The sequence below is a fragment of the Sciurus vulgaris genome, assembly GCF_902686455.1.
Source record: "Sciurus vulgaris genome assembly, chromosome: 1".
Taxonomy (NCBI): domain Eukaryota; kingdom Metazoa; phylum Chordata; class Mammalia; order Rodentia; family Sciuridae; genus Sciurus; species Sciurus vulgaris.
Window position 1 is genome coordinate 81908413 of NC_136461.1, and position 144179 is coordinate 82052591.

The 144179-nt window shown below is 37.0% G+C and overlaps 1 protein-coding gene across 4 annotated transcripts; it reads right to left on the minus strand.

Annotated features, from left to right (window-relative positions):
* Positions 1 to 2445: 2445 nt before the first annotated feature.
* ARHGAP29 (Rho GTPase activating protein 29) lies at positions 2446 to 72507 on the minus strand. Of its 4 annotated transcripts, none has more exons than XM_079146000.1 (23): positions 72353 to 72507; positions 54800 to 55036; positions 41252 to 41386; positions 36072 to 36168; positions 35650 to 35722; positions 32711 to 32759; positions 32177 to 32314; positions 30962 to 31026; positions 30431 to 30541; positions 30230 to 30310; positions 29855 to 30043; positions 28975 to 29112; positions 20758 to 20915; positions 20090 to 20229; positions 19716 to 19820; positions 17488 to 17586; positions 14340 to 14479; positions 13585 to 13773; positions 13173 to 13310; positions 8950 to 9182; positions 7217 to 7544; positions 6978 to 7086; positions 2446 to 4801 (listed from the first exon to the last, which is right to left on the minus strand). In XM_079146000.1, the coding sequence occupies exons 2-23, from the start codon at positions 55002 to 55004 to the stop codon at positions 3939 to 3941; spliced, it is 3783 nt and encodes a 1260-aa protein (XP_079002126.1). In that variant the 5' UTR covers positions 55005 to 55036; positions 72353 to 72507; the 3' UTR covers positions 2446 to 3938. The 4 variants fall into 4 exon arrangements, with proteins under 4 accessions (XP_079002126.1, XP_079002127.1, XP_079002128.1 ...); XM_079146001.1 differs by lacking the exon at positions 72353 to 72507 and adding an exon at positions 60864 to 61001; XM_079146002.1 differs by lacking the exon at positions 54800 to 55036 and having other exon boundaries at positions 72353 to 72494.
* Positions 72508 to 144179: the final 71672 nt, after the last annotated feature.

Genomic DNA, 144179 nt, shown 5'->3' on the forward strand with positions numbered 1-144179 from the left:
CATGAACTTCCCTGGGGCTAAGCGTTCAGTTGGTGTGGTCTGGGCTGGTGTGGTAGAGATCAGGGTTTCGAGTGGCATGCCAAGGATCACTGTGGTCAGGACCAGTGCAGTGATGCCTGAGGATGTGGTTTGGCATACTTGGGGCCAGGTAGAATGAAGCAACAGCTAACACTGTCAAGAGGTCATAAATATAAACTGATATACATGAATAAACACATGGAAAAGGGAAGGTTCTTCCTTACAGTGCGATATCGAAGCAGAAGCTACGGACTTACCCTGGCTCAAAATAGTAACAGATTCAGGCAAGAATTGTCAATAGACTCAAATTAGCTGTAGGGTGAATTCAGTGAAAAGTAGAGAACATTTACACAGTCTCCAAGAATCTCCTCGATTATTAACTTTGCAATGGAAAAACTTCCTAGATATTACCCTAACCTAGTGGCCAAAGACCACATTACTAGAAATGAGACAAATGGGCATTATGTATCTCTTAGTATGACACACAGAAAAAAATAAAGCATCATTACTGATACTGATGACAAAAATGTATATCCTGACTCTAATCATGAGGAAATATCACAGAACCAAACTGAGCAATATTATACAAACTGGCCTACATTCCTCAAGTGTCAAGGTCATGAATGAAAAGACCAAAAAACTGTTCCAGATTGAAGGACACCACAGAGACAGACAACTAAATGCACCATGTGATCTTGGATTGGGATACTTGAAGACAGTAGCATTTTTGGGGCAATTAGCAAAATGTGAGTTCGATCTGTGAATTAGATGTCATTATCATGTCAATCTCCAGAGTTCGATGGGTATACTATGGTTATGAAGGAGTGTTACTGTCTAAGTACACACTCAAGTGGTTAGAGGTAGTGGGGCATTATGTCTTTAATTCTCAAATGGTCCAAAAATATTTTGGTTGGGATTATATTGAATCCATAAATGTAAATTACCATCTTTATAATATTGAGGCTTCTAATTCTTGATGTGGTCTAAAAGGTCATGAAGATCTTTTATATCTTTTTATTCTTAAGTACTTCAATTTATCATTTTATTATTAAAGAGTTATTTCTATAGACCTTATTTTCTGTTGATTGCCCATATCCAGTAATACAACAGAACAGACTTCTGCGTACTGAATGTGAAGGTAACATTGCTTAAGTACAGATGTTAACTGAATTGTCTACATATAACTGTATCAACACAGTACATTACAATACTCATACTCTAAATTCTCAGTACGTAAAACATGCCCATGTAGGGAAAGTATAATCAACCCTCCACAAACACTTCTCATAAACTTGAACAATGTACTTTGAACAAAGCTTTCTGGTGGCCTGGCAGTTCTAAAAGGAATCACCACAATGCCCTTTCCCCCTTTGCTCACATCTGTTTCCAAGTGTCATAAAACAAGTTTCCAATGAACAATTTCTACCATATTATTGGGTAGCAGGGCACTATGCATAATCTGGGTACTCTAGAAAAGTAATTCCTTCTCAGGAGACACTTGCTTCAATGCCTCCAGGAAGCTGGAACGTACAGGCTTATGGCTCCAAGCTGAACATCATTCCAAGGAAGACAGAAAGGACATGAAAGTGCAGCTCTCATTTGTGAGGTTTATATTCTTTCACTGGGTTGTATTCACATATTAAAACTGAAGGAGTTTAAAAGTATGTAAGTTTTATTGCAGGATGATGAAAAAGTTCTGGAAATAAACACTTAAATGTAGTTGCAGAAAAATGTGAATGTACTTAGTGCCACTGAACTGTACACTTAATGGTTCAAATGGCAAACTGTATGTGTATTTCACAATCAAAATACCTAAAGGTGCATTTTCTATTGTTAGGTGTTTTCTGCTGTTATTTAGTAATCACAGTCATTATGAGCACTAACCACCAAAATTTGACAGCCCTATGTTTGCTTGCTGCATCTGTGGAACCTAAAAGCATGCCATTTAATTTAGCCTCAGTTTCCTCATATGTAACACAGGAATAAGAAAACTACTTACCCATTATATGTAGCTGTGAAATTTCAACTTGGTAAAGTTTTTGTACACAGAGGGATTCTTTTTAGATTTTCATACCAATATGATCTTGTATTTTGTATAAGGAAGACTAAAAATAGCAGGCTTCAGCATAAACAAACTGGTTATTCATTTCTCTTTAGTCCTTAATGTTACAGAGAACTATAAGACAATGTGCCATAAAATGCATTTCATATTATAGTCAAGTGCTATATGAGCCCAAGTGTTGACCACTGAGTCAATGTTAATAATCTTAAAAATATCATACTCTTAAGAGGTAACAATTTCAGAGAAGCCACAATAACTTGAAATACTTGAAATAATTTAAGCATATATGTGTATGTATAAATATATACATATAATTTTTTATCAAGTGTAACACGATCATACAAAAACATTGACTAGAAATACAGTTCACACGTATAAAAAGAGGCTATTTTATTTTTGTCCCTTTTATGTCCCTTTTATATATGATAAAACCCAGAAAGTAACAGGAATGCACTAGTTATAAAAACTTTGATATTTTATAAATGAAACAGATTCAATCATCTATTCCTTCTCTCAAATTCCAAACAATGAGGCTTACTGAACTCCACTCTTGGAATGAACTTAAATAAATTTTTGCTTAATTCTAATGAAATATACATTTTCAATGGTTGATAGTCCAGGTAGAAAAAGTACATAAAATGATTTATAAGTCAAAATATTTCACATAAAAAGAATGGTTTTAACAAAACCCACAAATATCAAGAGAAAATGCATTGAATTTAAAAACTTCTGAAGCAGGCACTTCTTAAGACCATTAGAGAAAATAACAAAAGGTTTGGAACTGTCGTAAAGTAAAAATTTATACAGATGAAGCTAAGGGGTAAAAAAACTATCAAATGCATTAAAACCATCTAGAGCCAAATAAGATATAACTAAACTACATAATTTAAAAATAGGTTTAAGTGCATTTTCTTTGTACAATTTAATTGACTACCACATGTAAAAAGTGACAATTAGAATGCAATTAAATACAGATTTGCAAGCTTTTTGGGCCATCGTGTAAATATTAAAAAGTTAAGTGAATTGCCAATTGAAAAATAAAAGCTTACATACAAACTATAAACACACAAATGTTCAAAGATGCACTATAAAACTGTATGGGAAAAGACATATTCATATCCCATAAAGATTGTTCAGGCACTTGCATTCAGAAACATTTTATAAATAAGCACTTCGTTTTGCAGTTGGGGAAAATCAACTTTATTTTTTGGAGCGAAACTAAGTGCTTATTTATAAAATGTTTCTGAATGCAAGTGCCTGAAAAATCTTTATTGGGTATGAATATGTTTTTTCCATATAATTTTGACCATTATAGAATTGCATTAGAAGTTTGTCATGTTTATGTTAATGTTAACAGTCTTTGAACTGTTTGAGTTGTGTTTTGCTTTTTTAGTTTAAAAATTCTCTTGCATCAATAGGACATCCACACAGCAGATTTGTTGAGAACTATCTCATATGTTAGGGATGCATTTAAATGGACCATTTTATGGGAAAAATCATTTGAAATTTTAAAATTATGATACTTATTTTATGCACAACTTCAAAAACACAGAATTTAAAGATCATTCCAGTGAGGCACAAATGTGGCCCTATCAAAACACTACCATGCAATATGACTGGAAAATATGATACAAGGACAAACAGCAAAATACACACTTTGGCAATCCTATACAGAAGGGGTCCTGTCAAAGCATTATTTCATAAAATAAACACTACCTATCAAAACAATAAGGACAAACAGCAAAAAACACACTTTGGCAATCCTATACAAAAGGGGTCCTGTCAAAACATTCTTTCATAAAATAAACACAATACCACAAAACAGAACAACAAAAAGAAAAACTGAATTTTGACAACCCTACACAAATTGTGGAATTTCATCTTCAAGGTCTTCAAACTGTTGCATTCGTTTTAGCCTGGGTCTCTGGTAGGTTGGATTCACATCAGGCAGGCCATGCTCCTCAGAGTTCTCTTCAGGCTTACCATCTGGCCGCAAAGGACAAGCTGATGTGCTGTCCAAGTCTGGAACTGACTTTTCCACCTGACTCAGGGGAGTATGAGCTGTGCCAGGAGGCACTGCTGCTGAAGGTGAAGCTGGTCTCTCCTCAGTCCCCCTGACATTGCTGGTGGGGGTACGTGGTTTATAAAATGTTGTCCAGTGCTGGGGCTGCAGTGTTCTGGGTGCTCTGGCAGGAGTGAGAGGGTAGGAATCAGAAGACCGTCTCTCTGATGCCTCTCTTGTTGATCTGGCTGGTTCTGTGTATGGCTTACTGGGTTGTGTGGCACTGATGGAATGGTCACCACTGACGCTGATGCTCACTGTCACTTTTTCCTGGAGTGCACTAGGCACAGTCACTGTAGTCTTGGCAGTTAGGTTGTTTTGTTCACATTGTTTTCCCCAAGTTTTTGGTAGAATCTGCTGATCAAAGCCATTGAATTTGGAACAAACAGTAGTAGGAGTATCTTTTCTACTAAGTCCTTCAAAGGTAGGATTCTTGCAAAACTTGTCTGCATTTATATTTCCCACATTTCTACTGTTTTTCTCACTAGGAGGGCTTGCAAGAAGTAACCTATCTACAGGCAAACTTACAGGTCTAATCTTGGTCCTTGGTGTATGCCTGTGCATATTGTTTGTTACTCTATCAGGTTTCAAAATAAGTGGCTTATTGGTTTTACAAATATTGTCCATCTTTTGGGATGATGATTCAGGTTCTTTGTTTTCTGAAAAAGAAAGATTTCTTTTTTAACTTCATGAAGCTTAGTTAATAAGGTAGTTAGTTATAAATAGGCACTCTCTCAAAACAATAGTCTTTCATATTTTTCCAACTTGATATTCTCAGTCATCTATGCAGAGGAATTAAAAATTCATACAGCATTAAAGACACATTTTGAATTAAAGCATTACTTTTAAAAATTTATCCAATGCAATATGATAAATAGCCAAAAAAGTACATCATAGGTTGATTAAATAAAACAAAACAATAAAAAAAACTTCCTGAAGTAACTAACTTGCTTTAATATACTACTCATGAATCATTATCTCTGGGTTAAGACTGTTGTGATTTCAACAGACAGACACTGGTAACCTCAGAAAAATAACACTAGTTTATACACCAACCAAAGACATGTCCTGAATCCCAAGGACTTTGCCTCCTCACTTAATCTGCTTTCCAGCTACATTCCATCCACACTGAGGGCACACAGTGGAGAAGCCTTGGATGCTCTCCCAGTGATCAACTAAGACATGGCAACACCACTGGTCAAATTAAGGGTGAAGAGTTGTCAAAATCACCATTCTGCTATGGTACTGGTGACTCCAGATTTACTTCCTTCTCTTTCTCCTCTAGTCTAGTCCCAGGTCCATGTTTTCTCACCTAGAACTCAGCTCCTCACACTCTGTCTTTGCTGCATCTACCCCAGAAGCTCCCATTGCTGGAGAGCTGCAGCCTTCTGGCCATGATCCTCCTCTCCCTGCTGAGAAACATTAGACAACTGTGGGCCTTGACACTGGTCCGATGGCTTTGCTGCTGGTCCTGCTCATAGCCCACAGTCCTCTTCCCTGTCACCTGGTCCTTCTCCCACATCCTTGGGCAGTGGTTTGCACACAGGTGCACAACCAGCATCACTTGCAGGTCATCATGTCACCTGACCTCCTTCTTCACCTGAGGCTGCTGACCTTTCTATCCTGGTCCCCATGCAGTGCACCTGTGATTTTCTGTCCTGGGCCCTTGTCCACATTTACAGAACACCCTAAGGGAGCAGAGCCATTGTGGTTGGATGGTAAACTCCAGAGCGTTCTTAGTTTTGCAGAACTTCTAGCATGATGGAGGAGAGTACAGACTCTGCAGCCAGCTGCCTGGATGCTGGCTCAGTTCCTGCTCCACTTCTGCCCTGGGCAAGTCCACTGCACCATCCCTGCCTGCCTTCCTCTGTCAAGAAAGACTCCTATATGGAGCTGCGTATCACATGGTCTTAATGATCTAAGCAAGAACAGGCTTAGAACTACCTGGTATGTAATAAAAACTTGAAAATATTTAAAAATTATTTATTGTTATTACTATACCTAACTAGGAAACGAATTTCATGGGACAGTGAAACAAGGTTAGATTTAGGAATGAGATAGGACTAATTTAGGTACATGACCCTTGGCACTATTGACCTTCTCAGACTGTTAGCTATGGCTTAAATGAGGCTAATGTTATTTACTTCATAGCACAGAGCTGCTAATAAGATCAAATCAGATAAATGGAAACAAACAGTTGAGTCCTGGGTTTTTGTTTTATTTCTTAAGCAGGTAGGTAATTGACTTCCTTTGTTTTCAGACTTTCTCAGGCTATGATCATTGATATTTAATTTTATACATCAAATTTAACATACATGGCTATGTTTTGAAAAATTGGAATTTAGCTCTACTTAAAGCAGTAACAAATGGAAGCTTTTCAACCATCTTAACAGACCATTCAGAGAAATAAAATTATCAGAGAAAAATAATGAATAAAAGGACTCCAGTCAAGGAAATGGAAGACGTGTGCTTAATGTGTTAAAGGCAGGCCACAGGTAAAAGTACATAAAAAAAACCTTTCAGAGTCTATTTTTTTGAGTTTCAGGAGTCCAGTTTATTTCTGTCTTGACTTTAATTAAAGATAAGATGTAAAAATGAAAAGAAATTTCATAAGGAGAACAAAAACATGAATTCCAAGATATCTCTTTACAAGAAAGAAGCAAAGAATGATATTCATTTAAATGATTTTCATTAAACTTTCTCAATGGCTAGCAAAGTTAATTAATAAAACTTTGAAGTTTGAACTTCCCTCAACTCCATTCACCTTGGTTTTTAATCATGGGTTGTTTGCAAAGTTTGAAAATATGCAAACATATATTTTACATGACCACTCACCAATGAGACATGCATCACATTTTTCCAATATATTTTGCTTGCGTTCTGATTCCTCAAATGATGCAGTTGTTTCAAAATTTTTGCTTTCACTGTCTGCAGTGTAGATATCCTATTGATGCAAGAGAATTTTTAAACTAAAAAAGCAAAATGCAACTCAAAATAAACAGTTCAAATACTGTTAACTTATTAGCAAAAACATCACAAAGTTCTAATGCAATTCTATAATGGTCAAAACTCACTTCCTTTGAAGTAAAATATAGTGACTTCATGGAATGTTCTGAGTCTCTTTCTTCTGATGATAACAGAAGTTTCGAAGGACAGCTTTGATCAACCTGAGGTGTAAGAACACCTGCACTACACGTAACATCTTGAGGCTGTAGGGACCCATCGAAGATCTTCTGTGAGTAAGTAATGAGGAACTCTACCAACCGTGCCTGATTTGAATATTCAGCAAGGGAGGAGATGGTGACAGGAGCAGTTGTGGGCCTTGGCCTAATCAGACTGGGTCCAAATATCACTCCCAAGTTTTTGGAGTTCATCTTATTTTCTTCTGCATGATCTACTACCCTGAAAAGACAACACACAAAGCTATGAAATTTGCCTATTAGAGCTCCTTGATGGTAATTTACTATGAATTGAGAAGGGTAGCCGGAACATGGGCTACAGAAGTATACAAAAAGTATGTCAAGGGTCACGTTTGGTTGGTCTAGGAAAATAATACATTTGTTTGATTATAACCCAAAATGAGTTTCAGAGCACTATATTAGGATGAAATTAACATAAGTAGAAGGAACGACTGAAGTTTTACAGGCAGAAGGAAAAAAATACCCCTAAAAATTGCTCTTTGTATATGGTATATACTCCCAGTTCCTTATACTGGAACTTGAAACATCACTCACTGTCAATCCTCTCTGACTGCCCACATTTTTTTTTTTTTTTTTTTTTTTTGCAGTGCTGGGAATTGAACCCAGGGTCTTGTGCTTGCAAGGCAAACACTCTACCCACTGAGCTATCTCCCTAACCCCCATAGTTAGTGTTTTGAGTTGTAGATGGACACGTTTATTTTATTTATTTATTTTTATGCAATGCTGAGTATCAAACCCAGTGTTCACACGTGCTAGGCAAATATTCTACCACTAAGCCATGCTCCCAGTCCCCGACAGCTAGTATTCTAGAGTAGATGATTCTCTCTCCTAAGCCTCTCTCTGTTCTATTGCCATTCTCAATGTTCTGGCTTTATTTCAAATGTTCACTGCTTTTTACTTCAATGACTATTCAAGGAACCTCCAACCCATTTTTCATATTGCTGTCAGAAAGCTCTAAAAGGCAAATCTGAGCATGTGAAATTCCTGACTCCAAATTCTTTAGTGGGTACAGAAACAATATGGTCAACTCATCTGCCAGGTATGTAAGATTTTCTGATCAGGCCTCCAGGCAGCTCAGTTCCTGCTACTGATTGCTATATTGTAGTCTAATGAAATTATATTTTCCAAATGCAAAATCTCTTGTGTCTCCTTGTCTGTTACTCTCTGCTTAGAATGCTCTCCTGCACATTCTCTACCGAATCACCACTCCGTTCTTAAAATCTGACTCAAGGGCTTGCCTCCTTTGCTTTTACCCCTATCCCCCAAACTTCCTCTGCATGCTTGCATGCTATGCACAGGTATTATAAAAAGGATGATGCTGTACTGTGGTCATATACAGGTCTATCCCCCAAGATGATGAACCCATAAATAGCAGAAACCCTGTGTTTCCATCCTGGTTTCCCCAGCAAGAGCCTGGCATGTAGAAGACACCTGAGGGAACAATGTTGGCTGCATGAACATATATTCAATGTCTCCCTTTCCCAACACATAATAAAATCATAAAAATCAAATAATCATTTAAAAACTAATACCACAACAAAATAAATGTACTCAATACTAATGCACTATATAATTAAAAATGGTGAGGATGGTATTAAAATTCTTACCGCTTAAGATGTACAATGAGGTAATGAAGACTGTTAAAATTTGATGTTGGCAATTGTCTTAGAAGGTCCTTGCTTTTTAGAAGAATTCGGTTTATTTCTATACACATATTTGGAAATTTTTTGTCCTCAGGGTTATCCTTTTTGGTTTCTTGTTCTTCATTAACATGTTGGATCTCTTTTGCAAGGTCTATAAATTCCTTGTATAATCGGAATAAAATAAATGGTTCTGGGAGCTAAAGAAGGAAAATTACATTAAAAATATCTTCTACTTTTTTCTGTTTAAGTCAACTATTAGAGAGAGTTACTCAAATGATTTAGCATGTTCTTTTAGAGTAACAGAATTTAAAGTCAATCTTTATTTTTGCAGTACTAGGGATTGAATCTAGGACCTCAAGCATGCTAGGCAAGCACTCTACTAATGAGCTTTATCCCCAATCCATAAAACATTATGTTTTCTAGAGCTATGTCTTATAAATAAAAATCTGCACCATAAATTATATTTATGTTAAAAACAAGTTAACATAATCAATTAAACTCTAAACTTTTGGGTTTAAACTTTAAGCTTCATGATGGGATTTTAAAAATTTTTGTCTATATCCCATATACATTATATTCATGTCTGTCCCCCAAATAGCATGATCTTCAGCTGTTTTATTGAAACAAACCTAGGATAATGTGCAAAATAAATAAAATGAATTAGAAAAGGTGAATAACATAGATTTTATTGCTAAGGGGTAAAAATTACTAAAGTGCTAAAGGGACCATGCTTTAATTGGATCAGAATGCAGATTAGCACCAGCTAATATAACCTACAAAAACGTAATGTTAACATCTTATTCATCAAATTTTTAAACAGCCTGATTTGCCATGAGTAGGTAAAAAAAAAAAAAGTTTCTGTAACAAATGTCCATTGCCATAATGAATTTCAATGTTTCTACTGATCTGCAATAGAAAATTCAGTGTACCTTTGGCTACCTGATCCTATATCATCTGTGGAAAGACAGGGTATCACCCTGTGATCAGTTTCTTTCTTCACTACTCTGGGATCTGAATCAAGTCACTTAACCTCTTGGAGCTTTAGGCAAATGAGTAAAATGAAGGCTCTTCTCTAACACTGTTTTAAGAATTAAGCACAGTTTCCCACATGAAAGGCTTGAACATATAAACTTCCTGAAACAGAATGCAAGTTTATAGTACTGGACCCCATTCACCTCCTCTCCTTGACTGGCTAAAAGAGATAAAGGATGACACATTATGAGACTTATAGTCATTCAAAGGTAACAACCTCCAATTCTCAGTTGAGGGGTCTGTACAATATGATTAGAGTTATCAATATTTTCCTGGGCTAACATCGTAGATCCAGCAATTTATACTTAATTTCTTTCCCTTCTGCAACCCCACCAAAATACAATAGACCCATAAGGACTAGGAAAATAGAGAAAACAAAAAGCAACAATTCACAAGTAGAAGAGCAGATGAAGAAGCCCTGATTCAGCAGTTCAAAAAAAGTTGACCCCTTGTTACTCAACATGATTTTCAGAATCCTAAAGAGACTGGGACAATCAGTACCAGGTCCTCTGATCTTGGGGTAGTGTGTGGTGGGCCATCTGAGAAAGGTTAGCTCTCTATAGAATCCTATCTCCACTCCATGTTCTTGAGTAACTTTTCCCTAAAAATCTGAAAAATTTTTCTCTGGGCAATGTAATACAGAGGCTCTCTGAATGGGGGCAATGCTAAACATAAGGAACAGAGAAGTAACTATCTGAAAATGGGGATTTGTTGGCGGCAAGCACACTGACTGCACAGATCCTGCAGTCGTCTTAACCACCTTGGTTCCCATAGTACTGGCAACCATATCTCTAGGCAAGGAAAAAGCCAGTCCAAGAGCAGGGACCTAGAGTCATGTAATCAGGCCTATCCCAAACAGCCCACTTAGTTCGCTTTACAGTAAAGTTCAGTTTTTTAAAAACATTCATGTGTTCAAGAGCTTCCAAAGAGATTTCAATTTCTAACATAACTAGAGACCAAGAAAGACAAAAATCAAAATGGGTAGAAAAATAACAAATTGAAGGTCTAAAACTATGTTGTATATATGCTGGCCACAAATCATATATGGTGACAGATTATTGGAAATGCAGCTTATCTAAATTAAGATGTGCTCTAAATGAAAAATAGATACCAGATTTCCAAGATTAAGAGCTCAAATAGCTCATAATTTAAAAATACTAATTAGATATTCAAAATGTTAAATAAAATATTAAAATTAACCAGCTTCAAAAAAAGTTATGTGTCTGTAGAAAATTTAATGCTATATATCAGGATCATATTATATTTCTATAGGAGGTTAGAGGCTAAGTAGAGAAAAGAACCCTTACAAAGAAAATCTACAAATATCCATAGGAAAATAGCATGATATCATCATTGAAAAAAATGTTATCAAAGGAATAGAAAATCAGAATTCTTAAAAATTAAAACGTGATCTCAGGAATGAAGTAATTTACAATAGTCAAGAAGATAAAACTGAGGAAATGTCTTAGAAAGTATTGAAGGAAAAAAGAAGAAGAATAGAGGAAAGGTAAGGCAAGTAGAGAACTAATGTGGGTTATTAAGTATCCAAACAAGAGCTCTAACTAGAAAGGACAGAGAAGATAGGGAGAAAATGGGCAATAAAAATCAAGAAAAATTCCAAAAACTAAAGCCAATAATTGACAGATCTCATGGAGTGCCCAGAATAGTGGATGGAAATATATCCACATCATTATACATCATTGTAAAATCTTAGGATAATGGGGGAAAAAAAGATTCCATTAGCTTTTAGAGAGACAAAATAGGCACATAACAGAGTTAGGAATTAAATAAGAAGGATTTGCATTTTGAAGAGAACAAAAAAAAAATATGCTTTCAAAATTCAGAGGAAAAGGAATTTCTAGTCTACAATACTAAAACTTTCATACTATCTCCACTACTCCATTTCCATTAAGACAGTAGAATAGACATTTATGGATGAATATGGTTTCAAATATTTAATTCTACTTCACCATGCTTAAGGTCAGACATAACCAAAACAGAATATAACCCCAAAACAAGGAAAACTGGAGAGGTGTTCCATCACAAATGAGGTGAGGAGAGTGATCTCAGGATAATAGCTAATGACCAGATTAAAAAGGATCGGCAAGGGAGAACAGAACTCCAGAGAATGACAGATCAGCACTAGTCTCTCAGTTATTATCTCTTCGTTTTAACCCAAGGATGGGATGCCAGCTGGGTCTGACCCAAATCTTTTTGCACTTGGCTCATGACAATGTAGGGATTAAGTTCCTGTAACCCCTCTGTAAGCTGTTGCCTAAAGCCACCACGGCCCCTTACTCCACCCCAGCAGATATGTTTCTGTTTTTGTTTTGACGTACTCCTGCAAACTGTAGGTATAAGAGTGAGCACAGAAAAAGACATTATAGGACAGCTCATCCCCTGACCATATTCCTGCTGGACTTCTTGTACCCATCTTACAGAAAGAGTTATGCCTATGCCCCAAATATGATGAACTTCATGGCCTTGCCTACTGACCTCCCAAAATAGGTATTTTAGAACACCACTGAAGGCAAAGCTAGACTATAATCTAGACACTGTTCTACCTACTGAATACTCCTAACAGTATGAACACTGGCCTTTATTTATACAGTTACATTTATACTTTTAAGTCAGTATTCTAAAACTTTAAACAAAAACTTAAGTGTTATTTATTCCTTTAAATTTAGGAAAATGTTTATCTCTTTAAAATGGTTAGGAGAGACTTCCAAGGTGCAGTTGGAAGGCTGCAACATGGAAGAGGTACATGGAAATCTTGTACAAGGGATAGTAATATTCTATTTTCTTAAGCAGGGTAATGAGAAATGAATTTGGTTTTATTATTACTGTTCTTTAAACTGTATGTATATTTTATATATATTTTATGATCTGTATATTAATAATTAGAAAAACATCAACACGGGGAGGGGAATCAGTGGAATGGAGTGAGGAGAAGAAGTGAGGAAGAAAGGGGACTGAATGGAGAGTCAGATTCCATGCATGTATGAAATTGTCAGGACGAACCCAATTACTATGTATAAATATAATGCTCTTATAAAAAAAGACATCAATATAGTCTATGCTGATGAAAATATATGATATATAAAACATAATTTTACTCTTTTTATTTGATGGTAGGTTTAAAATAAAAACTTTACCTGTCGAAGGTATAATTTTAAGACCTCACAGATGTCATGTGAATTAAATTCTGAAATGTCTACCAAGTGCATTCCATTCTCCAAAGCTTGACACAGTTTTTCAGTTTTTGTTTTGTTTCCACTAACACGATAAATTCCCTTGAATAGAAAAGAAAAAAGATGTGCAAAATTCTGCTTTAGTTCGAAGGGTTAAATGCAGACATCTAAACATATTTGATGTATCCACATCAATTTTTATTAGTATTTTAGGGAAAAAAAAGTTAAAGTCACATAAATTAACATTTTCCAAATAAATGTGAATAAATTCAGCTATTACAAACTGAGAGTACTGATTTTCTTGAAGTCTCCTTTTCATTAAAACAAATCACACAGGCATTTCACCTTTTTAGAATTTTAAGAGTTAACGACATACCTGTAAACACAAGGCTCTATTTTCAATCTCTGAGGCACATATTTTGAGTATAAAAGGAATGCCATCTGGCTCCTTTTTTGCAACTTGTGTGAATTCTGCTCCAAATAAGTGTATTTTTCCCAGAAGTTTCTGATGACCACAGATAATGACTAAGTTTTCCAAACATTTTCGATGACAAACAAGGAGACACTACAAGAAAATGATAGTTTAAAACTAATTAACTCGCCTTAAAACTACACGCAGCTAAGCAAACTAATAACAAAAAATGAGTTAAAAAGTATTATGTGTGGTGTATGAAATACATTTAACAGCAAATCAAAGTATAAAACTATTGACCATAAACTGTGGGACTTTATTAAAAATATATTTGCAGAGCCAGGTGGATGGCATATGCCTTTATTCAAGCTACATGAGAAGTTGAAGCAGGAAGATCACAAGTTAGAAGCCAGCCCAACTTAGCAAGACCCCCATTTCAAAATACAATTTAAAAAGGAATGGGGTATCACTCAGGGGTAGAGTGATTGCCTGGCAATGCATAAGACTCTAAATTCAATTCCCAGTACTACAAACAACAGATTTACGTACATTTATACATGTGTATATTTATGTATATTTACGCACACATACACCACACACACACTCACACACACACACACACACACACACACACACACACACACACCTTCTAATAAGTAAAATCGTAACAAAAAAAGCATAAAAATAAGGGGGCCAATGTGATTCCAAAAAGATCTTACCTCTTCACATTCAACACCTTGGAATACTACAATGCCTTCGCAATCTCTGCATTTTGTGGGGGATCTCAATTTTCGGAACTTGTGAGTGACAGCTGCTTTTGACATCAATGTTTTCTTAAATGCTCCAAGGGAATTGGGTCCTTACAACAGAAATGTTAGTATAGAAGAAAGGTAAAATGACAAAAAACAAAAACAACAAACAAAAAACAAACAAAAACCACCCGATATTGAATTTGGAATAATCTTTTTTTTTAATGTATACATTTTTTAGTTGTTGATGGACCTTTATTTTATTTATTTATGTGTGGTGCTGAGAATGGAACCCAGTGCCTCACACATGCTAGGCAAACCCTCTACCTCTGAGCCACAACCCCAATCCCTGGAATAATCTTTTGACTTTGAGATTATTCATATATTACAAAAAGCTATTATTTTGAGTTTCTAACATGAAAAAGAGCACCCAATTTATAGATATCTTATAAAACACACACTTTCATTAAACATTTTATCCATGAGTAAAAATCATCACCAAACCAATAAAATCATTCTAAGATACCATGGCATAATGTTTTCAGAATCAACAAATTTAAGCTGGCACAATTGTGTACGCCTGTGATCCTAGCAACTCAGGAGACTGAGGAAAATCGCAAGTTTGAGGCCCACCTCAGCAACTTAGTGAGACATTGTCTTGAAATAAAAAATGAAAAAGGCTGAGGATGGCAGCTTAGTGAAAAAGTGCCCTGGGTTCAATCCCCAGTACCGGGGGGGGGGGGGAATCAGCATATTTATACTTTTATAATATGCCCTTCATAGAGCTGGGAAGTATGTTCATAGGTGGCATATAAATGCTATAAATGCTTCAAAGAGAAAAAGCTACACAAGGCTAGTATATTAGAGTTATTTAAATAAATAGAAAGGATAAAGCTTTTCTTAATTCATTATAAAATTACAGGTAGTCCTAGCTAGTTATAGTTTAATATTATACTGATATTATATTAATATGGGAAATTATGCCAAGACAGGTATCTGCAGGTACCCAATGTACAAAATTAATTTATTTGAGTCTAATTTGAGTCATTAAGGTAACTGACTTTACTTTTCTGTCCTTCCATACCTACAACATTCCCTGTTCTCAAGAAGTACACTTAACCTGCTCTTCCTACTTCATTTCTTATACTTTTTTTTTTATTGTAAACAAATGAGGTACAACTTGTTTCTCTGTACATGAAGTACAGGCATACCATTTGTGTAATCATACATTACATAGGGTAATGGTATTTGATTCATTCTGTTATTTTTCCTTCCCCCCCACCCCTCTTTTCCCTCAATAAAGTCCCTCTTTCCTCCATTCTCACCTCCCTCTCACCCCCCCATTATATATCATCATCCACTTATCAGTGAGATCATTCATCCTTTGGTTTTCTGAGATTGGCTTATCTCACTTAGCATGATATTCTCCAATTTCAACCAAATGCCATAATTTTACTATTCTTTATGGCTGAGTAATATTCCATTGTGTGTGTGTGTATATATATATATATATATATATATATATATATATATATATATATATATACACACCACATCTAGGTTGGTTCCACAATTTGGTTATTGTGAACTGAGCAGCTATGAACATTGATGTGGCTGCATCACTATAGTATGCATTTTAAGTCCTTTGGGCATAGGCCAAGGAGTGGGATAGCTGGGTCAAATGGTGGTTCCATTCCAAGTTTTGTAAGGAATCTCCATACTGCTTTCCAGAGTGGCTGAAATAATTTGCAACCCCACCAGCAATGTATGAGTGTACCTTTTTCCCCATCCTCGCTAACACCTATTGTTGCTTGTATTCTTGATAATCGCCATTCTAATTGGGGTGAGATGGAATCTTAGGGTAGTTTTGATTTGCATTTCTCTTATTACTAGAGATGTTGAACATTTTTTCATATGTTTGTTGATTGCTTGTAGATCTTCTGTGAAATGTCTATCATTTCCTTAGCCCATGTGTTGATTGGGTTATTTGTATTCTTCATGTAGAGTTTTTTGAGTTCTTTATATATTCTGGAAATCAGTGCTCTATCTGAAGTATGAGTGGCAAAGATTTTCTCCCACTCTGTAGGCTCTCTCTTCACAATGCTAATAGTTTCCTTTGCTGAGAGAAAGCTTTTTAGTTTGAATCTAACCCAGTTGTTGATTCTTGCTTTTATTTCCTGTGCTATGGGAGCCCTGTTAAGGAAGTCTGATCCTAAGCTGACATGTTGAAGATTTGGCTACTTTTTCTTCTATAAGATGAAGGGTCTCTGGTCTGATTCCAAGGTCCTTGATCCATTTTGAGTTGAGTTTTATGCAGGGTGAGAGATAGGGGTTTAATTTCATTCTGCTGCATATGGATTTCCAGTTTTCCCAGCACCATTTGTTGAAGAGGCTATCTTTTCTCCATTGCATATTTCTGGCACCTATGTCTAATACGAGAAAACTGTATGCATTTGGGTCTGTGTCTGTGTTCTCTATTCTGTACCATTGATCTACCTGTCTATTTTGGTGCCAACACCACGCTGTTTTTGTTACTATTTCTTTGTAGTACAGTTGAAGTTCTGGTATTGCGATACCCCTTGCTTCACTCTTCCTGCTAAGGATTGCTTTAGCTATTCTGGGTTTCTTATTCTTCCAGATGAATTTTTATACTTTTTCTTTAGAAGAAGATTTCTCACACTTTCTCATGCATGCTCCCTTTTAAGTAAGTCACTGTATTGGGTTTATGAAAGGAGACCATACCTAGTCTGCTATTTTAATATCATGCCAATACATTTTAGATCTACTAATTTTATTGCTTATTCTTTTTTTTGGGGGGAGGGTGCTGGGAATTGAACCTATGACCTTGTGCATGCTAAGCAAGTACTCTACCACTAAGCTCTTATCCGTAACCCTGCTGCTTATTCTTCCATTTGTATTTTAAACAATTGATTAGTACATTATCAACTAATACTTGAACATAATTACTGGGCTATATTTAAGATCTTGTGTGATGCTTTTGTTTAATACACAGCAAAGTAATGACTCTTTAAAATTATAGTATTTTTCTAATATCATGAGGTGCTATTACTTCAACTGGTTTAATGCATTTTTCATTTAGGCAAATACAATACAATACCTGCTTCTGAAGGGGAAGGTGGCTCTCTTTCATCTAAATCATCTGCTGAAGACATGGTTCCACTGGATGGAGTTCGTGGAAGTTTTCTATGAAAGTCTCCTAAAAGAAAATTATTGACACCATTATCTGACTATTCATTATAGAATACTAGAAATGGGAAATGACAATATTTTTGGAATTATATAAGTCATACTATTTTATTAGCTTCGATGCAAAAATTTGCTTCCATTCTTATACTCTACGTAATAGGGAATTCTGATGTTCATTCATGGAAACAAAAGGCATTTAACTAAATTTATCTGACTTTTCCAAATAAATTTAAAGTTTAGAATCATATATTCCTTTAAGAACTTACTGCTAACTTCTGATAGAAAGTATCTGAGGTTGTAAGCTTCACAAAAATAGGTAGTATCTTATATTCATTTTCTATATCTAATATCTGACAGAGTGTCTAGCAAAATAGTAAAAGTTGTCATTAAATGTTTGTTAAGTTGTAAAAAAAGACATACAACACAATCTAAGGCCTTCTAAGATACATAAATATAATTTAAACCCAATAATCCAATAATAAAATTAAATTATGTTATTAGTAAGGAGATAGAAGCCAGGAACAACCACCCAGGGATATCTAGCCAGGAGCTGAAACCACAAATTCAAACTATGTCAAAGGACTGCTGTATATATCAGAGCATGTTTGGAAGCAGACTGACTAGCAGAGATTTGCTCTGTTGAAATTATAAATAGGTCTACCACCGAGTAAAGAATTTACTTTAACTCAAGTCTTAATAGTCTTAACTTTCGTTAGTAACACTTTTCATAAATGATTTTAAGTAATACCTTCTTCTCATAAGGGTTTTTCTTCTCAATATGCTTACAGATGGGTGTCTAGTTTTTGCTTTGAATGTGTTCCCAATGACTGAAAAATCACAAGTTTACCTGGTTCCATTTTAGAACTATTCTAATTATAAAACAGTTCCCTTATATTATTGAACAGAAGTTTGTCTGTGTATGAATTCTAGTCTTTGGTCATATTTTTTTCTCACAGTAGCAAACAAAAACTCTATCTCAAATCCCCTTTCATTTCATTCCATGTCATATCCTTAAGTGTCCTCTTTCTTAGGTGAGGCATTCCTCAATCTCACTCATTTATCAGGTTGAAAGAAATTCCAAAATTTTGCCTTCATCACACGACATCTACAAGATCCCAAATGGGTTAGGGCTTGCTCTGGATTGGGTCTTAATTTCTGAATTACAAATATTCAGTTAAATATTTAGGCTCCAGTGTGTCCCTTGAATAGAGCTAATGGGAAGTAGGAAAGTGATCTACAAACCCTACTGCTTCATGGCAAAAATTCTAACTTTAAATACAAGACATTTATCTGAATGTATAAAACTGTGCAATATGTGAAATACTTTAAAAAATGGCCTTGGAATTTGATGAGGTCAAACTCCATAACACCCCCCCAAGAGTCTAGGAGGAAGGCACATAGCCAGAAAGGACCATAGCGGTCTTTGGTGGAAGAATGTGGAAGCAGAAGTCTCCTGGGTTTAAATGCTACCTTCTCCTGCTAGCTATAAAACCTATGGCAAATTATCCTCTGTAATATTACTAAGGGGGAGTTGAAAATATGTCCTCTCTGAGGATTTTGAGACAATTTATATCATAAAATCTTAAAGCACACTTGTAAAAAATTAACAATAATCAATCATAGGCACAAGGGTTGGCATAATGGAATTGTTTATTATAGAAATTACTGCAAAACAATTCAAAAGATAATGATATTCAAGTTCAGAGAATAGAATACAATAGGAAAAATTAAGGCAACTACTCACATTAACATAACATGCACACATGCATGAATTAAGTCACAAAAGAATAGTATGAATATATTTGAATAACAACCAGGAAAGGGCAAAACTCCACTACACATAGGTACTAAAAACATTTAAAATATCTACAGCATGATTTTAAAAATGTTCAGAATAATGGTTTATTCTGGTGGAAGATAAGGCAGTGTTCAAGAAGGAGTACCCAGGGGTGTCTAATATATTAATATTGTTAGTGAGGTCTGCTTCATTCTTTTTCTTTAAACTGTACATATACATGTACACTCTCATCTCTATATCTAAGACAGTTCATTATAAAAGTATGGTAGTTATAAATACTCCCCAAATGACTATTTTAATATTTTCATTGATTTCCCTGCTAGACTTAAATATTTATGTACCTGGACTTATAGATTCTGAATCCAAAGATCTAGATTCACTGCTCCCTCCAGTACTCTCAGAGTCACTAACCATCCCAAATGTCCATGATCTTATGAAAGAAGAACCTTTAAGAAAAGAATGTTTAAAGTCAACACTTAGCTAACAGGTGGATTTCATAAGGTAAAATACTGACATTACATAAAAGGAGACAATTCAAATTTCTTTAACAATGAGCAATTATGGACTTTAAGGCAGGCATTATAATTGTGACTTGATCTCACAGAGTTACAGTATGAAGTCCAATTTTCTAATTCCAGAGCTCCAGTTCATTTAATAAATCAAATGAGCAATCTGCTCCTTCATAAACCTGTATTCTCTTCAGCATGAAAAGTACCTGTTAGGTCTGCACTGTTAGAGCATCTGTCCTCTTCAATTTTATTACAACTGTCAGGAAGGCGCACAACATCCTCTAAAGAGTCAGCAGGGCCATATCTAGGTGTCTGGGCACTACTCGTTAATGGTTTATTTACATTCCTAAGAAAAAGCAAATAAAGCTCAGCACTAACAATAAATCTACTTTATACCATGTTCAGAAAAATGTGTTAATTTAATAAATGTGGAGTAATTAACTAAATATCATGAATAAACTAACATGGTTCAGCTTCTTGAAGGAGATATGGATAAAACTTACATTTGCACAGCTGAAACACGGATAGGAATAGCAACAGTATAGTCAATAATTCGTGTCATGGTTATGACTTTACTAGTATCACCTCAATGGAAAATGTAGGTTAAATTTTATGGACATTCAAAATGTGTATGACTATCATTTGTCATTAAGTCTCACAGTACTGAGTTCTGTGTCAAAATGGAAAGTTTTACTCTCAAGTGAGTTACATCTATTCACTGCATGGACTACTAAGAAACCACAAAATAATACAAAAAAATTTCAGAAAATTTTAAAGTTAATTATATCAATGTTAGAATAGATACCTCTTTATACCAGACACAAACTTAGTAAATGTTTTATTTCTAGAAATTCATCTATATATTAATTCTTACCCATCAACTTTTTCTTCTTCAGTTGAATTTGTAGCCTTCACAAATTCACTGTACTCTTGGCCTGGATCATAAAGTTTGGCATTATCAGAGAGAGACTGTAAACTGTTTGCAAAGGAGGCAGCCTGCAGGTGCTGCATCTGAAAGAGGTTAACTGTTACCTGTAGTCAGAGACAAAAGGCAGAAACAACTCATTATGTACAGAATGCTTTATAAATAAGTGTACACTGATGTCAATGAATGCACCAATAAAAGGACACACAAGTGAAATACCACTGCATGCATGCTATATTGGCCAATATTATGAAAGATAAAGATTGTTAATAAAAAGGCAGTTTTAATCTAATATCTAGGAGTGATCATTTCCTATAAAACTGTTTTTAAAGTATAAAGTTAAAAAAATACAACCCATGTCCCTGACAGTTCATGATTTGAGGATCCATAGCTCTGTACCCTGATGGTCTGACCACACTCCCTAAACTTACTTGCACAATCATGAAGAATTTATTTATAACCAGTGATTTGAAAAATATTAACATTCCAATGAATCACCTGGGAGACCTTGTTCAAGTCCAAAATCTAGATTTAAAATCCAAGATTCTTATTTTTAGAGGAAAAGACCTTATTTTTAGAGGAAAGGCTTTCTAGAATTTTGTTTCTGCATCAGTTAAAAAGGAGATAAAAACAATTATATTTTATCCCATATGATTATGTGCAAATTAAATAATGTAGACAAACAGCTTAATACATTAGCATGTAAAGACTAAATCTTAAATATTATTAATTATAGTTTAAGGGGAAGGGGATTTGTCAAAGGTAAATGGTTAGCCTAAATGACTTAGAAGATAATTTCAAATCTTGGGATTTTATAATTCTATTCAATTATTTTATAATCCTGTAAGCTATAATTAATCAAAATCTGTTAAATGAATAAAACATAGAATGTAGCAAATAAACTACAATTTGAGGTACATTTTCCTTGCCCCCAATCACATTTTCCAGTTATGCTTGGCCCCTACTCAAAAACATCTTGAGTCCCAGAAGTATAAACAGGGTGTGCACAGAAAGAACTCCAAGAGAGGTCTGCTCTGGACCAAGGCACAAAAAAGGATGTGGGGTAGGAGATGTGACTAAAAGAGTAGGTGATAATCCTGGTTTCTTTGGTGTGTTTGTTTCTTCTCCTGTCCCAGTGCCCAAACAAGCACAAATCCATAAGATGCAATCCTGTGGCAGCAGGCAATGGCGGTAGAACAGTTATCTAAACTTTGAAGGAAATCCTTTATGACCACATGAATTGTGCTCTCGTGAATGAGTGGATTTGAAATTCTTCTTGTTTTTCTTTATTTTCCCCTTACTTAATGACCGAGAATTGATGCCCCTGGCTCCCTGGAGGGCAGCAGAGTAGGCACCAATAAGTTTTAGTTTCCCAGTCAGAAGACTAGGAAGGGAGGCACACAGGAGCTGGAGAATGAATTGAATTCTGTTAAACTTAAAAAAAAAAAAAAAATCAATATTCAATGCAGGTTATAAACAAGACTAAAAGTCACAGAAAGTAATATTGTAAACAAGTCAGATATCATCTAATGCTACTTGTCACACGAAGAATGAGGACAATCTCAACAACTCACAAGAGAAAACGACAGTGAACAGACATGAATGCTGAGATAACTCAGTTGGTAGAATTATCCGATGAAGACTCTAAAGCAGTTATTATAACTTGTTCAAGAAGGACAATTAACCTTGAAATATGAACACACAGAAGTCTTAGCAGAGAAATAGAAGACCTAAAACAAAAGGTAATTTTCCTACTAAAAATAAAATTTCCAAAACAAAAAATTTACTAAAGGATTGTATAGAAAATTGAAGTCAGTGAACCTGAAGACAGATCACAGGACAATAAAGATGCCCCTCAACTTATGATAAAGTCACATCCTGATAAATTCACACTAAACTGAAAATGTATTTAACACCCACTGTAAAGTTGAAAAATCTTAGGCAGATCCATAAGAAGTTGGGGACTGTTTGTAAAAACAATTAAGGGAAAAAAATAGGATCATCCAGACCTGTGAGAGCATTTGAGTTACCTGAGTCTTAAGAGTAGAGAAAGAAAGTGCTACAAACAAAAATATTTGAAAAAAATAATAGCTAAAATCTTGTCAAAATTTGCAAAGATCAAACATAGATTCAAAATATTCAGTGAATCCTAAAAAGGAAGAACTCAGCAAAATTCACGTAGAGATGTATCTCAGCCAAACTACTGAAAATCAAACACACAAAAAAAATCAAACCTTGGAAGCAACCAAAGAACAAAAAGCAGAAATCAGTAAAAGTGGAAAAAGAAAAATCAATGCAAATAAAGATTGTTTTTAAAACAATTTTTTTTGAAAATATAAATAAAATTTATAAACTAGGAGCCAGATTGATCAGAGAGAAAAACTGCCAGTGCAAGGGAGGGGAGATGAAGAAGAGTGGATACAAATGATCTACATCAGAAACAAAAGCGGAAAAAATCACTACAACCTACAGAGACATTAAGAAGATAAGGGAATACTACAGACAACCCTATGAACGTAAATTCAGCAATTTAAGATGATAAGGCCCTACTTCACCTAAGTCACAAACTACCAATATTTACCTAAGAAAAATAATTAACTTGAATAGGACTTTATCAAAAGAAGTTGAATATGTAGTAAAAAATCTGCTAAAAAAGAAAATCTCAAGCCCAGATACTTTCACCAGGGAATGCTACCAAACATTTAAAGAATAATACAAATTTAATACAAACTCTTCTAGAAAACAGAATAGGAAGGAATACTTCCCAAACCATTTTATGAAACAGGAATTACCCTAAAACCAAAACCAACACAAAAGGAAAACAATGCACCTCAGATAGAGCATTAATCTCCAGGATATATATATAAAGAACTCAAAAAACTTAACACCCAAACAACAAATAACCCAGTCAATAAATGGGCTAAGGAACTGAACAGATACTTCACAGAAGGAATACAATCGACTGACAAATATATGAAAAAATGTTCAACATCTCCAGCAAATTAGAGAAATGCAAATTAAAACTAAGATTTCATCTTACTTGTCAGAATGGCAAGTACCAAGAATACAAGCAACAATAAATTGGTGAGGATGTGGGGGAAAAGGTACACTCATACACTGTAGGTGGGATTGCAAACTGCCGCAACCATTATAGAAATCAGGTGGAGATTCCTCAGAAAACTTGGAATGGAACCACCATTTGACTCAGCTATCCCACTCCTCAGTTTATGCCTGCCACAGTGAGGCAGCCATATCAATGTTTACAGCAGCTCAACTCATAACAGCTAAACTATGGAAATCTAGATGCTCTTCAACAGATGACTGGGTAAAGAACATATGAGATACACACACACACACACACACACACACACACACACACACACACAATGGAATATTATTCAGCCTGGTAGAAGAATGAAATTATGGCATTTTGCAGGTAAATGATTGATGGAGCTGGAAAATATGTTAAGTGAAATAAGCAATTCCAAAAAACCAATAGCCGAATATTTTCTCTAACATGCAGATGCTAATTCACAATAAGGGGAGGGGCTAGGGAAGAACAGTTACTTTGGATTAGGCAGAGGGGAGTGAAGGGAGGGGAGGGGTAAGGAGGTAGGAAGAATAGTAGAATGAATTGGACATTACTACCCTATGTGCACACGACTACACGACCAATGTGACTCTACATCATGCACAACCAGAAGAATGAGAAGTTATACTGCATTTATATATGATGTGTCAAAGTGCATTCTACTGTCATGTATAACTAATCAGAACAAATTAAAAAAAGAAAAAGAAAAAAAGATATGCCAATTCTTTTAATAAGAATATCTTTTCATATAATAAGATATTAGCAAACTTAATCCAGCTATATAAGAGACACAATATATCATAAACAAGAGGGGCGGGCTTATCCCAAGAATGCAAGGTCAGTTCACCATTCAAATATCAATTTAATTCACATTAATAGGCTAAAGAAGATAGATCACATGGTTACATCAAATGATATAGAAAAACATTTTATAAATTCCAATATTTATTCATGGTAAAACTCAGCAAACTGGCAAAAAGAGAAATTCCTTAATCAGATTGAAGGGTATCTTCAAATATCTTACAGGTATCATTGTATCAATGGTGACAGACTTAATGTTTTCCCCTAAAGGAGAATAAGACAAGGATGTCATCTCTTACCCCTCTTATTCAACAGGGAGCACCATCTAGTGCATCTAGTGCAGTAAGAAAAACAAAAAAACAAAAAACTGGAAAGGAAGATATAAAACTGTTCTTTGAAGATTACATGATTTTCTATGTAGAAAGCCCCAAGAATCTAAACAAGCTCCTAAAACAAGTGAGTTTATCAAGGTTGTAAGAAATAAGATTAATATAAAGAAATTAACAATTTCCAAATATAGTTATAAGTTAAACAACTGGAATTTGCAAGTATATGTATACACAAATCATTCACAAATAAGGTTTAAATTTAACAAAATCGTAAAAGATTTATATGTTGAAAACTACAAAATGCCGATTTTATATCAATAATCTAAATAAATGGAAAAATATACAGCATTCACGGATTAAAAAAACTTAAAGAAGATGCTACATATACAATCAAATCTCCATAATATCATCTAAGAATTAACAGAACTTCAATAAAAATGTTAGCAAGATTTTTTTGTAGATAAATACAAGTTGATTCTAACATTTTAATGGAAAGTTAAAGGATTTTAAACACATAAACAATCCTGAAAAAGAAGAAAGTCATAAGACTCAAATTACCAGGTTTTAAGATTTGGTATAAAGCAACTGAGTCAAGATATTGGGGTTTTGGCAAAAGGATAAACAAATACATTAATGGATTAAGGTGGAGAATCTAGAAACAGACACAAATATAGTTAACTGATTTTTTTTTTTAAAAGATGCAAAGGCAATTTAAAGAAAATGGTACAGTGTTTTCAACTAATGGTATCAGAACAAGTGGACATCTATATTAACCATGTTTTTTTATTTTCTGTATTATATGCTATCTTGATGTTTTTAAAAAAAGAATGCTGTCATGTACAACCAGAGAAATGAAAAGCTGAGCTCCATTTGTGTACTACGATTCGAAATGCATTCTGCTGTCATGTATAACTAATTAAAACAAATAATTAAAAAAAAAAAAAAGAAAAAAAAAAAGAATGCTGGCCAGGAAGAGACTGCCCCTTCTTGGGTTACACAACTCTTTAAAAAGCCAAGGGTTCCGCTGGGATCACATACTTCATATGCAAACCAACAAGTCCCAAGTCTGTAGCCCCAATCGATTCCCAATCTAACTCTTTTATCAAGTCAACTATTTCCTCCAACCCAGTATCATCCCAAAGCCAGGTACCAAGCAACTAGAGACCATCCCTGTGTCCCAAAGCCAAATTATTCAAACTAGACAATTCTAAACTGTTACTTTTCCCACTTTGCCTTTCCTGAGGAAACCCCAATACTCAACTCAGCTTTCCTTTCACTCCCAATCTGTCTGCCAAACCTGCCAATTCCCCTTCTCTCAAGAAATGTAAGTAATAAATTCTTCTATCAATTGCAATGACCTCTCTGTTTGTACTTAGTCATTTCCATAAATTGAAATTCCACAGGTATAATTTTTTAAAAAAATATCTAACATTCATTTATTTATTTATTTATTTATTTATTTATTTATTTATTTATTTATTTATTTATTTATTTATATGTGGTGCTGAGAATGGAACCCAGTGCCTCACACATGCCAGGCAAGTGCCCTACTGCTGAGTCACAACCCCAACCCACTGGTATAATTTTAATATAACATTTATATGCTAAAAACCAAACTTCCAATCTATAACTCTTATGAAAATCAAAAGGAGATCAGTAGAGTAGAGAAAAGGGACAAGAGGAAGAGAGGGAGAAGAGAAGGGAAGCAGTAATTACTGGGGAATGATACTGCCAAATTATTTTGTTACATTGTATGCATGTATGAATATGCAATCACAAATCCCACCATATGTACAATTATAATGCTCCAAAAAAATGGAAAAGAGTAGCTCAAAATGGATCATATATCTAAATGTAAAATTACACAATTTTGTCAGGCACTATGTTGCATGCCTGTAATCCCAGCAACTAAGGAGGCTCAAGACAGGAAGAGCCTTGCAAGTTTGAGGCTAGCTTTGGTAACTTAGTGAGATGCTGTTTCAAAAGAAAAGGACTGGGGATGTATGTAGCTCAGTGGTAAAGAGCCCCTGGGTTCAATCCCAAGTTAAAAGAAAAAAAAAAAAAAAACTACAGAACTTTTAGGAGAAAACTTTGTGACGTTGGGTTAGATGAAGTATCCTTATCCTTAGATATAACACCAAAAACATGACCCATAAAAGAAGAAACTAATAAGCTAGACTCCATCAAAATCAAAAACTTTTGCTCTCTAAAAGACATTGCTAAAAGTATAAAAAGAAAAGCTGTGAATGGGAGAAACTACATGCAAGCTCAACAATAAGAAAACAAACAACTCAATAAAAAAATTAAAGATGGGCAAAATACAGATTACAATAAGTCCTTTAAAATTTTTCAATATCACTAGTCATTCTGGAAACACAAATTGACGCCACAATTAGATAACACTACCCATCTATTAGAACAGCTAAAATTTAAAAACAAGAAGTGACAAATGTCAAGGACAGAATAACTGGAATTCTCATGCACCACTGATTATACCACTCTGGAAAACATTTTGGCAGTTTCTTATTAAGTTAAACATGCATTTAGTATACCAACCGGTAAATGCACTCCTAGGTTATTTAAAATTATGAAAACATATTCAACAAAAGCCTGTAAACAAATATTCCTGTAGCTCTATTCATAATTACCCCAAACTATAAGCAACACAGATGCCCAACTGGTAAATAGATAAACACTCTGATATAGTCATATAATGGGCTACTATTCAACAATACAAAGAAATGAACTATTGATACATGCATAACGTTGATGAATTTCAAAGGCATTAGGCTGTGTAAAAGAAGCTTGTCTCAAAAGGTTACCTACCATATAATTATATTTATATGATTTTCTGGAAAAGATCTAAGTAATGGGATGGAGAACCCAACAGTACTTGCCAGGGGAGGGGGAAGATGGTGAGTTTGACTACAAAGGTATAGCATTTAAGAACTTTTTTGTGTGTGGCACTGGGGATTGAATCCACCAGAGTCTTGCACATGCTAGGCAGATATTCTACCACTAAGCTACATACTTTCTGAGCCCACTTATTTTGAGATAGGTTCTCATTAAGTTGCCCAGGCTGGCCTTGAGCTTAGAGATCCTCCTGCCTCAGTCTTACAAGTAAGTTGAGATGGCAAGTGTGTGTCACTACACCTGCAGAAACAGATGTGTGTGTGTGTGTGTGTGTGTGTGTTTTAAATGGGGATTGAATCCAGAAGTGCTTTACCACTGAGCTACATCACCCCGCTGTTTTATTTTGACACAGGGTCTCACTAAGTTTGTTAGGGCCTCACTAAGTTGCCCAGGCTGGCCTTGAACTTGCTAGCCTTCTGCCTCAGCCTCTTGAGTCACTGGGAGTATAGGCATGCACTACTGTGCCCAGCAAAAGAACACCTTTGAAGTGATGAAATTGTTCCAAATCTTGACTGAGGTGAGGGTTACATAAATTTATATGTGTTAAACCTTATAAACTATACACCAAGAAGGTTGTAGATATATAAATATTTTACAAAAAAACATGTTAAAGAGGTAATGAAAACACATGCAAGATGAATGCTTTGTCTTCAAATACATCACTGGGTTCATTTTAATATTTAGTTTATTCAAATTCTGAAGACTAGATCTCTCTTTTGTCAAAGAACTGACAGAAGTTGTAGGATCAAATCAAATTTACCAACCAAGGCAAAAAGACAGTGGCTAGAGGCAATTTCCAACTTTCACAGTTTGGTTTTAACTAAGCAAATCATGAATCTAGGGGACATAGAGGAGAGACAGATCAAAAATAAACTATGTCACTACTGAAAACTGAGTCAATTTTCAAACATGTTCTATTGCTCTCAGAAGTTATATCTCATAAGAATCAACTTATCAAGCATCCCTCTCTCTTCTGCAGATAAGATTTTATTTTCCCCTCTTGCCTTCAAATATACTGAAGAAATCACTTACAGCTTTAAGGGTAAGATCACACTGGAAAACAAGTGTCCTCAGTTGTGTTAAAATTTCTTTTTTGGTATTTTCTAGATCATTTCGTCTTTCTTCAACATTAGTTACACAAACTTTGTAGAGTTCATTTGCTTCTTCTACCTTTAGGAATATCACAGAAAATAAAATACTGATCACTAGAATTTATATTTTAAAATAAATACTTATTGTAGAAAAGCTGAATGATAATAACTGAAAAGTCTTTTATTCATGAAAATTTTGATATAGTCTACTTATATTTCAAATAGAATTCTTCTAAATATAATACAGAAATTCTGGTCAGTGATTCAAATGTACTTGGCTTTAATGAATAGTCAAGAACAATTTACAATTAGTATATTGTCTGTCTATAAAGTGTTCACTTCTATTTAAAGTAGCCTTTTCTATTTATATTTACTATTTATTTCACAGAATTTATCAACTATATTTCATAAATAATACAAAATTTTAGTCTATCCTTGCTAGCAGGTGCTGTAACTAGCACACATACAAAATACATGTTTGCCTAAAAGGTGAACTTTCTGAAAAATCAAGTAAAAAATATTACTACTAAGCTTTAAGAGACTTCTTTCACAAACAAAACCCAATCCTTAAGTCTTTTAGCATAGTCATTCTCAAAGTGTGGCTCTCTACACCAACAGTAGCAGCATCACCGAGGAACTTGTTATTTAGAAATACGCTGTTTGGGTCTCACCCTTGACCTACTCAATCCTCAGCTCTGAGGTGGGCCCAGCAGGCTGCTTGAATAAGCCTCCTACATGTTCCTGACACATATTACAAGTTTAAGAAACAAACCCTTTACAGATTATTGCTAACTCAACTTTCAAATAACAAAAAAAATTACTTTTTGAAGAGCTTCCTCTTCCAACCTTCGCTTTTTTTCTAGTTGTTTGTTGAGATTTTTTGCTAATCCACCACTTGAGTACTGATGCTCCTCCTCTGCACGAAACATGGAAGATTTTGCTTTTTCATATTCATCTTGACGTTGCATGCATAACAATTTTGCCTTTTTGAGAGCAGTTTCTGTTTCAAGCTATTCAGAAAAGGGTATATTAAACATAGAATTTTAAAGAAACCTTACTATACAAGTTTCTTTAGCATATTTAGCAGATAGTTAAGTAGCATTTTAGAAAAACTAGAGTAAGGTAGATGGTTATACAATACAGATGATTTTTAGGTGTTCACAAACAGGTACATGAAACTCTAATATAATACTAACCATTTTATTTTGTTCCTGTTTCCAAAGTTCTTTTATTTCTTTCCTTTGTTTTTCCATTTCATTTTTCCTCCCCAGTAGAGGCTATCAAAGATATTTCAAAAAAAAAAAAAAAAAAAAAAAAAAAAGAAAAAAGTTGTTTTCTAAAGGTATATTGCTGTTTAAAAAAAAAAATTGTGCATAATATAAATAAATAAATTTTACCTGTACAAATTTGTTGGCTTGGAGAGCTGCAATTGTTTGTTGTAAAAGGTGACTATTTTTTATGTCATTGAGGAGAGCACTGGTAAATAGAGACTGTAGTGGCATAAATTCCTACAATTAAAAATTAAGAAGTAAATTTTACAATAGAAATGGCACTAGAATACCAGATGCACATACTATTTTTTCAAAAAAAGAAACTTTAAGTTTAGATTTTTTTCTAATCTAAAATAATAATAATTAGAAAAATGACTGTGAACATGACAGAAAAAAACTGTTAATTATATTTATAAATTAGAAAATTAGCAGCTATCATAATAATTAATATTTTTATAATATTGTGAATTTCCTAGTTTTTTTCTCCATAATGAACAGTCATATAAATTTAACAGGATTTTATTTTATCAATAAAAAGATTGGCAATTAAGTTCGTTCCTCAAGTAACTGAAATTTTCTGATTTTACAAGGCACTATTTGGGAGCCCATTTGACTAGTTTCTTGTAATAGAACCCTAGAAATTCACAGAACACTTACCTGTAGTCCAATGTTAGCTCTAGTTGCCTCTGCCAACTTTACAATATTTCTTGTGGACTCCAATTCTGAAAAGATTAAAGACAGTATCAGAAGGCAAAATTAACTTATTTCTCCCCTCCATACTCTTATTCATAATTCTCCAACTGAAAAGTGATTACAAGCTGGGAATGGTGGTGTGTGCCTGTAATCCCAGCAGCTCCGGAGGCTGAGGTGGGAGGCTGAGGCAGGAGGACTGCCAAATTCAAAGCCAGCCTCAGTAATTTAGCAAGGTCCTAAGCAACTTAGCAAAATCCTATCTTAAAAAATAAAAAGGGGCTGGGAATGTGGCTCAGTGGTTGAGTACCTCTGGGTTCAATCCCTGGTGCCAAAAAAAGAAAAGATAGGAAAAAAGTGATTTATACATATTAGTGTGCATCTTGATAAAATGTAGTAATTCTTAATTTTCAGTGTTCATCAGAATTAGCTGGGAAAATTTTTCAAAACACACTTGACTTCACCTCTCTGAGAAATAGAGAGGTCTTTGTATTGCCCCTTTCTAAGGCTATTCAAGTGATTTTAATTAGCATTCCCTATTAAAAACAAATAATACAGTAGAAAGCACAGGCTTTGCTAGAGTCTATTTTCTTCCAGTTATGCTATATGACCTTAAGCAAATCTGCTACATGACCCTAGAAAAATCATTTGTTCATCTTAGCTGTAAATGGGGTAAAGAATTCTTATCTTACTTCCCAAGGTTTTGTAGGAATAAATGAGATAATGTATACAAAAATATTTTTTCAACTGTAAAACTCTAGGCTAATATTTCTTCAAGCTGGCAACGTAGCTCAATTGTGGTAGAGTATAGTGTGCTTGCTTGCCTAGCCCACATGATGTGCTGGGCTCAATCCCCAGCATGGGTGGGCAGGGGTGTTTCTTCTAACCTTTCACTGCCTTCTGCTTAAACATCTATTGTTGCTTTTATCTCCTTTTACCATATTATCTGATTTTCTTTCTTTTCCCCCATTAGAATATGACTTCAAGATCTAGTGGCTGACTCACAGTAAATGTTCAATAGATATATCTAGTATAAGAAAAATGTTTCAATAAGAGAAAATGAAAAATTACTTTATGTACTACAATGAAACAACTAATTTAGAATCATAATACTTTTAAGTCTACAGAAAATGAATCATGAACAATTTAGTTCTTAATCAGATGCTCCAAAGGACAACTCACCCAGGTTAAGCTTTTTTTCAACCCATGACACTATGTTCTTTGTATATTTTGACCACGTTTTAGCATATGACAAGGCCAATTCGATAGAGTCAGTGTTTCTTAACAGCACACTGTCTAATTCTATAGGAGAAAAATTTCCTGAAAATAAAAATATCAGAGTAAGTATTTGTTAAATATAGTCTATAATAATTTTAAGCAAACCAGCATTGAGACAAATTTATAATAAAAGGGTACAATTTAAACATAAAATGGCTTCAAATTATAATATATTTTTATCTTAATATGTATTTCTATTATTCAAGTTACAAGCCTTATATTCTTGATTGGTCTACATCATCAAATTATTTATCTACTCAACTGGGTTTTTTCTTTTAAGTTTTAGACATAACTAACACTTTATATGTCATTTTGCCATAAGAATGAGTACACTATGCACACCAGGTTACTAAGAAAGAAGAGATTAAGTAATCCAAAACACTAACTGAAAGAAACTACAAAATATTTGACAAAAGTTGTAAGTACACTGAGTATTACCTTTTTCATTGGATGACTCCACTGAGTCCACAGAAATGTTTTCAAAAGACTTTACAACATGGAAGAAAACAAACTTAGTATTATTGCAAAAGACAACAAATCTCTGCTTCAGAAATTTTTCATCCCAATTTGTTATTTTGACATAATTCCTGCTAAAGAATTTCAAGTATTTAAAACTTAAAGGACCTGAGAAGTCTGTTTAAATACCTGAACACTTTCTAAGAATTATATGTTTTTTTACCAAAGCAGTTCTCAAGATTCAAGAATGAACAATCTCACTGTTTACTAACAGCATTAGTTAACATGAATGAACCTATGCAAAATTTTAAATTCTGCATATCCCCAAAATATTAGGAAGTTAAAGAAGTGATCTAAATAGATTGCTATCTAAATAGAAGATAAAGATCTGTCTTGTCCAGCCATCTTTTACCATTTTATCATATGATAAGTCATGTCCTTGAAAGTTTATTGGACAGCTTAGCACAGAACTTTCTGTAAAAACACAAATGTTTTATATATGTAATATCCTACATGATAGCTATTAGCTACATTGTAGTTACCTACTTGAACATTTTAAAAGTATCTAATATGACTAAAAAGCAAATTTTTACTTTTATCAACTATTAGTTAAATTTAAAGAAGTAGATGTGAGTAGTGGCTACCATATTAGTCCAGGGCTAGAAAAAACTCTTTCACTGTTAAATCCTAAACAAATTTGATGTACTTGGTTGGGCAATATAAGATATGTAGGGATTCAATGCAAAAGGGATCAAAAAGACCTGGGTCTCAAGTCCAGCTCTATTATTCACTGTATGACATGGGGTTATACATTTAAACTCACCTAATTTTAGTTTGCCCTTCTGTAAAAAGGGGATAAGAACACTATATCCATAGGCTGTTTTAAGAATTAAGATGATATAATGTTTTTAGCACAGTAGAGGGTACATAGTAAGCACTATTAAAATGAACTGCAGCATTATTTTTAAAGTGTATTTTTCAAAAACCTCCAAAGTAATTTTATTATTAGAATTATATCATGAGCTTTTAAATCTTAATCTTTAGGGAAAATTAAAACTTCAAAAAAAGGAAAAACAAGGTGTAAAATTTTTAAAAAGGGGAAAAGTATTTTCCTATTAAAAGTCAGGGTAGTATGTATCCACAATAGAGACCCAGGAATAGGAAATATGATTCATACCTAGAATTTAAATTGTTCAGAGTCCTGCTAAACACATAAAATGTCTTATCTTCTGAAGAATCAGTAACAATTTTAAAAGGTAAAATTGAGGAAGAAACATGAATAGCAGTAAAATATTTGACAATTTTAAGACTCTTCCTTATTCTCCTTCATCAAGAGAAGTTTAGAAACAGTCCTAATCATTTTTGCAATGTTATAATACATATACCAAAAGCCTTAAGCATTCATGTTCATATTTTGTATCATTTTAAGAAAGATCTTAAAGTTTCTTTTGTGTGTGGATTGGAGGTACCAGGAATTGTATCTTGGGTACTTAACCATTGAGATATGTCACCAGCCCTTTTTATTTTTTTATTTTATTTTATTTTTGGTACTAAGGATTGAACTCAGGGGCACTTAACCACTGAGTCACATCCCTAGCACTTTTTTGTATTCTATATAGAGACAGGGTCTCACTGAGTTTCTTAGGGTCTTGATAAGTTGTTGAGGCTGGTTTTGAACTCTCAAGCCACTGGGATTCCAGGCGTGCACCACTGCATCCAGCAGCCCTTTTTATTTTTTTATTTTATTTTGAGACAGGGTCTTGCTAAATTGCTGAGGCTGGCTTTGAACTTAGGCTCCTCCTGCCTCAGGCTCCTGAATTGCTGGAATTACAGGCATGCACTACAGCACCAGCTTAAGTGTTTATATTATTTTGATATAATACAAGTACCTGGCACATTTGTTGAAATCCTTTTTGTATCTGATCTTTGTGTGTGTGTGTGTGTGTGTGTGTGTGTGTGTGTGTTTTAGTACCAGGGATTAAACCCAGGGGCACTTAACCACTGAGCCACATCTCCAGTCTGCCTTTTTTTCATTTTGAGACAGGGTTCACTAAGTTGCTTAGGGCCTTGCTAATGGATCTGGTCATTTTTTAAAAAAATTTTTTCAATTAAAAAAAAAATTCTTTTTTTTAGTTGTTGATGGACCTTTATTTATTTTTATGTGGTGCTGAGGATTGAACCTAGTGCTTCACACATAATAGGCAAGTGCTCTACCACTGAGCCACAACCCCAGCCCCTGGATCTGATCATTCTTAAAAGGAATTATCAACCTATGTCCCTGAGGCAATATGTTTAAATATCTTGCACTAAGTGAAAAAATTCAGTCAACTGAAAATATTCCTACTGTTATAAATCTTCAAGGCAATATTCTCCATACATTCCTCAAGTTTTATTATTTCAAAGGAATTTTTCTTCCAATTAGAAATCATAACCCTAATCCTATGACAAAAGTATAGTGATACTGGTAGGGAGAATTAAGACCTACAGGGTTTTTAACAAGTGTCTTGGCCAAAAAAAAGAAAAGAAAAAAGTATGATATGTGAGAAGATTAACACTCTCCTTACTTTTTCCTTTTTTTTTTTTTTTTCCAAGTTTCACCATTCTCAAGATCTGTGGCAAAGTCAGTAGGGAAAAAGGGTCAAAAACCCCTTCTAAAATTTTAGACCTTACACCAGATGGATTCATTATATATTATAAATTATCATCATACTCTTTTAACAGTTCAATCCACTTACCAAATTACTGCTCCAGAAACTGATCATATTATCATATTTTAAATGAATTGGTTTGATTTTCTTGCCATTATATGGTAATTTATAAATTTAAGTATGAAGGAGTAATTCTGAGATTAAGATTAGGAAATAAATGAAACACTCAGTTAAAAATATTAAAGGCTTCACTTTCACACAAACTTAGCTTACCTTATTTTCCCGAGAAACAGGCAGTCGTAACAATGAGTCACTGCCTACATCTCCCATAAGGAAGTTTGTAAGGCTATCCAGGGATGTTTAAAAAAAGAAAAAAAATTTTAAAAATACATATCATTACACTTTGTCACAGGCTTTACAATCATGTCATCTAGGACAATCTTTTTTAAGTAAGAATCTGAGAAAAAAACTCCTAAAAGTCTATTCTCATAAGTAAGTGACTTGTAAATGAATATTGCTTCTAAATAGCTATAAAGACAACTCCAAATACATTAATACAGCAACACAGAATGTGGTTTTTTTCAAAGCTGTGATAATATGTTATAATAGTTAATACTTCATTTTCTATGGATCCTACATGCAATATACTCAAACGCACTAGGCCCAGTACCTTTAAATGATAGTCCTCTACTTACATATTCCCAAAGGTAAATGCCAAAGTTTCAATGGAAGAAAACACTTCTCGGAATAGATCATTTTTGTTTTCTTCATTAACTTCTGTAAAATTCACAGCTATAGGGAAAGGTTGGTTACAATAAATGAGGGAGAAAATATTTGAAACTAGATTCATACAAAATCATTTAATCCTTTAAAAATTTATCATTACTTCATCAAAAGATTCAGAAACTCAAAGGGCTAATAAAATACAAAACCGACAGGATGTTCAAGTTCTTCATTAAGGAAATAATAAAAAATTAGTTTGCATAAAAGTAGCTGGCATTCCAAACTCTCTACCCCATGCTTTACATAATTAGACATATATAAAAAGTGACCTAACGTGAAATCAATCTGTCTTGGAGTCAAGAGTCTGTTATACCAGACCTCTTCATGAAGAGTGTTCTTTACTATTTTCTCTTACTGCTTTCTGGTGTTTTTAAAAACAGTTAAAGACACTGTGGTTCACTAAAATCAATAGAAAGCACATATTTACTATGAACCACCAATAACTGAAATTTTATATGTTTATATATAAAACCTATAACACAACATATCAAATTTTTTAAAAATCCAGTGCTTTAGAGAATTTAAATGTCTATTTATTCATAGTTTTATTGCTCGTAATAGCTCTTGGGCTCTAAGATCTATGTTAATTGACAAATGGCTGTCTTGTCTCACAGAGACATTTTGCATTATGTTAATGCAAATTATGAAACAACTGAAAAATGTTTCTTTTAACTTCTGTATGCACTCTTGATAAAAGCCCAAACACAATTTACTAAGACAAAATCTGAAGGTGGAATTGGCTTTTTCCCTTTAAGTAAATAAGCCATGCTAGTCAGCCTGGTGAAAAGGAGCAAATGGTTCTCTGTAAACTGTGGTCTCTAGTATCCTTGCCAATAAGGTGCAGGTAGAGAAACCATGTGGAGAAGAAGTTACCCTCTGCTTTACAAATTGTTTTTAATCTTGGATGAGAAGTTTTAAAAACAAAGTCAGCCCCATGACCAAAGATGCAAATTTGAAAAGTCTTTAGTAGCTGGGTGCAGTGGCACATGCCTGTAATCCCAGTGGCTCAAGAGTCTGAGGCAGTAGGAAAAAGCCAGACTCAGAAACTGAGTGAGGTCCTAAGCAACATAGTGAGATACTGCCTCTAAATAAAGTATAAAAAAGGGCTGGGGATCTGGCTCAGTGGGTAAGCACCTCTGGGTTCAATCCCTGGTACCAAAAAAAAAAAAAAAAAAAAAGGTCTGGAATAAAGAACAGATATTTTCTCAAAAGCTCTCCCAGGTGATTCTAATATGCAAATAGAGTTGCAAAGCAAGAACTCCTAAATTGTGATGAATTAAACCTCAAGCCTATAAACTCCATGAAATTATAATCAGATTTTACATGTATAAGCTTTTGCAGGTTTGCTGGGGGGTGGGTGAAGGGGATCCACACATTTCATCATTCTCCTAAAGATCCCTAATATAAACAAAAAGAAAAACTTAGGAATCATTGCAAATAATTTTTAAAATATTCTTAAGACTTCTGTTCTGGCCAAGATGAAGAAAAAGGTTATAATTATGCCTGAAACAACTGAAAGAAAAACAAACTTGTATAAAATTTAAGAAACAACATTTTTCAAGACACTGGATTATCACGCAATACAGGACCGTAATCAATGACAGACAAGAAACACCATGATGCTGGGGGCAGTGGCCCACGCCTGTGATCCAGCTATTTGGGAAGCTGAGGCAGAAGGATCAAGAGTTCAAAGACAGCCTCAGCAAAAGTGAGAACCTGTCTCTAAATAAAATACAAAATTGGGCTGGGGATGTGGCTCAGTGCCCCTGAGTTCAATGGAAGGAAGGAAGGAAGGAAGGAAGGAAGGGAGGGAGGGAGGGAGGGAAAAGAAAGACAAGAAAGACCATGTTCCACTTTACTGCCTAATATTATGCAATGCAGATTCACAAGCGAAGGAAATTACCAGGTGGGGGGGGGGGGGCACCACATTGTTTTATAACTATGAAGGAGTCAATTCATCAAGAGGACCTAACAATTCTGTACATTTATGCATCCAATAAAGAGAGCTTCAAAATGCATAAAGCAAAAACTGATAAGAGTTGCAACAGAAATAGACAAATTCACAGTAATAGCCAATGATTTCAATAACCCTCCCAGTAACTGACAGAACACATAGATGTAAAAAGAGTAAAGGTAAGGAGATCTGAACAATACTATCAACCAGTTTGATAAGACAGACATTTATTTATAGAACACTCCACTTAGAAACAGCAAACACATGTTCTTTTCAAATGAATATTTACCAACAAGCCATGTTATGGGTCATAAAACATGTATCACACTGAGTTTGAAAGTATTCATATCAGGCAAAACACATTCTGTGACTACCTGGAATTAAATCGGGAATAAATAATAAAAGATCTCTGTAAAATTCCCAAATACCTGAAAAATCAAATCTCAAACTTCCAAATGACCCATGTGCCAAAGGAGAAGAGAAATTAGAAAGTATTTTGAACCAAAGAAAATGAAAACAAAACATCAAAATCTGTGAAAGAGAAGGTGGAGAATTATAAGGGGAGTAAGCATTATCATGACTATGATGATGTTTGCACAGGAATGTGCATTTGTCAGAAGTTACCAATACATACATGTATTTGCTTATATATGTGTAATATATCTCTGCAAAGATGCACAAGAAAGCAGTGACATTTATTACTTATCTAGGGAAAGATATGGATAAGCAAAGAGGCTGAGGTAAAAAAATTTCATTGTTAATACCCTTTCACACAATTTGCATTTAATTGTGGGAATGGCTGCATATCGAAAGAATCAAGTTTGAAGAACAGAGAGAAAACATGAAGCTCCTATAATCTTGGGGGTATAATTCAGGTTTATTTTTCTACTTCCCCATTTATAAATATAGAGCAAAATACAGAACATGAAAAATCTAAATAAAACATTCTTTTCATTTATCCTACATAATAAAATCAACCTAAATAAATGAAAATACAACTACTAAATACAGCATAAATTACTGAGTTCTGAAAATGTCTTTATCTGTTTCAAAAATAGGCTGTATCTCTCTTAGCACATTGCAAATATTTTGTCAGACTGAACTTCCTGCTTGGAAACAGGAGGAGACATAGGAAATACAAATCACTACTATAATGAATGGAGAAAAATTAAGAATTTTTCCTTTAAAGTTTTGACAAGGTAAATTTCATATTTACAATAAAAAGTAGGGGGAATTAAAGATTTCAATTTCTCATTTCTTATGTATAAGAAGTGGATACACTTCATGCATTCAAATCTGGGGAATACAAACATCATTATATATATACCTGACTTTAAAGTTATTCTGTAATCGGAGGAGGATGTTTGTTTTTGTTTGAGTAGTCTGGCAAACTTGAAAAATGCATTCGATGGGTAAGGACTCCAAAACAAGTCAACTGCTTAGGTCACTGTTGTTTTTAAAAATGTAATCAGGGGTGTTAAGACTAAATGATATCCATATTCCTACAGTTTTTTATCCTACCATACAAGAGTTTTTCTTAACATTACTCTCTAAAATAAGCATAATAAAGATGTATATTTACAGATTTTTTGCAAAGATTGAAGTATTACGCAAAGCACTTAGATTGCTTGGCACAGAATAGACATTAAACAGTGTTTTCCACCTATATCTTGCCTTTCCAGGTTTTGAAAACTAAACTGTCATTAAATGAAAGAAATAAGTTCTGATGTCCATTTTGCAGATCACTGAATATGTTTCATTTATAATATCAACATATTTTTAGGGGGGGGCTCAACATTAGTAGTAGGGACAGGGAGGAAGGTTTTATTTAAAAACATGTAAGACACTCCAAAGAAAATAGTTTTTAAAGTTTTCTAGTCTCACAAATCCTTGCTGAAACAGTGTATTTCACAAATAATATTCCCCCTTTAAGTTTCATCCAACTAAAAGTAAAACAGTAACAATCCCAAGTATAAAGACAGTCATCATGGGAAATAACATTCAAAGGATTACTTTGCCTCAAAGATAAAAAGATCTCCAAGGCAATTGAGAGACCACTCTTTTCGTCTGTTTCTGGAATGTGGACACCAACCACAGACCCGCTCCTTCCCCAGGACATCCTGACTGCACACAATAGCCACTGACAACAATTGAACTAGGTCGCTATTTCCAAGCATGGAAATTTTACTATCTATAGACACAAATTTCCCTAAGTAGAGTTAAATGGCACTTGTAAACAGTCTATTTAAAAACAAATTTGGTTACTAAGCACATTTTTAAAGGCTATGAAGAAGCTACCCACTTTTCCCACTTAAATTATCTACCACCTATACATCAAATCCCATGTCCACATCTTCAAATCCAAACTTCTCCATAACCCCTAATATGTTCAACATGTCTTGTTTTTCAATTGACATCCATCCCCTCTAGATGACAGTAAACAACTTACCACTACCACATCCCAGTGTCTGCCTTAGATCAGAACTTTTATCCTTATTTTGCCCATTACTTCTAACAATCTCCTCATTTACCTAAATTCTCCCTTCACTTTCAATTCTTATATGCTGCAGCCCAGAATAATTTTAACAATTTTGAGTGGCAAGTCACTTTAGTGGAAAGTCCCAATTCTTGGCTGTTTTAGCACACATAGGCTATGTAAGTGTTCACACACACACACATACATATATAAGACAAACTTATTTAACAATTTTAATTTCATTTTCAAATCTTAATTTTCAAATCTTAAGCCTTTTGGTTCCTTTTACAAACTGGAATCGCTACAATTGAACATTTTCTAACACCACTTGTCCTCACATAACAAAGACATTTGTACACTAATAAACTACCTCAAAATACCATGGATTCATTCATAAAGCTCAAATTTTAAACATCAGTTGTTTGGTTTAAGTTAGTAATTTTACAGTGCTCATTGACAAGTAAAGTTTTCAGTTTTAGGAGGAAGAAAACTGTAGGCATGATTTAGTGGAAGTATTTAAATATCCAAGTATACATAACTCTTTACTGATACACCTCATACAAATGTCATCAGAGGAGATGATTATACAGACATTATGAACCAAAATGTATCACTGGATACTTTCTGCCCACAGCAACCCTCTTTAAATATATCATCCTTACCTTTCACTTTTGCAGTAAGCATTTCTGCAGCATTTTGAAGATCAACAGAATTGAGGTTCTGATGCTTATTCATTATAGACTTTAAAACACAGAGAAGCTCATCCAGACGTATATGAATGACTTCTTTAAAACAGTCTTAAAAAAGGAAAAAAAAATTATTTCCAAAGAGTTCTGTAAATCTAAGCTACAAACGATCACATGAACACGTTTCAAGTGGAAAGCATTGAAAGTATTCCATAATTTTTGACTACTACCCATTCACTTCTATTTCTACTGCTGCAATTATGTTACATTCAGAAAATTCTTGGTCATTTTAATTCATTAAGGATTTCAGAGACTCTCACAATTATGGTCAATTTAGCACTAGCTTTTTCATTTTCCTCAATCTACATATGCTCTCTAGATTTTCCCTGAAACAACCATATAAGGTATTTCCTGTCTTACAGTTTTTATTATCATACATTTAATATATGTGGTAACAACATTAAAAGGCATGGAAATTTTGATATGTTTACATAACTAGTATGTTTAAAAATAATGTTCAATTTCCACATTAGAATTCAATCTTTCCATTGAGCAATTATCAGTTAACTGGAAATAGTTAACTTTCAGGCTGTATATAAGGATCATCATTTGACCTGCACATTAAAAAACTGCAATATAAATTACAAGTGATAAAATGTATAGATCTTTTAATGAATTTTTGTGCTTTTTTAGAAAAATTTAACTAGTTGATAGTGATGAAAAATTGGGTGAACCATTTTAAAATTTCCAGATTTCTGCCTACTCCTAAAAAAAGCAAGAAAGGATTATACCAAGCTTACTATTTTGCTCAGTCACTGCAGTGAAGCAGTGCTGATGTGCACCTTTCCCTGGACCCACTAGTCTAATCCTAGCCTTCTGTGCTCATTTATATCACCCCTGCCAGAGGGATGCAGATACGAGTTTTATAACCTCCCAAAATTAAGTGAGCACATAAGTTATCATCCAAACCAAAATACTTTAATGAGTAAAAAGGAGGATGCTCTTTATAATCATGTCAGCATAATAGGCATATTCTGGTTTATCACCCTAGGCAAACCAGTATGTATTATCAACCACCTTTAAGACTCTGAAGCAATCTTACATATGAATAAAAATAAAGGCCTATCAACATCTAAAAAAAGTTTTAAAAAAAGATATATTGTCCCATTTAATGTTCATGATCTTATTAGCTATAAAACCCTAAGTTCTCTTCTGTACAGATGAGAGAACTGAGGCTAACCTGAGTTTACTGAGTTATTAAACTATGGAGCAAGAATTTAAAGCCAGCACATATAATTCCAGAATCCATGCTCTTAATGTTATACTGCCTCCCTATGAAATCGTTCAGCCTAAAAACCAAAAGTATTTTTTGAAATTTGGAGTTAGAATTAAACCTATTACTCATGTTTTTAAAAATGCTGAAAGATAATTAAACAAATTAATCATTTTTTCAGAAATGTTGAAAGACACCAAAATGAAAAGCTTCTACAGCATAAAAAATAAAAATATTCCAACATAATCCATAAAATAGTCCATTTATTAACAGCACTATCAAGAGTGAAATAAATGTGTAGGACAAGAGGCGCAAGGGGCAGGGGTGGTGGGCAGACAAGATAAAGAGCTGGGATATCAGGGCAGAGTATTCAGAGAGAAGCAACAAAGAGTAGTTCAGGTAGTGCTAGAAGCAAGAGAGAAAATAGTGCTTTCCAGGAAAAAAATCTGATTCATTCATCTATCAAATTTTATTGGTGGGGGGGAGAGAAATAAACCAGGAGATTAGTGCTAGTCTAAGTAACTCTGGAAATAAGGAGACTAAATGAGTAAGACTAAAGGCAAAGGAAATACTCTTGAGTACCGCACTCCAATTGAAAACAGTTTTTTCAATGGGAATTTGGGTTTACAACTGACACCATTATACATGTACACTGTAAATGAACAACTGAATAAATAGATAATATGGTGGGACACAGACATCTCAGTGTTAAGAGTGGAATTTAGAAATAAACGGGGAAGAGACTATAATAATGCAAGTAGTGATGGATTAAAGTTGGAAACTTCAAACTGATGTTCAACTTGATATAAATGGTTACATATAGAAACACTTATGGATATGTGGGTATGGATACATGGATGAGCATAGACATATGTATTTCCTTGCTGTCAGTTAAGAGGGTCTTAACAAATGACACCCTAGTAGCAACAAATATACCAAGAACCCAAGTCTTGGTTCCTGAACCATTCTCCAATAAAAGGCATCAGAGCTCCTTTGAGAAATGGCTAATTCTAGGGCAGGAGCAGGATATATACAAGCTGAATCAAAAGCATCAAATAGGGCTGGGGAGATAGCTCAGTTGGTAGAGTGCTTGCCTTGCAAGTACAAGGCCCTGGGTTCAATCCCCAGCACCATGCAAAAAAAAAAAATAGTGACAGAAAGTAAGGAAGAGGGAAGGAGGGAGGAGGAGAGGGCATGGAGATGTAGCAAGGAACAAAATCTATCAAATTATGCTATGTCCATGTATGAATATACCACAATTAATCCTGCTTGTATGTATAACTATAAAGCACTTGGTAATCAAAAGATTAGTAGAGCCAGCAGATCAGGATAAGGAAGAGGGGAGGGAAGGGAGAGTACTGGGTAATTAGATTTGATCAAATGATGTTATGTGCGTGTATGAATATGGCATAATGAATTCCCACTATTAAGTACAATTATAATGCATCAATAAAAAATTTAAAAAGAAAGTGAAAAGGGTATGTCAAAGGTATACAAAAGTCAAATAAAAAGGTTCCCTCTGTCCAAAGCTGAAACAATTGGAGCAAAAAATAGTATTGACTTATAGCTAAAGTATAAACATCTATACGTTTATATTGATATAAATTACTGAATAAATTAATAAATGAAGAAGAAACAAACTCTGTGTAAAAGAATACTAAATACTTTATTTAGATACTTTGCCCTCAGAGAGGTATGGGCTATGCATACTGACTTCCTTCAAAGAGTACAATATGCATGGGAGGACAAGAGCAGTAATTTTAAAGTACAGAAATTGAAAAACACCACTTAAGATAGTTATTAAGGTCACCAATAACAATGATAAATCATGTTAGTAGCAAGTACCCTTGAGATGCTGTGATGAAAACAACACTTAACATCTGTAATCTTTCTCCCAATATTTCATAACCTCAGTCCAATGATGAGATTATCAGAAAATTCTAACCAAAGGGCATGCTACATAGTATCTAGCCAGTACTCCTTGAAACTTTCCTCACCAAAAATGAGGAAACGTCTGAGAAACTTAAGAGCCAAGGAGGACCTAAGGAGACATGACAATTAAATGTACTGTAATAGGACAGAAAAGGACATTTGGGGGAAATCTATAAAATTTGAATAAACTGTGAACATTGTATAATAATAAGGTAGCATTATTGTTGGTTATTGTCAAATACTGATTCAAACAGATGTAAGAGGTTACAAAATAAGGCAAAATGGACATTGGATTATATGGGAGGGAACTTCATACATTGTCTGAACTTTTCTGTAAATCTAAAACTGTTCTAAAAAACAAAGTCTATTTTTAAAATGAAATATAAGCTGGTCAAAGATTTTAGGAATTTTATGTACATCTGGAACTTTCCCCATAAACATAATTTTTAAAAAAATTATTTGTAATTTTTAATCCTTAAGGGAAATATGAATATGCAGCTTAACAAATTATATTCGTTAAATAAATAACTGTTTTGTAATTGTGGATGTTAGGTTTACTTAGTTAAGCCAATACAGCACAGTGATTAAAAAGCATAGTTTTTGGAACCAGACTCCCTGACTTCAAATTCTACCTCCCAAAGCTGAGAAATTTGGGCAAGTTACTTAATCTCTCTGTGCCTACTTTCCTCACCTATAAAGAGAAGATAATGAGAGTTACTTCATAGAGTTGTTAGATTAAATGCATTAAAACACATGAAGCATTTAAAATAGCTGCTAGAACATAGTAAACCCTCTATAAAAATTTGCAGTTCCTATTATTTTAAGCAACAGAAGACATAGGTTACAAAGGTTGGCTCTGAAATAGAATCTAGTAGCACTGAAATAAAAGAAACTTCTGGGAAAATAATATTACTTGATAGTCATAAAAAAAATGTAAAACATTTCAGACTTCCTATGTTATCCCAGTTTTGCACCAAGTCTCTTCTTTGTACTCTAAAGCTAGTATGTACTAGTATTTCTGCCTACTTACCAAAACCAAGGTTGAGTGATTATCATTACAGAAAATTGTACTGCATTCTTTTAGGTTTTTAGATGTTGATAGACCTTTATTTGATTCATTTATTTATATGTGGTGCTGAGAATTGAATCCAGTGCCTCACATGAAACCTAATCTATATTTAGTGCTATAGTACAGATGCTAAATATTCCCCAAAGGCCTATGTTGGTTCTCAGAATGATCCTCTTGGGAGGTGGGCCTTCATCACTGGGGATGTGTCCTTAAAGAAGACTGTGGGATTCCAGTCCATTCCATTCCTCCTCTTCTCTTTTGTTCTGAAGCTTGATTTGTTCTACCATGTGCTGCCACAAAGATGTGCTGCCTCACCACAGGCCCCAAACCATGGGGGTGTTAAATGATAATGAACTGTGAACTAAAATAAACTTCTCTTTATAAATTATCTCATGTTTTTGTTATGACCCAAAGCTTATAGTCTTCAAAGAGAAAACATCATTTCTAATATCCACAATAAAATAAACAGATATTAATATACTTAACGAATACACAAGAATATATTATTTTATTTTGAAGTTTCAGGCCAAAAGAGTTTGATTTTAAATGAGTGTCAACAACCACCTCCAATATTCAGAATTAGTATAGGATATTAAGTAAGAACTATAAAATACTAATGACCTAAATGTCTAAATAAATGAAGGCAATAAATTCTGGTCTTCTCAGAGTCAAGGAAATCAAATATACAGACATTGGTATATTTCAAAATTATTAAATATTTTTCAATATTCTCAGTTTTAATTTCTAATATGGTAGGTAATATGTAACAGATATAAAATACACAAATGGAAGATCTTTGGGATCTTCAATTTTTTTTCACAGATGTCATGAGAATCCCTGCTATAAGTTTTCTTAAAATTACTATAAACACTCCAATAACTGTCAGCAAAAAATACCTAAATTGAAATTCCTTTTTCCTAAAAGTCTTTATAAAAAGATATTGAAGTTGTTCCAAAACAACTTACTGAAAAACAGTCACTGAGTTATTGAGAAACATGTTTCAGAAAAACTAATAAAAACTGCACTATACTTATGCTTAAACTTATTTCTGAAGCCTATAAATTATTGTTAATCAATATGTCAACTAAAGAATATGTTAATCACAGATTCATAAGCTTTCATATATATTTGAGCAGAAGGGCCAACTACTAGGACATCAGTATATACTGGTAATACTTCACCTGGGACTTTATAAATTAGCAAGTCCTCAACTATCAGTGCCATAAAAGTTAAAAAAAAAAAAAAGTTCCATTTTTACCAAATCTTTTTTTCCCCATATAATAAAGCTACCCCAAACCCTCTTTAATGAAGCAAAGAAACCTCTTAAACTAAAATCTAACTTAAAAAAAAAAAAAGTTTGAAGGAGTTTAAACAGCTCCTTCATCAACACTAAATATCTCCTGCCCTGGCCCCACAAAATAAAACAGTCACACAATGAGTAAAGCTAGAGGCAGTAACTGTTCTTTCCCAATACTGAATAAAGTGGCTGCTTGGTATGTTAGAAGACAAAGAACTTAGATTAAGAAATCTGGGTTCCAATCCAACTCTTGGCTTCTCTGAACTTAGATGCATCATCAGTAAAAGAATTGATAAGAATACCTATTCTATCTTATATGGTTGTTGTGAATATCAAATAAGTTAATAGAAATGAAATTGCTTATAGTCTTAATATACAAATAAAGATTATTACTAGTAAATCTGTAAGCCATTCAAACTAAGTATCTTTGAAAACAGATGTGCCTCAGGTAAAATTACATTCAGTAACAAACATCTATAGGCAAGTCTCAATGTTTTAGTTAACGAAAAAGAAACATTAAAGTTCCAATTTCATTTTATATGTGAAATCTAAATAAATTACTTAGAAATAAAAGTCTTTAAGCATATATTTTTTATAAATACTTCTATGCCTGTTAACTTATAGTATTTAATTTTGTTTTATAACTATACAGGCTATTTTTAAATGTCATAGTGGCCACACTATAAATATAATAAAGTTTAATTAACACTACAAAGGTATTATAGATGCAAATATAATGAAATTCAACCAAAGTCTTAACACCAAAAATCTAGAACAGTAAAAAAGTATCCCAACGTTTACTTATTTATCTGCTATCCCTGTAATATGGTAACCTTTTAATTATTGTTTTACCTATTTGTGCCATTTATTTTCTGCTTCGTTTGGTTTATCAAGTAAAAACAAATCAGTCAGCTCATGTTTTTTGGTTCTCATGCATTAACACAATACTGTACTGTTTATATTGCAAACGTTTCATGGAAATGCTTAAGTAAATAAATGGAAAAAAACTGTTTTCCTTTATTTAAAAAAAACTGACTATAATTTTAAAATCAGTCTTGTTAATTCAGCTTAACCTAACTAAGGAAAGCAATGAAAATAACAAGGAGGAAAAAGCATCAGAACTCATCACTAGGAAACTCCTATTTTTTGCTGTAATAACTTATGAATTTATAGGAAATGAAACCTGAGGAACAGCAGTTTTATCGAGCTACCTGGGGACTATAAAAACAATAACTGCTGACACTTTAAAACTCATTTACTGCTCTAAACTCATTTATTGTCACAAAAATCCAATGATGTAGATACTGTTATTTCCTTTTAACAGATGTAGAAACTGAGGCACAAAGGTTATAGCTAACTAGCAAGTAGTAGAAATGAGGATTCCAACCTCAGGTATTCTAGCTCTGAAGTTTGTCAGATATTCTGGCTCTGAAGTTTGTGTTCTTAATCACTATAACACACTGCCACATGGTTAAAGAAGTTAAAGCTTAATGACAGATACTCCACAATATTTGATTTAACAGGCTTTAACTTTCAATGAATATGCCAGTTGTTACTATAAATAGTATTAAATTATGTAAACAGTTCTTGGCAAGCACAGATGACCACAATCCTCTAAGAACTGGTAGAGGTGTATTAAATGAGTTACCTGTATTTCATACTTTACTCCTCAAAGATTCATTTCACATCTTTTTGTCACTAAGTCATAACCTATTAACATTCACATTCATTTCTCCTAAGTGATACCTGTTAGAAATCACTTCTAAAGAGGATGACTTCTAGAAGATAGCACAACACACTGAGGATAGCAACTTAATTTTTCTACTATCCCACAAAACTTGTGGCACACTTTCAGGCAAAAATTAAGAATTATCAATGAGGTAAAATTAACACTCACTGAAATTTTTCTGGGAAAAATATATTTACCTAACTTACTGTATATTCAACCTATGGGGGAAGGTGTTGGTTAATCTACAAGACAGTAATTGAAAGTGCAAATTTATAAAGAATCTCTCACAACAAAACATTTAATGGTATTAAGCTTTTAATTTCACTTCTGCTATTTAGTAAAATCTGCTTAAAAAGTTATTCCAACTACAGTTCTGTAAAATCTAGGATCTAGAATTTATCAGAAGATATCACTTATAAAATAAGTTATGCTTTTACAAAATAAAATGAGCACTAAAAGTTAGAAAGCATTTCTGAAAATCCATGCACTTAACTAGTTTATCTGAAACTTAGGATAAATTTTATCTCCATTTCTTGCCTATTTAAAAGACAAACCAAAACACACAACAAAACAGAAAAATAAGGCCCCATAGTTAACAACTGTAAACTTTCACTAAACTCCATTTTAAAATAGTATCTCATAAACTAAATGAAAAACCTGTAAGAATTATTAGACTGGTTTCTCCTTCTAACATTTTATAATGGCACTTAACACTTTCAAGCACTGAGTAGCAAAAAAATGAGAGATTCTGCACTATTCTTTCAAGACGAATGCACGAATGTCTTGCACCTTTAAAATTCACAGATTTTGAATTTCCTTGAATGATGCTCCACCTGAAAATGGTAAAGTATATCACAAAGGTATGCTTTTAAATTACTGAAAAAGCTAGAAGAGCATTTGTAAATCAGTTAATTGAAATTCAGAACACACTATTCCTCAGGGAGCAACCATAAACCTGAATTAGTACTTACACTGAACATACATTAATCTAAAGTATTATAATTAAACACAAAGTATATATGCATAGGTGAGTACCTTCGGTGCTTTAATATAAGATGTAGATTTATCCCTATAATTATTCATAATGTACCTTAATGACACTGGACAGAGATCTAAAACTTCAAATTCTATATCTGCCTCACGTATAAGAATACACGGCAATCTCACCCTGCACACAAGTAGTGGAAAGGGAATCGCCAGATTCTACTTTTCCTATCCAAGTAAGAATGGAGTGATTTCATCGACTTCAGATCTCTCACAAGATAGCTATCATACTTAAATTTGTGAAAAATTTTCATTACAAAAGTCATGAAAACATTCTAGAGCGTGGGGAGAAAGGGGGATACCCTATAATACGCATTTCATAGTTTGAAAACAAATATTTGGCTGTGTTTTTCAGCTTCAAACTGAAAAGTATTCAAAATGATATATAATCTCCAACTTGAATCAAATTCTGATTCACAAAATCATAAAACTGATGGAAGCTTGTCCAAGTAACTCATTCTTAACAAATGATTAAATGACTTAAGTCATATTCCAAAGCAGTAGCAGAACTAGGTCTAGACGCTGGATGACATGATTCTCTTTCCAGAGTTTTTTCTACCCACCTTTACTGTCAATTAACCAAATTATATAACCTAGCTAGAAAATTATCTGCTGGTTCAAATCAAGAAGGAAATACACACTACAAAACCAACTCAAGGAAAGGGATCCCAAATGGACTTCTGTCTCTATGTAAAAAATTTAAACATTTGCTTATTATTAATAAAAAACTTTCCTAGGTTTAAAAAAAAACCACTCTAGAAATAAAAAACATTTATAGTGCGAGAACTCACCTTAGTATTCTCAATAATCATAAAGACCAAATGTCTATATGAGTACTGTCCAACAGAAATTTCTGAAATAATGGAAATTTTCTGTATCCTTACTTTCTAATATGGTAACCACCAGCAACATGTATTACTGAGCATATAAAAGGTAGCTACTGCAACTGAGGAGTTGTTTCTCACTTTTAATTAAATTCAAATAGTCATGTATATCTAATGGCTCCCATATCAGACAATGCAAATTTAAATAATCCCCACAGAGTATAGAATTAGCTAGTGAAATAATGAAAACTGAGCAGTGTTTTTATAGGATGCCTGCCATGTAAAGCAGGTGCAATAGCCTGGAAAAAATATACCGTTCTGTATGAATGACCTCTGGGGCTCCAAATAAGACCATTTTTTATCAGCAATAAGAAGTTTTCATACAATCTTAGTTATACATCTCCATTGGTAAAATGTGGCTAAAAGGACCTGTCTTTATGGGTGCAGAATGAATAAATTTCTTTGCATATAAAAGTATTCTATAAAATGGAAAGTACCACATACAAAAATAGAGGTTAATTATCCCTTATCTAAAGTGTTTGGAAACAGAAATATGTTAGATTTTGGAATTTTTCAGATTTGGGAATATTTGCACAGATTTTACCAGTTCAATATCCCTAATCTGAAAATCCAAAATACTCTAAAATCTGAAACTTTTTTTTTTCCATTGCCATGATACTCAAAAGTTTTGAATTTTAGATTTTTGGATCAGGAATGATAATTTCTATAACTCATTTGGGGAGATGGAAATATTACCATAAATCAATCACAAAGTTACTTATCTAAGACTAGTTTTAACAGAAGGACTGAACACCTAAGGCAATAGTCAAGTGACTTTGTATATTACTGCCTCATTACAACTGAAGTATTCATTAAAAAGGGTATTCTGATTAGACCAAAAGGTACCTTGTCTAGCCACATTTTTTATTCTTAAAGACTAACTTTCCAGTTTTTTAACAGCTAACAGATGTGACTTAAAAGGTAATAAACAATGCCAAAAATTTGAAGTACTGGCAAAGTCACTGGCAGAATAATGACAAGGTTCCTTCATATCAAAAGGGAATAGTGAAACAGCTCTTTGCTGTCTGGCCCTTGTTTATTGCTGTGGTGGTAACTACAGAAGTTCAGGAATTGTTCCCAATACACATGGTTCATGTTTATAGAAACATAAGTAATAAGACTATCTCAAAGAGTTACAGCATTTTAAATATTTTATCTGTTTTCCTGATGATTATATTTCATGTGATCCTTATAATAATTACTCAGGTAATAAGAAACAGTCTGTTAATCTAAGAAGCTGAAAATCATGATCAAACTCAAACACAAGCATATTGTAACATTCTCCTAATCTTTTATAATGGGATTCATTATATGTCTATATATACTTCCTTGCTTAAGGAAAACACAACAAAAAGGTTCCAGTCACTCAAATTAACTAAATAGTAATTTTCAGATTTGGATAACAATCTTCTAAAGACAGAGAAAACAAATTCTTGTTAAATCAAAATTCATTCTGACATGGCATACATGTATCTTTTTAAATCTGATTGAAAAACCAAGCATTAAGATTAATCTCATTAGTATGAGAGTTGGTTATCAAAAAAAAATTGTTTTTCTGTAAAAAATTAATTTACAAGCTTTTCAATTATTAGTGACACATCTGTTATTTAAGTTAAAGTACTAGCACGTTTATTATTAAAAGGATAATGTCCACACACATTTTTAAACTTAATTTTCAGTGCATAAATGTATTTTTATATATATCCTTTTATCTGAAGGGATAGTCTCCTGTATCTTATTAGCATTTTTCTCTTTTCTCACTAAGGATGGTTTCCAATCCTCTTCTTTCCTATTCTCTGAATTGTCTACTCACAAATTAAAACTGATAAAAAATTTTTTGCCAATAAGAAGTGGCTCATCTTGTTTTATTTATTTATTTATTTATTTTTGTGGTACTGGGGATTGAACCCAGGGCCTTGTGCATGAAAGGCAACAACTACCAACAGCTACATCCCCAACCCCCAACTTGTTTTAAATTACCACTGTTTAAAATCTGTGAAACCTACATAAGATGAGGATTTTAAAAGGTATAAATCTCCCAAGGAAAATAAACAAACAGAAATCCTAACTAAAAATCTTATTTATATTATTTAAAATGTACTTACATTGATACATTAAATAACATCATGTTTTACCCTAGATTGAGGTAAAATATATGATTTGTCAGTGAATATATCAATTTAAATTTCACCTTAAAAACTAACCCAGTAAATAGTGTGAATATACATTGTGTACAACCATAGAAATGAAAAGTTGTGGGCTGGGGAGATAGCTCAGCTGGTAGAGTGCTTGTCTCGCAAGCACAAGGCCCTGATCCCCAGTACCACAAAAAAAAAAAAAAAAGAAAAGAAAAGTTGTACCCCATTTGTGTACAATAAATCAAAATGCAGTCTGTAAAAATAAAAAAAATAAAATAAATTAACCCAATAATGAAGTGTACATCAAAGAGAACAAAATTTACTAAATGCAAACAATAATAAATTTTTAAAAATTAAGCCAGTTAAGAATAAATCTTTATTATAAAACTAGGCTCCTTTAAATAAATGGCACATTTATTTACGTAAGGAGTTTGTTACCAGTATAATATTTAATGTATTTAGGATATTTTCCATTAATAAGTTACTTTTACTAAATTTAATCATTCGTTTTGGACTTCGAAATCAACCTATCAAAATTAACAGGAATGTGAGCAACTTCTTTCTAATAACATTTACATAGTCTGGAGCCAGGTATGGTGGCATGCCTGTAATACCCAGGAAGGACAGTCATGCAAGAGGATCTCAAGTTCAAAGTCAGCCTTAGCAACTTAGGTAGATCTTAAGCAACTTGATAAGACCCTGTCTCAAAATAAATAAATAATTAAAGAAAAAAGGAGGGAGAGACAAGGAATGTGGCCCAGTGGTCAAGTGCTCCTGGATTTAATCTGTGGTCCCCCCCACAAAAAATCCCATACACACACACACACAAACACACACACATGTATATATATATATATATATTTTTTTTTTTTTAACACATAATCTCAAAAGAATGACATACAATTGCTGCTTTAAGGAAAATTCAAACACTAAAATTTTGTGGCTTTGGGGCTACAGAGGTTGTATAGTGGTAGAGTACTTACTTGCCTATCATGCATGAGGCCCTGGGTTCAAGCCTCAATGCCAGAAAAAAATCATTTTTTTCTTTTTTGGAGGCTTCAATTCTAGTTCAATCATTTTGGGAATTTCAACTTGAACATTATAGTTAGGTTAGAAATAAACTCAAACTAATATAAACATGAGGTGGTTTCAGATTCTGGTTTTCAAAATGCATATCAGAAAATAACCATTAAACATATATACATATAAAGATTTGTTGAAACCTCACAAATTCCTAAGAAGGCTCAGGAAGTCTCATATAAACACAATAAAAGTGAAGCATAATCTTCAGTTTCTATAACATAATGTTATGAACATGGAAATGAACTGCCTCTTATCACAAAAGAACAGGAGCTGTGTCTTAACTATTAATTATCACTGACATCAAATTTTGATATTAAAGAAACACTAAAAGTTTAAAGACTTAAGTCAGGGACATATAATTCTTCACGATAACTAAATCCCATTATCTATTTTTAACTAGACAATTTCTGTGATTATCCCTTAATTTAAGAAGAGTTTACAGATCAGCAAAACAGAATTAAGTTTGAATATTAGGGAAGAAATTTCATTCAAATACAATCATTTTAAATTTGGCAACAATATGGAAAGCTGAATTAAGGCCAAACCATCAACAATCTACATCATAAATATTAGCTTGCTTATTGAAGACCTTCAATGTGCTGCATTGTTTTAACAAGGTAGTTTAGATTCCAATGGTCTCAAATTATCCTGGACCAAACTCCCTAGGAACGAAAGACTTATTTTTTCTTTTTTTTTTTGGTACTCTTGTTTCCTCACCCTTACCAATATTTTCATTATGTACTGCACTATTATTTATTTTTTAATTTCTTTTCCCCCCATTATTCTCATTGGTACATTACAGTTGTACATGATGGAATTTGTTGTTCCATATTCATACATGCACACAATATAACAATATGGCTTGGACAATATCATTCCTCAACTGCACAATTATTCGACTATAAAATGGTTTTCACTGTAAATATCAAACATTTGGGGAGGAAATTAACCATAAATAACTAAAGCAGAATAATACCGTTTCTTCCATTGTGAACACACTTATCTGTAGGGAGGCTGGCATTTAAAATTTTACAACCTATCCAGTAAGAATGCTAAGAGAAAACAGTTGACAAACCTGAAAGAATAGCTTCTTTCAAATATAGTAACACATGGGAGAACTTCCTGATATCATTCACCAACTCCTGGATGTAGTCCGGATCAAAAATGGAGTTGGAACTTATGGACTTGAGCCCCATTTCAGAAGCTGTAACATCAGTAGAGTGTTGGCTTGATGCCCAAACGCGTTTTTTCTTTGCCTTTTTCTGTTTGTGAGCAATCATCCTCTCATTTAACAGTCAGAAAAACTGAAATCCTTAAGGAGGCAAGAAACAAAAACAAAAACAAAAACAGAAAAAAAAGAGAGAGAAACACAAATACTACATCAGCCAGGGAAACACATTAGGTTTCACAAATTGCCAACAGTCCACCTTAGTATTCTATTTTTTTTTTTAATTTTTAAAAACAAATGAATAAAATGCTATACTATGAATTATAACTTCCATTTTTTAAGTGTCCATATCCTGAAAATGCTACAATATGCAAACTATCATTCTTTTCATTTCACAAGAGAGGAACCTGAGGTCTAGAGGTTAAAAAATATGTCTATGCTCACAACTGATAACTGATGAACTTAAGAGTTAATTCTGGACAGATCTGCCTTAACTTCCTCTTAATTCCTAAGGTATAGAATATTTTTTTAATTGTAAAAGTTGTTTTGAAACATCACTTAGCATTTTCCCTCTATAATACCACCCTCAAAAATAAAGATTAAATATAGACTTTGAAAAAAGAAATGTGTTTTTAAAATCCTCCTCCATCATTTACTACATCACCTAAGAAGCTGTAAGTTATCTCTTTACTTTGGTACGTTCATTTATAAAATCAGAAAAACACCCTGACAACACCTACCTCATGAGCTTATCTTATAGAATCAAATGAGACAATAATATATAAATATCCATTGAGCACATAAAAGAAGTTCAATAAAAGTTATTTTTTCTAGTGATACATACATATATATATATATATATATATATATATATATACATACCACACTGACATTCTGGGTTATCAAGTATCATGAAGAACATTTTTGTTGAAAACAAATTCTGAGGATGTCCCCTAATCAGATGTATCCTGACTGAACAAATAAATGTCTTATTATTAGAGCAATAGTTCTGGTTACTTAAGGATGTAATAGTGAAAAGGCAATGTTTTGGAATAAAAAAAAATTAGATTTGAATCCTGGCTCTAATATCTTCTAGATGTATGACTTGTACAATTTACTTACAGGTTTGTGTAAAGATTAAAAGGGATCACAAAATTTAGAAAATTTTATGTTAAAATATCTAATCCTGGCCCACTGGGAATCAAGAGAATCTTACTTTGTTTCTTCTTCATCCTTATTTTAACTTTCCAGAATTAAAAGCCCTAGTTTTTTAAAATTTCTAGAAATCAAAAAGGAAATGACTAGAATTAGCTCAAGCATTATCATTAAAAGATTTTTCAAATATTTTGTCTTAAATACTTGGATACTTTCAAAATGTAAAATGACTAAGGACTCCTATGAATCCACAGTAGAAAGTTTTATGCAATATTTTCATTATTTGTAAGACACATTATTGCATTATGTACTATTATATCATACCCAATTCCATAGATTTGGTTTTTCCCTGTGATTACAGTTCTCTAGTCTATCCACTTCTATTTCTGCTGCTACCATGCTACTGAATTATCATTTCTTGCCTGAGGTGCTGAACTAATTTCCGAATGATTATTCCAGAACCATTCTTGTTCCATTATAAATGTAGTGAGTAAACTTTTCAAACATAAACCTCATGGTTTCATTTCTCTGCTCAAACCCTTCCAAAAATGTAAGGCTCTGTGAGGTTCAAAGTGAGATAAGGCTCTTGCCTGCCTCTGCAATGTCATCTGGAGTCACACTCCCAGCTGTCAAAACTCCTTCCATACACACCTCCTTTTCATTCTTTTAACTATTTATTTACTGTAACCCACAGTAAGAAACAATTTTACATCATGACCAGTATATATATATTAGTATATAATGTCTGTGTGTGGTATGTCTAAGAATCCATTTGTCTTTGATAAAACAGATTCTAGATAAGGATCCATGAGGTGTACTCAAGAGTTTTTCATTCTATTCCATTTCATTTTTGTAAACCTTGGTTGCAACTCACTAAATTGGCTTTATACATGTAATGGAGTCACGACAGCATAGCTTGAAAAACACCTATTGTTCAACTCAGGGTCCAGTCTACATACAGATTCATTTGCCTGCAATATTCCTTCTTCATTTACTCACTCTCATCTCACTCAAAGGTCACTTCCTCAGAGAAACTTTCCTGTATCATTCCCAAGGCCCCACAACCACCACAACCAAACTAGAACAGAATTCCCTACAGATGCTCTAGAACATCCTACACTTTTCGTCACTGTACTTATCACAGTACAAATAGATAATTCATATCTTCCCATTTAGACTACAATCTTAAGGAAACTAAGACCTTGTCTTGCTTGTTAATCATTTGTTATCTCTCAGTCTGCTCACAGCACAGTGTGTTACAACAGAAAGAATGGACTACTTAAAACTATTTGCAGAATGAGTAATGAATTTGCAGAAACAATGGACATATATTAATAAAAGTTATAAATGATTTTTATAGAAACAAAAATAACTATAGGTTGCTGCACTATTTCAAAGAGAAAAAATTTTAAATCTAGCTCTAAAATGCTATCTTTAAAAAAAAGTACATGAAGCTAAGTGAAGGCAAAATTACATAAAACTGAAATCAAAGTTGTATTTCTACTATTGTTCTTTCTGATTATATAAATAGGGTGCCCCAATACTTTTTAATTGTTTTTAAGTTCCTTTATTCAACATTCTTTTGTTAATTCCAAATTATTAAAGAATGAATTTCTGCACTTAAAACTAGTTTCAACCTATCTAGTATTAATTCTTAAATGTGTAATTTCTAAAATGAACTTATGATAATTTTTTAGCACTACTGTTATACCTAATTTTTGCCATCAACAAAATTAAACAAAAAATTCAAGTGTCTTGTTTGGGCAGCTCTTTAACAAATCACTAACTGAAGAAGCTATTAGTCTAACAAATCTTATCACTCTTGCAGTTTACTTAATCAAAGTCATTCTGTTTACCTCTGGCAGCTTTTAAAATTTAGTAAATTAGGCAACTGGTCACAGTTATTGGTAAAGATGTTTACAAAAATTAAAGACATATCACAAGTTTCAAATAAAACACCTCACCTATCTGCATAAAAAGAATGTACCTTAAATAACTGTGTGTCAAATTAGTAATCCAGAGTTGTAAAAAAGTGTTTTAAAAATACTTGAAAATTGTTAAACAAGACAGATCTGTTTCCTCTCTCTCTCTCTCTCTCTCTCTCTCTCTCTCTCACACACACACACACACACACACTCACACACACAAGGGGTACTAAAAAGGATTGTAGTCTACCTCTAGTCAATATTATGATTAATGTTCTAATTTTGTTATTCTACTACCTTTCACATTAAAAACTGAAAAAAAGGAAACATTAACACTACAAATGAAAAAATGTTTAGAATAACGAATATAAACCAAGTTTTCATAACTGAACTATGACAAAGGAAGTTTAGACAACATACACTTTTCCATGATCACTAAGATACTACTTATTAGGCACTTTTCATTTTCCTATGTGTTAAAAAAAATATTTCTAGTTAGAGGTAACATAAAATGAACTTAATGACAGACTGCAGCTAGCAATTTAATTAAGTTGGGTTGCTAATGCATGGAAAGTACTTAGCATAGAGCCTGGATCATCAAGAAGACTCAATAACTGTTAGCTGTCATTACTAGCAGTGTTTTATTGTGGGAAATTGTTTCTCAACACACTTAAGTAATAAACTGTGACTTCGCTACTCTGTAAATTGTGAGTAAGGAATACAGAAATGGAAAGAATTACTGAGACTTAACTGACTTCATGCAAACCTACTAAAAGGCTTCCAAATGAAGTTTGAACTGTGCAAACAGTTGAGCAAAACATTTGTGAAACTCTAATTCTTATACCATTTCCTCCAACTCTGAACCACTGACATTAAAAACGTGCATTACCCACTTATCACAGAATTCTGTAGCAAGAAGAAAAATCACTGTGCAAAACTACTTTCTCTGTTTATTCTAAATAATATAATTAGAAACATAGGCACAGGCTGGTAATAGCTCAGTGACAGAGTGCTTGCCTAGTATGGGGCAGGCCCTGGGCTGATACCTAGTGCTGAAAGAGAGAGAGAGAAATGAAAGAAAGGTGTATACAAACATTCTCGTGTCTGTGGCTTTTCAAGACTTCAGTAGCCTAGGTCAATCAAATATCCTCTATCCCATGCACACACATCCTGAAAATGTACTTTATATAAGTATTTTCATTTTAGGCACTGGGCTAATTGAAGCACACAGTGTTCTCAAATATCTGTGTTTAACTGGACCCACCTTACTATGTCTACTTGAGGAAAAAACTGTAGATGTTTCAGAAATCTGCTATTTCAGCACAATTTCTGATATGGTAAGAATCTATTTAAAGACGATGAAAAAAATCTGAAGCGTTCTGAAGATCTTTAATTGTACTTTTTAAACGCACTCCTAAGTCTAGCACAGTGGCACACACCGACAATCTCAACCACTTGGAAGGCTGAGGCAGGAAGATGGCAAGCTCCAAGCCAGCCCCCACAATTTAGAGAGACCTTGTCTCAAATTAAAAAAAAAAAAAAAAAAAAAAAAAAAAAAAAGGTTGGGAGCTGAAGCTCAGTGGTAAAATTCTGGGTTAAATTCTCAGTAACACAACAAAACAAACAAAAACAAAAACAAACCCCCCCCCCAAAAAAAAAAAAAAACAGGAACACGTCAAAGACAGTGTTATCAATAATATGTAAACAATTTCTAAATGAAGGCGTGCAACACACATACACTTCATTCCTGTGCAGTTTGAACCCAGCACGATTAAAAAAGAGGAAGCTGCCCAGCCTCCCACGCCTCCAGAATGTCTAGCATTCCTGGCAAGCAGGGTTTGTCTCTGACCAGCCAAAACTACCCAATGGAAAGAGCACGTTCCCCATCCTGGACTTAAATAAGGAGGCAAGGAGAGAGAACCACTAACACCACCACCCCGCCCCGCCCGGGCTCCCCAAAGACCTGGTAGCTACAAACAAAAAATACATGACAGGAGACAGTCAAACAGAGAAAAGGGAAGGAGTGCTTAACTCTTGCCTTTTGCAGATAACATCCTGCCCTCTGAAAAGGTAAGAGGCCAATTTCCTCCTGAGAAAGTGTGTGAAAAAATAAACAGACACAATGGTCATCAGTCATTAGGGCTCAACCTTGAACCATCTCCAACTTGATCTCACTCCTTCAAAGAAAAAACATTTTTTTTTTTTTTATTGAAACCATCAAACCTCAAAACCCATCCAAAATAGAACTGAGACAAAAACCACTGAGCTTGAGAAGCCCACAAACAAAACGCCCATTCTGAATTCAAAAGACAGAGGTGAGGAGAAAAACACACGACAGAAATCCTAAAACAACCCCAAGCAGGGGGTGAGAGCCCAAGTGGAGTGAGGATTGCCGTCGGGGTTGGCGGGAGCAGGGCAGGGACTGAGGAAAGCCCGCAGACTTAAGTGATCAAGAGCACGCATTCTGGAGCAAAGGTGCTCTGGGTTTAGGTCTTCACTCTGACAATCACTAGTCAGTATACTTGAACTGGTTTTTAACCTCAATTTTCCTGTGAGAGAAATGAGTAGAAGAACCAAGGATCTGTCGCGACAAATAAAGGAGGCAGAACGTGTAACACTCTTACAGCAATATGCACCTGGTGTGGTACATGCTATCAGTTCGCTTTTACTGCGTTCGCTATCATCAGTCCTGGTCACCACTCCGGTCCACCCCGCTCATGGGTGCCCCTCATCCGAGACCGACCTCTACGAGGACCCCGCCTAGCCCGCAGCGGCCTCCGCTCTGGGCCACCGCGTGGCCTCCCGACCCCGGACAGCAACTGGCAGGCGGCTGGCGCTGCAGTCCCGAATCCCGTCCGCAGCCAGAGTGAGCACCGCCGTCCCACACTCACCGCGGCGCTCCATCCTGCGTCCCGGACGCCCGCCCAACGCTCACGGCCGCCGCCGCCGTCTCGGAGGACTGTAGCTCGCCGTCCCCATCCCCCATGCAAGGAGCCGCGGACGCCCGACCAAGCCACAGCCGCCGCTGCCACCGCCCCTGCAGCCACACTCACGACCGCGCCGGCCGCGGACACCCCGCCCCCGCCGCGCGCCGCCCGCTCCCCGGAGCCCAGTCATTGGCCGACGCTCGTGGGGGCGGGGCCGGTGGCAGGTGGGGGCGGCCGCTCGCTCACCCTGCGCTGGCTGTCCGCGGCGCGGCGGTCTGACCCAGACCCCACAGTCGCCCGGCTCAGCGGCTGCAGCCTCGCAGACGGAACGACTTAGGAAAAAGTCACCTGATGACTGGATCCAGCTAATGGGCGTTCTCAGATGAGCAATCTATATTTCTTGTGAGGTGCTTTTTGGACCAACTGTATCCTCCCTGTCCAATCCCGGTGAGGGGAAGAACCCGGGAAGCGGCACTACAGAGGTAATATGCAACACCACATGGCTCAACACCTTTCCAGAGGAACGTGCTACTCATGACCGACAAGACAGTCACGGACAGAGAAAAGAGGAGGAGTGCTTAGCTCTCGCCTTTTGCAAGTATCATCCAGCCTGTCCTCTGAAAAGGTAAGAGACAAGGTTCATTAGTCATTAGGGCTCAACCTTGAACCATGTCAGACTTGACCCCACCCCTTCAAAGAAAAATAATTTAAATTGAAACCAGCCCACTACTCTGCCCGCGGTGGAGGGTAGTATTTCCTATGCAGGCGTATCTTACTTCTCCAACTACCCTCTCAAACAGAATAAAAGAAAACGACTATGGAATGATTATATGAAGTAATGGCCCCGCCAAAAAAAAAAAAAAAAAAAAAAAAAAAGGCACAAAAGCTCCAGGATCTTGTTACTCATTGGAACAAACAATGCCATTTATCTCAGTGAAGGAACAGTCAGAAAAACAGAAACATGGAGAGTGGGTCTGGGAACGGCGTGCTGAGGCAGAGAAAAATGTTCACACAGGGAGAGACTGAAAAGACCTTGGGGAGTGTGAAAAATGCAAGGAAAATGGTGGTGTACACTTAGGGAGGAGAGTTGAAATGATGGAAGGCAGTAACAAGTGAAGACGGAGAGAAATAAAAGGAGAAAGAGGCCCCCCACTTAGAAAAATAAGGCCGGCATGATAAAGCCAACAAGTTGGGGTAGTGAGACAGGAGAAATCACTCACTGACAGAGAGCAGGACACCTCTTAAATAAATGAAATACTGCAAGAAAAATAGTGTTGGGGAAATAAAACAAACAGCCCCTTGGGTACTACTTGGAAAAGACAGAAATGAGGCTCTTTGGTTATCATATGAGTTCCATGCTGAATTTTTCAGACTCACAACTTACCCTTTAAACCCCAAACACAATACCAAGGTTGAGCCACAAATACTCAAGAAACCTCCACACCAAACTTCCATTTAACTGTACTGAAAAATAAAGCCACCAACACTCTCACCATAGAAACTTATGAAGCCTGAATTGAAGCAAACTAATAAGAAGAAAGGAGTTATCAGAGGCTGGAGTGGAGCAACCACAGTTAAATCATAAATAAGGTTTTTGGAAGGAAATGTGAAATAGTTCCTTAACCCCAAACACCCTCTTAAGTCTACTTTAAAATGCCTTATTTTTACACTTATCCACCATTCCCTAAAATGTAACTGGCTATGTCATTGACAATAGCATGAACAAGCTCCTGATGGAGAGAAATGGTATGTGAAATGGAGGTGGTGGTGTTACACATAGAAAAGCAAAGACAGGTATGAAAAGGAGAGAAAATTATGAAGGGAAAAGAAAGAGAATAGAATAGAAAGTAGATCAAATGAGATGGGAAGATACAGAGAAAAGTGAAGGCAAGGAAAGTGAAAATAAGATGAAGACAGATAAGGAAGACAGACAAACAGGTGATAAAGAGAGACACCATTCACTGATAGAAAGAGGAACACTTCTCACACTCAAAAAGTTGTAGTGGAAATGAAGCCAATTATCTGGAAAAGATAAATAGAATCTGGCTCCACAATTATTTTTCAGAGTTGATTTTTAAAAATTTACCCATTAAGTCTTAAGCACAACTGTACCAAAATCAATAGCTCTCACTAACAGTACTGAAGACATCTAAAAACAAACATTCCTTCAAATACCTCTAGAGGAATGATGCACCATGTACAACTCATGAAACCACTGATGAACCAAAACTGAAGGATACCAATAGGAGAAGAAAGGATTCTGAAAGTCAATCACCAGGTAGGGGGCAACTCTCAAGGGTTCAAGGAAGCAAAGTTTGCCCCTGTATCTGCTCCAGGTTATTCTCAACACCTTCCACAACATATTTGCCTTTAAAGTATCCTCAAACAGCCAAATATTACATGTCAAACCTGACACAGAGAAACTATTCGATGAATTAATATTCATTGGTTAAATTAAAAATAGGATTGGTCTGAGACATTTTGATATGTCTCTCAATCTCAATCCTCCTCTCAAATTTTTTAAAAAATACATTATCTGTCATCCTTCATCCAAATGATGATAACATTTGCAAAGACACACAAAAATGGTAGTTCACATTTAAAATGTTTCTAATTTTTTTGGTACTAGGGATTGAACCCAGAAGAGATACTTTACCACCGAGCCATTCTCAGCCCTTTTTTGTTTTCTATTTTGAGACAGCATCTCACTAAATTGGTTAGGGCCTCACTAAGTTGCTGAGGCTGGTCTTTGCTTATGATCCTCCCCACTCACTGGGATTACAGGCAGCTTCCAGCTCACTTGTAAATTAAAAGGATTATTTTATTAATCTCCCCTGAGTTGCATTAGCTTAAAGTAATTTTATATTATGCAAATCAATTTTAAGTATGAAAACTGCGTTACTGAAATAATACTTTTCTGCAAGTCCAAAATTCTTGGTTTATAATAAAATTATAAAGTGCCTCTCTCCAAAAGAAAAACTATCATTGTATCTATTGCATAAGTCCAACACCTTAAATTGTTCAACTAATCTCAGAAAAACACTTCTGGAAACAACCTATAATTGAAAAGAATTACTTGTGTTTTTAACATTTTATTTTATTATTGTCTCTAGTATTTTCCTTCTCAAAAGGAAATTCACATCCTCTATATGTTGCTTTTGAAGACTCACAATTTATTCCTTTAAGCCCCAAACACAATACCAAGCCATTCTGTGCAGCCTTAAATTAAATATTCCTAAAATCTTGTTCATGTGTTTTCAAAGTATCTGTGGTTCCAGACTGAATGATCTTTTTATCTACAGTGGTGATCATCCATATTGTTAATTTTGTAGCTTAGATAACCTACTTTTCATAGCAGAACATGGTCTGTTATGAAAATATTTGACAAGGTCTGGAGACCCGGGTTTTTGTTATTTGGTTTTTTTTTTTTTTGTTGTTTGGTTTTTTTTTTTTTTTTTTTTTTTGGGGGGGGGAGAGTTGCTTTGTTTGTGTTTCTTTTTTGGTTTTTTGTTTGTTTGGGTTTTTTTTTTTTTTTTTTTTTGCTGTCACAACTAAGGGGGTTCTACTGACATCTAGTGGGTAGAGGCCAAGGATGCTACTAAATAGCCTACATGCACAGGAGAGTCCTCGTCCTCAACAAAGAATTATCAGACCCAAAAGGTTAACAGTGCCAAATTAGATCCAAATCCTACTTTGGAAACTTTAAAAGAGAGAAACATTAAATTATGCCACATGATACACCCAACAAAACCTGGACAAACACCACAATTTCTTCAAAAAATAAGTTGAAAGAAAACAGGAACAACAAATCTCTAGATTAAAAAAAAGCCTTAGAAGATATATCAAGTGCAGTAATTAATAAGACTTACCCTTCTACTGTAGTAAACAAGAGAAAACTGCACAAAATAAATATTGTTTTCAAACACTGAAATACACTGCACAGAAGTGTAATCCCTGACAGAGACTCATAAGCAAATGAGGGAAACCTTACAATCTCCCCAACTTTCTGTAAAGGCACAGACCAAAAAAAAAAAAAAAAAAAGGAAGGGGAAAGCCCGACAGAGTATGGTAGTCTTGCTAAGAGGCAAGAGATCATAGTTCTAGGAAACTGGGGTGGCTAGACTCCATACAACAGATAATAGAGGGGGAGAACGTGGAAGGAGGAAGAGCTCTAGGAATTCGCATAGGGAATTCCTTAATTCTCTTGCCTGAATATCAAGATACACATGTGTAGGACAAAACTCCAAAATGATAGGCAAAGAATTTCAAGGGGACTGTATTTGTCTAACTCCCAGGTTCCCTGAAGATGTGGAAGACCTGTGAGTTCTCATTCGCCAGAGCAGAGTGACCCACTGAACACACACCCAAGGGAAGTTCTCAGAAACACATGCCTTGTAGTACATCTAACCTAGATCTAATGAAAACCACCCCAATGAAGTTTCAAAACAAGCATATTTTATAATTTCTTTTTAAAAAGTTGGCTTAAAAGATAAGTTGTAACAATGTATTGTGGCATTCACAACATATACAGAAGTAAAATGCATGAAAATGGTGTAAAGGAGAAAATGAAAATACACAAGAAGCTTCTTACATGTGAAGTAGCATAATATTATTCAAAGATATACTATAATTATTTAAAAGTGTGTGTTAAAATTTCCAGGGATACAATTAATAAGTCAATAGTAAGCATAAATAGAATTTCAAAGTTCTAATCCAAAGAGAGAAGGACAAGAAAAAAAAGCCAATAATAGATGGGAAAAATGAGAAAGAGCAAAGTGGCAGCTTTAAACCCAATCATGTCAGCAATTAAATATACTTTAAATGCCCCCTAAAAAAAGCAGATATTCTCAGATTGAGTAAAAAAATAAAATCTGACTACATACTGCATATAAAAATTACTTGAAATATGAAGACAGATATATTGAAAGTAAAACAAAAGAAAAAGCTGTGCTATTCAAACACTAATCACAAGAAGGCTAAAGTGGCTCTATTACATCAGATATGAAATTTTACCAAGATCAAAAAGTAACATTTCATAATAATAAATGTCATTTCATTATAAAGTCATAACAATCCTAAAAGTATATGCACCTAAAAATAGATGTCCAGAATATATGAGGCAAAATCTGACAGAAATATAAGGGAAAACAGAAAAACCCCAAATGTTAGTTAAAATATCAACAATTCTCTCAGTAATTGACGCAACAAATGACAAAAGATTAGTAGGGATATAGAAGATTTTAACAATACTATCTACCTATTTGACCTGACAAATGTTTATAGAAAATACCACCCAACAATGGCAAAATACACATTATTTTCAAATGCATATGGAGTGTTCACTAAAAGAGACCATATGTGGAACCATAAAACAAGTCTTAATAAATTTAAGAGGACTGAAATCATTCAGTATATGTTCTCTTACCCAAACATGAGAGGAAGAGGGAGGCCCTCAGTTGCTAGGGAGTCCCTCCCTCAACTTAGTCTCCCAACACACCAAGAATCTCCCCTCCTTCCAGTTTCTATTCCAGAACCCAGGGGCTTAGGGAGCTTCTACTGTCATGTACTACTACGAAGTTCTCTGCACCCTCCCTGCAAAAAGAACCTAGAAAACAAAAAGAAAATTAAGTCCAAAGTAAAAAGAAATAATTATAAAAACATATATCAATGTAACTAAAAAGCTAGTTGTTTGAAAAGATCAATTATATTGATAAATATCTAGCTAGACTGTCAAGAAATAAAGAGTAGCGAGGCACAGTAGCACTGTGTATTGTTTGAGGCACAGACATAACAAACAAAAAAAAAACCAGAAAATCAAAATATCCCGCTACATATTTTTAAAAATTGAATTCATAATGTAAAACTTCCCACAAAGAAAACTGTAACCTTAGGGCTGGAGTTGTGGCTCAGTGATAGAGTACTGCTTGGCACTTGTGAGGTCCTGGGTTCGATACTCAGCACCCCATATAAATAAATAAAATTAAACAAAAGAACCATTGACAACTAAAAAAGAAAATATTAAAAAAAAAAAAGAAAATTGTAAATCTAGATGGGCTTCACTGATAAAATCCACCAAACCAGAAAAAATAATCCTACACAAACTCTTGGAAAGTAGAGGAGACAAGAACCTTTCCAATTTATTCTAAGTTGACACTGCCGTGATACCAGAATCAGACAAAGACATTACAAGAAAATTGAGTCCAAATTCCTCAATACAGTAGGTATTAGCAAATTAAACCCAACAGTACCATGGCCAAGAAAAGGTTTGTCCCAGGATGCAAGCTTAGTTTAACACACATTAGAGAAAAACTACGTGACAATTTCAAAAGATGCAGAAAAAGCATCTAACAAGATTCCAGGCCTATTCATGATGAAGTCAGTAAGTCAGAACAGAAGGAAATTTCTTTTACCTCTTAAAAGGCATTTATAAAAAACTTAATAGATTGGAAAACTCAAACTCTTAAGATTTTTTTTTCTCAAAATGATATACAGTTTCAGGCAATTCCAAAATCCCTCCAGGTTTTTATGCAGAAATTAACAAGTTGATTCTAAAATTTATATGAAAATGTTAAAGATATGAAATAGCCAAAGAAATTTTGAAAGAGAATGAAGCTGGAAAATCTAGACTGCTTGACTTCAACATTTACTAGAGAGCCACCAGAATCAAGACAACTGCTTGATTTTAAGATTTACTGTAAAGCTACAGGAATCAAGATAGTATGATATTGGCATAAGAGACACACAAATCAACAGAATAAAGTAGAATCCAAACGTAGACCCTCATGTATTTAGTTAATCGATTTCTGACAGAGGTGCCAAAGTAATGGTCTTTCAATAAATGGTGCTGAAATAACAGATATTCATGTGTGGGGAGGGGAGATGAACCCTAACCCTTATTTCAATCAACTCTAAAATTAACAAGTACCACACACCTAAACATACAACCTAACACTATCAGTCTTAGATTCAGGGTTATGAAGGGCAGCTGCCTATTTTTATTAATAAAGGATTTTTTAAGAACATAGCCATCTTTATGTATTGTGTATAATTGCTTTTAAGCTACAACAGCAGAGTTGAGTAGTTGAGGCAGTCTGTCCTGCAAGCCTAAAATAAAATATTTACTATTTATTTAAAGTTTCTGAATCTTTTTCTAAATGAAAATACAGTAAATAATACAGGGAACAATTTCTCAGTGACAAAAAAGAATCATAAGGAAACATTGGCAAACAGACAAAATTTAAAACTTCTACTTTAAGACACTGTTAAGATATGAAATGCCAGCCACAAACTAAGAGTATATATCTGAGAAGGAATTTGTATCTAAATTATTTCAGAATCTGTTACAAATCAATAACAAGAAAGAAAATAAATCAATAAAATGAGTAATAAAATGAACAGACATCACAAAAGAAGATACACACTGGGCAATAAAAATATAAAATAACACTTAACATCATTAGTATTAGGAACTACAAATTTAAACTGAGATGCCACTAAATTGTCACAAGAAATTTTAATTTCAGCTAGTCTGAAATACTAAATGATGATAAAAATGAACAGCTACTGTAACTGAAATACAATGCTACTCTACAAGGTCCACAATCACTCTGGAATTTGGCAGCTTCTTTCCTTTTTTTTTAATAATGGGGATCCAGTGACCTTGTGCATGCTAGGAAAACTGAGTTTCCTCCCCAGGCCCCTGACAGTTTCTTAAACAGTTAAATAGTCATTTAACATACAACCCAGCAATCTTGTTATTTTACATACACAAAAGAAATGAAAACATACACTCTCTCCAAAACTTGTTCAAATTTGTTCACAGGGATATTTTTCATGTCAAAAACTAGAAACAATCCAGTATTTCTGAATGGATAAACAAATGGTGGTATAGTCTTAAAATGGAATATTACTTAACAATAAATATCCATTACATAGTAAAAAACCATTTAGCCTTATGCTAAATCAAAAAAGCTAGTCCTCCCCCCCAAAAAATACATACATGTAACAGTTTGATTGCATGTATATGAAATGCTAGCAAATACAAAACTTAATCTTTAGTGACAAAAAGTATATAAGTGGTTGCCTAGGGACAGTATGGTACATAGATAGGTGTGGGAAGAATTACAGATGAGCATGAAAGAACTTTTTAAAGTAATGAAAATATTCTATAATTGATTATGATGGTGATTACAGGGTGTATAAATTTGTCAAAACTCAAAGTATGCTTAGAATATATTACACGTATATTATACATCAATAAATTATGTTTATGACTGTGTATCTATCATATCAATTATAATATGTGGACTTTATCTGGATCTTGATTCAAATAGCCTGTTTAAAAAAAACGACTCATAATTCAACTTGACTGAACAATGACTAAATATTGAATGGTGTTGGTATTATATTTAATAAGTAATCTTGTTTTGGGAAATACACTGAAATATTTATGGGTAAAATAATATGATGTCTGTGATTTGCTTTAAAAGAATATGGAGGTTTAAATGAATGGTATTATAGATAAAAGAGGATGTTCATGAGTTGATAATTTTTTGAATCTGAGTTTATATACACAGAGCTCATTATGCTGTTTGGCCTACTTCATATGTATGTTTGAAATTTCCCATAATAAAAAATTGTTTTAGTTTTTTTCACCTACCTTTGGATCTACTCTGGGCTATCTCAAGATTATCCCCATAAGCCCCATCACTCTCCTTCCCATTTCTCTCCAGCAAAGTACATATGTGACTCAGGGCTAACCCAAACCTATTGTCCCCTGAATATCCTTTGGAAGTCAGCCAGTTACACACAATTCTAACACACTAAGCACAAATCTGACATCTTGCTGGTACTCAATGAATATTAGATAAATAAATTCTAAATAAAATTATGGGAAGTTATGTCTGAATACTCCCTAAAGTTGAAACTCAACTTACCCTTCCCTAGTACTTCTAAAAACATGTTAATTAGCTCCTATCTTTTCCTTTAAAAGAGGTGGGGGAGTGTAGTTCAGTGGTAGAGTGTTTGCCTAGCATGCTTGAAGCCCTGGTTCAATCTGAAGCACAACAAAAAATTAAAAATTAAAAGAAAGAATATAATATGTGAAAGCTTTCTCAGCAACACACCCTAAAACATTCTTTAAGAAAAATAAAATTCTTATCTAGGGAGGCATTATTGCCGAATGTCTGCTCTATGAACAAGGTGGCTCATTTACTTATCACCATAATAATAAAGACAATAAATAAAACGCATACCACCTTCCACAAAAAGACCAGAATGTGCTCCTAACCTTTTAAAACCCCTTGTTTCTTTACACACATGAATGTGTCTTTATGTGTGTGGCTCATTACCATGCTGAAAGTGAGTGGGAAATTAAAAATAAACAAGCAAACAAAATAGCCTTCAAAGCTTCAAAGTAGAAAATTCAAGCGGGATCAGTGACATCCTGGTATACATTAGAGATACCCAGCAATTCTGTGCAGGAAGGCCCTCCTACCTTCTACGCTTATTAAAGTTACTCTTCACCTTCAAGCTCACACAAAAACATCACTTCTTCCAAAATGCCTTTTCATTTCCTCCACTGAAAATAATCAACCCTATACTTTTCCATAAATGATTCCTCATACTTCTCTCAGGTAACTCATATTATGCCTTGGGCTCTATTTTTTGGTTACTGTATACTTGCCACTCAATAAATGGATAGGTTCTACAGGGACTCCGTCTAGCATAAAGTCAGATCCTGCTAAATATTCAAGGTGAATGCTGAATAAATTATCATGAACAGGAATCAAAATCCTTCCAGGATACCTTCTGGGAATAATCTTTGTTCAATGGTGGTTCTAACCCACTGGGACGGCTTTTACAGCTGGGAGTGAAGGTGCTGATAATTGAGATGGTTGTTCTATTTTAGGGAGGTGGAGGGAGCTGGAGTGACCATAGATTCACTGAATAGTGATTTCTTCACGCAGTCAAAGTTCAATATCCTGCCAACTTGGGGACTGAAACTTTTCTACCTAGGTCTATCTTGCTTTCTTCAAATTTACTCTTAAAAGTCTTCTCAAAATCATGAGACATATATGTATTGTTAAGCTAATGAGGCTTAAGTGTCAGAGTTCCTCACCTGCACAGTTATTACAATAAGGAAGCATTTCTGAGTAGGCATTTCTGGCAATCTGCCTATAGAAATCACTGAAAAAAAAAAAAAAGATCTAAATCTCCAAGTGTATCATAATGTGCTATGATTTATTTACTCATCCGAACTACTCACCTTCACATCTAATTTTGAAATTCTTTTTCGTGATGAGGGAGACCCCCCACACTCCCAAACTCAATAAGGAGGTGAAGTTAGTCCAATGAGGAAAAAGAAGATACAGAACGAAAAGTTGCCTGCTGTTCTAAACACCTCTCCTCCCTTCCCCCAGAAGATCCACCGTTAAAGAATGTCAAAAGATCCACACAACTCAGTGTGGAACCCCATCCTTGGTCTCTGCAGAGAGAGATAGTAATGAAAAAGTGAGATTAAACCGGGCACTTGTCTGACTAACCCAAAGACAAGGAGAGTCCTGGTCGACTTAGTTTCCACACAAGCCAGGCCGCCTCCGGAACAAGAGATTTTGATCATGGACAGGGTCCTGGGACATCCAGGGCAACAAACTCACAGGGGCATGCTCTCCATGTAGCAGCTGCAATCTCCCAGCTTATCAATTCCAATTTTGCAAAGCACACGACTTGCCCTAGGGCCACGGTTGGGAAAAGGTGAATGGTAACCGAAGGAACAGTAACAAGGGAAGGACAGAGAAAGGGCGGGATACAGATGCAACAGAGGGGGCACTCAAGGGTGTTTCTGAACCTTTAGACATCCCCCTGCCCGCCCAAAGTAGTAAACAACCAGGGCCTAGATGAGGTGAAATGTGATAAGAAAAAGTAAATATAGGTCACGAGGTGTTCGTTTCTTTACCTCAGCCTTTGTACTAGTCAGACTTAAATTCCAGGAAACGTCACCAAACTTCCAAAACAAATCCCTGAGGCAAGGACGGATATGAAGACCGGGGGAAGGAAACCAAGGAGTAAAAATAAAGAGCCCCTGAATTCCGCAAGGAGGCGATGAACGCGGGTGGCCAGAAAAGGGAAAGAGGCTGCGGGACGCAGGGTGGGGACACCTACTTGAGGAGGAAAGTTCGCCCGCAAGTCTCGCCCGCGGCTACCGCGGCGTCACCCCACTCGCGCTGCGCACCGAGGTTCGCAAAGTCCCCACAGCGCCCGCTCGCTACCTCCCCGCTCGCGGGCGCCCTTCGCTAGGGTCCGAACCTCCCGGAAGACCCCGTTCCCGCAACCGCCTCCGCTTGGGGCCACAGCGTGGCCTCCCCAACCCTGGACTGCAACTGGCCGGCGGCCGGCGCTGCAGTCCCGAACCCAGTCCGCAGCCAGAGCGAGCACCGCCGTCCCACACTCACCGCGACGTTCCATCCCGCGTCCCGGACACTGACGCCCGCCCAAAGCTCACGGCCGCCGCCGCCGTCGCCAAGGGCTGGAGCTCGAGGCCCCCATCCCCCACGCACGGGCCGCGGACGACCGGCCAAGCCGCCGCCGCCCCTGCAGCCACCGCCACGACCGCGCCGGCCGCGAACGCCACGCCCCCGCCGCGCACCGCCCGCCCCCCGGAGCCTAGTCATTGGCCTGCACTCGTGGGGGCGGGGCCGGGGCGGAGCCGGGGCTGTGCGGGACCGCAGCCCGCACGCTGGGCGTAGGCTATCAGCTGCGCTGCTGCCTGACCCAGTCCCCACAGTCCCCGGGGACTCAGCGGCTGCGGTCGGGCAAGCAGGACGACTTAGGAAAAAGTCACCGTTTGCGCATTCCAGTAGGGACCAGGTTTTCCATCCTTGTATAATTGAACATTTCTCGGGAGGACACTATAAATTCTAGTCAGAATTCTGGCCCTCGACTTCTTTTATGGGCCTTCTTCCCTTCCCTCCTTTTCCTTTTTGAAATAAACATAGATTTGTGCCCAACTTTAAAACTTACTTTCTTTCTTCAGCTGATTGTCATTTTCAGCAAACAAAATTACTCAAAACATAAGTTATTCTGTATACATAGTACCTAGCCACATGGAAATGCTCAATAAATACCAGTTGACTACATGTCAGTCTAACCAAGCAACTTGCTTCTTACCATTAAATGCTCCTGATTAATGGGTCTCATTAACATAGTGGAGGGAAATGAACAACCACAATCAAAGTATTTATCTAGATGTTGCATCATACATCGTATATGAAAGGTAAAAAGCACAGTGTTTATACTGGATAAAGTACTGCACATATTAGTTACACTTAGTAGCTCTACCAAGATTATTTTTCCTGTTGTCTATGCTGACATATAACAGACAGTCCACAAATATTACCTGACAAATGAGTGAAATTATGTAAAGTTATTAGGAAAAGTCATTCAACCTCATCCTCCCCTTAAATCTTTTTCAAAATATATGAGACATCTGCTATATCCTCTTTCTTCTTAATAAGAGGGAATATAATATTTGAAAACATTTCCAAAGAATTATAGTAGTTCATTTTTATAATGAAACAAAGGTTTTAACTGACAAAGAATGAATGTCAAAAATCTGCTATTTGGTAGTTTCTTTGCAAAGAAACTAAGGAATAAGGTGTATACTGCCACCAAACCCTCTGAAAGTGTCCAAGAACTTGCCCTGAATCATTTTTTTTTAAATATTTTTTAGTTGCAGATGGACACAATACCTTTATTCTGTTTATTTATTTTTGGATCAAACCTACTGCCCCACACATGCTAGACAAGCACTCTACCATTGAAGTAGCCAACCCCCTGAATAATCTTTTTAAACCAACTGGCTGTGAGTGTGGTTGAGTGTTGTTTGCTTGTTTGTTTCTTAGTTAAAGTGGTTCCTGGTTATGGCATTAGAGGACAGGGAACAACAGATAAATGAGAAATCAGAGGCTTAACTGGGTAATAAAAATAATAAATAATAAAACATATATAGCAGATGATGTAGTATCACTATTTTATATTTATAGCACACATTAACATATAATCACTCTGCTCATTGATATGTTCTTCACTCCTTTCATAATAAAGAATACCACTTCTCCTCTGAAACTTTTCTATTCTCCCCACTGAAAATTAACTATGTTATTTGAGATCATATGATACAAAGAATACTATTCTGTGGTGCCATGGTGCTTGGCCAAGTTTATTTGCTAGTGCTTTGTTTTGTTTTGTGAGATGGGGTCTTGCAATGTAACTTGTGGGGTCAAGCCATCCTCTGGCCTCCACTCCCCAAGTAGCTGGGTTTGCAGGTGCATGCCTCTGCACCTGGCTATTTGGTGGTGTTTACTAAGTAGATTTGAAGTTCCATATAACTACGTTACCCAGTCTGATACAGAATGGACCCTCACTAAGTATTTTCTGAAGGAATGTTGAATGTTGAGAAAGAAGGAATCAATTCAGTGGATCTGAGAATAAAAATTCTTCCAGGGTGAACTTATTTTACTTTTTAAATATAGGCTATGCTCAATGGTTATTACTCATGGAACCAAATGCAGTGACCACATAAACCTCATGCCTAAAGCAAAGGTGGTCCCAGATATCACAAGCCCTGAGGTAAAGGGGCCTGATCATAAAGGTGCATGTTCCATATGAGCAATAGAGGTAGGAGTCTAGTCCCTCAATGGACAGGTTTTCATCCTTCTCAGCCACACTTTAATGACTGTCTGTTTAGGAGGGTACAACATTGTTCACCAGGCTTATCCTATTTTTATTTATTTAACTGTCCTATTTTTATTTATTTAACATTCCACAAATGTTGTGTACCTCCAATGTGCCAGGCATTGTTCTAATCACAGAAGGTATATCAGGAAACTTTCAATCCACTTTGGATGAGGTGGAGAAATAATGGAAGTAGGCAGGGGTTGCCCAAAGACATCCAGGCCCCTGGACTGCTGCTGTCCTTGACCTCACTGCTTGAACATTTAGCAAGAACGACACAGAGCCCAACAGGCCACAGTAATTACAAAGCCTCCAGATTCCAAAAAGGACAAAACTCACCAAGCAGGTTATTAATCTTGATTCCATGATGGTTGTAATAGAGAAACAAGGAATCAATTCAGTCCACATGCTGGAAATGAATATGAAAGACATTGCAAACATGCAAGGATTCCTTGCTGTCGTGAGGAGAGGAAAATGAGTAAGATGGACTAATAAAAATAAATAAAAACTTAAGTGAGCGTATGGATACAATATAATCATTCTATGATTAATTAAGATATTAACATTATGATTAAGGTACTACATTTTATATTATTTTTAACTTTCTTGTAGAACTTTGATGACATAAACCTTGGTACTTGAACCACTCCATATCATAACCCTACCTAATAGCCTAACAACCTGTGTAAGGAAACTCCCCTAATAATTAATGTTCAGTGCAAAAAACAATATTGACCTTAAAATCCAATTACTGATATTGTTGTAAATAAAGAGATGATAATGATTTTGTCAGTAATAATAACTAGACATCATAGTTTAACTCTGTTAGACTATCTTAATTATACTTAACATTCAGTAAATCACTTAGTCCTCACAACACCCTTATGAAATACTATTATCATACCCATTTTACAAATGAAAAACAGGCACAGACCAAGAAGTTCAATTAGGAAGTGTGTGTATGTGTATGTGTAAGTTTGGCCACACTTTTCTTAGAAATAAGCCAGTGGGAAATTACTCCTTTTATTCTACCTCTGACACTTTGTCCTTCTTGCTCTTCCCCAGAAACCTGCTGTTCCCTCAGCCTGGAATGGGTTCCTCCCACACATTTATTCCTGTGATTTGTCTCTTACTCCATTCTAGCCTGTCCTCAAATAATCCGTATCAGCAATGCAGTTCACTTTGTAGAAAACAGCACTCTCCTTTTTTGATACCTCCTATCTTCTTTATTCTGCTTTAATTTTTGCCATAACACTTATCCCTCTGCTGACTTGATACAGTGTTATTAGTTTATTTATATATTTTTTGCTTCCTCTCACTAGTGTGAGAATGGGTGTTCTATGAAGGAAGGAACTCTGACTGCTTGGTTCACCACTCTATCCCCAGTGCCTGGGAGGACTTAGAATTAATCAATCATTGAAATGTTTTAAAGAAAATAACATTATATATACCCAACACTAGATTTATCTTTTGAAAAGATTAGCTTGTTAACGTTTTGAACATTTTAATCAGATAAGAGAAACACATTGCTTTGTTTGACAATGATTTTATATTAGCTGCTTATAATCAACATACTAACACATGCCAAGTTTAATTACTTCACCAAATCTTTATCTGAATGAACCATAAATAACTCTAGAGTCTTAAATTGTTTCCTTCCTTCTTTAAAGTGGAGCTGGTAAATATCTTCTGCTACTGTTTTTCTTTCATCTATTCCACCAAATGCTCTAGCAAAGAAAGCAAGTACAGCTACCCCTAACTGATATATTTTATTCTTTGAGCCTCACAAACACCCTGTAAAATGGTAATATGAGGTCTATTTTTCCCAAAGAAAATTTCGTAATTATCAGAATCAGAGGCAATTAAAGCCCATCAACTTTATTCACCTTTATTTTATAAGGAAAGCCCAGCCAGTTTTCCCAGAGTTCACAGGTTAGCCATTGGCCTAACTGGACTGGAAGCTTGGCCAGGGCTCTTTTTACACTAACCAGTAGATTGAGAGTTTTTAAAACTCTGCAAGCCTATGAAATTAGATCAAAGTGCCTACCTGAAATATTCTTAGTTTAATGAGTAAATATTTAAGCTATACCAACATGTTTAACTATGAAATTCATTGTATAAATATACTCCTACTATATTGGAGGTCTGACTTATTGTTACTAAAAATGTTGCCCCTAAAAAAATGGGTGGCTTGGCATAGACCCAATAAGGAGCATGGTTTGTTCTTGAAGCAGAAAGATATCCTAAGGCGTTTCTGAAACACACACCTATAATACTGCCTTTCTCCTAGGGAGATGCCTGGCTGGCTTTAGGAAGGAGTAGGACCCAATGGAAACATTACTAATCTCTTTCTTCATCTACCTACTGAACAAATATTGCTGAACCCTTTGAGAAACAATGCTACCACTAGTGACTTTAATGAGTGTTTATCTTTCTAACTGCATATTTATATAGGGGTGGCTGCCTGTGGCATGCTTGCCAGAGGATTAGGAAGTAACTGCTTGTAAAAATTGGAAAATATTTGGTTTTCAAAGCTGGTTTTAAGTTCATTTGGGAGAATGTCATATTTCATAGTATTGAAAAAACTTATTATACAACTATTAATTTACGACTTAGATACCTGGATTTAAAGTACTTTATTCTGAAGTTATCTTAATAACTGACAATATGGGCCTTAAATTAGAAGAAAAGAAAATGCAGGAAAAAACCATACTATGAGTTAATAATTCTATAACATTGTTATCTAGAAATGTCTACAGATACTCTTATTTAAAAGACCTTCAAAAACATTGGTTGAAGATTTTGTTTGAAGGTTACGGCTTTAAAAAAAACAACAAATTGTTCCTGATGTATTGACATTCTCTACTTTTGCACTTGATGACCTATTCAGTTTAGGATATATTACATTTTATCTGGGAGCTATATTGTACCAGATCATATGAGGTCACTAACCAAAAAACTGATGAAATAGTTGTTATGTAACATCACTGAAGCCATCAGTTTAGTATATTTAGGGTAAAGAACAGATGGAACAGCAAACAAGGCATCAAGACAGCATATTGCCTTGCTTGGGAATTAACCTAAATTGAACAGCAGGGTTAAACATGTTTTAGATTTCTCTGTGAGTATGGCTTGGTTGAAATGGACAGGGCCAGGTGGATTTCTAGTAACTTTATTCTGTGCGATGACTAAGAACCAAAAAGGGGTGGGGGGAGAGCTCCATTTAGGAAAAATGACTAAAAGATCAAATAAACCTACCAAGAAATAGGAATTCAAGGGTAGACCTTGGGGTTACTGAGAGACTCAAAAAAAGAAGACATAGGATGTGGATCAAGGGACAGTGGATTCTAAAAAGACCTTTGAAGATGCTCCATAAAGACATGGTGTTTTCATTTACATAGGCTGTTCTTGAGCACCAGCACCTCAGTTAAAGGGAACTGCTGATACCAATAGCAATGCTGTATTCATGAGTCTGTTTGAAGTGCTGTGAAAACTGGAGGGGTTGGGGGGCTTGGTAGTGGGGGCAGGGCAGGACTGTGGAGAGAAGGAAAAGACAAAGGAGATAGAGATGGGAAGTTAGGGAAATTTCTTTTTTTTTGGAACAATAGCATAAATTATGTATTATTTACACACAGAAACAATATCATTGATTAAAACCAGGTTCATAACTGAGGGCCAGGTGCAGGCTACACAGTGCAACCTATAAACCAAGCACACACACCTCAGCAGGTTCTGAGGGCTCTCTTAACTAACGCCATCAAGCAAGAGCACTCAAGATGTCACAAAAAGTCTTGATTGATTTCTGCATCTACTAAATTGCCAGTGGGAAGATGTTTCTCTGGTGCACAGTACGGAAGAGCTCATGAACCTGATGAATCCTGAAGATGGAGAGGCAGACGGTTAGAAGACGAGGCTCTAAGACGACAAGAAGCATGAGCAAAAGTGAAGGACCTGGAAATGCAGAGACTATTTTGGGATGGACAAGGGATCTGCTTCATCTAGAACCAGGGAAATTTCTTGAGAACAAAGTAACCACTGATTTATATAACAAAGTATTTACAAGATGAATTGTGTCCTTCCAAAATTCGTATGTTGAAGTCATACCCCCTGGTATCTGAAAATGTGACTATAGTATAATGAGAGTTAGACCCTTTAAAGGATGCTTGAGTAAAAGTGAGGTCCTTAGTGTGGTCCTAATGCAATGATTGTTGTTTTATAAGAAGAGATTAGGACACAGTTATACACAGAGGGCAGATGACACAGGAATAAAGCAGCCACTTACCCACAAGCTGAGAGAGGCCCTAGAAGAAAGCAACGATACTAACACCTTGATCTCAGGCTTCTAGCCAGAATTGTGAGACAATAAGTTTCTGTTGTTTAAACACCCAGTCTGAGGTACTTTGTTGAGGCAGCCCTTAAGAAACTACATACAAGGCAACACCATTTAATTCCAGGAATTCTAGGAACTCAATAGTAACAGCATTGATGAAGTCAATTCTAATTAGACCACCCCCTTCCTTGCCAGGTAGAAATATAGTCCAACTGTGGCTGGAAGTTGCCATTGTCCAACTCTTGAAGTAGGGCATTTCTTCTTCCTAATGCAAGTCACAATGAGTCAGTATCACTCCTACTCTGGGGTGTGGGCCAGGGTGCTGCAACATATCCACTGTAACATTGTCATTAAACTCAGACTGGCAGGATGTTTATAAGCCTGGTGTTCTGGAAGTATTGTCAGTGGGAGGAAGATAGTTAGTTTCTGCTTAAAGTTGAAAGGAAGCCCTGATCTCTGTTTGTATGTAACTGAGGACCATTTAGAGTAGCAGTTTTAAGGACAGTATTACAATTGCAATTGGTATTGATGGCTAGTTAATAATAGTCATTTCATCATAGTGCTCAGTTCATAACACAAGCCCAATAAGCACTTATTTTTCTATTCTTTGTGACTCTACAAAGTTCAGCTGCATACCTTATCTCAACAAATCTTCAGAACAAGTTGGTGAAATATGAATTATTGTTGTCATCCTTAAAGCTGATAAGAAAACTGCATCTTAAGGAGAGTGAGTTATTTATGTAAAGTTGCATAAGTTAATAGCAGAGATTAAATTGAAAGCAAGATCACCTGTCTCCATAAGCAGAACTTTCCCAATAAATCCTAGTTAGATAGTTCTGTTCCATCTTGTAAATTTCAAATAACCCACTTTAATCAAGGAATGGCATTTTCTGTATTCATCAAATATCCTAAAGATTATGGAGATTCAATCTATCTATTTATCCTACAAAGATTATAAGAATAGTATTTAGGAGATACAAATAGGCAGAGGAAGAAAATGCCTCTAGAACCTCTTCATAGGTTACTTTTCCCCTCAATACTCTTGGTTCAGAATTCCTAAGAAGTTAAATACTCAACAGATACTCTCGTTTATTTGGAGGGAGGGTGGTGGGTAACAGGGGATTTAACCCAGGGGTGCTTTACCATTGAGCACATCCCTGGTTCTTTTTATTTTTTATTTTGAGACAGGGTCTCACTAAGTTGCTTAGAGCCACTCTGAGTTGCTGAGGGTGGCCTTGAACTTTCCACCCTCCTGCCTCAGCCTCCTGAGCTGCTGGGACTACAGCATGCACTACTGTGCCCAACAGATACTTCCTTTTCCACATAAATTCTACCTCAACCAGTACCTAGATAGAGATTTAACAGTACTAATCTTTACATGTTATATGATTTATTTTTTTATTTTACTTTGTATGTGTGAGGTGGGAAAAGCAACATTGTTTCACTAGGAATATGCTAGATTTATAATTAAACTTTGGATCACAATACATTTGTGGGATAGGGACTCCTTGAAAATTCAAAATTTTCAAAGAATTGGTTTATGTTCCTCTCAAACCAATTCTTTCTGATTCAGAAGGCACTTCACAAATCTTGTAATGTCTGTAAATTATGACATATGTGATGCACAGCCTAATGATACATGCCTGATGGGTACAGAGAAGGACTAGTTACTAAGACATTGAATTATTGATGGCATTGTGTAATTAGTAATGTACTATTGGAAACCAGAACACTTGTTGTCACCTGAATGAGGTCCAGCATTGATTTGACATCTTACTCTGCACCTTTTTCTTTTTAGAGGAAGGAGAAAATGATAGACGCCCAGACCAGAGATGATGGATCCTTCTTCCTAATTCTTACAAATCACTATTTCCATTTTCAGTAGGAAGAGGATGGTTAGTTTCTGCTCAAAGTTGAAGGAATGCCCCAGACCAATTGTTATGTGCGGTGTAAGGTGTTAAAATAGAAGTTGAAAACTCAAAACCAGGGAGGTAAAGGCAAACAAAGAGAGCCAATACCCAGAGGCATCCATTCCCAAGTAGCTCCAGACCACTGGGGTTATGGGTAAGGTACCTAACCACACATCCCAATTTTCCCCAGGCAATCTCAGTTGACACCTGTTGTTTAGGCATAGTTATTAATAAAGCCTTCTCAATCTCAAAAGTATGCCAATTGTACAATATGGTAAATGGGCATTCTAGATACAAGAGAATTTACTTGTGCAAATCTTAATCTTACCTGGTTCTATTTTTTTTTTAAGCCAGAAATTTGAAGTTTTATAGAACAACTCTGGATTTTTAAATGTCAGCAAAAGACACCAATTTTTTTCAAAATTGCCAAGACCAAATTAAACTCATGAGGAGTAGAATCTAATCTAAAACCTGCCAATTTGCAACTCTAGGCAAAAATCTTTGGCCCATACTAGAGTGCTCTTTTTTGGACGGAGGAGGGTTGGGGTCTTTCTGTGTTTCCCAGACTGGTCTCCAATTCCAGGTTCCAGTGATCCTCCTGCCCCAGTTTCCTGAATAACTGGGACCACAGCCTGAAACACTGCATAACTTGTTAGAGTACTCTTTGCTTTACGCTTTCAGAGAAGCTCACTACCACTTATCTAATGAGAAAGGGCTTTAGGGTACTACCACAGGGGGAAACTTCTGCTCTACAAAGTACAGGTGTAATCAAGGTAGGGCCCAGGAGATGAAAGGCCTGGTATGGTCAGTTTAGGCCGTTCTTCTGGCCTTAGTAATGATTATAGCCAGCACTTGACATGTACTGAGGGCATTGCATAGATGATGTCACAGAAGCCCTATCAAGAAGATGCTACTACTCCATTGTTCAAATGAGGAAACTGAGATTCAGACACTAATTAGTTTGAATGAGTTCACCCAGCTAGTAAGTGACAAAACCAGGATCTGAATTCATGTCAGACTTGATTCAAAGCCTACATCTTTATCCTCTGTTCTATTGCTTTCTTTACTAGAGGGATCAACCTTCTTTTTCCCTTGGGGCATCTTTCATTTGGGTGAATCCCTTTTGAACTCTTGTCACCCTGGAAGAGTGTAAAGTATTGATTATGAGTCTGTAAGAAGATATTTTCTTGCTTTTATTCAGGGTGTTATGCGAGGCCCAGCAGTTTAGCCCAAATCTCTATGGGAGTTTAGAGTCAAAATTCCAGTTAGTTATAAGCAGTGTCCATTTGCTAGGTGTCCCTTCTGCCTAGGTCCCATGGGAGTCTGTGCTGGTGATAGGTAGCCAGTCAAATATGTAAGGTTTCACAACTCCTCTGTGACCAGTATTCATTTTAGAGACAAAAGGAACGTATATATATCATTCAACAGAGACTAAGAAAAGCACAGGATTTGTCCCCATTATTATTTTGGCCAAAGATTGGAAAATGTTTAACATGCCGTAGTGGATTGCATACTTCCCCCCACCCCAAACTGAGTTCTACTCAGAACTTCAGGATGGGACCTTATTTGGATATAGGGGCTTTGCAAATGAAATTAGTCATGCTGGATTTGCGTGGGTCCTAATCAGATGACTGGTGTCTTTCTAAGAACAAAAAACTGGAGACACAAAGGGAGGATGGCTTTATAAAGACAAAGGTACAAATTGTAACAATGTAGTTGTAAGCCAAGGAATGCCAAGGACTGCAGGCAACCATGAGACCCTAAAAATAGGCGAGGTAGGAGTCTTCTCCAGGGACTTCAGAGGGAGCATTGTGGTCTACACCTTGATTTTAGACTTCTGGAACTGTAAGGGAATCAATTTCTATTGTTTTATTTTATTTTTGATAGGTATACTTATCACATTTATTCTTTACTTTTAATTTTATTTGTGCCTGACAATTACACATAATAGTGAGATTCACTGTGATATATCTGTCCATACACATAACACTATTTGGTAAATTTCATCCCCCTGTATCTTCTTTTCCCTTTTCTTCTCCCTCCCCCGTCCCACCTTCTATGCTGTTGGTCTCCCTTCTATTTTGATCATTTTCTGTTAAGTCATCCAAGTTTGTGATAATCTGTGAAAGTAGACATAAGAAACTAATACATAAGCTAAAGAAAAAAAATTGAATACTGGAAGGTCCTTTCAAGAGGGAACGGAGGAATCTGTGTTAGATGTTTATTTTTATTTTATTTTGTGGTTCTGGGGATCGAACCTATGGGCATTCTACTGTTGAGCTACATCCCCATTCCTTTTTAATTTTTGTTTGTTTTGCAACAGGGCCTCATTAAATTGTTGAGACTGGTCTTGAACTTGCAATCTTTCTGCCTCAGTCTCCTGAGTCACTGGGATCACAGTTGTACTCCACAACCCTCTGCTTCACTTTTAAATTCAGAGTTCTCAAGTAAAAGAATTCAGGGATTATTTCCCAACTCACTGTTAGCTAAAGAATAAACTGTTCAGAGAGTAACATTTTCCTCCCTATAAAATGCAAAAGTACCCATAGAATTTTTAGGGAGGGCCAGAGGCATCCAGCATGTTGATTCAATATGGTTCATTTCAAAGCTAATCCTGACCAAGACTTGCTTGTGTTAGGAAGTCCATCTGTCAGTCTACCACTATTTGTCATGCTATCCCAATTTGTTATGCCAGCAGTAGCCATGGGCATCTGAGTATGTGTTATGTAATATTTTCTTATGCTCTGCCATGCTTGCTCTGACTGGCTGCTGTTTCCATTTCCCTTTTGGAACTATTATTCTGACATTACCAGCTTTCATTTACCTCTGGTCAGGACTCGTTCTCAAACTGGAAGAACTCTACATTGAAGAGGAATCTCTTATTCTTCCAATGCCTGGAATACTCAGTTGCTCCCACTGAGGAAAGCTGGTCACAAACTTCTACATCCTGATCTCAGTTGATTCAACCAAATTTGCATATATGTTCCCAGGGCAGCCAGTTCATAGGCCTATCAGCATTCTATGAAATAATCTGTCAAGGGACCTTTACTTAATGAGGAAAAGGGTAATGAATTGCACCAATAAGATCCTCTGTTTTGTAGAGTTTAAATAGGAGGTTTGATGGAGTGAGGTGTGGGGACTGCTGTTGGTAGTAGGAACAGAGGTTGGAAAAGCATACATAAAGCAGATACCATGAGGTGGCAGACACCATTAGTGAACAGAGACCAGGAGACAGAAAAAAATAAAGGAGAAAATGGAATGGTAGAGACAGGAACAGTAGCAGCTGAGACAAAAAGCAGCTGCATCATCATCAAATGTAGCAGAAGTGTGGAGCCAGGACACCTGATGCTGGACCCTGGGGACCCACAGAATGAATCAAGGTGCACTGTTTCTAAAGCAACTTCTGCTTCTCAAAGGATATGCTGTCTCTATAAGGTCCAGCAGTGCAGTTTTGAGCATTTCCTGCTTCCTTACCTGTCCTCACAATCCCTTCACTGATCACTCCCATACCCCCCATTAATTCAGGTAAATATGTTTCCATTCTTGAATCATTAAAACACCAGGCCGAGAAACCACCTCCTGCCCCTGCCAAATTCCTTCAGATTAGACTTCCTGGCTACTATCCCAGTGATCCTGAGTATCCACTCACCAGAGAGATCTTGATACTTGGCCGCTTCTTACTCCCAACTCTATTGCCTCCTCTTTCCCAATTCACCTGCTCCAGAAGTTCTGTTATGTTTTATAAATCAAAGCACATGGGTTGTAATAGCACAGATTGCCTTTAATGTCATTTTATTTCCATAATTGAATGACAATGTAAGGCATGCTTAAATTTGTGTTTATTACAACAAGCTTGGGTCTCATTTACCTTAACTGTGTCATGGTTTCAGATCAAATATAGCTACATCTCAACAGAATTAAAGGGAAAAGAGTTAAAAAAGAAGTCAGTAATTAGAAACAAATGATTTGAAGTTTTATGTGCCTGCCTTTTTTTTGTTTGTTTCGTTTTTGGCAATCAGGAATAACAGTATTCTAAAGATATTAGAAGTCATGCAGACCATATACTCATGTCAAATTTTGAGGCATAATTACAAAATATCACCTAAGGAGGTAGAACTCAGTGTATTGCATTCCATCCGCTTCCTATTTTCCTTTGAGTTTTATACAATATTTTTATGTTTTCTGTTTATAATTATACATGCTTATCTTAGAAAATTGTGGAGAATTCTAAAATAATCTCTAATATCACTATCTAAGACAGTGATTATTAAGCTTTAGTATTCCTCCTTTCATTATATTTTTTGTGCAGATATATTTAAAATCTTTTTACAAAATTGAGATTATTCTACATGTTCCACTTTGTGTTTTGTTTTTTCTTTCTCCACTTACCATTTATAACACAAGCATTTCCCCTGCTATTTAGTATGATTTAGTGTGGCCACATAATATTTCATCTTCCGGAAGTTTCTTCCTTTAGCTGGTTTAGTTCTCTACAATTGAATGTTCACATTGTTCTCAGTTTTCCTTAAATATAAAAAACACAATAATGAGCTTCCTTGTACATAAATCTGAGTTTACATCAACACTTATTTCCTTTATTTAGATCTCTAGATGTAGACGTTTCGGTCAAAGATGGGGCATATGTTTTATGGCTCTTCCTAATTAATGCCAGATGATCTCTAATCATCTGATGATCTAATGATCTCCAGAACAAATGTACCTATTCAGAGTCTTAGCAGGAGCATATCAGGATGGCAATATCACTCCAGCAGACCTTGATTTCTTTCTCTTATGACTTAATGAAGTCCTGTTGAGGCTTAGGAGATCTTGAGGCTTCCTCTCAGTCCTTCTGTGTTAGGTTTGCTCCTGATCCTCATTTCCCTGTTCACAGTTGGTATGTAACTATCCCAAGCCTGCACCTTCCACCCTAAGACTAAGATTCCATTTGGGAAAAACATCAGTAGCCCTTGCCCTGTTGATCACTGGAGAGCTGGAAATGTTCTTTGGTTCACAAGCTAAGACCTAAGACCCAAGTGCATTAAGGTATTTGAGCAGTGGTTCTCCCTGGTTGTCCCAGGATAGACACTATGGCTCCTTCTACTTGTTTCTCTTGGGCACCTGAGTTTACCAGGGCAGTCCTGCCTTATATACACCATGGAGCTCATATCTGCTTTCCTGCCTCACCCCTACCAGCCCCATTTTTTCTCTTCTCTAACTTCTTTCTTCCCCAGAAGATTAAGCTTTTAATTTCATAATCCTCCATCCCACCCCATCCCTGGTCTTTGTTAAAGGCCAATGAGCCCATTTCTTATTCTGCTTTCCTGTTTGTTGTCCCTTTGACCTTAACATTTATGAGATGGATCTATTTTTGCTATACCTTTGCTTGGTTATGGTTTCTCATGGACATATTCCCCTCTAAATGACCATTTCTGCCCTAGCATTTCCCTGACTTGTGAGACTCCTTCTAATTTTGACTCAAAGTTTCTTTTCTGTTCCCAGTATACCCTGGCCCTTGTGATACAAGTCCAATAAGAAACTGACACTTCAAGGCCTTGCTTCAGGATATTAAGGGAGTGTGCTTAATGTTCACAGAAGGGTTGTGGCAGTTTGCCAGTTTCATCTTAATAAACTCTATTGTACTTCCCAGACATGCCTTCCCTGCCCTATTTCCATTGGTCTTTCTTCCTTCCATTTGTTTAAGCTCAGCATCTTGATTGACCTGCCCTCTGGCCTCTGGACCACCATATGATATTCCAGTTGCCCACTTGGCTTTTCCCTCCTGCCTTGGCATTGCTGGCCTTGTTTGAATTCCTTGTGAGCCATATCCACACGCTGCCCTGAAGGCATGACCTGGCATTTCTGCAGGCTTGGCCTCCTCCTGGGCTCTGGGCCTGCTCCAGAATTTTTTTTGGGTAGGATATTTTAACCCCTGAAATTTCAGTTTTCTCCTGAGAAGGTAGGGCCTAATCCTTGCATATGGGTAATCCAAGCTCAGGCCATTCCCTTTCCAACAAATCCTTTCCAAGGACATGTCCTAGGAAACAATGTGGAGAACAGGGACAGTCACTCAGATCTGAAGGAACTCTGAGAAACAAACTATCAATTATTGCCTAGAATGTCCTCACTGCTTTCCTTAGACCTTCTGCTGACTTTCTAACCCCTCGCCCCAACCCTGCTTCAAGAGTGAAGGTGGCCGGTTGTCTTGGTGAGTTCTGTAGGACTAGGAGCTATTTCATCAGAGGAAATGATAGGGGGCACCAAAACCAGTAGGTAAGGAGAGGTCTCTTGGTTCATGGAAGCCAAAGTCCAAAGATCCACAAGTCTGGTGCCTCTCCACTCCAGCAGCTGGTGCAGATTTGGCATAGCACCAGGCATACGCCTGTAGGGAGACTGAGAAGAAACACTGCTCTTGTTTCTGACTATTTTATGAGCCAGCAGGACAAGGAACTTGGTGGTATTCTTTCTGGTCAAGCTGCTTTTGATTAAAAGAAACTGAAACCTACTCAGAATTCAGGCAATTGGAATAAGAGGAAGGCTGATCCTTCTAACGTGGGGGAAGTAGGGAATGACAGGCAAATTGTTGACACATCCAGTGCAGAGGGTCAGTTAGACTCAAAAGTCAGGCTGCGTGAACTCAGGCCACATTCTCCTTCTGTCATATGCTTATTCCTGGTTTCCTCCTGGCTACACAAACTAAGTACTCCTAAAGACTATGCTACTCCAGAAACTTCTCTCGAAGAAGTCAAAATTTTCTTACCTCAAGACTGTGTGAAGGAGAGATCAGAGCTCTGAATGGGATTATGATCTCTCTCCCTGATACGGAGGAACTTTTTCTGAATATGGTGTTCACAGTACTAACCTAAGAGCTAACTCTACCTCCTTGCCCCTCCCTTCTCTTCACCCCTGCTCTTTTCTTCTATTTCATGATCTGAGCTCTAAGTGGTATGGCCTTGGCTTCTTTTCACCCACCCTTTGGTGGAGTTCAGCCTGTGGAGCACATGGAGAGGATGGCACACCCAACTTATTCCCATAACTGGTTCTAAAGAGGACACTTCAGGTGAAGTACCAGTTGTCCTATCTTTACTAAATTTATGGTAATTTTACATCTTACCATACATGATCTTCCCAGTTCTGGAGTTTCTCATTCTAATCTTTCTAAATCAAACTTCCTGACTGCCCTCAGGTTCCAGAGATACATACATAAATCAATTGGTGACAATTAATCATTATCTCCTGAGAGAAGCACACCCATCAGCATTCTTTAAGCTTTAAAACTTTGGATATCATACCTATTAGGAAACCCAAGACTCAGTGGTGAAGTGATTTGCCCAAGGTCACATGAGTTAGTGATAGAGCCAGCATAAGAATTTAGATCTTCTGCTCTCAATCCAGGAATCTTTGCCTTGTGCTATCATGCCTTCCTTAGATTTTGTTCATCTTTTGCTTATGCATCACTTTATCTTGAGTCAAAATTACTCACATAGCTTAGAATTAGGCCAGTTGACTCTTTAGCATTTCATTCTCAAGAAAAAGCCTATGGCCTGCTCAAGTAGAGAATAGGAGCATCATGGAGACATCCTCAACAGGTGTTTTAACAACAGGTGTTTTAGTAAACCCATGTCTTGGGAAGTCCCTACCGGAGACCTTTTCAGGCATCTTCAGCTTCAGTTTCCAAAGGCTACAGTGCCACAAGTCTTATGGTCATGAATACCTTCGAATGAACTATGTTACATTCTAGGATAAGGTAAAAGTGCCATATGATTGTCAAATCTCACATTTCTCCTCTGCTCTTGTGAAGATCTAATTCACTTGTTTTATCTCTCATTGTAAACATGAATGCAATAGTAAAAATAGTAAAGAGGTAGAGAGCTTAAAGAATGAGAAAGTGGGATCTGGTGGCAAACAAACCTGGAATCATTTCCTGACCTGGCCACCTGTTAACTGTGACTTTGGTAAATTACACAACCTCTTCAGTTTTCTCATTCATCAGATGAGTGCTATTTGAAGTCATTATATGAAATAATCCATGAAAAAGCTTTACTACTAGGTGTGTCCAATAACAATGCTCCCCAAATAATTATTTTATTATTATTGCTCTCTATTGAGCTATCTTAGTCTTCACTGTATATAATAGAGGACTTTAGGTGCTCAAGTTGCCAAATGAAATAACTTCATTTCTTTGATAAATTAGTAGTGCTAATATTTGTTCTCTTACCCATTCCCTCTTTCCCTAGCTCTTTTAATTTTTTTTACTTCACATAAGCTTCAGCTAAACATAGTCTTCTTCTGACAGACAGAAAAGAACAATTAGTAAACTCATTAAATACAGTTATGTTTAATACGTCGATTTTTAAAAGTAATTGTGTCTAAATTCAAATATTCATTTTGAATATCATCATGGAAACTGAGTTTAATACAAATATTTATATTATATAGTAGTAAGGCTTGGATATAGCTTGTCCCCCAAGGGTTCATATGTTGGAAGTTTGGTCGTCAGTGAAGTGGTGGGCCCTTTAAGAAGGAGCTAATTAGGTCATTGGAAGTTCTTAGAAGGATTAATGTAGTTCTCACAGGAACCCCAGTTAGTTCCAGAAAGAGTGAGTTGTTATAAAATAAAACAGGACTGGACCCTTCTCAGTTTCTTACTCCCTATCTTCCCATGTGATCTCTCCCTCACCTCGTTTTGATGCAGCACAGGGCCCTCAGCAGAGACTGACCAGAGGGGGTCAACAAATCATAAAATTTCAGCTTCCACAACTGTGAGGCAAATAAATCCCTTTTTTTCATGTATTACCCAACCTAAGGTGTTTTGTTATAGCAATATAAAATGGACTAAAACACATGAAAATACCCATACATAATATTTGATGCAATGATTTCAAAGATATTCACTTTACTAATTTCCTCTCCTTTAAAAAAAAAAAAAATTATTCTTTCCTGAGGAGCATGCTTAAAACAGCATTAAACAACTATGGCAGATAGAAAAAATTGCATTTGTATTAAAAACATACAGATTTCATTTCTTGGCATTATTCCTTAAACAATTTAACAACTATTTACACAGTATTTATATTATATTAGGTATTATAAGTAATTTAGAGATGATTTAAGCTTTATGGGAGGATATATGCAGGTTCTATGAAAATGCCACATCATTTTTTATAAGGAACCCCAGTATTTGAAGATTTTGGTATCTGAGGGGGTCCTGGAACCAGCCCTCCACAGATACCAAGGGACTACTTTATATCTGTTTCAGAGAAAAAAACAAAAAGAAAAAAAACAAAGGTCATTCAGAAAAGTCAATGTCACTTTGGGTCATTATGATCATATACTTTTGGGGAAGAAAGATGTTCCGCTATTTAAGAGATAAGTTGTTGCAAAGAAGGAAAATCACCCAAGGCTTCGCTTTCTAGAATAAAGGTGAATGCGTGAAAGGAGAAGTGCATGAGACCAAGGATTTAGAGAGTGTTTTCTCCTGTGCGATAGTGAATAGCGTAGATTCATCTCTTCCACAGAGACTTCCTCTCCTTCTTTATGTTTTTGTTCAAATCTTACCTTCTGAGTGGTACTTACTCTAATCATCCCATTTAATGCTGTAAGCTTTCATCTTCTCCCACATCTACCTTCCTTTTGCCTCAGAAACTCATCTTCTCCCACTCCTACCACAAACCCCACACGCACATTGACACTCCCAAACTGCTTTATACCTCTCAATTTTCTCCCCATAGCACTTATCACCATCTAACACACTATATAATTTCATTATGTTTATTGCCTGTTTTCTCATGGACAGGGGTTTCTTTCTTTCTTTCTTTCTTTCTTTTTTTCTTTCTTTCTTTCTTCCTCCCTCCTTCCCTCCCTCCTTATTTCTCTCTCATTAATATTTTTAAGTGCCTAAGAAGAGTTTCTGGGTCATAATAGATATTCAGTAAATACAGTAAATATTGGTCAAATGAATACATGGCATATTAGATCTATTTAAACTACTCCATTCTTTGTCAGGCAGTGTGCTAGGCATTGTGATTATCTTCTGTGGTGTAAATATAGATAAACTCTTGAGCTGTTATCTTCTATTTGTCTTTTATTATTTTCTTGCTAAGTCAACTTGTCTTTAGTCATGACTGTTTATCTGTGTGTATGAATATACATGTATACACATCTATACATGTTTAATATGTGTATAAATGCACATGCACACATGCTTAAGAATATTACATTTTTTTCATTGTGCAATAAGTCTCTCAACAGAGTTCAATCTTTTTCCTTTTTTCTATTTTGAGGCAATGTTTATTTCTAAAGAAGTAGATACTTCATCACATATCCCACAGAGCAATGAATACCCTGGGGTAAAAGTACAGAAAAAATTCCTTTTAAAAACTCCCAGAGTTGAGTCCAGTTTTGGCCCAGACCCAGTTAGACAACTGAGTCATCTGCATGGTGCTTGATTATGGGGCATCATTTTAGAGCGAGACTCAGAAAAAAACATGTTTTTATCTAAATTAAACTTGTTAGTTGCAGCTCAGCTCTGTCAGGGTGATTTGATTCATTTATTCATAAACATTCATTTAATTAACTTATTCATTTCCCATTCTTTGTCAGGTATTGTGGCTAGGTCCTGCTTATATACTATGAAAGGACAAAGTTCATTCCTTTAAGGAATCTAATCTAGAAGAAGTCATAGACAAGTAGAAAGGGTGATTATAATGCAGTTTTAAGTATCTCCTTGCAGCTGACAGCAGGATGCTGCAGGAACATAAGAAATTAGGAGAGAGTCACCAAGTAACCCATCACTGCCAAGTTCACCCTTGCACAGGAGGTTTTGACTACTGGACCAACTCTTCTGTCTACTTTGTGTTGGCAACTGCTTGTGGCCAGGAACAGAAGAAACAAAACATGTGATGATTACAGTTATTATATTTTTATTAATAATACTATTGGTGAGGAAAAGACTAGTTTGTTACAGAACAAAAAATACAACCTTAAATTTAATACATAAAGTATTGCCAAGTAAAATAATAATGAATAAATAGAATTTATTCAATTACTAGGCACCTATTATATGCCAGGTACTCTGAATGATGCTGAGGATATAGCAAGGACTAAAACTGACAAATTCATAGCTCTCAAAGAACTTATGTTCTAATTGGGGAGACATAAACAAATAAATAAATTGGTGCATGAGCTTATAATTATAGTCCTGCTTGGAACCCAGTTTATGGAGAGGGGGGGTCTACTGGGTCTATGGATCCAGATGGGGTCATTTTTCTAGTCCCCCTAATTTATAGTTAATATCAGCATTCATGGACGTTGAAGAAAATCAAGGAGATGGACAACAATTTTACAGTTTTGCCCCAGGGTTATGTTAATTATCGTACCCTTTGACATAATATACTATAGAAAAGAGAGCTGGACCGTCTGGACTTCCCTTAGAACTTAATTCCCTTAGAACATAATTGGTGACATCATGCTGATTAGGAAAACAAAACAGCAACATGTTTTACAGTGCTGGAGACTTTGATCAGACATATATACTCCAAAATATGGGGAAAATCTCTAGAAAGATTCAAGAAGCATTAGAATAAGTTATACACCATGCTTATATAATATGTCAAAATACACTCTACTGTCATGTGTATCTACAGAAAAGAAATGAAAAAAAAAATTCAGGAATCTGCTATTCAATAAAATTTTCAGGGTCCAATGGTCAGGGTGTGCTGGGACATTGCTACGTATTGTATTCTCTATCTTGGTAGAAAGCGCAGTGCCTAATGAGCCCCTAGGGTTCTGGAAGCAACACTTTCCATACCTAGAAATACTGTGCCATAGTGTCATAGAAGACTACCATCTGCCCAGAGCAGAAAAGGCTGTGCAGGAGGTTCACTTCAGTCAGTCCTACTACTTTGGCCATAAATTCTGGCAGACCAATGATGGTGGATATCTCAGTGGTGGGAAAGTGGAGTTTATGATTAAGTCCCAGAGGGAGAATCATAATTAAGGCCCCTGGAGTTCTTGAGCACAGTTGTGCCATATGCAGTTAAGCATTATTCGCCTTTTGAAAGAAACAGTTCTTGATGTGTAATTGAACCCTTGTAGTCTTGGAATTCATGACCATGAAACACCAAGTACCCAGAACTATCCATTATGAGTTGGGTTATTTTGGATCTGCCAAGTCATAAAGTCAGAGATCCAGTAAAGGACAGAACTGGTACACCAAGGATCCAGCTGAAGAAGCACCAGAGGGCCAACTAAATTTCAGGTAGCCCAGACCTTTATGCCACCAACCACAGCTGCACCAGCTCTTCTCCCTCAGTTGGCACTTAAGCACATTGGGGTCCTATAGGAATGACCTACTGAAGGTGCAGCTGAAGGGGCAATTTGGTGACAATGCCCAACAGGATGGAATGGCATCCTTCAAGACACAATGCATTTTAGAGACCTCTTTGTAAGACTGTACCCTCTCCAGGAAGAATACAAAGCAATGAAAGTAGAAGTAGTCTCACTTACTCCCAGTGACCCATTCTAGTAATTCTGGACTCTATGATGGATAGCCTGGTCCCCAAAGAAAGTACCCTCTTGGCAGAGCACAGAGCAAGAAACCTCATCCAGGTTAGGTATACCCCTAACTTGGACACTTTGGAAACCTTGTGTCCAGAGATCAGCAGGCAAAAAATAGAATCACTGCCTTGGCAGAAGAAATTGATCCTGATCAGCAAGAGAGATAGAGCTGCTTTTACACAATGAGGGCAGGGATGAATGTATGCAGAACCCAGGTTATCCACACAGGCATCCCTTGGTAATCCCTTACCCAATTTTAACTATGAATGGGCACAAACAGCAACCTTGGCATAGGAGAGATATAAATGTCAAAGGCTCAGATCCTTCAAGGATGAGGGTTTGGTTAAAATCAGCAGGAAAGTCACAAATATCAACATGAGGGAGATTAAGAAAATATAGTAAGGAAAATTAAGAGTGAGTACCAGTTTGGCTCTAAGGTCAACTGCAGAGATGAGACTACAGTTTGTCCCACTTAACTGTTTTTCCTAAGTTTCTCCTCAGGATAAGGACTATGGGAACAATGCTTGAACTTGCATGAAGAAGTGGATCTGTGGGGTGAAGGATGAACTGTGATGTCATGCATTCCTCAGATCTCCCTCCAAGAGACGTGGAAGAAAGGAGGTTGTTAGCCAATAGCCTCTTGCACCTTTGGATACTCACAAGTGTTTGCTCCAAAGTCATAGTCTACTCCGGTGGTCCTAGCCAATGACTGAAATGGGGAAGAGGGTACTAGAGCTGGGCCATTTATGCCCAACTTGAGACTCTTCTGATGGATAGTTGTAGCTCTGGAGCTCTCCACTGACTATTTGAGACTTCCACAGAATGTGCTGTAGTCTGAGATTCCTTCTACCCAATTCTTCTTCCTCTTCTCTCCTTTCACATGTGTCAGAGCTGAATCACAGGCAGAAGGCTCTTCCTGCCTTCTTCCATTCCTATGCCCCCATTCTTCATGGGTTTTGCCCCAGCACATTTCATGCATAACGAGTTCCTTCTTGGTGACTTCTTCTTGGAGAACCAGAACTGACACAGGGTAGAGTGAGCTTATCTTTTGGAGTTGAGGGCAAAATTCCTGAAAAAAATAGTTTAAAATCTAGATAGCCTCACCAACATGTGAGTATCCCAAACATACAAATCCAGACTACAGTCCAACTATTAGAGCACAGATTTATACATTAACAAAAACTGTAAATTCCCATTGCTATGGGCAATTAGACACTATGCCTCAGCATGTAACTTCTCTGATGGTTGGATGAGTACTTACAGGAGTCAAAGTAGGGGTTTATTATTGCTGAAAATTCTCATAAGACAGAGTCTTGGTAAATGCCAGACTAGAAATCTTGAATATGAAAGGGAAAACTGAGATTCCATTTAAGCACCATGATCAGAAAGAGAAACTAATGAATAAAATGTTAGATGAGTCAAATTCTTTACTCCTTTGCATGAGCAACAATCCATTCTGCAAGATATCTCTCTGATTAAAGGACTTAAACAATTTATTTTAATACAAACAGTCAGTAGGCTTTACAGCAGCAAGGGCTGCAAGTTTAAAAGATAAACTTGCAGATTCTTAGCCTGGTTTCTTATTTATCATTCAGACTTTCTTGCTACGAAAAACCATTTGATATTTTTAGTGCTCTCTTTCACCCACCTCCTGCATTTTAAAAAGGAATAGAACTGCTGTGAGTGCTTGAAATCTGAGGCAATGGGACAATATGCAAGATAGATACCAAATTAGAGGATAAATGTGCGTGAAGTCAAGCCCCACTTCTGTCTATCATGATTGAAGACTGTGCAAAACAAACTCAGGAAGGCATGCTTACTAAGCATCCTAGAGATCTAACCTTAGATTTCTGTTTTTATGGCATTAAGGAACCTTTCAGAGTCTTTGTTTTGAAGAATTGTGTAGTTTAATTATCAAAAAGTGATTGAACCCAAAGTTCTTTCAAATGTCAGTGCTTCCATTAAGACTCAGGAATAATCTAGTTTTATTTTAATTAAATATGGAAAAAGCAGGTGAGGAATAGCATAAGAAAGGCAACAAGAAATATAGGCAAGTTTTTTTTAATCATAAAAATAACAGCTAAACAGATGCACACCTGTAATCCCAGCAACTCAGGAGGCTAAGGAAGAAGGTTCACAAGTTTGAGAACAGCTTTAGCAACTTAGCAAGGTCCTAAACATTTAGTGAGATCCTGTCTAAAAATAAAAAATAAAAAGGGCTTGGATGTGACTCAGTGATTAAGTGCCCCTGAGTTCAATCCCCAGTACCAAAAAACAAACAACCAACATGTCCTAACAACTATGTGCAGGTTTACAGGAATTATCTGATGTATTCTACATAAGAACTCTGTAAGATAGGATACTGTTATTATTACCCTGTTCGATGAGAAAACTGAGATTTAAACATGCTAAATGATATGCTCAATGTCACACTGTCATGTCTGCATGACTCTAGGGCAGGAGTTGGCAAATCCCGTAAAGGACCAGCTCTGTGGGTCATGTAGTCTGTGTTCTTCACTGCAACTACTAACTCTGCTGTTGTATCATTAAAGCAGCCATAAATGATAACATAAACCAATGAACACGATTGTGCTCCAGAAAGACTTAATTTAAAAAAAAACAGACCAGCTAGATTTGGAGGGTAGACCTGTCCACTGGGATTGTTGTTTCTTGTTCTTAGGTGGAACAATGTTTTAAAATGCAAAGCACTCAGGTTGATTTTCAAGGTAAATGTATTTGAAATCCTCCAGAGAAAATTTTAACCAAGTTGGAATGAGTTAACAAATACTAGTTGAGTGCTTATTGCTAGAATGTCAGCAATATAATGATAACAGATACCTTGGTGAAGTTTGCTGTGCAAGAAAGTACAACAGAAAATTACTGTTTTCATATATGTGAAAAATGCTGTCTGAGGGGGCACAAACTGGGACACCAACAGAACACAGGGCAGGGCTGACCTGGCCCAGGGAATCAGGGATGGCATGGTTTCATTGTGTCCCCAAAGCTCACGTGTTGGAAGCTTAAAACCCAAGTTCATATGTTAGTGGTATTAGGAGGTGGGATCTTTGGGAGGTTATAAGGATTGAATAAGGCCATGAAGGTAGGGCTGTCATGATGGGATCAGTAACTTTATAAGAAGAGGAAAAGAAACCCAAGCTGTTTTGCTTGCTCTGTCTCATCATGTGATTACCTCCACCATGTTACAATGCAGAAAGAAGGCCCTTAAATCTTCCAACCTCCTAAATACATTTCTATTCTTTATAATTTACCTAGTCTCACATATTTTGTTGTAGCAAGAGAAAGTGAATTAATACAGAGGGTCTCTAGCAGGATGGGCCAAGGGTTCAGTGCCAACTCTGCTTGTAATTTCCCTCAGCTCCATTCTCCAGGAGCAGAGTTTGAAAACAACAGCTGGAGCACAGCTTTAGTTTGCTATTCAGTCTACATCTGTTTCAAGCTCAGGTTCTTTACAGAGTAGATGTTTCACACGCCAGGACCCGACAATGACATTGTCAACAAGATCTGTTCAAAGAAATCACCAGTTTACTTTTAAAGGTCTTGGTTTCTCTAAGTTTGCCTTGAGTCCTTACTTTCTCTAAGAAGCCACTGAATTCATTCTCAGATGCCATCTATTCACCCAAATAACAGCAGGTTCTGAAACCTGGCTGTCTATTAGCTTCTTATTTGAGATAGAATTCTGGGATCCTGATCTTAGAGATTTAGAAAATATTTTTGAAGAGCCTGAGAATCTAAGTTTTTAACAAACTCCACAAGCACTTCTGATGTGCACGAACCATGTTTGGAAACTGCTGGTCAGGAGGATTTCTAAAGTTGCTTTTAACCTTTCCCGTCAGCTATTCTGTGTTTATCACCATGACTACACTTACAAACATCTTACCAAGAAGCAAGGAAAAATGTAAATGTTTTTAGGGATGTTTACCACGGCTCCCACCTTCCCATCTCCACCATATAAGGACACTGGTTTGTTTGATAGGTTGTTGTGTGGGAGTCAACTTTGTTGCTCTAATACACTGAAGAATGTTCAGGAGTTCCTCTCTAGGTAACAGAACAAAAATGTGAATCTTGGATGGATCACGCCTGCATGCTTACTACAGGCATGCTTCACATAGTAAAAGATCCAGCACCTGTATATAAATCAAGCCTGGCAAAACAAAACAAGATTCTTCCTGCCTCCAGGTTTAGCACAGACAGGGTTTGGTAGCCTTCTTAGACCTCTCTAAGAAAAGATTCTCATTCTCTCATTTTCCTGAATTTCTTTTCTGTAATGTTTGTCATCTGTTCCTTAGCATTGTAAAGGATCAGTTAATGTTACCTAATACTTATGACTTAAGCGTCTTAGCACTAACAGGCCAATGGGTTTAACTACCATAGCTATGACCCCCAAATTGTTCCTGAGGCCTTTATGACTTATTGAAAATGAAAGCATGTTTTCAACCACAGTAGAAACTTTCCCAATTAGTACCCGGGATTTGGATCAGAGTGCACTTTTTCATCTTACTGTGGAATGTGTTTTTATTCTAGCATTTGAATATGGAGATTTCTAAAATTCTGGGAATTCAAATGCACTTTAAATAAAATAATGTTGCCACTCTGGGAAGATCCAGCTCCGAGGAAACTGAAAAGCTTGCCAACTTCTCATTCTTAAAGATGAGTTGAATATGCAGAGGGAAGGAGCAGTGTCCCAAAGAAACTGAAAGGCGGGTTTGTCATGGATTTGGATAAACAACTTTTGGCTGTACTGAATAGGACAGTTCAGACCTTGTTTTTCCTCAGGTCATGCTACCCTACGTTACTGTGAAGGTGAAGGCAAATGCCCCTCTGACTAGTATTTTAAATATATTTTAAGTAGTTGTTTTTTTAAGTACCAGTTGTCTTTGAAGGCACTAAGTGGATCAGATTAACATTGCATTGTATCTCAAATTTTTGTTTTTGCTTTTCTGTCTTAATATGGAAGGAAAAAAACAAGGTATTATAGTCTCCAAGTCTGCCTGGCAAGAAGGACCATTCATTCGGTTGTAGGAAATGAAGCAGATGATATTTTTAATTTTCCTCTTTCCTTTTCTCTACGATTCTCTCCTGCCCAGCTTAATTTCCCACAATGGCATTGGCCTGTCATGATACTAGGAGAATAGAAGGACAGGGACGGGGTGTTGATTTATTTGGCCCCAAGATCCCTACTGCAGGGAGGTAGATTGGTGAGAGCTATTCTTCTCACTCAGTTGCTGATGGGTTCTCCAAGGTGTAGCTCCTGAGGGAAAGCCATTCAAGCCCTCAGGAGAAAAGGGGCTGCTGAGTTTTGGGAAAACAAACACAACTTGCCAACTCCAGATTGTCTACAAATTTTGTCTGTACATTGGTCAGTTAATAAAACCTTTCAAGGAAACTTTCTGTACACTGATATATCCAACCCCAATTTAGCTACTTGCACAAAGACACCAGGTTGTTTGAGATTCATTTAAACACACATGTACACACACACACACACACACGTACACACACACACACACACACACACACACACACAGGCACAGGGCATTCTGTGAAGGTGAGGAACCTCTGCTTCCCTGTACTGATAACAGTCAATTATTTCATTAATAAAAGCCAAGAACAGGAAGGAACTTTGAAAACCTTGTCCAACTCTTTTCTTTTATAGAGAAGAAAAAGGAGGCCCAGAGATATTCTTTGATTTTCTCAAGGTTGCACAGCTAGTACAATTCACACCCAGTACACATGTGTACATGTGTGTTTCTTACCACATGGAGGGAAGAAATGTCCTGAGAGACATTCTGAAACTCATTAAACAATTAACCTAATGGAGGTTGAAGTTGAGGGTGTCTTAATTGGTTATTAAATTTATTAAACCAAACTCTGCTGCGGGCCCTCGGGGTATGTTCACATTAAAATATTTAAAGCTGTATAAAAACCCCACTTTAATTACTAAGCATGTGTGTCAGCCTGGAAAGATGGGTTTTGGACCAACCCAACTGTCCATGAATACAGCTCCAAGCATTAGGCCTGCCCACCTGATACCACTCCTAGTGCTGTTTTGGTTTCTCATGGGCCTTAGAGGAAATGAAATGAAGAGGACTGTCTACAAATTTATTCGATAAATGTACAAATGAGATCTAAATGACCATTAAGAAAAATACTTCTGATGCATAGAATAAGTTGATGATGATATTAATATAAATACTTGTAAGGAATCAGAGTAGTGACTGACAACTTGTTATTTATCTGGCTACCATTTACGTGGGTGTTGGAGCAATGTCCCTCTCTCTAGCTTCTCTGATGGTTTTGGCCAGGTTCGCTATTTCTCATGGTTTCTTTATGTCCATTAACATAGCGGTTCTCAAAGAACAGCTGTGCGTGTGCTCCAGATGGTTAATCTCCAGCAGTATTGGTATTTCTACACAGATTAGTGGGCAGCTGCTTCTAGCATGAAGCAATGCTCTCCCTGCCATGCAATTTCATGCCCCTTTGTCCGTGCTGTGCTCTTGGCCTGGATCGCCCTGCCCCTCTTCTCTGACTTCTCTGACGAGTTCTACTTCAAAGTCTACATTTCAATGTCATCTCTTCTGTGAGGCTTTTCCCGACCCCCAAGGAGTGGAACTAATCTCTCCTTCCACTATGTTCCATTATATTTAACACATAATCTCTATTATAGCACTTTTCAAATTGTATCCAAATTACTAATTTAACTTTATCTTTCAAAGTAAAATGGAGCTCCATGAGGACAGTCGTTTGCATCTATTCCACTTGTACGGCGGAAGGGACTGGCCTAAGAAGGTCCTTAGCCCAAGTTGGTTGGACGTACAGCATTGCTTCATTGTTCTGTGACTCATTAAGTGTGTTTGTAGATTCTCCGCTCAACCTAAAATTCTGTCCTAAGTTCCACCTCTACCTCCATTCCCACCCCAAGTCTTAAGGGACCTCTTGGGGGCAGGGGTGCTGACTTGGGTTTTCACCATGCCCATAGACTTCCCTTCAGGGTCTGTTTATTCTGTTGGGGATGAGGTGAGAAGTGCTCTTTTGGGACAATTTTCCCTAATCTGGTTCCAACTTTGTCTCACAGCACTTTACCACTACCTTCTAGAATATATTCTGGCCACATTCACCCATTACACACTATTTTCCAAATTGCCCTTGTACCTTCACAGTTCTTGGCCTGTGCTAAAATTTGGCCCTCATTTATTTATTCAGTCAACAATTACTGATTATTTATTATGTGTCAGGAACTGGTTTTTACTGCCAACCTGCCGTAATCTTTTGTAGGTAAGCTTCCCACAATAAAAGTCTCTAGAACTAGGGCTAAGGTTGTAGCTCAGTGGTGATATACTTGCTTTGTAAGCACATGGCCCTAGGTTCAATCACATACACACACACACACACACACACACACACACAAAGTCTCTTGAGCTGAAAAGTGGGTCAAGTCGTACGTAGAGGAAGATGGAAAGGTTGGGGACTTCCAGGGTTCTCACTTGTACCCTCTAGTTAGTCTCTCTCATAGGCTACATAAGCTAGCCACAAAGAGCATGGTAGACTCATGGAATCCACCATTAAGAAATACAGAAATTTTATACCACTGAATTGTATACTTTACAAAGGATTCATATGACATATATTATATTATGTATGTTTACTACATGAAAAATGAAGTGCAGAAATGCTTCACCCTGTAGTAGGGGAAATAATACCCATACTTACATACATATATAATGTGTACTCACACACGTGCAGTTGCACAATATTCAGATAGACATAAATACATACACTTAAACTCCCTTTCTAAAATGAGGATATGTAATTTTCTAAATGTAATAAATCTCTGTGTTTGCCCAACATGACAGCAAGATAGGGAAAGAATCGGGGTGCTTGAGCCATCATATCTTACTGGGCAAGCACAAGGCAGGAGGTGCAGTTGAAGCTGGACTTTCTGGGAACAGCCCAGCACTTAAAGCTAACCCCGAGATCAACTCCATCAGTGAGATGAGTTACAGGAATTCATGGCAAAGCATCACAGAAATTCAGGAACATATCAAAGCATTCATCACTCTGGTGGCAGGAAATAAGTTAAAAGAATTTAGAGAATTGCAATCACACATAATAATGTTATCACTAGGGGTTGTAGAATTTGAATTATGTGCACATAGGCTTCTCCTTTTAAATGAGCTCCTTGGTCAGGTACTGTTTACAAGCACTCAAGGGAAGAGAGTTCTGGATAAAATCAACCAAGGATCAGCCACATGAAGTTGGACAAATGTTGTACAGTGTAAACAGCAGAATGGAGTACAGCCAGAGTGGGTGAAAATCAATTCTGAGTGAGAGGTGCATCTTTGGCAGCTTTGCTGAAGATTTATTTTTCCCTGGGGATGTGACAGTTAGGACTGTCATTATGGTGGATATGTAATCACCGAGGACCTTGCTTGGAATATTCTGTATCCACAGGTTTGAATTCCTCAATAGCTATGATAGCACAGTGTACTGTGGGATGGGAGGCAGTGTGGGATGGTGGTGGAGAGAGCTATGGTTCTTATCCGATCTCTCCAATTGCCAAAAAACTAAGATGGCCCATAGACCTGCAATCCGCTTAACACTTCAAGTGGAATGATCATCAGAATCACCAAGAAACTTTAAACAACTTAGACTCCTGGCCCTACCACCTCAAAAGTGTGATTCAGTAGATGTGGGCTGGAGCCCAGAACTTTGACTTTTAAAAATTTCCACAGAGGATTCTATAATCCAATAGGTTTGGGAACCATTAAGTCATGATCCAATTTTTGCTAATGGTTGGTAAAGATGAAGGAGAAAAGAATGAGATAGGAGATAGGAGGTGGAATTTTAGAGTCCCCCACCACCTCTCAAGACTTCTAACCTCTTCTCTGTTGCATGAATATCCAGGGCCCTGCAATTTCCTTATGGGTGTTGAGAGGGAAAGTCTAGAGCCTAGAGAGCTATAAACTGCTTCATGCAGAAGAGGAACCAAGAGTGGGACATGTGTAAGCTGATTAATATAATTTTCCTCCCCATGTGACTTGTCTGGGCAAAAATTGGGGTTTTAGAACTGAGTGAATTTGAATCAAATTAAATCTGATTAATTAAATTGGATCTGAGTGAATCTAAATCACTCAAGGCTAATTCAAAGCCTCCCTGCGAGGGAGGATATCTGTATGCTTCCCCTTTTGGGGACATGGTCTTTCCCTCACTTTTCTCTCCCTTCACAGTATATATGTATATACTGTATATATAGTATACAGAGCTCTATATATAGAGCTTTATAAACAAATACCAAGTTAAAAAGTTTGGCAAAGACACAGACCAGCAGTCAGCTATCTTTTTTTAAGCTTAAGAAAAGAATGCATAAAAGCATTATTTAAACCCTGATGTCAACTTTGTAAGATCCTTATTGTTATTGAGTACATTTTAATGAGATTACAAACATGGAGAGTTCTGTTTTGTAACAAATAGCTGGCCATTAGTTTGAATGGCAGCCTGGGTATCATTGCTTTCTATCTTCAAAGCATCCCATAATCACCAACAACACTCTGCACAGGACAACAGTGCTGAGGGATAACCTGGCTGCCCTGCACACATGGTTCACAGGACTGAGTGGTTTAGAGAAGTCTGGAAATGTGCCACCCATGTGACTCCCAAACATCACTCCTGTCTCATTTCAAAGGAGGTTTCTTAAGAGGTGAAATTGGAAGATACATATTTCAAAGTCTTTACTTTGGAATGCCCCCAATTGCATAATTATTTTTTAAAATCACATTTGATAACTCACATGGTAACCAACTATTTAAAAGAACTAGAATAAGTTACATCATGAAAAGAATTTTCAACTCTCTCTATATAGAATTTCTTTTAGCCATTGTAAGAAGAGCAATGATAACGCTGTAAATCATTATTCCCTTTAGTTTTTAGTGGATGAGTCTAGAAGTGATATTACCAGGATTCATGTAACTCTGGACCTATATGCCAAGTCAGACAATCACACTCTTTGCTCTGATGTTATTTGATAGAAAATGGCATTTAAATTTAACAACTAACATACCTTTAAAAATAAATTGCTCTAAAATATAAGTATAAACTTAGAAACACCAATGGACACTGTAAAATAACATAAAGTCCCAATTTTATTTCCAAACACCCTTATCAGTACCAAGAAATATTCCTTGGGTGGAGAATTGTCTTAGTTTCCAGTGATGCAAAAAAAATCATGACACAAGTTCCTGTACTCACTCGCTTACAATCTTGTTTCAAGAACAGACTTTCAATATGAAAAATTTCTGTATAGATTTCTTTGATTCTGGAAAAGTGTCAAAAAATAGAGATGGAAAACATGAAGCCAGCTCTGTAAATATAATTTAGTCAACTTAAGTGGGTCTTCAAAGAAAAAAGGGAAAACTAATTCACTCCACTCATAAGTACTTAGAAAGCTTTATTTACAGTAATTTCTTATGCTGAATATCAGATTTTAAATTTTTTGATAGAATTTAAACTGAAATAGCTACCGTTGCCTGACAGACTACAACATACCATATGCTTTACATGCATTATGTTGCACTCTTAATCTCAGTCTAAGATTTTAAAGATGATAAAATGGGGTCTTGAACAGGTTAAGTCATACAGTCTGGGAGATGATTTTACTGCCCACCCTTATCTATCCCTCTCTGTGAATTCAGACATGATCATATGAAATGTGAGCAGAAATGACGAGTGTTTTTTCTGGCAGTAGCTTTAGTGCATGATTAGCTTTGCTTTCTGTCTGCCATAAATAAACAATGTTCTAAATGGGCCCTGGAGCACAGACTATGTGGAGTAGAACCTCCCTCTTCCAGTCCATGAAGAACATGTAGCATGAATGAGAAACAAAACTGGGATGTGGCAAGCCACTGATCTTTTCAAAGTGTTTCTGCAACAAACCCTAGCTTATCCTGATTGATGCACAATGTAAGTGGCAAAACTAAGATTCAAACATGTCTTTTTGATTTCCAAGCCTTTGGCAATGAATAAAGGTGCTTGGCACAGGGCAGAAACTTCATAAACATTTGTTGAAGGAAGGAATGCATGGTTGTTGCCCAGAATTGAACATAATATTTCAGATGTGATTTGATCCACCTAAGAGTCATTAGGAGTACAAACTCTTTCACACTGAACATCTGTTAATAAAGGCTTAGAGTGCATTAGCTTTTTTGTCAACCATACTTATGTCTTTAACAACAACAGCAAAATTATTGTCTACCTCACATGTACAAAGCACAAAGGGAGATATCATGGGTGACACAGAAAATATGAAAATAATTGTCTTCCAGCTGTTTGTAATTTCATGAGTGAGAGCCACACATTTATAATCAGCCGTGTCAAAAGGCCATGAACAGAGGGTTGGAGGGAGCACTTTATCAAATGCATTGAGTGTGAAACTAGGCTGTCATGAGTTTCAGTCATTCATTCCACAAGTATATATTGAGAATTAGCAATGAGTTAGCTGCTATACTTGCCTCTGCAGACACAATATAGAAAAATGATAACACAGTCCTTGAACTCAAAGTCTCACAAGCTGGTAAGAGAGTAATATTAGTTAATAGGGAATTACAATAGAGTGTGATAAGACCTGTGATAAAGTCAAGCTCAGGAAGCTATGGATATGTGGATAGAGAATATGGGATCATCCTGAAAGAGTCAAGGAAGGCTTTCTGGAGGAAATGGTCTTTAAGATGTTTCCTAACAGATGAGTGAGTGTTGGTAGATGAAGAAGGGGAAAGGATGTGCTGGGGGAGAGAAGTACATACAACCCCAGTGATCAGTTGGTGAGAAGGCTAGGCCAGAAAGACAAGAGAGTTGGAAAGCATGACTTGTTTCAGGGGGCAGCAAGTAGGACAGTCTTAGTCAGCACAGGCTGCCATATCAAAATACTACAGAGGTGGGTGAAACAACAGAAATGTGTTTCTTCACGGTTTGGGAGGCTGGAAGTCCCACAGTAGGATTCCAGCCTGGTTAGGTGCTGGTGAGAGCTCTCTTCCTGGCTTTTTGACAACTGTTTTTTTTCTTGTTTCTTTGTTTTTGTTGGTGTTATTGTTTTTGTGTCTTCACATGGGGGAAGGGTAGAGAGATCTTCCTCCTCTTATAAAGCTACCAATTCTGACAGATAAGGGCCCCATCCTTATAACCTTATTTAACCATAATTACCTCCTAAAAGATCCATCTTCAAATACAGTCACAAGGTTTAGGGCTTCAATGTATGAATTTTGGGGAGGACAAAACATTCAGTCCATAACATATACTTTGTCTGAAAAATAATATTATGAAGAATGATGGAAAAAGAAAATTTAGAAGTAGAAAGGACAGAATGTGGAGAATAGCAATTTGATACACTGTCAGCTCACAGTGATCCTCTGTTCCCTGAGAATACTCTGTGATCGTGCCTTGTCATGTTCTCCCCCACCCCATGACTCTAGAAATGGAATGATTTATTCAAACTGGTTCAACCAAAATATTATTTCTGGCAATATTGAAATTTAGAGTGAAGGACACAGAGGCTGGGAGTCTTTGACACACTTTCATGCTTTCATGACAACTCCAAAGGGAGAAGAACCACCACAAACAATGCACAGTCAGCACAAGATGGGTGGCAGCCCTTGTCAAGCTCTTCAACTTTTGATCCTGACATCTTCAGAGTGTCGCTGGTTCAGGTTCTTCCTGGAACCTGGGGTTCAATTCCTTCTTCAATTCCATGATCTTCCCAATAAGCTACCTTCTTTTTCCTTGAGTCAGGCAGAGGCAGAGTCTTGTTCCTTGCAACCAAAAGAAGTTGCACTATGATATAATGCTAATGCATCTGGTTTCTACTCTCAAGACAATAGAGTTTACCGAAGGATCTGAGAAGGGAAGTAGCATAAGACTCTAGTTTTAGAATTGTCATTCAGTCGGTGGTAGAAGAGATGGGTAGATTAAAGTCACAGAGATTGGTTAGAATCTATTGTTACATTCTAAGCAAGAAATAAGGTCAGAAAGAATAGAGAGTATGAATAGACTTCAGAACTATTGGGAAATAAAATCAAAAAGGGTTTCTTCATGTTAGGAGCCAAAGATGATTTCAGAGTTGGGTTTCAGTGACTGGGAAAATGGTGACATTCTATAAAGGAGGACTTAGGCAGAGTGCAGGGTGGAGAACACTAATCGTCTAATTTGGAACCTGTTGAGTTGTGGATATTGGTCAGTCACAGTTAAAAAGCTCAAAGTTGGATATACTGATTCAGAACTTAGTATAATTTGACCCCTAGATTTAGGCATGATCAGCATATAGATCGTTCATGCTAGTGACAATTGGCAGTGGGTAAGCTGAGAAGAGGTCTAAATGAGAAGAGCACGGAGTCAGAAGAGGAGGATGAGAAGAGGGGCAAGGATGGAACCCCGAGGAAATGCCAACATTTATGTCATAAGAGGAGATAATATTGTCCAAAAATAGGAGATAATATTTTTATAAAAGGCAAAATTGGAGTTGCAAGAAGGAGTGGACTACAGCATCAAATGCTTTTTAAAAAGACCAACTATTTCAAAGGCCAAAATTTCAATTATATTGAGAACTTAAGAATTCATTGCTGAGTTGGGGGCTGTAGCTCAGTGGAAGAGTACTTGCCTCACACGTATGAGGCACTGAGTTTGATCCTCAGCACTACATAAAAATAAACAAATGAAATAAAGGTATTGTGTCCATCTACAACTTAAAAAAAGAAAAAGAATTCATTGCTGGGCTGGGGCTGTAGCTCAGTGGCAGAGCGCTTGCCTAGCATGTATGAGGCACTGGGTTCCATCCTCAGCACCACATAAAAACAAACAAATAAAGAATTCATTGCTGGGCTGGGAATATAACTTAGTGGTAGAGCACTGCCTAGCATGTGTGAGGCCCTGGGTTTGCTCTTCGACACTGTAAAAACAAACAAACAAAAAGATGGAGGAGGAGGAGGAGGAAGAGCAGGAAAAGAAGAAGGAGGAGAAGGAGGTGAATAAAAAAAAAAAGAAAGCAACTTTAGAGGACAGTGTGAGACCAAAAGAGATTGGAGAGAGTTACAGTGAGAAAATAGGCAAGAAAGGTAGACCACTCATTTCAGTTCAAGAAGAAGCTTTGAATGAAGCCCTGGGTTCGATCCCCAGCACCGCAAAAAAAACCAAAAAACAAAAAAAAAAAAAAAAAAAAAAAAGAAGAAGCTTTGAAATTATATTGATGAAGAGGAAGAGTGAAGATGCTGACTAGGAGGATCTACTTCACCTAGGATTGGAGGTGAAGTTGGAGATCTTAAAAGATTAGTGGCAGCACTATATTCAAATATCTGTTGCTCTTCATCAGTGTTAGGCACAGAGCAGAGAAGGTGGATAGTTGGATTGACTCAGGATTTGGAATTTTTTTCCAGATGAATATGTAGAAGAATGGGCAGTGGGGGGGGGGGGCAGGTAATAAAATTAAGACTATTAAGCAAGAGAAAGATGGAAAGAATGGATCTGGTTTTAAAGCTGCCTGGAGAAGGAAATGAAAACAATAGGAAGCCAAGAAATTGGGGTAAAGGAGTTAAGGGGCTTAGTACCTTTGATACAATTAAAATTCTACATTTATAAGAAGATTGTGATCAGAAGTTAGAGTTTAAGAGTTTAGAGATGGAACAATTCCAATTGATGATGAAAAGATGTAGATTTAGGATGTAGACAAGAGTATAAGCTAGTAGCCTGGTATAATTATGCATTCTTATTATTTCAGCTACACTGGAGGCTGAGGCAAGAAGATCACTGAAGCTCAGGAATTTGAGATGAGCCCAAACAACATAGCAAGAAGAAGAAAAAAAAAAAAAACTTTAGGGATCTTTGAAGTTGGTTGAACATTCTTTGTGCAAAGAATCCATTAGCAAGAGAGAATGTATAAGTCATCAGGAAACTTGAAATGCCTATCCTAATTCTCTTATGGAAATCCATATTATGCGGAGGTCCACGTTAAAATTTAGGGGCAGGAACTACTTACAGTATGTAGTATAATATAGAGAGCCAAGAAAGAATCAGAGTACACTGGGGCCAGAAAAAATGGAACAACTAACTTAGATTCCAAGCGTTGTGGGGAAGGAGCAATTACCAGAACTTAGGAGAGGGCTGTCTAGAGGAGACAAGGCTTTGGCCCAAAGAAACAATCGACCCAAAGAAGAGTTTGCAAGGAAGAAATCAGAGAAATAAATTCTCCTATCTCAAATTTCCCACTCCCTCAGGAATCATGCTGTAACTTTCTTTTTTTCAATTCTGACTTATTAGATAGAAGTTTTTATTCCTTACTCTCTCTTACAGCTGACAGACTTTCTCCATATGAAAAAAAAAATGGCTACTGGTTGCTCCAAACCCACTTCATGGCAGCTAATGAGAGACTCACACAGTGTCCATAAGCCAAAATTCCTGGCAGGACTGTGACAGATCTTGCTTGGGTCTCAGGCCAGCCCTGAATCTAATCATGAGGGATGCAGAGAAAAGAGTGGACAACCTTGCTTGCCCAGACCTGGTTTGCATTACCACCCCTGGAGGACAGAGGAGCACTGTAATGAACAGGATTTCCAATGTCAAAAGACATGAAAGAGAGGAAATTTCCCCAAACCACAAAGAGCTGTTGAGAGAACAATAGCAGCAGACACCTATTGCAGAGGTGGAACAATAAAGCAAGCATGGCAATGGCATGTGAAAATTCACTGGAGACTCTCAAAGACTGCTTTGTGCAGGACATTCATTATCTGTGGATGTTCTAACAAGTTCCTTTGAAGGTCTCAGCACTTTTTTCTCACATATTCAATGATTGAAATTCTATGTCATTGTTAACAAGAGTTAACAATGCTTCCAACAACGATAGCTGTCACTTCTTGAGTCTACATGGTCCACACTATGAAAACTGTTTTATATTCTTGTCATTTAACCTTCATGACAACTCTGAATTGGACAGTCATTGACTAGAGTCCCCATTTCCCCATTCTTAGCAATATTATTAAAGAGGAACCGACAATGCCTGACTAGGTTAAGCTAATCAATCTCTTATCTCCCTGATCTCAAGGGATCTCCCTGGTGCAGAGCTGGCATGTGATATAGCTTGTGTAGTCAGGGGCTTGGAGCTATTTGGGGAGTGCTGGAATTCAATATCCCTTCCTTCAGACTGTGTGGTATTGCAGTGACCATGCAGAAGGGGGCAGAGTGGCAAGAGGGTTAGAGACATTGCAACTGGGGTCCAGATCACATAGGGAACCTCTGGAGTCGGGCTCAGGCAGCTCCGCCTCCAAACTTCCACTACTTGAGCCAGTAACACCTCTTCTCAGGGAAAGCTATTTCCTATGAACCATCCTTTCTTCACTTTTAAAACAGTAATGCTAAAAACAACTTCACTGGCTTATTATAAGGGTTGAATGACATAGTATATGGCCTGCCAAATATGGACACTCTAAATACTTCTTGCTGTAGTAGTTTGTGACACTGTACCATCCTAAATACACTCCTATGGAATTGAGGAGTGTTTAACTCTTTTTCTGAGAGATATACTTTTAAAAAAGCTTTACACTGCACAAGTATAGACAAAATTGTTTTTAAAGTGACATGTGTTTGTTTTTTTTTTCTATTACAAAACTATGCACATTGTAGAAAATATAAATACTTTGTATCGTTTATAGTTGCACCAAGTGTTTACGGTCATTTCCGTAAAGATGGACCTGAGATCTTTGGTCAGTAGCAAAATTCTTATTGTTTATTTTTCTATGGGAAAATCACCTTCACTATGACCATTTTTGACCTAATTCAGGAGCATCAGCCATGACAAACATGAGAATTACTTGTATTAAACCAGTTTCTGTGAGTGTCTTTCTTTTTTTCTCTCTCTCTCCTTCTGTTTCTTTCTCACATTCTTTCCTTAGATTTGTGTTTATTTGTGTTCATAGCATTTAACACAAAACAATTGTTTTGTTTGTGCATATGAAATTTCATAAAAACACCAAAGAGCAACAAGAAATAAATCTCTGTCTTATGGTTAAGAACCTATGATGCTATTCATCACAAAAATAGGGAGTTGGAGAAATAGAAGAGTAAACATGTGTATGATGAGTTCATCTATATGGTCGCACATAGTTAATCTTGCAAACCCAACTCATGATAATAAATTTATGAAAACAAAACATTAAAAAAACTTAGAAAGTAACAATAAACCATAAACACAATGTTACTAAAACAGCCACATCACATCCTCAGCTCTGGTTTGGATGTGACACAAGTGTTTTAAATTGCATTGGGTGGAGGCTCCAGCAGGAAGGAAGCATCGGATATTGCTGGAACATATCTTTGTTTGAGCAACAGCTAATGAGAAAGGTCACCATTATGCTTTGCTTTCAAACACAGGTCTGTTTTGAAATTAGTACCGAACATTTCATCACAAATGCTGGTTTATAATCATTGAGGTACACAATCCTGGAATATTCATTCTTTTCCCTCTCAAATGGAAAGTAAAATCTGAAGTGGTGAGAACATACCACTGTTTGGATCAGAACATGTCAGTAAAAGATAAAATGACTTCCTATTTATGGGTCCAGAGTTATTTACAAAATCCCAATAGTGAATTTGAAGCCTTCTAAATTTTTCCCCTGCAGTTTTAGTGTTTTTTGTACTCGATTACCAGTGTTTGAGATGCAAAGCTTTCTGGACTTTGTTTCCTAATATTTATTGCATTTGTTTAGTGGATCAAGCAAATGGCACTGAGATCCAAAGAAAGAGTTTAACTCTCTTCTGTACAAAATGTTCACTGGCTAATACTCTAAACTTCAGAAAACCGCCTCTCAGGAAGGGCTGACTTATACTGAGCACAGTAGAAGCAATACTAGTAGACATTTCTGCCACAATTTGGGAGGAAGGGCAGAAATCTATTAAGTATCTCAGTTTATATTTTTGGTTTTCCCTGTTGGCCGGGCTGTTGTATTCCCATGTCCACAGCACGTTCCACTGTGGGAGCTAGAACTCTCAGAATAAACTTTGGGAAAGGCTGGGTCCACCCTCTGGGGATAAGGGAGCCAGGGGGAGGAAGGGGAGGGGGTAAAGGAAAAGGGAAGGGGGCGGCTGTCTTCCTGTGTTTGGATGACCTTTCCTTATGTTTATCTGGAGGGACTGGGCGGCTACACTGTGTTTGGTGTCAGTCTGCCATGTTGCCTAGTTTTATGTGGGTAAAGAATTTTAGCCTCTGCTGGGAGGACTAGATGTAGCTATTTGAGTTACAAAAAAAGAGTACTAGTCTGCTAACGGGGAGGGCCTAAAAGTGTTATTAAACATAAGCATATGCTCGTGTCTAACAGATATTGTAAGGGAAAGATCAAGGTGCTTCTTGGAGCCCTTTGAGGAAGAGCCTACCCGAGCTTCAGCTGAGAGCTGAGCTGGAGATTGTCTTCTCCCAAATCCTCATCATTTAGTTTAATGCCTCCCACCTGTGGGTATTCCATAAATATTTCTTGAATGAGTGAGTGAATGAATAAGTAAATGAGTAGAGTCATCCGGAGGTGACTAGGCAACAGGCTGAGAGGTCCCTATACTATCTTGGGTTTTTTTTCTTTCCTTCTTCTTCTTCTTTTTTTTTTTTTTTTTTTTTTTTTTTTCTCTTACTAGGCTCTGCTCTAAGGGCCCCATGTGGCTGCACTTCAAAGAAATCACTTTGAAGCCTCTGGGTCTCACATTCCTGATGGGTGAATCACTTGTTTCTAAAGGGTGGGTAAGGCCAACTCCTCTGCTTTCCACCTTTCTTTTTCATTTCAGTGCCCACCTTTCACTGGGTTACCCAGAGAAACTCCCTGCTAATCCTACTCTCCTCCATCTAAATTAGATCCCCCAAGATACCTCTTATGAAACTCCATTTTCTTCACAGAACTTCAGACTATTTCTAATTACATTCATTTGTGTGACAAATGCTTCCTATATCTGTTTTCTTCACTACATTATAAACTCCTTGAAGGTAGGGGACCGTGTTTATTTTCTCATCACGGTAATCTTAGCACCTGCCACTGTAACTGACATATAGTGAGCACTCACCAAGCGTGTATTAAATGAATAAATGAACAGATTAGTGAATAAATTGAATTTGAAAAGAAAATTCATGTTAGGTTAGTGAGTGAATTTGGGGGATATTTTAGTCAGTTTCTTCATCACTGTGAAAAATGACCTGACAAGTACAACATAGAGGAGGAAAAAGTTTACTTGGGGCTTATGGTTTAAAGGTCTCAGTCCATAGATGGCTGATGCCATAGCTCTGGGTTCAAGGTGAGCCAGAACATCAAGGTGGAAAAACAAAGAAGAGGGATTCAACTCAGGACATGACAATCAGAAATCAGGGAGAGCTCTGCTTGCCAGGGACAAAATATATACCTCAAAGGCACATTCCAGTGACCCACCTCCTGCAGTCACTTTCCACCTGCCTATGGTTATCACCCAGTTAATCCACATCAGGGGATTAATGCTCTGATTAGGTCACAACTCTCATAACCCAGTCATTTCACCTCTAAGCTTTTTGCATTGTCTTACATGTGAGCTTTTGGGGGATACCCTATATCTAAACCATAACAGGGGATAAAGGTCAAAGTACAATCAGACCTTGGGCACTTTCATGAGTTTGCAAATCTGGAAGAGGACGAGGTGCTTGGCAGACACAAGTCACATTGCACATTCTACCTTTGGAAGCTGGCTAGCACTCTGGATTTCTAGGAGCCTTGGAAACTTTCTCTTCCACTTCTACTGAAAATAGAAACTTCTTCCACCTTTTTAGTAAAGGCTTTATTCTTGGTCACCAGGTATCCAAGCCTCAAAAGGACTCTTGACCTTTCCCTCTTCCTCACACCACACAATTTCACAATACTTCTTGTCAGGTTTTTCCTTCCAGTTCCCATGAGGACCTTTTTGATCTGTGTATTAGTTAGTTTTCTTTTTCTTCCAAGTTACAGACACTCAACTCCCATTACTTTAAAAACAAAAATCAGGAAATGTATCTCTGGGGACTTGATAGGGGCAGCCCGTTGCAGACATGTCTAGATCCAGGGAATTGAATGTTGCTCAGGACTCCACCTTCCTTGCCATCTCCCCACTAAGCTTTTTAAATGGTCAACTGCAACTCCTGGGTCACAACCTCCTCTAAGCACCAGAGGGAACTCTGGTTGCACCCATGTGCCACTTCTGAATCACTCACTACAGGGACCTGAGCACGTGTCTCTGATCAGCCTGGTCTGGGAAACATACCCTTGTGATCTTTGAATGAGGAGCTGTACAATTGGTTCAATCACAGAAAGAGTTCCCCAAGGAAAAGAAGAGTCATGGACTTGGGGTGTAGCTAGCTCAGTGGTAGAGCACATGCTTAGCTTGGGTTTAATTCCCACTACCAAAAATAAATAAATAAGTAAGAGGAGTTATGTTACCAGGATCAGCTGTGGTACTAGATAATCAAAAACAATAGAATGCCTTCCTGCAATGCCCTCGCCTCCAGGTGTCCTGATGGGCCCTTAACCTACATGAGGCAGGATACACAGGGGAAATGAGGATGTGCTATGGAATCAGATTGCTTCCGTCCAAATTCTAGCTCTCTCTCCTACCAGCTCTGTTATTTTGGGCAAGTTAACCTCTCTAAGTTCGATTTTTGCATGATAAAACAGTGATATAAGACATTCTGTGGAATATTATTCAACCTTGAATGGGAAGAAAATTCTGGCACATGCTAAAACAGGTGAACCTTGAAGACATTATACTAAGTGAAATAATACAGTCACAGAAAGAGAAACAGCTGATGACTGTACTCATAAAGTACCTAGAATAGTCAAATTCTTAGAGGCAGAAAATCAAATGGGGGCTGTCGGGGGCTGGGGAATGGGAGAAATGGGAGGAGCTATTTCAGGGATACAGAGTTTCAGTTTTGCAAGACAAAAAAGGATTCTGGAGATGGGTGGCAGTCAATGAGAGCTGCACAAGTTGAATATAGTTAACTGTACACTTAAAAGTAGCTCAAATGGTAAATTTTATATTATGTATATCTTATCACAAAAAGAAAAAACATGACATAAGTGTTAAACAAGACAACATGGATACAGAGAACTTAGCACAGTGTGAGCACAGAGTAAGTCCTCATAAATGCAAAATAGTATTCTCATAAGAGCCCTAAGAGTGAAGTATTAATAGTTCTATGTTTACAGCTGATTAAATGAGACTTGGAGATTAACTGTTCCAAGCCCACCCACCTAGAAAGTGGCATAGCCAGACTCAAATTTTATACTTGGCTCCATTATGTCAGGCTATTTCCCAGCATACTGCTTGCTAACTACTACTGCATAATATTTTAAAGTTCTGGTTTGATTGTGTTAAATTTCTGCTTAACAAAACTTAGGGGACCTTCCCCTAGTCTAAAGCTCAGATTCTTTTTCCTAGCACACTGCCTTTTGCAGGTTGACCACAATTACATTTCTAGCCTCATCTCAATGCCAAAGGCTTGCTTTAGCCTGCCCTGTGTTCTCTGTGTCCATCACATATGCTGGTTCTCCTGCTGGGCCAAGGCTGAAACTATGCAAAGACTCCAACTCTTCAGGAAATTTCACGTACCTGGGAGAGAGACAAATTCCCCTTTCCTCTTCACTGCTGTGGATAGCAGTACATAATTTACTGCTGGATCAACATTATTACTTTGGTTATTCACATCTTACCACCTCATTCAACTGTGAGTTCATGGAGGCAGGGATTGTGCCTGTTACTTCTTAGCCTGTTACTTCTTTAGATTCCCCTCAAGGCCAGTTTAGCATTTTGCATTGAGTAGCAACTTGCTAACAATTCTTTAAAGATGTTATGATGACTAGTTCTCACAACTGTGATTCGGGTTAAAGAAAAGCATGTATTGTTTTCTTTCTTTCTTTCTTTCTTTCTTTTCTTTTTTTTTTTTTTTTTTTTTTTTTTTTTTCTTGTTAGAAAAGATGCTGGAACTTTCCCTCATACTTTTAGGTCAAGACATAAAGTTTTTCAGTCAGCGTGGAAATAAAAAATCAGTCTGTTTAAAAAACTGATGGGTGGTAGGACTGTGTGAGAGGTGGTAGATGTTTGGGGTAACAGAAGTAGGCAAAAGTATTTATGAAGCAACCTGAGATGAAGCAGTGAGTTTTTACAGACTATCTCAAAAAATATAAAAATTCATTTCAGGTTCTGTAAATGGTGTCTGCTTGTGCAAATACTTGTCTTTGCATAGCTGGAAAAGTTAATCAAGTCCATAAACCTTTCTAAATGACACTGTCCCTCACCTCCAGCCTCTTCTCAATCACTAGTCCTCCATAGACCATGTGAAGGATCTGCTGCAGCTCCCCAGGAAGAGACTCAAGGTCATAGTGCTAGAAATGGGTGGCCAGGGCTATCACTCCGCAGGGTGCCCTAGGACAGCAGTTCTGAGGGGACACATTCTGATTGCTTGGTTTCTGGTCTTTAAATATTTTGGATATCACTTCTGGACAGAAGAAACAGCACTGGACATACAGACAATTCTCTGTGTTAGGAGCACAAAGCACCAATGGGAGAAAAACATAAGATGAAGCTGGAAACATAAGTAAAGACCCAAATTTGGAGGAATTCTGATCAATGATTTGGGCCAATAACCTACAGAAAACTTAGTCACAGAAGTACTGTAAATACATACACTTTTTTTTTTACAGTTGCTGTTTTATTTAAAAAAAAATATTTTTTACAGACCACATTTTGATTCATGTACACAAATGGGGTACATCATTTCATTTCTATGGTTGTACACGATGTAGATTCATACCATTCGTGTAATCATACATGTACATAGGGTAATGATGTCTGTCTCATTTCACTGTTTTTCATACCCACCTCCCTCTCATTTCCTTCTACATAATCTAGAGTTCCTCCATTTTCTCTCACCCCCCAAAATACCATAAAATTACTCTTCTTTATGGCTGAATAATATTCCGTTGTGTATATATATCACAGTTTCTTTATCCATTCATCTGCTGAAGGGCATCTATGTTGGTTCCACAATTTAGCTCTTGTGACTTGAGCTGCTATAAACGTTGATGTGGTTGCATTACTGTAGTATGCTAATTTTAGGTGTAAACCAAGGAGTGGGATAACTTGATCAAAAGGTGGGTCCATTTCAGGTTTTCTGAAGAATCTCCACACTGCTTTCCAGAGTGGCTGCACCAATTTGCAAGTCCACCAGAAATGTAAAAGATTTTATAAGGGACCAAGTGAGAGATGATGTAAATGAATCAATAACTTGGCAGTACCAATGAATAGGAGGAAATAGATGGAAGAAATACAGTCTTAGGTTAATTTTACTGAATTTATGATTGATGGAAGAAGTGTGAGTAACAGTGTCAAGAGGAGTCAGACTCTTAAATGTGAATATTCTATTTAGTGGTATGTGCCAAGAATATGTTGATATATTATGCTTATTTTCATTGTCTCACTCAACACTCAGGGAATGAGTCGTGGTTGAGCATACATAAGACACATGACTTGAATGTATATGCTGGTAACTCCTGAAATATGCAGTCACCCCACTTGACCACACTTTTGATCAATAAGCATCTAGATAGGAGCAGCATTTAGAATGGCACGAATCCAGCTTCCCTTGGCTGAAGAAATTGGAGAATGTTCTAAAGGCTGATGGGAACTGTGAAAATAGCAGCCATTTCATAATCAATGTAGAGGGCATCGTTTCCCCTCCTCGCTGTAGTTGAATTCTGGGTCTTTCCCCATCTGTTAGGCAGCTGGACTGAGAGGACTCTTATGCAAGTGGGCTGCACCCTGAATCTGGGACGTCCCAGAGGAAAGACTTGGAGTTATTTCCCACAGTGGAGCAGAGATTCACCCTGCTGAAGCCTGTGTTCACAGTGAAGGAAAAGGTAAAAAGGTTTGTTTATGATATCCATGGATTTGCCTTTATGACCATCTTCTTTAACAGTTCTCTAACTTTGCTTGCCTAAGTAAAGGAGAACATAAAAACCAACAGGCAATTTAAAACATTCTTTAATTTACTAAATTGGGATTTATTTCAAACGTTATTTAGTTAAAGATGGCAGCAATTTCCTTTTTAAAGGAGCACCAAGACTACCGTGTCTTTATAGTTTAAAAATAAGCTGTGTTCTGGACCTGCAAAGAAATATTTAGATGTCATAACCTGAAAATAACCTCTGAATTTTCCCACACTCTAACAAATCCCTAAACTGCCAAATGGATATGTACCAACATTTCTAGATTCCCCTGGGAATTCATTTGAGAATGCTTAATTCCAAAGAAAGAAAATGTCAGGGGGAAATATACACACTCAAAAAAATAGGGCTTTACACCAAATAGTGCTCTTACGTCACAAGGACTATATTTCAAGTATAATATCACACACACACACACACACACACGCACACACACACACACACAATTATTTACACAATACAAAGCTCCATTGTAATTTAGATTTTTTGTCCACAAATCAATACTTGTGTTTTATGAACATCTTTAAAAGAACAAAACAAAAAGTTAACATCTCTCTCCTTTCACATTTCTTATCTAGTGAATGGAAAACATTTTTTTCCTATTCTAACTTTATCAAAAGAAAGACAAAGAAATAAATATCTCCCTTTCCCTTATGCTTGTTTTACCAAATCCAACCCCAGAGTGAATTCAATCGGATCATGCTTCATGCCTGCTCCTGAGCAGCCAAGCATTGATGAAGAAAACCACCTAAACTGAAGATTAGTGCTATTATCAATCCTTGATTGCCTCCTCATCTGCAGGGTGATCTGTTAATCTAGCTGTTTTACCCCTTACAACAGCTGCTGTATACCTCTCTTCTCTTCAAATATCTGGTCTTCTCTTCACATTATTCTAGAGAGATGACTCTGGATAATATTTCACACAGCATATATAAGCAAATCATGACCCAAACTCCAATAGGATTTTTATAATGGAATATGAAAAGGTTATCAACATTGTCCAGCAAAGTAAATACATAAGAATAACCGAGAAAAATAAGAACAATAGGGCAATATTGACCTACCAGTCTTCAAACTATAAACCTGCCACAATTAAATAATGCAGAATTATTGCTGGAAAAGACAATCTGTCAATGGTATAGACCAGAGACCATATTTAAGAATAAAATAAAATAAATAAAGATAGAATTTCAAAACAGTGGAAAGGATAGAAGATCTAACAAGAGGTGTTGGAAAAAATGTCTATCCATCTGGGAAAAGAAAAAGCTCCATTTCTACTTCTTGCACATTAAAAAAATTAGATAGATTAAAAAGTTGTATGTTAAATGTAAAATAATATTATAAAGGTGCAACATGGAAATGTAAGAGAGAGGTTACTTTTCTCATAATGGGGAGGCTTTGCAAAGCAAGACTTAACCTAAGAAAAAACAAGACTTCATTTCTAGACAGTTTCATCTGATGCTCATACTTTCTTCCTGCAATAGCAGTGGTCAAAAGTAGTACTTAGGTACTACCTTTAGTACTCATGTCAATCTTCTTTGTGCGTCTTTGTATCCTTAGTGGTTTCATAGGACCTGGCACAAGTATGTGCTCTACTTTTATTGATTTGGCTTGACAACTCAAGATTACTTAATGGTGGATTCTTGGGGGGAAATAGATTTTGGTAATTAATATTTAATGCCCAAATGATAGTAAGCCTTCCTCATTTATAAACTATTTTCAATAGGTTATTTGATGAAACTACTCCCCCACTTCCCCAAACCCAAACAACACTAGAATGCAGGCAGAGAGAATAGTAATATTAGCAATTTACCCTGTTGCTCAATCCCTGCTTCGCCAGAGAAATGCAGCAATTACTCCAAAGTTTTGGTCTAGTTATTTCTAGTTATTTCTAGGTCATGTTATTTCTAGTTTTAATTTAGTACAAAAAAAAAAAAAAAAGGTGTGGCATTTGGGAATTGCATTCCTTAATTCTACAGAAACACATATTATCTGGAAAAAAAAAGCATTAAAAACTAATGTTTAGGTGTAGCTTCTTTTTCTACAAACAGATGGCATACAATACCTGCTATAAATAAATACCCAAGCCAAGCCTTGTCATGATTTTTTTGCTGTTGTTATTGTTTTATTTTCATGCTTGTCAGGCAGGGTGGTATCTTGTGCACCACTTCAAAACCTCCCAGTCTCACCTCTAACCCAGCTGGTGCAGCAGGGACCCATTCTGAACAACTTTCAAGCATGCCACCTGACCCGGCTTGGCCTCATTCTGTACCTTCCACCTTTCACTTCCTCCCCTGGGGCTTCCATGGAGCCCACTTGGCACTTACACATGTGCAATCCTGAAAAGAGAGGCATTAGTGCCCAGGGGCTACCTCCATCCATCAGGAGAGGAGTCTTTATGTAAACTGTCCCCTGGAGGGGCAATTCTGAAACACAGTTCACTTTAACCTTCTCAAGAGGTTGTGTGGGGTCAAGTTTCAGCCAACCACAGCCCTGGGCAATTTAGCAACCTATCTTTATACTGGACTTCTGCCTTCTCTGTTTCACTCCTCCTCTTCCTCTTTCCTGCTCTCTGGGATCCCATTCCCAAATGTACCAGCTGGGGGTTCTGATTTGGGGAGAATCCCAGATACAGACGGGTCAACTACTTTCTTTCTGAGGGGACAGGTATTGGAGACTGAACTCAGCCATATCCACTGAGCCACATCCACAGTCCTATTTTGTATTTTACTTAGAGACAGGGTCTCACCGAGTTGCTTAGTACCTTGTTGTTGCTGAGGCTGGCTTTGAACTCTCGATCCTCCTGCCTCAGTCTCCCAAGTCACTGGGATTACAGGCGTGCACCACCTCACTAGGCTCAACCACTTCCTTTTAAAGGAGGACTCTTACTCTACAATACTACTTCCTAACATTCTTTTCACACTTTCAGGTATCCCATGTCATTATCCCAAGGAACTTATGAGAAACATCACTATTTCCATTTGATAGGTGAGGAAACTGAGGCTCAGAGAAGTAAACTTGACCAGGGTCACAACAACTAGAGAATGGTAGAACCAGGGCTTAGCAAAGTCCTCCGAGGAGAGGTCAGTGTCGCTTTGTTATAACACAGCTGTCTCCTATCAAAATATTTGCAGAGGGCTTTGATCTCAGCGCCTAGCACTCTGGAAAGTGCTCTTCCTCGCTTATCAGCTCTCTGCAATAACACTCACAACTGTTCCAAACACGGCCATGTTTTTTTCCAGTCTCAGATACACCATGCATAGCTGACTTTTTTGTTGTGAACTAGTACAAAGGAATAGAATAATAGCTAGTAAGAGTTTAAATGACCCCCAGATAGATCACTCCTCCAACCCTTATTATTAAATATAGAAAAACAAAGCATAGGGAAAAACTGCCTAGGGATGGGGTGCTAGAGCCCTCACCAAACAGCAGTACCTGAGTGAAAAAGACAAAGGTGCTGTAGAAGACAAAGATCTCTAGGTAAGTTAGCAGGAGAGAAACACTGAAGAGGCAGCAGAACCACAGCTGGCACCAGTGAAGGAGGGAGGCATCCAGGGCCAGGGAAGATGGGTACTCCTGCCCACTCCTACTGGGCGGAGGCACGCATCCAGGTGCAATCCTTTCAAAGGCAAGCTGGAGCATGCTCAACAGAAAGCAGCCAAGGAGTTTATAAATACAATTGAAACGTTTTCATATAGGACCACTGAAAGAATTCAGTCCTCTTGGGATTAAACATAAAAAGACTCAAGAGAGCCATAATCGTGATTTTGAAATATGTGAGAATGTGATCTTTCTAGTGCATCTAAACAAACAAACAAAAAAAACACTTCCAAGTCAAGAATTCTTTGACCTCACTTGGGCCTCCAGTCAATTCGTCTACCTTTTTCCTTATCTCTTTCCCACATGGGCCAGCTGGGATTTCATAGGCCAACACGGTAATCAATTCCTTGTTTACACCCTATTTGGTGATTGCCCCAGGGCTGAAGAGGGGTCAGAGGTGGGAGCATGGTATGGGGCAGTCCCTCCGAATCTAAGACCTCACTTTCCTCTGCGGCTGTTGGGAGGGAGGGAACTTTCCTTCCTCATCCTGCTTTTTTCTTCCACACGGGGGAACAAGAACTAGTGTCACACTCCTGGCTTCTTTTCACTCTCCCACTCACCTTTCTCCACTCCATCACACCAGATGAAATGATACACTCAAAATTGGTGACTTTGGAAGGAGGGACTTGGGTCTCGCCAGGTGGGAACCCCTTTCTTGCCTCTCTTCTCAAGCTTGGCAGGAATCACTCATTTTTTGCTTTTTTCTCTTTCGTGCTGTAAGTTTCAGGGAAGACTCCCTGAGAGAGGTCTGGGATGGTCCTTTGGAGCTCGGGCCTCAGTGGTAGGCTTGATCCTAGGGATCAGTGTATGGAAGCTCATTTTGTTTTCAAATCAATTCCGTATTTTCCAGTTGCTATATTCCCCCATTCCGAAGGGAGCTTGCTGCCATCCAAGAACATTGATTTTTTTCCCCCCTATTTATGGGGGATGGAGGCAAAAGACCCCATGGAGTCAGTCTTTCCTCGCTCTCTGTCTATTCTCCCTATCCACCTCCTAGCCTATTCCCAGAGTGAAGGTGCCCCAGGCTGCACCTATGTACCAGGGACTTGGTTGAGTGCAAAATGAACACTTATGACATCAAATAAAATGATTGACACTGTTATGTTTGAAAGGAGACCACATTTAAGAGGTGAGAGCAAAAGGAGGCCTAGAGTTTGGTGTTAAAGACCCAACAATAGCCTCAAATCTTAGGTGACCTCAAAACCTTCATTCTGCCAGGCAATCCTAATAGATTTCTTTCTTTCTTTCTTTCTTTCTTTCTTTCTTTCTTTCTTTCTTTCTTTCTTTCTTTCTTTCTTTCTTTCTTTCTTTCTCTTTCTTTCTTTCTTTTGTTCTTTTTTAATCAACTCACTCTTCTATTCTCCTAAAAAGATGATCTCACTGATTTTTCTTTGTCCTCAGACCCCTTTGCTTTCAACTGCTGGGTTTGCTTCTCATTTTACTTAGAAAATAAAATCGTAATGAGCGCTTTCGTATAGGCCTGTCTGCAGCTGTGTCCTATGGTTCTGCCTTCTTTCCCATTGCAAGGCTCCACTTCCGTGCCGGATCTCTTCCCCTTCCTCCATGTAAGGACCTTGCTCTTGCAATTGTTGCCATTTCTACATCATCACTTTCCCTTTCTGCTAGGTCATTTGGATAAACATGCCAACATGCTGTGAGATCTCCCATCTTTAACAAACACCACCTTCCTCTTACTCCTGTCCCCTTCCAGCTACTGATTCTCCTCATGACAAAATTTCTTGAAAAAGTTGTTATACTAACCGCCTCCCTTTCTACTCCCTCTCCTCTCATTTTCTCCTGAACATACTCAAGTCAGGCTTTCTTCCCATCATCCCATGTCCCCCCTCAATCCATTGTCGAGATAACAGTGAACTCCATGGTGCAAAATCTATGGGCAATTCTTGGTGCTCATTTTACTGGGTCTATTACCATTGTATAAATCTGATCACACCTACATTTTCTTCCTTCTACTCTTTCTTCTCCACCTCCTCCTCCCCTCTTTTAAGTAAAGACTCTTTTTTTTTTTTTTTAAAGCAGTTTTACATTCACAGAAACACTGAAAGGAAGGCACAGAGATGATCCCCCTTCTTCTTTAAACACTTGCTTCATTAGCCAGCCTTGAAGACATCCTTCTCTAGGTGCTTCGACCTCCGTGGCTGCTCCTCAATCTCCTTTACTGGCTGCCTCATCCATCAGTGTTGTTGGAATAGGCAGGCAGTGAACATCGGGGAGTGTGGGGGGGTGGATATGGGTAAATGTTTGGATTAACTGAACACAAGATTCTATGATTCTGTGGAATTATGTTTATAGAGGTCAACAACAACTCCCTAAACACTAACCCAGGGGTCTCTCCCAAGTGTTCTCCTTATAGATGAAGCTTCCTTGATCACTTCCCTTGATTTAGAGGGCAGTATGGAGCTGGCTTGGTCTTCTGCCCACTCTCCGACTATCCTTGGGCCTCTTTGCTGGCTTCTTCTGCTCTTGCTGGCTCTTTAAGCCAGCCTAGATTTTAACCAATACTGTTTTTGACCTTTTGCTCTCCTGTTAATCATTATTCTTGGATGATATCAAGAGTATGAGATAGTTAGCAAAAACTGCCAGAAGAAATAATTAAAATAGCAAAACACACTTTCCTCTGCGTTTTGGTCATGAGTTCTGATTGTGATTTAGAACAATACCCAGGTTTGAGACAGGCACTACCACTTATCAGACTACTAATTTGTCTGAACTTCAGTTTCTGCTTTAAAAAAAATTTTTTTTTTTTTTTTTTTTTGGTACCAGAGGATTGAACTCAGGGACACTCAATCACTGAACCACATCCCCAACACTTTTTTGTACTTTATTTAGAGACAGGGTGTCACTGAGTTGCTTAGTGCCTTCCCATTGCTAAAACTGGCTTTGAACTTGCAATCCTCCTGCCTTGGCCTCCCAAGCCACTGGGATTATTGGTGTGTGCTACCGCAGAGGGCCGTTTCTGAATTTTTTAAATGGAGATAATAAGCCTCTGCTTTATATACATTATCTATGGGTTTGAATATTGTATGTATGGGAAGGTTTTGTAAAATATTACCTAAGCTATAAACAGAAATTCTATTGTGATAAACCATAAAACGCAGTCACTAAAACATTTTCTACTGGAAATGATAATTAATATGGGGGTTATCCCTTCTTTTATTTTTGTGTACTTATAGGAGAAGGTCTTACCTGCTTTTTAGGCCCTGTATCAAGACCTGATCAAATCAATAATGCATTGGAACTCTTTGTGAACTTGGAATTGTATTTTCAAATAATTAAAAAATTTGCAACCAATGGAATCGAGTTGAAATACTTCTTTTGCCCACATCATTCAGGACTGCATTTCTTTTTCTTTTTTTTTTTTAATTTATCTTTAATTTTTTACAGACTGCATTTTGATTCTTTGTACACAAATGGGGTACATCATTTCATTTCTATGGTTGTACACGATTTAGATTCATACCATTTGTGTAATCATACATGTACATAGGGTAATGATGTCTGTCTCATTCCACCATTTTTTTTACCCACCTCCCTCGCATTTCCTTCTACATAATCTAAAGTCCCCCCCAGGACTGCATTTCACTCCTGAAAGTTTAATAGTCTTCAACTCTTTGCTGACTTCACTCACACTCATCCTGCCTGATTACTGATGGGAGCTAGAATCTGGCTACATCATCCTCCCCAGAGAAGGGCTCACGTGGGGCTTCAGGAAGGCATATCAGTGCATTCCTAAGCAAGAGAAGGGACACTTCGACACAGTCCAGCCTGAGCTTTCCTGTTAGTTGCAAATCCGACAAGGAGCCCACCTTGGTTTACTTTCACTTGTTGTCATTGTTGTGTGTTCCCTCATGACAGAGAATTGTGCTCTTTGAGGGAGGGAAAAAATGAGAAGCCATGAGACACTGGACTAGTTATTTAAATGGGCAGCATTTCCAGTTGCTCAGGGGAGATTTTAACAACTCTTGTCTAATTGTTAACACACAAACCTCCCTAACCAGAACGATTGTGAGGATGACTTCCCAACTGGATCTAAAAATCAACCCTTTCCCCAAAAGCCTGTTAAAAATTACACACTTGGAATTTTGTCCCAGTCTGACTCAGCTGTTGAATCCCCTTTTGATATTTCCTGGGAGGTTGGGAAGGGAATAAACAACCTGATTCCATCTAATCTAGAACATTTTCAAAAAATCTGGTATCAGATTTGAGTACTTGCTGAAGGTAGGGTGACCAACCACCCACTTTGCCTGGGATCTAGAGGTTTTCCAGGGATACAGGATCTTCTGTGACTTGGCAAACTGGACTGAGTTGATCCCCCTAGAAAGGAAATTGTCCAAATCATCCACAGGATATGGAGGAAACTGAAGCCCAACAAGATGCAAGAATTTTCCCAGTATCACATAGTTATCTAACACTGGCTACAGTTCTGGGACCAGTACACTAATATCCTAAGCCCTGGTTCAGAACTCTTCTGACCCACTGCCCCTTTTTATAAAAGTGAGATATAAGTTCAATGGTGATGAAGAAATTGAATTTGATAACTGACTTGCTTGGTTTAATTAATATGTGAGCAAAGGAAAGCAACCATCCAAGTGGGGCTGGGAATATAGCTCAGTTGGCAGAGTACCTGCCTCACAATGCACAAGGCCCTGGGTTCAATCCCCAGCACCACACACACACAAAAGAAACAATCCAAGTGTATTCTAATCTGTAATCAAAGGGATGCAAATGTCCTAAACCATGTAAAAGTAATGTCCACTCTACCCATGTTTATAACAGTATTCACAATAGCTAAAACGTGGAAGCAACCCCTGTTGGTGAGTGGATGGATAAACAAATGTATATACATATAATGGAATATTATTCAGTTTTAAAAATGAAGGAAATTCTGATATATGTGAACTTGTAGATGAACCCTGAGAAAGTTATACTGAGTAAAATAAGCCAAAAACAAGACAAATACTGTATGATTCCACACGACAAGGTACTGTTACCTGCTGTTTATCTTTGCATCTATATTACAAATCTAAGATATAAATAGTCTTTAGAGTAGTTGACTTCTCTAAGTAGGCAAAATCATAGAGACAGAAAGCAGAACAGTAGTTGCCAGGAGCTGGGTAGAGAGAGGGAATGGAAATTAGTGTTAACAGATACAGAGTTCCTTTTGCAAGATGAAAAGAGTTCTGGAGATGGATGGTACTGACGGTTGCTCAAGTATATGAGTGTGCTTAATACCATTGAACTGTACTCTCAAAATGGCTAAGATAGTGAATATTTTATGTATTTTATCACAATTTTCTGAAAGGAAAAAATTTAAAAAATGGCTACAAATATCCATCTATTCCATTGGCACAGGGTTTCTGTTAAAGTGGTCTGCAAAGTGCTTTGAAGTCATTTATTAGCTCTGGGATGTTTTGTCAAATCAAACCACATTCTTTAGATAAGGAGTTTAGCTCGCTTTGATATTTAATGGCCTTCCATTTAGCTGGGGCATAGAACTTCCAGATGTGTAGCACCACCTACACCCAGTTAAAAGCTCACTGCCGAGCTCATAGTAAGTGCTCCATACTTGTTTTTCAAATAAATAAATGATAGCAAGCCCCAACATTTATTTTGAACATTTATTTACCTTGAAGCTGGTAAAACTTGAGTTTCAGAACTTCTTTCTTTTTTGAGGGAGCACTAGGGATTGAACTCAGGGACACTGGACCACTGAACCACATTCCCAGCCCTTTTTTGTATTTTATTTAGAGAAAGGGTCTCACTGAGTTGCTTAGCACCTCGTGTTTGCTGAGGCTGGCTTTGAACTCTTGATTCTGCTTCAGACTCCTGAGCCCTTGGAATTACAGGAATGTACCACTGTGCCTAGCAAAGAACCTCTTTCTTTAACAAGTCTCCCAGAACCTGGGAGGGGCCTTAGCAGTAGGTTCACATAGTCACACATTTGTAAGTAAGAATAATGAAAAATTAAGGTTTATCTTTTTTTAATTTTATTTATTTTTTGCAGTGCTGGGTGTCAAACCCAGGGCCTCATGCATGCTAGCAAACACACTATCCCTGAGCCACATCCCCAGCCATATCATCTTTTTATTAAAGAGGACTTCTAAAGGTATGTAATCTTCAAGTTCCACAAAACCTGGATCTGCTCACACACTTATTCTCTTTCTAACTGCTCTGCAAATTACTTTCCTCATTTCCTCACAGAATCCAGACAACCTCCCTATGAGGTGGGTTCTGTTACTATCTCCACCTGGAGTAAACTGGGTAATCAATCAGGGCTCTCCCACAGGGGAGTAACATGTAAGGATTTGCACCTGGACATTTGAGGCCACTCTACAAGTCCACTGAACACAAGAGGTGGCCAAACCTAACTCCAGCCTATGTCAAATGATCTGTCTACTTAGTAAATACTATCATTTCACCTGCTGCAACTGTAATAACAATAATGACAAAGACTGGTCTTTTAAAATAACCTGTGATTTGGGAAAAACATTAATTATACAGGCCTTTCCTATCCCCACCCCCATTTAGTATTTTTGTTTAGTAGACAGAAGACAATTTAGGAAAGAAGAGGGAATGAAGAGGGTAAGGCTAAAGAGGGGAGAGAAAGGAACAGAGAATGTCATTCTGTGGTAAGGAAGATTATCCTTGCCCTGTTCCCAGTTTCTTAATCTTTCTTTTTGAAGGATATTGAAGGGTGCAATGTTCCTCGAAAAGTGCCACTCATGTCTTATCTTTTATTTGTATCTGAGATGACCCCCCCCCCCCCAAGACTTCTCCCCTGGGGTTGCTGTTTTTTGGTTTAAATGTTCTAAGTCACAGGGGAGAAAGGGATCTTCCTTCTAAATACCCTCTGGGCTACTCCCAGAAAAGGTGAGCAGCAACCACTGCATCCTGTCTTTATTTTGATTCTTGGAGCAAATAACACAATTTTCTGTTCCTTTAAGATTTCTTGGGACTGATGGGAGAATGGAATTGAAAATGTCACAGCAAATAATACCTTTTGATGCTGCTGCTCTCTTCAGAGTCAGATTCTCTGACTTAGAAAACTCTTTCACATGCCTGAGTTTGATCAAGATGCTGGGGGCCATGTACACCATGTGCCTGGCACTTAGGAAATGTTGCTGACCAAGTCCCACCTCTGCCTGAAGGCCACTCCTCCCTAGTTTTCAGTCCCGTTTTGAGGTCCCTCTTCTGTCTGCAGCACAATTACCGCCCAGCTGGTCAAACCTCAAGGTCACCTCTCCTGACCCTGCTTTCCCCTCTGATCCCATTAATAATCAAATGCCATGGGATTTCCTTCCTGTTTATGCCCAGATTATTTCTGTTTTCCATCTTATTTGTTGATACTTTGTTCTAGACTCTTCTCATCTTGTATCTGGGCATCACAATTGTTTCCTGGCTGAGTGCTTTGCCTTTAGAGTAGTTCCCTTCTGGAGGTAGATGTCATTTAGCTGATAAATCCTAAGCTCCAAGATGACCTGCTCACATAGACAGACCCTTTCAATCTAATATATATATTATATATTATATATATAATATATATTAGATATATATTAGATATATGCTTATATCTAATTTTGTATCTGCAGAATGTTCTCCATCTGTTCTACTCCTTCCCCATTTTTCCCTCAGCTGCTAGATTAATATTTTTAATATACTATCTTTTGGGGAAGCTTTAGGTTCTGTTCAGCAGAACTGAACAGAAAATGCAACGTTCCTGTGAACCTCCTGCCCCAACACATGCACCGCTTCCCCACTATGGACATTCTGCACCAGAGGAGGACATTGGTGACAATTGAAGAACCTACAGTCACACATCATTATCACCCAAAGCTCATAGTTTACATCAAGATTAATCTTTTAAAATTGAGCAGGCACTTCACAGAAGAAGAAATACAATCAGTCAACAAATTATGAAAAAATGTTCAACATCTTTAGCAATCAGAGAAATGCAAATTAAACTACCCTGAGATTTCATCTCACTCCAGTCAGAATGGCAATTATCAGAATACAAGTAACAATAAATATTGGTGAGGATGTGGGGGAAAAGATTCACTCATACATTGCTGGTGAGACTGCAAATTGGTGCAACCACTCTGGAAAGCAGTCTGGAGATTGCTCAGAAAACTTGGAATGGAACCACCATTTGACTCACTTCTTGGTATGTACCCAAAGAACTTAAAATCAACATGCATAGTGCTGTGGCCACATCACTATTTATTTACTTATTTATTTTTGGTCCTGGGGATTGAACCCAGGGTCTTGTGCATGCAAGGAAAGCACTCTACCAACTGAGCTATATCCCCAGCCCTCACATCACTATTTATAGCAGCTCAATTCACAAAAGCTAAACAGTGGAACCAACCTAGATTCCCTTCAACAGATGAATGGATAAAGAAAATGCAGTGTATATGCACAATGGAATATTACTCAGCCTTAAAGAATGAAATTATGGCCAAAGGCCAAATGTTCTCTCTGGTAGGCAGATGCTAACACAGAATAAGGGTGAGGTTGGTGGGTAGGAAAGAATAGAAGTACTTTGGATTAAACAAAGGGGAATGAAGGAAAGGGAGGAGGATGGAAATAGGAAAGACAGTAGAATGAATTGAACAATACTTGCCTATGTTCATGTATCAATACACAACCAGTTTAACTTCACATCATATACAACCACAGGAATGGAAAGTTATACTCCATATATGTATAATATGTCAAAATACATTCTACTATCATGTATAACTGAAAAGAACAAATACAAATTTTTCAAAAGGATTAAACTTTTAAAAATATTTCTCCTTCAGGTCACTTTTCTGTCCACTAAAATTTTGCCCATTTCTACAGAGTCTACTTCCAAACTTGAATATTCAAATCTCTCTATAATCTGTTCCAATTTTCCTTTCAATCATATTTCCCAGTAATCATCTGTCCACACTCTCCACAGAGGGTGCTACCCACTGACTCCCGAGCAAATTGTCACTTGGCTTCACTCTATCTCCACACAGAGTTCGATTCAATTCAGTTCAACAGAGATGTGTCAAGACTTAATGGATGTACATCTACCTCCAGTCTGACCTTGAAAGTCCTGCCCAGTTTACCCAACCTGGTCCCCAGACCCCTCCCAGCTGCGATCCTGCTTGCCTCCAAAGCAGCAGTTGTAGTTTGGGGAGTTTAAATGGAAAAGTAAGAGATTTTAAAAACTAAAGTCCAATATAGGACTATTAGCTTTTTATTTTGACAAGTAAGGACTTTAAAAACACTATCATCATGGTTATGATATTAAAGAAAAGACTTTAGACCACTCAAAGAGCATGAAAGGCATAATCTCAGAATAATTGTCAGTTATGTGATGTAATTCACTTAGCTTTAGGAAAAACTCACTCATTATCATGTGACTGTCTTGAGGTAAAGAAAGCCACCAGACAGAGTTCGGGAGTGATTTTAGAGCGTGCTCCTGGTTTCCACCACCTGCTTAGCACTTAATCACAAGGGCCTTGGGGCACATTTTGCATTGTTGACTCTTTATTTAACTTTTTGTGCACATGTCATTTCCTCAACTGAAGGTGAGCTTTATAAGGAACTAGTGAAAAAGAACTGTACCATGCACATAGAAAAGGTTCCATAAATATTTGCTGAATGAATGAATCAGCCTAGAGTAAGTTTCCTAAGCCTGTGGTAACCAATTAATCTCCTCCTAATGGAGTATGAGCACCTCATCCTGAGGCAATTTCTTTCAACAGGCTTCTTCAAAAAAGAGTTAACTAGTACAAATTGCTTTGCTTTTCAGTGAAACCTGAAAATTTAAAAAAAAAAAATCTGATATGAAAATTAAACAGTTTCTTCCTCAAGGCAGTAGGAATTCCCATCAAAGAAAATCAAGATGGAAACACACCTTTTATAGCCTGTCATTTCATTGATCCCAGTTATTTTGGGCTTTCTTGGTAGTCATGCACACAGTCTGTGCCTCTGGCTCCACCGGGCTTGGTAGTGTGGTTGGTTTTCTTTCTGTGGCTCACTCCTCTGTGCCTAAAGCCTGCTTAATATCCTTGTTTCTTTCCCTCCACCTGGGTGGTTTACAAGCGAAAGAGAAGGGACAAGTAGAGAAAGGAATGGAAGAAGCTTAACTTCTTCCTGGCCAAGACTTGTTTTAGATTCTGGAGCTAATATAGAGTGATGCAGAGTGTCTTTTGGATTTAAATCTTGGTTTCAGTCAACATCCAGTGTTATTGCCCCAAAATATAAATGTGGTAAGGCCAGGTCCTTCTTAAAACAGGCGCTAGCTTTCATTATAATTTTATTCACCATCTATTGTTGGAGACTGACAAAATGTCAGACCCTGTTCTACATGGGGAAATATCAGGAAAGAAAGTAGACAAAAAAGGCTGCCTTCCTGAAGTGTGTGCTCTAGGAAGACAAACAAGAAACATGGTCAATTACATATCATTACAATAGTAGAAGTTTACATGCAGTGGAAACCAACTGGAGCAAGGGGGTATTGGGATTTAGATGGTATGGACAGGGTAAACCTCCTTGAGAAGGTGACTAAAACGAAGGCTAAGAGGAGGTCGAGGGTGTGACCATGTGCTATCTGGGAGAAGAAGAAATGCGTTGCTATAGCATCACTTCACCTGAGTTCTGTGTCACCTTATCACATGTACCCTGGTCCTCCTTTACTGCTCTCCAGCCAACTGGCCATCTCTCCCACTTCAGAGCTTTGTACACACTATTCTCTTTTCCTGTTTCTTGACCAACTCACCTTCACTCAGATCTCAATCTAAATGCCACCTTCTCAGATAGTCTTTCTTGGGCCCCTGTTGTAACTTAGGGTTCTCTCACAGCTATTCTCATAGCCCTCTCTCAGATACTGGGTAAATACAATTTGAATGAATGAACACACTAAAAGAGTTCTAAAGGGGTGAACTTTTTGAAGGACTAGAATTCTGACTTATTCATTTATCCCCAGTACCAGGAACATTGTTGAATGCTTATAACAAACTTTATCTTCATAAGTAAGCATTATAATTGAGGGTGGATAGGATGATCCAGTTATAATTTGCTTAATTTTAATCATAATAAAAACTATAAACAAGATGGAAAAAGGGATAGGAAATGTTCAATTGTGTCACAGGGAATGAATTCTCTCCCTACTTCACTTTCCAGCAGAGCAATCCTTTCCTCCAGTGAAGCAGGCCTTGGTTTCTTTCAGTCCTTGACCCACATGGGCGCTTTCTGGGACCATCCTCCCCTCTCCACTACCCAGCTAGTGAGGGGTCAGATGGGACTGTCCTACTTCATTGGGGTCTTGGTTTTCTCATCAGGCGAGTCCTATCCAAGATAGTGTCTTTGCTTTTTTCCCTAGAGTCTGAAATCAATACATACTTCAATTTCTTCTGTGCCTCAAATTAATTAAAAATAGTTTGTCCTGAGGGTTTGTTAATTAAGGTGTCATTGCATAGCAGTGTCCCAATTATCTGGATTAATTAAAACATCCTTCAACCTCCCTCCCCCATAACTATTCATGCTTTTTGGAATATCTCCTGATGGGTTCAAGATGCATTACTCAAAATATGGTATATTAGCACTTGAGAAAACCACAGAAGCAGGACAGTCACCCTCATTTTCCCCTCACCCTTCTCCCCTGAAGCAGGCCATAAAAACTTTCATTCCAGAGTGACCACGCTATATCTTTGTGAAAGAAATATCCCTATCTCGGAAGACTCAGGGGCATAGAGAAGAATCTGAACAAACAGGCTAAGTTCCTCCCAGTTTACTACCATTCATTCAGACCCTCTTCATTCAATCCTTTGACATGACTCTCCACTTCTTCATCCAGCTTAGCAAACAAACACACATGTACCCCTGTTTCTTTAAATCTTCATTTCTAAATGCCTTCATGTCATATAAAACCTTTATTAAATAAATTCAAATGCTTTTCTCTTATTGCTTTGTCTCTTGGTTCAGGTGCCTTAACCTTAAATATAGAGATGGGTGAGAAGTATTTGTTTTTTCTTCCCTACATCTCAAAGGAATATTCTTATTTTGATTTGCTTAGGACATACTATAAACATGATTTTATTAATGTAAAGAATCCATTTGATCCCTGCCTCATTTCAAAATGCATTTTAGGTAACTTATATAAATCATGCAATGTAATTGAAACAAAAGAAATAAAGCAAAGAAAAATAAGAGCAAGACAGTAAAGTGAAGTAAGAGATAAAGCCACTACACAGAAATTTAATCATAAAGACTTAATCAGTTACTGAAAAGAGACCACAAATCTGACTCAGAGAAATGAAGGAGATGGACCAGTTACAAGATTCACGACAGACTGAAAAGCCTTGAGACATGAACAAAGTTTCTCCCATGTAGCCTCAAGATGAATACTGGTGTCATGAATAGCATTGAAAGCAAGTAAGTTTCCACCAGCTATTTTCATACTGTCACCAGTTATTTCTTATGATTAACTTAGGGTCAAATGCCAAAGCCAAACCCTCCAAAACTCAGTTCTTTGAAGGGACAAAATGATGTACTTCAAATATGAAGTTCTTGATTACCTAACCTGATCCAAGGATAAAGTGTAAAATATATAAAAGAAACAATGTTTCTCTCTAAATGTTATTTTCTTCAATCAAGCTTTGGTAAGAATCCAACTGAAAAGGTGTCAGGGAGGGATCTTCTGGTAGCCACTTTACATGTTGAAACTGTATTTCTGATTAGATGCAGGTCTATACCTAAGTGATCGGCATTCCCTTGTGACCAGGCCCAGTGCCGGCCTAGGATTACTCCTGGAAAGAGGTAGGTCAAGACGTACCCATTGGCTCGCCCCAGAGTCCCTTCAGAAAATGGTTTCATTCATGTTGACTCTAACACCACTACAAACGGACTGCTAGGTCCCCACAGAGTGTGGTCATGGTGTGTGACATAAATAACAACCCTCCCACAAACATATCACAAGTTCCATAGTCAAAAATAAATTTAGATTTCTATTATCCTGTTTTTGTTTTTTCATTATATGCCTCCCCACCCATTAAAGCAGACAATAGAGGACTGACTGTTAAAAATGAAATCAACCTGCAGAGAAAAACTCATTTTGGATTCATGACTGGAGCCCTAGGCTATTGGCTTAGTGTTTATTTTGGCTCCTTCCCAATCCAGATCTGTGTCAGTCACCCCACATAGCTTCCTCCATCAGCAGGATGATTTTGTGTTTTAGAAAATATGTCCACTTGGTAAGCTGTCAAACTGAGTTGTTCTTAAGGTATGTGTTACTCAGAGGGAGAAAATATTTTCAGCACTACTTGAGGTCTGTGTACCTGACAGTGCATTAAGAATTCAATCGGGTAATCTTATTGTTTTAGCTGTTGCTTTTACCATTACTCATGCAACATGACTGGGAAAAAAACTAGTGGTGATTTTCTCCCCCCACAGTGTTTTTATGTGTGTGAATTTTTTTAAACTTTTAGTTTGGGATGAATGCGCGGAACAATCCACCATCTGGTGTACAAATATTTTTATAGACACGAATCCAAATACCACAAAATCACTGCCATGGCTCAGGTTATTTGAGTCTTTTTCTCAGGCAGACTTTTTATTAAAAATGCTCTTATTCTTGAACTATGAGAATCTCAGCAGGAACATTAAGATTTAGCCTTGAGAAGAAATCTCACCCTGTTCAATATTTATATTAAAAAATATATGGAAAGGAGAATTCCCCTGGAACTAATTTCAAAGGGGAAAAGAAACAAAAGAGAACTTTTTGGTTTTTTGTTAACATATTAAACAGTATACAAACCGAATCAAAGTGACAACTTCTGTTACATTCCTGCTGTGTTAAGTGGCTGGTGGAAGAAGGTGAAGTGCTGGTAAACTCTGTGGGAGTCAAGTTTCAGCCCTGTCAGGTGTAATCAGAACCTGGTCTTAAAACAAAGGGGGTCAATCCTCCTCCTCAGTCAGACACCTCAGCCTCCAGCCCCAGGCACTAGGAGTGAAAAAGAAGCACCAATTTCACAAGAACAAAATAAAACAATATTACGGTGAGCTGTGCAATACCTCCCTCTCTTTATATCTGGACTGATGTGAAGTGGTCTGCATTTAATATAAGATCCTCCCCTTCCCTGATGTAATAATGACAGTTGATTTTTAAAAAGCATGATTTATGGTGGCAGAAAATTAAGCTTCCTTCCTTAACCCAAAGTAAAGAAAATTGGCAATTTTGTGCATTATGATGGGATTCCTAGGTCACCCCATGTCATAAAGACACAGAATGAAAGGATGTTTTTGTCTGAATGAAAAGAGAGAGTATGTTTGCTTAAAATGTCACTCTGACGTTTAAGACACAGAAAATTGCTATTGTTGGTGAATGTTCCACACAGAGAAAATCTGAATTTTTAATTGCTGTATTTTCTTGCAAAGATAAAGAAAAATAATGGGGTAAACAGAACCAAAAGACTGTTTGGAGGATGTTGAAATCTGTGGGTTTCAGGGATGACATATCCTGGCAGCTCCCAGCTTCACTATTGCAAAGAATTGAATGTCCATTAAAAGAATCACAGACTCAGTGTGTCCACAGTTCTTCATTGGTAGGACTGTCCTAGAATGACTGGCTTTGGATGCAGCTGCCTTGAGAGGAATGGGAGAAATATCACTGCCCCCTCAGAGATCAGCAAACTAGGAACCCTGGAAATAAAGCTGTGGTGCCAGGTTGCTGAGAGTCAACTGGGTGCTGGAGATAGGTCAGAAAGAGCCCAGGAAGTGTAGACATTGGCGATAAGGTTGTAAAGTGAGGAAATTAAGACCCAGAAGTGTGGGAAAAGAACAATTAGCCAAGACACAGGAACAGGAAGGAATAGAGAATGAATTACAATCAGAGGAAACTGGCCAGCAACAAAAGAGGACAGGCTGGGGGGGGCGGGGGGGTCTGAGAGGAGCCCGAGAAATGAGTGAGGAATGCTGGCTTTCCATGAGGTTCTGTCAGGGCCTTATTGTTTGGTTGCTGCAGCTCATAATTTAACCCCTTTATTCCTCAGAGTGTCTCACTAAGAGGCAGATATCTTCATGCATGATACTCTTTGAGATTGTTCCATGACTATTATGAATTCCAGACAAGAAGGACTGCATAAAATAATCACTGCTGTAGGAAAACTACCCCCACCACAAGAGAAAAGAGAAAAATTTAAGCTTGGATTGGCTAGCAAAGCATTTCCGACTGAAATGTAAGAACACTTAAAGTGGAAGTACTAAGTAAGTGTAGATGGTTTACCAAGAAGAAAGTGAAATGAAAACGAGAAACTTTTAAAAGAAAATCTGTAAAGGAGTTTTGAAAATAATTTTCGATGATTATCAAGATTACCTAAAGGAATGAAATGTTCTACGACCCATATATATACCTTACAAAAATAAGAGTTTTCTTATTTTTAAACCAGTGTGTTCACCACACAATTATTGGCATAAGAGAAAAAAACATTGACGGCGAGCCTACAATTAAATTGTTTTCACTTCATTCCTAAATATCACTAGGCAGAGAGCTAAAAGGAAGCTCCAGCTTAATCAGCCAAGATGCTGAAATTAGGGAAAAATGAGGAGGAACCACAGCAGCCAAGGCATTCAAAAGAAGGGGGTGCAGGGATTATAAAGCAGATGAAGATGCTAAGTAGGATTAGAAGAAGCAGATACTATTACAAAGGGTTGACTGAGGGGGTAAAGTGGGTAACAAGGCAATTTAAGGATTCTTAAAGATCCTCTGTGTCCAGGAAATGAATTCACTGCTCAGACAAACTAATACATGAAGAAGCATCACACATAATAGAATGACTAAAAGTTACCATGCAAAAAATAGAAAGCTCCTTATATATACAACCATCATACTTAAGAAGACGAAAGAGAGAGGGGAGACATCTGAAACAATACTAAGGGTGGAAAAATGAACTGAGACCATCTAAGAGTAGATAGCATAGCGATGGAAGGAAGACCTTGGGGAGGGGGGAACTACACAATAAAAGATTCTTTAAATATCTGAAAGTGATCGCAGGTGAAGGGGAGGATTCAGGATCTGAAAAGTTAAACTAGTTTTTCTTTTAATGTAGTTTAGTTTAATTTTTTTGATCTTACCTTCATGCAGACAATAAAATGTATAAGGAATGGTAGCAGTATCAAAAGAATAATAAATTGGGATCCCTTCCAATAAATGAAGATGATTATTAAAAGACAACTCCTGAATGGGAAGAATAAGCTGCAGAGATTAACACTTCCTTCATGTATCATCTGAGTGGCTCCTTGGAAAGATAGATACTTGGGGAAATCAGAGGCTAGTAAATCTAGTGTATTTCAGGAAATGCACCAGAAGTAAGGAACATAGGAACAATGAAAAATTTGAAGTATAGATAAAGGAATCAAGGTGAAGTTAAATCAAATACCTAAAAATATATGAATTCAGCAGATAGAACAATCAAATTTTAAGAAAAGCAACTTCTTGATTAAAATCTTTGTAAGTTTTACACGTTTAAATTTTGGCCACTATACCAGAATTTATAGACAAGACTGATAAATGAACATGTATTAGGGTCTGCAAAGGGTATTTGTTAGCTAACATCATGGAAAAAAGACTGATAAAGAACAATCGGGGGCAGATTAAACTGCCTATTCCCTCCCTGAGGTTCTAGCATTCTTAAGGAGCTGACATCAACGTAGACACAAAGCTTGGGAATCCAATGACAGAAAAGCTAGTAGTGTCCTCCACATATGCATCATGCAGGGTATGCATGAGCAAGAGAATCTTCATCTCAGACTCATCTGGAAAGAGGTCATCTCAGAAAAGGTACATGTGAAGTAATCCTTCATGAGCTATTTGCTGGAAGATAGAGCATTTCTTTCCTTTTATGAATATTGGGGATTGAACCCAGGGCCTCATGCATGCCAGGCAAACTCTACTACTGAGCTACATCCCCAAACCCAGACAAGATATTTCTGATACAGGAAGGTCCTCTGAGACTGCCCAGAGCCAGAGATGGGAAATCAGACTGAGGAACCATAAATAGAGACAGCATGAATTTGGTAAGAAGCAATGGGAAAGATAGGGTATTCTAGAATGGGAGACAGTTTTGAGCCTGGGCTTTGGAGTGAGACAACCTTTGTTTGAAGTCTAACTCCATAGGCAAGGCTATGCAAACACGGATTGAGTCTCTCTTTTTTTTTTCATCTGTACTTTGTTTTCCTGATCTCAAAATTAGGATTTTAATAAAGCTATCTTAAGGATTGTTCTAAGTGAGCTAATGTTAATTAATATGTGTATAAGCACTTAGAAAAGTAAGAACTTCAATATTGGTTCTTGCAGTGAATGAATTGTAGAGACAAGGACAAAAGTGCACACTTTTTTAAACTTCATCTCTGTCTAACTTTCTATTGCTTTTTAAAGCCCATTTACATTTTCCAAGGACCACAGTCCCTCCTGGTTCTTTCACTCCCAGCGATGGTAGGAAGTTCAATTTCATCCTCTATTTCCTTTTTCTCTACTTGAAATAGCTTCCCTTTCTTCTTAGACTGGCCTCCTCTACTCCTTTCTAGGGCTAACACCTGTCTCTGGCACTGTGGATCGACAGGGTCTCCAGCAGGACACTGTTTCTTTAAAGAATCCATTCCTCTTTCCCAGTTGCAGTGACTCCTCCACCGGCTCCTTTCCCTCAGTCTCTAGTGGTGCTCAAGTCTTCCCCAGCTTAGTGCATTTCTTCCTTCAATGTACAGAACCAGCACCATTGACTTCTGGTCTTCCTCACAAAAACGAAACCTTAATTTTATGACTTGTTTGATGATCAGCAAAGAAGAAAGTTTCTCCTCATCTTATTCTTTTCTAGTTTCTTGCGATTCTGGTTTTGCCTTTGATGATAGGCACTCTCTTTTTTGATTGCTCTTTAGTTTGTGTGTGTGTGTGTGTGTGTGTGTGTGTGTGTTGTATGTGTGTGTACTCACATGCATGCTCAAACTTTTTCTGTAAGTATCTTCAAGAATTTTAGACTTAGCCTGCTCGGTTTCTCACACCGTACTTTCTCTGGGTAGCCTCATTAGAGCCCATGATTTATCATTTCTTCACAGATCATTCCTTGACTCCCTTCTGAGGTTGGAATTTCCAATTGTCTTTTGGAAACCTCACATCTTTGCCTTTTCATTCATTTAACATAAGCAAGTATTTGTTGAAAGTCATGGAAACATGTCTGAAACCACCAAATTATCTTCTTCCATCCCCACTCTCTGCATTTTTCCCTGACGTTTCTCTGGATAAATATCTTTCTCACCCCACATGAATGAGGTGGAGTCCTCAAAGCTTCCTCACCTAGATACCTAGTCAGCCAGAGTCAGTGTGACTGTAGACATTGGATGATCTTCCTTTTCTCTCAATAAGTTAAAAGTTAGTTTTTCTTAGGAGAAGTTAATTTTTATCTCTTTTTACAATCTCCCAAATAACTTAGTGTATTTTTTAGGACTGAGTGGACTCCATAAATAATTGTTGAATTATATTGAGCAGAACTCATGTATGAAGTAATTGACAGTTATGGTAAGAATTTTATAAAACACATCTGTTCATTCTTTGGACTCAGTTATCAATACCTCTTCTGCACTAATTTTAATATTAGAATTAAAAATCTAAAATTTTATAAAAATGGCATAGAAACACTGTGTGATATTAATTTTAAAGATGGAAGTAGAATTGTTCGGAGAGAGGACTATCCTTTGTTTAGCAAAAGACCTTGGATATGAAAGATGAGATCCCCAAGGATAAAGTAACTTGTATGAGAAAAATATCAAGAATTGAAGGCTGGTGGTCAGAAGAGAAGAGAGGGAAAGAGAAAGAGGTGCTCAGGGCAATGAAGTAAGGTACAAATGTTGTCAGAGACACCCACAGGATAGCTAGTAAGTGGCTAAGAATGACCCAGTGAACTTTAAGCATAGGAATGTCTAATATTTGGTTTTAAGTTATTTGCTATGCTGTGTTATAATTTGATGTAAGTCCCATCCTGTATTAAACTATATTTTCATAACAAAGAGAGTTCACTTAAGTGATTTTTCCTAAGCAAAAAAAAGTCAGTTCCATGCTCAGGTGTACATTTCCAAGCACCTCAGATGCTCTATTACCCAAAAGTTTAGATGCTAGCCAGTTATTCAGTGAGATGTTTAAAAAAGATTTTAGAATGGATTATAAAGGCAGCTGCAAAAGCCCATCATATGATGGATTATTGAAAAGCTCCCAGGTATATGCTTTGTTGAGAGTATCTGGTCCTACAAACATTTATGGACTGGAGGCATAGCTCAGTGGTAGAGTGCTTCTCTGGCATGTGTAAAGCCCTGGGTTTGATCCCTAGCACTGAGAGAAACACAACAAAGCAAACTTACTGTTCATGGTCTTAACTCTGAACTACATTTCTGATTCTCCACCTATTTCTCTACTGTGAACTAACATGTGCTGTTTGATGTTCTTCTGTTCCTGTTCTGTACTTAGGCTGATGTTTACCCCATTTCCTCTCATCTGTGACTGTGACTCCTCTCACTGAAGACTTGGGCCCTCCCCTCGGCAGGGCTGCACTTGCCCATCTCAGGTAAACACCCTGGGGCTTAGGTAAACTATGATACCTTTCAACAGGTGCTCTACTCCTGTGGTTGGGGCACCTAGCAGGTTTGGCCTTGGAACTGGACACGGGAAGGCAAGAGCTGCCATCATTCTGTCTTCAAATACTTGGAAGAGGCATTTTTATTATTCTCTAGGCCCCAAGGCATAGCATGAGAAATAGTGGGACATTAGGGAGAGACTGTAGCTTAAAACAAAAATAAAAGGTTCTTTGACGACGGTCATGGCTGCCACTGCTGTCATTTCCTTCTCACCGAAAGGGCACAAGCGGGGCCAGCTAAGCATCCAGTTTTGCAAAGGTATCATGCATCCTAAAGATCTTTTTCCTACAGGGGCTTTGGGTTCCTTCAGTGCTGATGGTCTCAGATTCTAAATGTTCTGAGTTCAAAGGGGAAAAAATGTTGAATGGTTGTCTAGAAGGGACAATCCGAGAGCCACTGGAGGGTCACTAGTATGTAGTTGTGGCCAAGAAGGAAATTAAAATGAGAAGCAGGAGAGGTTAAATCCAGGTTGGGCTGGGGTGGGGGTACCCTCAGAAGGGATCTGTTCAAACGCCTATGCTTTCCCTGCCAAATAGAACTGCTTAGACTTAAAGAATGTCAGCAATTTTCATCCTCCCACACGGCTACTCTATAATAATTAGTTTTACTGCTTTTTTCACAAGCTATTACTTTAATTATTTTAATTAGATTGTTCATGCCGCTCAAGTTGTTTACAAGCACTTTTCTTTTTATGGCATCTCAATAAACAGGAGGGGGAAACTACTGCATTGGAGGAAGCCAGGCAGTTTTTATCAGACAGGCCACGGTCACAGCCTTGTAGCAGCATCTCCCAGCCTTGTCTGTAGTGTCTGGCAATCATGGGACCTCCTGAGGGAGGGTGAGAGTCCCTTGCCCTGGGAAGAACCTGCATCTCATCTGTGTCCTCTGTGGTCACTGCCCTTCAGTTAAAGACAAGAAAGCAAATAACCTGTTTTCCGGATATTCCTCTGACAGCAACCACACAGAACAAGTGCTGAAAGTTATGGGTGGTGAGTGTTTATTAAAATTCCACATATTTGGCATCTCTTAGTTATCTGAAGGAGTCCTGGTTCCTCCCTTTACTAATTGTGTGACCTTGAAAAAGTTACTTCTCAAATCCTCAGTTTACCCATCAAATGAAGGTAAAAGCACCGAACTGGTTATTTTGAGAATAGGTGAGTCCAGAGGGGAGGTGCTAAGCCTGCCTGGCCCAGGCTTTCCCTCCTGGTTCCTCCCATTCCCACCTGCCTTCTTTTCTCCTCTCTCCCTCTTCTCTGTCAAGTTTTTCAGAAATTTGGACATGAAAAAGTTGGAATTCTTTGGTCCAGGCTTCAGTTTTGTTCTTAAACCTATTCTTTATGTAAACACAGATATTAAAAAGTGCAATAAATAGAGATGCTAATTTCTAGGGAATTATCACTATTCAAATGGGCCTATTAGAATGTCTGAAAAATCCCAGGTTTCTTTTCTCTGTGGCAGTTAACAGTAATAGTTCACTACATAACATGTATTCTAAAAAGTTACCCATACTTGCTGCTTTATGTATTTCTCTGCATCTGCTGGGGACAAGTTGGCTTGTGGGAAGGCACAGTGAAGTGAAGGCTCCTCAGGCTACACCCTCAGTCCCCAAGGATTAGCCCTAGGATGGGAGACAACTGGAGGAAAGAAAGGTTTTGCTAATGCATGGCCCTACAAGTTACATGATTAGTCATTTTTATTTATTTATTTTTGTACCCGGGATTGAACACAGGGCACTTAACCACTGAGCCACATCCCCAGCCCTTTCTTATATTTGATTTAGAGACAGCGTCTCACTGAGTTGCTGAGGCTGGCTTTGAATTCACACTCCTCCTGCCTTGGCCTTTGGAGTCACACACAGCAAGTTACTTAATTGTTGCTTAATTTTGTCATCTAAAATTATGTTTGAGCTCTTCTTCGAACAAAGCCCAGGAGTCCAGAGAAGCCCTGCTTCTAGAACTGTCTCTCATCTGCTCAGGTATAAACTTGTAATGAAAGAAACCAGGACTCACCATGGCAGCTTTCTTCACAGTAATCCCTCAACACATTGGCTATTTACAGCACATCCCAAGAACTCCATCCTTTCTATGGGGACAGGACTGCCAACTCACCACCAGCCAACTGATTAAAAAAAAAAAAAATTCTCATCAAATAGAGGCAGAAAATTTCTCTCCAAGACCTTCCTGTGAGAATTAGAACCAAGAAAAAAATTGATCTATGTTTAAATTGAAACATTTGTACTTCAGTTCATGAATTGTATTATTCCAATAAAATATAATAACTGAAGAACTATTTTTGGCACAATTTAAAGGACCAAACCAAAACAGCACACTTAGGTTTTCAAAAAGAATCTCTTGGCACCATCTTGTGACTAATTTGGTAGAGTGCAAGGAACAAACCCTTCAGCCTCTCATTTAAGATTTCTAAAGGAATCTTCTGGCTCCCTCTTGTGGCACATTTCAGAACTGGGAGGAACAATAGGTACCACAGGATCTTGAACCAGGCCCCCAAATAATTGCCATCCTGTGGTGTTAAGAAAGGATTAAACTTTGCAGGATTTCTCAACCTTGGCACTACTGACATATTGGGCTTGATAATTTTTTGCTGTTGGGAGTGTCCCATGCATCTCAAGTTGTTTGGCATCATCCCTGGCCTCTACTAAGTAGGTATCAGTAGCATTCATTCCTCCAGGTGTGACCATCAAAAACTCCAGACATTGTCAAATGGCAGTGGAGAGGCCCAGAGTTTGGGGTTGAGAAACACTAAGAAAGGGTAGACTCTGAAACAGTTGAGATAAAGTGAAAATTAAAGCAGCATGATAGCCCATATAACTTTAATTTCCCTGAATTGTCCTAAAACGGGGGAAGAAGAATTGGAAATGTGAACATTTGCCATTGACTCAGCTACACGATCAGTCTGCAGAAAAACCCACAAAACTCTTAATGCTCATGCATCATGCAGCCTAAGAATACAGCACCCACCTTACATTGATTCCTATGAAAAGAATCAATCTTGAGTGTGTAAGAGTGTTACAATTGTGTTGCATGATCATATCATAAAATGTGACTGCTCTGTGTCCAGAAAATCTGAAAGACTCCCTGACCTGCAGGCTGTCAGTGGGCTCACCTAACATGTCACGTATAGTTCTCTGCATTCTTCTTCCACAGCTATTCTCAGTTAACAATTATAACTCCTCCTCATATGTGGTATCAGCTCAAAGATTTATATCTCCTCCTTCCAGATATAGCATCTTCTGAAAGTTTCCAAGGATAACCTCATCTCTTCCACCAATACCTAGAATGTCTCAGTATCTTAATTTACACATTTCAAAACCTCATTCCTTTTTCCTACCACTGTCACCCTCTGCCCTTTTCCCATTATTGTCTTTCATTTAATAGTTACCTATTATATTCCAGGCACAATATTAAGTACCAAGGATATAAAAAGCATTAAGTTTCCT

What these genes read in the sequence shown, in the direction of transcription:
- ARHGAP29 (XM_079146000.1), bottom strand. Translation starts at nt 55,004, where the DNA reads ATGATTGCTCACAAACAGAAAAAGGCAAAGAAAAAACGCGTTTGGGCA. An exon ending in TAACAGTGCAGACCTAACAG is followed by an intron (nt 19,821 to 20,089) that starts GTACTTTTCATG and finishes CTTTTCTTAAAG; the next exon opens with GTTCTTCTTTCATAAGATCA. An exon ending in TAAAATTATACCTTCGACAG is followed by an intron (nt 9,183 to 13,172) that starts GTAAAGTTTTTA and finishes TTCCTTCTTTAG; the next exon opens with CTCCCAGAACCATTTATTTT.